Below are 131,903 nucleotides of genomic sequence, written 5' to 3' on the forward strand. Positions count from 1 at the left end.
GATGAGAGAGAGCAAATTCCTACAAGAAAAACACAGTTAAAGCAAACGGATTCAGACTGGCCGGACCCTTGACCAACTACAAAAAGTCTGTCTGTTAAGTTTAATTTATGCTTGGTGGTTGGACACTCAGAGCAGCTGCCTCTTGACATGATGCATGTTTTACGAAACAAATGTTACAGGGCAGAACTGCAGCTGTCATGTACAGCACGCTGCAACTGCGTAGAGCACCGCCACAGTTATATTAGCGAGGAAAAGGTAGCTGGCGGAAGACGACTCAGCCAAAGATAAACTAAATCTATACATTACTAATTTCCCGTGAAGGATGAGGTGAGACATCTGTCAGAGTGTCACGTGACCACGCATAAATTAAATGTAATTGTGTCTATGCCTTTGAGTCAATGTATAACATCAATGCATAAATGTTGCCAAAAAAATCAAAACTTAAAATGACAATGATGTTACAGTAAAACGTTCATATTAAGGATTCATTTAAAGAAAACTAAACAAATCGAGTACTAGCAGAATGTTGCTGTTTTTTTAAATTGTGCATAAATTGTTACAAGTTCATGTCTGTGTTCTTTGAGTTTTTAATTACATTGCACTGCCTGGACCCTTTCTTTGAAATCTTCCTACATTCAAATTTCACAAAAGTGAAGCTGGTGAACTTGGGAAAGAAGGAGCGCGTCATTGACTAAGACACTGTATGAACTGAAAATGTATGTCAATACAGTGGCTTTCAATTCCCACTCATCTCCTGACTAAAGTCAAGTGAGGAAGAACACCAAAGCAGTATAGGATTGTTGGCCTAAATAGGCTAAACATGTTATCTACTGGTGGAGTTGGTAATGACTGAATACAGTGCAAATGGGATCACTTAAGTATTTCTGTGACAATTTTTGGGGCGATACATGGTGCAGGCTGCATACAATTAGCCTAAAGTGGCCAACAAGACAAAGGATGTCTTTCATTTGACAACACAGATCACATTTACTTGTATTGGAGCCGATCGTACCAATGGCGGGGTAAAATTCAGTATACTTTCCCAATCCATCCCATGAGGCTTTTCAGGTCCCTCGCTGCTGCAGACAGTTCAACTTGTGCTGCTCACCAAGGCCAATGTCAAAGGTCATATACAGACTAATGCTGGCAGGTTTGGATTTGTTGGCAGGGGCCAGATTTACTGAGCTCCTGACAGATTGACAGAGGCCAAGGGGGTAGACGGTCTGAGTGAGCAATGGTCTGAGAACAGGACTTCTACTACAGATCTAGAATCAGCAGGCTATATGTGGCAGATTAACATGTCGCTGGAGTTGAAAAACAACACAATTAAATGTCGATGTATGGAGTGGAACTGTGATGGACTAAAGTCATGATGTCGAGGCTCTAAACAGCACACTGAAAAAAGCACTGTAATGATGTTTGTGCTAGATATTTAAAAAAGGAAACATGAGTGATGGTGGAGTGTGAAAGAGCAAAACAAACTTGTCAGTATTATTCTATCTACTGATATGATGACAAATGCCTCAACCATTGCTCACCCATACTGACCAGCCCCCTGTAGCATGCAGTGATCAACTGATCAAACTTTTAGCTTCATTATGGGATGTTTTTTTTTGTTCTCTAAGTTTGTACACCAATTTAAAAAAAAGAAAAACATGTACCTTTCTGTTGGGATAACCACTTTGACTATGGCTTGCGACAGAGTCTGTATATGAAGTCACATCAGATAATAAACATAGAATGTGAGTATTGTTAAAAGGCAACAGGTGAAAAATATAAAAAATGCATTTTAAAAAGTGCAAATAGACAACAACTTTCCTTTACTGCTGTCAGTTTTACTAAAGGCCAAAGACCCCTGACACTGTATTCATTAACCATAAACACCTCTCTGTAACTCACTTTCCACACACTAACATTTCATTACACCGACACTTATAAACAGTGCAAAAACTAGTTAAATTCAGTCAACAAGACAAAAACTATCTCTTACAGAAACTTGGATTAAAGCCTGCACTGACTGCTCATTATAAAGGCTAACATCTTACCAGCTGCATTAATAAAACACTTGCCATAACCCATGAGAAAATCCTAGGCAGACATGCTAAGTTACCTTCTCAAACTCCTCCTTGTTTTTAGGTGGAGGAAGCAGGGGAGCATTGGGGTTCTTTAGCCTCTCCCGGGGCTGTGCGTTGAAGGGTAGGCCAGAGGGAGGCGGTGGGAGTGTGTGCTCCATCATGGAAGGAGGGATGTAGATGGGGTGGGGTGGAATGGGCACACCTTTGCCCCATCCTAATTTCATCTCAAAGTTCATTATCATCTTTCCTGTAATAGGAGAAAAACAATTATTTACAATAACTTGAAAGAACACAAGTCATTTATTTATTTATTTATTCAATATAAAGAAATGTAGTTTTGTACCATTTAGATTCTTGAGTGCTCGCTCAGCATCCCTCCTGTTCATGAAAGCCACAAAGCCACAGTTCCTCTCCCGAGCCCTCTCCTCGTCTGTCCTCGGCCACATGATCTTCACACTGGCCAGCGGGCCATAGCGGCCAAACTCTTGACACAGCATCTCCTCATTCATCTATAAGATAAATAAAGACACTGAAAATGGTTGCTTCTATAATGGACACCGGATAAATATCTGGACACTTAAAGTTCAGGGCAGAAGCAGCATGTTTCCACAGGCCATAGCAAAGCAACAGGCTCAAATCAAGCAAGTCTATGTCAGTCAGTGCTTTAGTGTCTCTTTTCTCCGCTTCGCACGTGTTTGGATGCACATTCACCTGTGGATTGATGTTTCCGAGATACAAGTTAGTAGTCGATGGGTCTCCAACATCATGGGAACCTGGCGCACAATCATCCAAAACTGCAGAGACAGAAAAGAGACAAGAATTTCCTACTGCTGTCTGACAGCACATCATATGTTCTTGGCAAGATGAAGAAATTCACGGCCACTAGATTTAAGTCAAAATTACCACTGGACGGACGGTTTCTTCTTGAAGAACCATCCGCTAAAAGAAGCAGAAAAGCAGTATAAATTTTGTTTCAGGGCACAGGTGGACAGAGGGTGTGGGGGGAGTGTAGTAAGGCGTGCAGGACAGGGCCATTTTTAGGCCAAGTTAGTACATGGAGCACAGTCGGGCAGCTAAAAGATTCTTACATGAACGTCTTCCATCCGCGCCCGAGAGAGGTTCGAAGCGACTAACACGTCCTTTCATCTTGTGTCTTTCATCCCTTTCCTCTTGTATCCTGCAGGAAACAACACATAGTGCAGTTAGGTACCATCTATGTTCAAATTATTACAAGTTCTGTACTTTCAGAACTGCAACACAACACCAGGGAGCTGCTTATTTCCACAACCATCAACAATTAAAGAGTTTAAGAGAGTAACGTGTTGAAACTTACTGCTTAAGTTCTTCTTTGAAGAGCTCCAAGTTGCTCTTCTTCTTTTCCTTCTCAGTGGTTTTCTTCAAAGACTGAAATACAGATGCGGAAACATTATGAGCAGACTAAAAAAAAGCATGATTAACCACAAAAGAGGCTCTTGTTGACGGCGGCAGTACTTACGTGTCTCTTGTCTAATGCTAAAAACTGAGGTGGGGTTTCCAAAGGCAAGAAGCTTTTTGTTTGGGTTTCGAAGCGCGACTTGGGTTTGTACAACTTTCCTTTCTTTTCATCGGCAGCTGCCTCCTCTGAAAGGAAAAAAATTACCATTTCACTTTTTTAGTATCGCGGATGGAGCGCGTTGTGAACCGCGCGTGTCGAGCAATCCATTTGGGGAACACATAATGTAAATAACATTAGTGCTGTACCTTTTGTTGCATTTGCAATACCGCCGCGGACAAAGGCCTTAACTTTGCCCTCTCCTCCTCCTTCAAAAGCGGCAAGAAACTCCTCATAGATCTCTGCTGCCGCTCGCTCATCCTCCTGAACAAAGAAACAAATAAAGAAGAAGAAGAAGATATACTTCATTAATTCTTTTTTCACTCAGTTTTTTATTTACATGCATTTTTAACCACAAACACACATACAGTACAAGTACAAGGCTCATAGACAAATGTGGAGTGAGATAGTGGAGTCAAGGGCACCTCGGCAGTGCCCAGGAGGTGAACTGGCACCTCTCCAGTACATGCTGGACTTGAACCGACCACCTTCCAGTTCCCAAGCCAAGCCTCTATGGACCGAGCTACTGCCGCCCCACCAAATCCACAAACCCAGCTCCCCACAAACAGCACAGACACCATCCCCGACACTCACTTTCTTCTTGATTTCATCTTGCTCCTTCTTGCTCAGGGTCCTCTTTGCCACTGCCATCTTGCCAATGCTGAAAGACTTCAGTTTGCTCTCGAGCAGCGCCTGGATTTGTAAACAAAGCAAAAGCAACAGGTAAATTCATGCTGGGGGCTCTGAATATGACACATGCACACAAAGCACAGCTGCTGCTTACACTCATGCTTAAAGTGTTTAGTTGTTACTCGGGTGGCTGCTAAGGCGTGACAGTTGCTATGTTGACAGCCAAGTTACGCGGGGACTCATTGCATTAACATTAACTCACACTACTACTACACTGTAAGGCAGGTGGAGGTGTGTCCACTCGTAGTTTGTGAGCATTGCTAGTCTCTCTGTAAGTTGCATTCACGGTCTTACAGCAGTAAACAGCTAAAAAAGGCCTAACGAGCTGCTGCAGCGCCACCGACTGATGCATTAAGCGCCAGATGCTGGAGCCTGAATATTACTAGGCCCCAAAATATTCACCTCAACGTATCTAAACGCAAACATGTATCAACTAAACTTCACTCGGAGGACTTGCTTTGTCGCTAACAGTATATATTTGTGGGTCAGCTGCCCGTGCTGTGCCCGGTTGTGGTGGCTAAAATCATTTAGCTTAGCTTAGCTTAGCTGAATTAGCTCCGAGACTTAGCATTAGCCCCGACAACGTTGCGCACACGTTAACTCTCGTCTTTTTTAAAGCCACACACGTATAGACAGTCGAGGTCGTTCGGGTATACACTTATACACATTGTTTTCTTTACGACAGATGATGCACAAGCCCGTGCGACAACGAAAAATGTGAATTCACCTTAGCGCTAGCTTTCTGAGAGCCGCCAGGCGCTCGGTCCGCCATCGTTTGTAGGACTGAAATGAAAAATCGATCGTCGATTAGTAGATCGGCTGCAAATGTGACTCCAGAGAGAGGGGGACACAGTCGATCACAGAGAGGATGATCGTGATGGGGGATGTTTCTCTGCCCACTCTTAAAGGTGCAGTGTGAAAAATCTGAGACTTTTATTTTGTAAAACAGAAGTAGAAACACTTTGCTGTATATACCTCTGTACAATATATTTTATTTTATCGTATTTACTATTGCTTTTTTAAAATATTTTATTATGTATATTTTGCTTTATAGTATATTTTTATTCTTTGTTGTCACTTGTCACTTTGTGTAATGCTGCTGCTGCACTATAATTTCCCAGCTTGGGATAAATAAAGTATATCTATCTATCTATCTATCTATCTATCTATCTATCTATCTATCTATATTTAATGTTCTCTTGCAATCTGTCTGATTTGTTTTTGAAAGACTTTAAGAAATAGGCCCCAAAAAATAGGTAAACACCAATATAAAATGATTAAACCATCATCAGTGAGTATATATATTTCAAATATAATAATGAAATTAATTATCTCTTTGTTTTTTACGTGTTTTGGGCAGTACAAGTTGAATAAAAAATTATGGTGGCTTTTAATCTTGCATCAAATAGTGAATACTATATGCAGACTTGATGATGATGATGATAGGGGCTTTATTTGTCATTGTAGCAGTACAAGTACAGTACAACGAAATTGCAGACCAGTCTGTCCATACAAATAATACATGTAATATGACAAGTGGGGGAGGACAGGACAGTGTATGGTAGCCAAAAGAAAGAAGAAAAAAGGGATACAACATGGGGAGATGCATGAACAATCACCAGCAGTAAATATTGTGCTAGTACTAGTATTGAACTACAAGACGCATGTAACAGGAATTTTAAAGAAAAACCCTTAAATAAAGAGGATTTTCACAGTGCAACACACTAAAAGGGTTACAGAGGAAAAAGACTCCCTGAGGTGCTCTGACAGTTGGTTCTTATACATTTTCCTAAAAATGGGCTGTGTCAACCCCTGTAAATTGTTAACAGACAATTTGCATATAAAGCATCTAAACAGTTTTCTTCAACATATCCCCTAATGAGTAGCCAGTATGTCCCCAATCTAGATGTCACCTCTCTGACCTGTCCCTAGGCCTCATTCTGTTCTGAAATCCCTCTATTCATACATTAACCTGAACTTTACCTTACCCTGCCAGTCTCAGTAAAACAGCAACAAAGGGAAGTGCCTTCAAGACATGTAATAAATAGGAACAAACATTGTATAAGTTAAAAACATCTAAATAACACTGTAACCCTGATTTTTATAACAATGCAAAACAGTTGCAAGCCTTTAATTAGAGTTATGTAAAGCTTTTGATGTGATAGTTAGGTCCTAGAGATGTGGTGACAACAGCTGTGCAGAGGGGGCCCAATTTGATTTTTTTTGTTGTGGGGCCCAAAATTCCTGGCGGCGCCCCTGACTTACAATAATGTGAGATTTGGTTTTATGATGGAGGACAGAAAACTAGAATATAACATGAATAATTTGGTTATACTAGCCAAATATTTTCTACACAAATGTAAATTCTCCAAAAATACCCCACATTTCAACTTTTTTTAAAAAAAACTGCACCTTTACTTTGATTCTTTAAAAATTATGAAATCAAAGAAAGCCCTATTGCTGTATGGCAGTTTATCAAATTTTACTTTTAATAAGAATTTTTTTCTTTTCTTTCTTTCCATTGCTTTACTTTATATTGTTGTTCTGTTTATACCCTATTCTTCTTGAATGTAAGAAATGCTACACTCAGTTCTGAAAGCAACAACTTTTGTAATTGTATTTGAATATACTTATTTGTAGTGGATTTTGCAAAAAAGATTTTAAGACCTTTATTTTCAGAATAAGACAAACATGTAATATAATATTTGTAACTATGTTTTCATGCATGTATAATCACCTAAAAATAAGAATATTTTTGTTTTTGTTACTTAAAGATTAGCCTTTTATGTCTACAGTGGGAGCGGGTCCTCTTTCATGGAGGCCACTATATTGAAACACCATTTTTCTACAGACTAAACTAAATAATGACCCTAAACAGGGCCTTTAAAAGAAGAGATACTTTATTAATCCCTCAAGGGGGAAATTCTTTTTTCACTTACATGCAACCCCGAAATACAACCACACACACAAAGGGCTCATAGACATGATTCGACTGACTTTGGTCCATGCTGTACTGGAGCCAGCCACCTTCTGGTTCCCATGCCAGGTCTCTATGATCTGAGCTACTGCTGCCCCCTTAAGAATTATAAAATAAAAAAGACCAATGGTGGACCAAAAAGGACCAAAGGTGAGTCTGATTGCAATGCAGCGATTAGACCACTGGATGCAACTAAATTCTACACACTGGACCTTTAAGTCGTCATGTAAACATGTAAATAAAAACAGCAGCTAAATCAGTGTGTGACAGTAACATTACATCCTTCATATCCAATAATACAGTAATACCTCTTGTCTTTGACCTTATCTTGTACAGTGTATACAACATTCATATTGTATTTTAGTATATTTTATAATTTTCTTTTTTTACCTAACTTTTTATAGTATTTTATTATAGTATGTATTTTATTTTTATTCTTGTTCCTTTTGTCCAACACATGTCATTGCATTGTTGACCCTGTGTTAACTTGCATGAAACTTGATTTGAAAGACAAATGGTCACATTGTCAGTTCATCACAATTGTTTTATTATTATCACAGAGGCTTCACATGAGCCGAATAGCTACACAAGTACCTCAGTGCAAGATCTTAATCTGTATTTTTCGGTTGATAAAGCTATGTGAAAAATACAAGTGTATATTTGATCTATAATGTTATGATGAGGATGAGGATAAACTTACAGATCATGGATGGATGGTCGCTTACAGCATATTTAATCCTGTAGGTGGTGCTCTGACTCTCTATCAGTCTAATTCAATTTCTGCTCTCTGAGCATATTACTCTGACACCCCACAGCCTACAGCGATTTCAAACACATTTCTAATGATATTTTCAGCCGGCGTGAAATTAACATTCCTGTTAGAGAACAGGTGTCCTCCTTCACTCCACATCTGGATAATTTGCGCACCAAATTGCAGTCACGCTGAGTTGTGTTATCTTGGGCATTAATCAAATATAGTATATATGATCCATGTATATTGGCTGGAATGCCAAAGCATTCATGTATGAGTTCTTGGATCAAGTTTATTCATGCCACCTCATCTACTTTAAGGTTTCTAGGCCAGGTGCCATGTGAAACTAATGCGAGACCTCACACCCTTCCAGCGCTTCTTTAATTTTTTTTTTTTTTTTTTTTTTTTTTTGGAAAAAGCAGCAGCCTGTGCTCCGTCCCTCCTACCACGCAGCAGAACAAACGCTATATTCATCTGCTCCAGCTTGCAGTTGCTGAAACTCCCCGCAGGAACTCCTGGCTACTTTTCCCCACCGTTCCAGCTGCTGAACACAATGCCATTCATGCCACGGGGCGAAAACAGGCGAAGCGCCGGCTCCGTTGACACAACAATGTGGAGAACATGCGGTGTTTTTTGCGCATGGAGTCTACTGTTCTTGACAGAGATCTGTGCGCAGTCTCAGCGGAGGTACACCTTTATTTGCATTTATTTATTTATTTATTTATTTTTCAATTAATTTGAAAGCTTTATGAGTGAGCAAGGTGTCAAGGATCTCTGTGGCGTCAGTGGACTGGAGTTTATTATAAGGAGTGTTCTGCAGTCTGGGCTGCCTCCAGTCAGGACATGTGTCGCATCAGATGAAATCTGTGTAAAGATCAACCTGTCGTTAACGTTTATACATGTTGATTGCTTTGACACATCATCATAATTTGATATCTGGAAAATAGAAAACATTCTCTCTCTCTCTCTCTCTCTCAACCCCTATAGACCAACCTTCACATGCGGAGGAAACATTACAGGGGATTCTGGAGTAATCGGAAGCCAGGGGTACCCAGGAGTTTACCCTCCAAACACCAAATGTGTGTGGAGAATCACAGTGAGTCAGTTTCATATTTACCATATTCACATGTTTTGCTTTTGCTGCCACAGCCTAGAATGATGAAGATGATGATGAAACTGCTAAATTGTTAATTAAAAACACACCAAACTGCTGCACAGTGTAACAGTATGATAGTCTTTCACTAGCCCCAAGTCCCTAATTTCCTTCTAAAAATACTAAACCACAGCCAGCCAGTTTTTGCTGACTGTCTCCATTACATGACTGTACATTTATACAGCCACCGATCATATGGCTGCGCCAAGTTTCATTCGCCCTTTTGTACATAATTCAGAATTTTTGTTAAGAATATGTTGTATCCGTAATCACATGTGGAAAACATTGTTTCACTGGACATCTCTGAACAAGCCAATACGCATGGGAGCTGTGACAGTTTATTGTTCTCAGTAATAATGATAATTAAGTTAAATGAACTCTTAAATCCCACCCAGGTCCCTGAGGGAAAGGTGGTGGTCCTGTCATTCCGCTTTATTGACTTGGAGAGCGACAACCTGTGCCGCTACGACTATGTGGATGTTTACAGTGGCCATGTCAATGGGCAGAGGCTCGGTCGCTTCTGTGGGACGTTCAAGCCAGGAGCCCTGGTTTCCACGGGCAACAAGATGCTCATGCAGATGGTATCTGATGCCAACACCGCTGGTAGTGGCTTCCTGGCTGTTTTCTCTGCCGCCCACCCACATGAGAGAGGTACACGAACATGGGAATAGAATAGTTTTGGCATGCTTGCTACTTACTTTTGATCTCCTACACGTAGGTGCCAAGGTTGGAAAGGTAGCAGCTGTGTAGAGAATATCTTGCCACTACCCAAGCATGTAATACAGAGCCACAGGGGACTGTGTCTCAGCCATGACTTCACCCCATAAAGGAATCTGATACTGACCTGGGAGTGTGTCTGTTCGGGCATAGGGTCAGTCTTTTAAAAGCAAGTGAGGTCATTGCACGTTACCACAATGCCCAGAACTGACCTCCTCCGATTCTGAATAATTCTGTGAATCACTTTCAAGGCATGCAAACACAAGAAAAACAAAAAGGAGGAGTAGTTTTTCTTCTGCTAACTTAAAACCAGTGACCGTAGGGAGTTTCACTGGGTTAACAGTTTCCAGCATCTGGACAAAAAGAGAGGAATATCTTAACACTTCTCTCAGTATGATGTGGAATTTCTCACTGACATTTTTTGGAGCCCTTCAGCAGAGGACACAGGTCAGAAGTACCACTTAGAGTTGAATGAACCTCGTCCTCTCCGCAGGGTTGCAAAGTTGCCTCGTCTGTTTTGGTGGAATTTTAATGGCTGGTTCTCTGTACCCAAGTAGCTGACAGCTGTAACGGACAATGGCTATTAACTAGCCTGCCTGGCTCTCACTCAATGGATAGCAGCAGACTGTTGCCATAATGTCTCTGAGCTTCGTCAAAACTGTACAGCACATTTGTTAAGTGTCTATTTCTGTCACTGTACTAAATTGTCACTGTCTTTTTTTAGACATGTTGGAAAGAAAACATCAATCTTAAGTGTATGTTACACAGAAACACAAGAGATTCAGTTCTTTGTCAGTGTGAACAGCTTGTGTGTTTATTGAACTCTCAAATGCTCAACACAAGCATGCTGTCCCTTTTTAAGATGTTCACTGCACAGGACTAATGAGTGACTACTATTTTAGGTTGCACAAAGAAGGCAATGAAAGCACCTATTATAATAAATAAGTAGTTCATTTCAGGATCATAAAATGTTCGTGCCTTTAAAAGAACAATGAATACAATCTTGACATTTTCCTTCAAGGAGCAGAAAGGATATTTTTCAGGTTATCCCTGATGACTGTCCATGATTAACTTTAATTATTACTCCACAGGGGACCAGTACTGTGGAGGCAGATTGGACAAACCCACAGGGACTTTCAAAACACCCAACTGGCCTGAGAAGGACTACCCAGCTGGTGTCACCTGCTCCTGGCACATAGTGGCACCAAAGAACCAGGTCAGAATGTTCAAACTGAATTAATCAGATTTCTTTCACAATAAATGGAGGTGTTATATGTAAAGTTCTCGTGGGAAATGACTCGAGGAAAGGGATAGAGAGGAACAACATCGATGCCCCATAAAACTTGTATAACAAGTTACCTCGGATGTAAAAAAAAAAAAAAAGAAGCTCCTCCAATGTCTTCTTAAAGGGAACTCTATAAATTCAGATCAAAGTCTATTTACAGGTCTTGTAAAAAGGTATATACATATGTGTGTGTGTGTGTGTGTGTGTGTGTGTGTGTGTTATATAAAGCCTTTTATGACTCCAGATGGAGCTGTGTGAAGTTTAATAAATTGCCTCAAGTGATGACATTTTAGCCAGCGTTGGTTGGATCTCAAGATTACAAGAGAAAGAAATCAAAAATTCTTTCCAGACCTCTGTAGTCTTGCCTCATCTTTTCTTGAGACTCGAGGCCACATTAGCCACTACTAACAAAAACAACCTCAGATCTCCAATCAAACTGTTACGGTCAAGTTGCATCGTGGGTAATGTAGGCGCCGGGGTTTGACAAGGGAGAGTAATGTGTAGAATAAAAATGATGATTTCTCTCTGATTTGGATCTTTTAGGTGAAGTGCTCTTTAAGACGGATCAGTGTGTAATGCATGTACGGACTACATGATCCCATGAATGACAGTGTACCCTTTAATCATACCCTGATAGCACTATTACAGATTTTTGCTTCATGAAAGAAGATTTTCTTTTGATTTGTCTCCTGCTGCAGATTATTGAGGTCAAGTTTGAGAAGTTTGATGTGGAAAGAGACAACTACTGCCGCTACGACCACGTCTCCATTTTCAACGGGGCAGAAATCAACGACGCCAAGAGGATCGGAAAATACTGTGGAGACAGCCCCCCAGCGTAGGTGATTCTGTCATGAAGATTTATTTTTTAATCAAACATACATTCTATGAATTCCTCTCAGCTTACACTCATGTCTGGGTTTCTTTGCAGGCCAGTGTTCTCAGAGGGGAATCAGCTCCTAATCCAGTTTCTGTCAGATCTCAGTCTCACCGCAGACGGTTTCATTGGACACTACAAATTCAGACCAAAGAAATTCCCCACCACCACGATACCACCCACCACTACCACACAGCCAGTCACCACCAGGCCCATACGTAGGTAGCAACTTTTATGCAATAAAAACCCCTAGAAGATTCCTAACATCTGTATTTGTTGATGTAGCTATGAGACATGCTGGCTTTGTGCTACTGGATTCTGTTGCTAACACATGGGGTTTATCTTTCACTTAAAATATGACAGACATCTGGAATCTGCTTGATAGCAGATCTGGGCAAGAAAATAACTAAATGAAGTGTGCTGCTTAAGTAAGACTTAACTCCCTCCAAGAGTCATATTTGCACTGCTTATTTGCCGAATTTGGTTGTCTGTTTACATAAAATGGGGGGGAAAACATTTCAAACTTTCAAACTAAACAGTGGGTTTTCATGATTCCACATGCACTTGTGATACATCATTATATTTTGTGCAAAGAGTGAACCGTACGTAACACAAGTTCATATACAGTGTGGGCACGAGTCTGCACCCGCAATCACAGCTCATTTTCATACTCAAACTCACATTCCCACACACTGTTGTTTTTTCCCTTAGTCAAGCCAGGTTATTTTAGCGCATCCCAGCCATGATGTCATATTGTCACAACGCGTTCTGGTTGGCTTATCGCTCCTGACTTTTCCCCCCTTCAATAAGAACAATATTTAGACAGTCACCTTGTATTTTCTGGGTCCTCTCCTTTATAGACACTTTACTATCTCTAACTCTGAAAACAGATGTTCACTTGTCACATTATGTTACTATTTTAAATTTTACACACTGCCTCACATTGTCTCTGAGGCTATCCGCTTGAAGAGGCTCTTGTGTCACTGAGAATATTCTGTAAATTAACCACAGTAGAAACAGATGCAGTCATAACTTACATGCCTCCAACACTGACAGGCAAAGTTACAGAGATTCCTTTTTTTCTTGTCCGTGTGTGTGTGTGTGTCTCTGCAGCTCTGAAATACTCTGTAGCCCTGTGCCAGCAGAAATGTAAAAGACGAGGAACGCTTGAGAGCAATTACTGTTCCAGCAATTTCGGTAAGAACATCAGTGCTTATTGCAGTTTATTCAAACCACACAAGCTGACATGCTCCAGCTTTGCCCATGTTATTATTGAACTTACCTACTGTTACATGCATACTAATCCTAAAAAAAGTCCGGTAAATACAATACAATACACATTACAGATTATCAGCAGCCAGATCTTCCCTAACAAACAGTTTACAGTCTCCATCATGTTACTATCTTTGCTCCTCTGATGTCTCCCTGCACATCTCAAAGACTTCCTTGATAGTCTTGTGAGGAAGTGAGTGCGTACAGTAGGACACAGTTACCTCCAGTATAAACACACACACACACACACACACTCAGACTCTGACTGTAAGTAAACTGTTGATAAATGAACGTGTTGATTCGGGCAGCAGCCCCCGTTTGCTTCTCCCTGCTACTGTGATGTTTTTTTTCTCTGAGATGTTTACCACATGTGTTAGACTGGCATTTCAAAGAGTTCACTTGGATTTGCGACAGGAAGTGAGGGAAGGCGAGCGATGCGGTGGTGCATGCCTGTGTGATGTGGCGGCAGAGTCGAACACAATATGTTACATCACATTTAACAAAGTGGCGAGATGGTAGACTGGAAATTTGTCTGATCAACGCTTAAAGTTCTTAAAATGAAGACTTTGATTTGTTCGTAGCAGGTTTTTGTAACAGTAGCATCAGATATCATAACAGGCAGTCCTCTGGCCATTCTCATCCCTGTCAGGAAATGAAACAGGCAGCACGTGAAATCCAGACATATTGGTACCATCAGTGTAAAGAATCCTGTTCATGCTGAATTGTGGAAAAAGACGTGATTCCCTCTCACTCTCCACTGGCTCCACTATCACACAGCTGTGACTGCTAAATGTCAGGTCCACACAACAAAACTGTGTTTTTTTTTTTTTGCATGTTTGTGTTTTTGGAGACCTGGTCAGACTAAACAGGAAATGACTGAAACAGATTGATCACATTCTTTAGGACAACCAGACGAGAACTACGAGACAGAGTAGGTATTCTGTGTTCTGGTAAATTAACCAGTGAGATGAATTTCTCATGGAGTTTCACATGAAGTATCTCTTTTCTGCCTGTCAGACCATTATGATATTACACATTAAACTTCGCCTCATCACATCAGGCACATATCCTGATAATCCGTAAGCTTGAACATCTTAAAATGACAGTAAATTATGAGGGAGAGTCATAAATAAGTCAAAGGGGGAGTGCTGAAAGCTTGAAATAAAATGGTGGGAGGATATGCTGTCAATTCACCACGACAGGCTGCATTTCATAGACAAGAACTTAAAAGTAGTATGCACACATGTTCACAGTTCTCACAGACGAAGACAATAAAAAAGCAGATTCTCACCACTACAGCTCTTTGTGTGTTAAACTGTCCACTGTAAATTACAGACTCTCTTTTCTCTGATGTCGAAACATCTGCTGTAAACTTTTCATATTATATATATTAGCTTTACATTTCTAGATTCTGTCCTGACATAAAAAACTGTCCTTTATTTTAGCCTGCAGTATGATGAACACAAGTGCGGCATATAGATATAGGGGCGAGGGGGCTGCAACCAGCAACAACACTGCTCGAACCCACTGAATTCCACACCCTACTCCTTTAACTAACGTAACGTAACTACTGCTAATTATTCAACGACTGTGGTTGGCTGAAGATGATTAATAACTCCTTCAGGATGAATTATAATAACTTTGGTGAGCCCCTGACTTTTCATCTAGTGCCATCATCAAGTTAAATGTACTGTTGACATTCTGACAACTGACCCATCTTATCATGCACCAAATAAAGCCGGTGAGCATGGTGAACATTATACGTATGTACAGCACGTCAACATGCTCATCAGTGATGTTAGCAGTACAGTATAGCCTCACAGAGTTGCTTAGCATGGCCGTAGACTCTTGGTCTTGTTAATTGTCTGTCTGATCTGAGTCTGAACATCTTCTTTCACTCTGATGGTTTTCCAAAGCCTCATTATGCCGCTGTCACTGTCGATTAAAGCATGGGCTTTTGTTCTAACCACAGCCCAGAAGAAGAACTTGCCAAAGTAGTGATGATTTCATTTATAGAAATTAAAACCGGCATCTCTAGGTCCTTGTTTGTACGCTTGTTTATCAGGAAGTGAATTTGAATTCTAGGAAAAATACACATGTATTGTTTTTATGTGACGTGATATTTTTGTGGTTTTTCAGTAGTTGTATGTTTGATTTTATTCTTCATGACCTGTATGTGTGTGTGTGTGTGTATGACAGTGATAACTGGGACTGTCATTACTGCGGTGATGAAAGGAGGAAGCATGTACGCCACTGTCTCCATCATCAACGTGTATAAAGAAGGCAGTCTGGCCATTCAGCAGGCAGGAAAGACCATGAGCACCAAGATCATTATCCTGTGCAAGAAGTGTCCATTTATCAGACGAGGTGAGTTCACGAGGTGAAATTAAATTGGCTCAGTGCTCTTGAGAATATTCTTTGATGTATGAAATCACTGGCACACGCAAAATATCATTATCCAAATGTTGAGAATAAATATTCAGTTTCTGGTTCACTGTTTTCAATAACCTATGGCTCTGAGTTTGCCTCCTTTGCTGTGTCCGTCACGCTCAGTCGATTGAGCTTGTCCCCAAAGTGTGAGGTGAGCGGCAGAACTCACTGTCCAAGCAGTTAATGAAACATTAAATATGTTTATATGTATGCATATAAACATATACAGTAGTATACAGACCTGCCGTGTGGAGATTCTGATATTTGGCCTCCCTGAATGTCTCTGCCGTTCCGCCACTGCATTCAGGTTTTTTTTGTGTGACTTCACCAGGCTTGAACTACATCTTCATGGGCCACGTGGACGAGGACGGCCGGGGTAAAATCGCCCCTCACCACTTTGTCATGGCGTTTAAGACAAAGAACCAGAAAGGACTCAACGTTCTGAAAAACAAGCGTTGCTGAGCTCTGGGGTTCTCCACTCAGCTGTGCATAGAAACAGTTAAGCAAAAAAGCAACCATCTCCATCTTTGCAACACAAAAAAACAAAGCTCAATCTGGATGCAGATATGCCAGCACAAAGCATAAAATCCACATGATTCATTCTATTAAACTCAGATTTTGGTATTTATTGGATTTGCTGCAGATTGCATGTTGTTGGAATGAAAATGAGAATGGATTAAGTACTTCCACTCTGTCTTCTATTAAAAGACCAGTCACTTAGTCTGTTTGGCAACCTCAGATTAATCAGCAACAAAATGAGGTGAAATTTCCATCCCCATTCTCACTCTGCATATTCACATTCCTATCATGCCCCAAGCAGGGAATTAAATTGTCGCCAGTAACAGGAGCCCAGAATAAGGAGGTAATCAGATTGTTTAAAATTTTCAGTGTGCACATCTGACTTCCTATGATTGCACCATTAATTTGATTTTTTTCCCTCCATATTCTACTTTTCTATTGTTTCTCTTTGGGGCTGTGGAGCAGAATGGGGATAAACAGTGTGTTTTATTATTTAGTATGCGTTAAACAAACAAATATAGAATAGACAGAATAGTCTTAAATTTCACAAACCTGATCAATAGCAACACGGTGTTAACAACCTGCAGTTAACGGTCTGTGTTCAATTTCAGTGGGCAGGATTAGGAATTTTTAAGTGGTGATGAAAAAAGTGCAATATTTAATATATACATTATTCTTTTTTTAAAAAGGTTTTTTATGCTGGTTTTATGTGAAACAAACGAAGAACCTACCTAGCTAAAGCTCTTTTTCTTCAGTTTGTTTACAGATGCAAAGCACCGCCATCATTTACCTACATTGTTTTTTAAAGGCAGAGGTATGAAATGAAAAATATTTTCATATGGAAAAGTCTGTGAATATTATTTATATTTTATTGTTTTCATCTGCCCAAATAAAACTCTAACAAACATTCCTTTGTTTGTCTGTCTTTGTACAAGAACATTGAGCTGGAAACCATGTCATGCCAAATGATATTTGGTGGTCTGTTGAGCCAAGGAAATTATGCTCTACTAAGCAAGAGAATGGATCAGGGGTGTGTAATGTGACTCTCATTTGGACTGGGCCACTGGGCAGCTGGCTGAACAGTTGACAGTTTTCTGGCTTTCAGACCTGGTTGTCCAAAGATCAGTATTCAAGGAGATAAATCATCTTCAAATTTCAAAAGCGGCATTTCTAATTCAGCTCTTTTTTTATGCCATTAAATCCCAAGAGGGTCACATTTTTCATAAATCTTTATTTACCTTTCCTTTCTGTCGAAAACAATGGCTTTCTTTATTTACAAAAAAAGGTAGAATAGCTGAATAATACATGGAGGGCCTGAGTCTGGAGGCTTTGGTGGTGAATATATGTTTCTAGTTAAGTTCCAGGTTTAAAATTGCCTCTGTGGCTCAAAGGAGCAGAGTTTATCACATGCTCAAATCACACGGCATCCCAGATAAACGATAAGCAAAGGTTTTGTTAAAAGAAGAGGAGAAAGTAGAAGAGATATTTGGTCTTTTTTTTTTTTTTAGCTCCTTGGGTAGAACATGGCATATTTGGAGGTCCGGAAGCCGAGCAGGTCCCTCATCTCATTGCGAAACTTGGAGAGGTCTTGGCGCAGGTCATTCAGATTTTCCACCGTCGCCTGGTCCGTGCTCTGCATCTTCTGCCGCGTGGAGGTCAAGTAGCGGTGAACCAGACAACACATGATCTTCTGGTAGTTCTCGTCACGCTTCTGCTTCAAGTTCTTCCACTCCTGGGTAGAAAGGACAATGAAGGAATTCAAAATTGATGAGAAGATATGGCACAAAGCGCAGATGGCCTTCCAGATAATCTAGCATAACTTAATGTTCTGACAGTTAAATATTTCTCTTACCTTGAGGCTGTTCTGTCGCTTCACTCTGCCCTTCGAGGTATGCGAACAGATCCACTTGCTCATGCTGGTCACCAGGTAGCAGACAGTCTTTGGGGAGGGGAGGATATTGAACGGTGGAGGCATAGTACACTTGTCGTCAAAGTAGCTTAGCCACAGTTTGGCACGAGCAAACTTCCACTCCTTATCCTCGTGATTCTACAGAAGTCCAAAAGCCAACAACAACATTGAGAATGCAGGAATGTGACATTGGACTTTCTCACACACTGTTTTCCTTTAACAGAGGAATCTCGAAAATGCAAAACCGCTGTTTTTGTAGAAATCCTGGAGGGTGCAGATCTTTCTGGACAATGAACTGTTTAACTTAACATAATCAAAATCAGTCGTTCAAAGAGAAATGCGCAGCAGGGTTCCAAAGTAAAAAAAACAATTTAACATCTGTATAATGTTTCAGGGTGAATTTGAATCTAAAAAAATGTAATCTGAACAGTAAATAAGAACAGCTGCAGTTTGTGGTTCTAAGCTGAACTCAAATTAGCCTTGACAGCACAAAGAAATTAAGTCATTCTTTGCCAAAGGTTGCTTATACTTACAGCAATTTGTCTAAAGCTTTTATGGAGCATGGCCACCAGCAGCTTGGTCAGCACAATAACCACCACAACGTTGTAGGTGCCTATGATCATGGCACCCACAAAAGAGCGCAGCTCCTCTGTGTAGCTGATGCGGGTGACGAAGAGTGCAACATGTGCCAGGGAGAAGATGTACCAGAATAGGGCATAGCAGGTTCCCATAAACCTGTGAAACAGAAGAAGCTGGTGAGTGAGCCTTTAGTCAGATATATTTCACAAATTACAACGTTTTTATTTTGCAGTTGAATCACAAAACACAAAAACTTGACTATGACTTTATGAAGGTAATCTCTAACATCTCTCAACAAACATTCATCACTGTCGTCGTCTCTCTCTAAAATGACAGACTTAGGTTGGCCCATACGTGTGGAATGCATCATTGCTCTGTTGCTGGCAGAATATGCCCTCACAGTCCTTGGGTGGATCCTTGTCTGGGTCTTTCTGGTCCTTTCCATAAAGCTGGGTGAGTCCAATGGTGAAGGAGAATAACACCAGCAGGAAGAGGCCCAAAAACTTTCCAAACTCCTGCAGCATCTGACCCATGGAGATCTAGGGGGGGAAATAAATATGTGTTAATCCTGTGCCGCTTGATCGAATCGAATCAAGTAGACAGTTTCTTTCTTTCTTGTGCCAGTAACTGCAAAGGGGAAGATGGGGTCAGAGAGAAAACATGTCACTATTTATTATTAGTTAATGTGCTAAAGGTAGAACATTATTGCCTAGATATTTTGGCAGAATTTGCTATATTTTAAGTTTCATTACACCAATGTTTTCTTCTAACTCTTTAAAACTTAAGCAAGATAGCTGTATTTTTCTGCTTGTAGTGTAATGTTTTGGTACTCCTTCAACACTTGTCCTAAGCAAACTTTCCACCACTTGTTGCTAGTTTTTCCCCCCCATGTTCTTGTTTAGCAGCGTTCCCTTGAGAAAGAGGAAAAAGCAACATATTCTGGCAGCTGTAGTGCTCTCACCCTATACCTGAGGGAAGACTGACAAACATGGAAGAAGTCTCGAAGACAGAGAAAGTCTTCTCAGACCATTGGAAACCAACTATTTATAGGCCTGAGTGGCTTAACTGTTTACTAGGACGTAGAGATGCTCAAACAAGGTCAGAACACACGCGGCCTTGCAAAACACAAACACACACATAGTGTCCAGTGTAAGGGATGACCACTATCCCTACACCTCAAGGTGAATGGCGACTGTGGTGTTTGCACTGAAACCCGGCAGTTTGTTTGAGGAGAAGGGCTAGTCCATTAGGGCAATTCATTCTCTTGTCATGTCTAAATCCCCCCGGTGTATTCCTCTGCCACTTTGTACACGTCTGATTTAGGAGCTGAGGGTGTTCCCTGGCTGCTTGCCCGGCCTGACAGGTAGTCTAACTTTCTTACTGTACAAACAGAGCAAGAATGCGACAGGAGCTCTTAACCTTGACTGGAGGGCAGGTCTAACACATTTAAGGTACATCAAATGCATCACGTACATGCACAATTTCTAATATATAGTTAAATAAACCATACAGTATATACAGTATGCATAAATTATGTATTTTAGCATTTTATTCTAACAGGAAATGAAAGTGTGCACCAATGGTTGTTAAGGAAAATGCTTTTAAATAGTTTTTATATAATGTTTTACATATATAAACTGACTTTACTTACAATTTATGGGCAAACTGTTTTGTTTACCAAGATGTTTCGGGAACTGTCTCAACACTGTTTCCAATTTGTTTTTTAAATGTTTTCCAGCTGTGGCCAATGCATTGTGAGAGAACAACACTGTGTTCAAGCAATGTCAGCAGGCATATTAAGAAATCTCAAGTATTTTACACAGAACACACTGCAAAAACTACTCTGATTTCTCAGTGTGGATCTGGGGTAAGCTACATCTTCTGTCTTTTTCACCCGAACACACTTATATGTGCCTCCTAGTGTATCATTAGTTATTTAGGCGACTCATACTGTTAGTGAGGTTAAGTCTGGGCCATGAATGAGCTCATTGTATGCACTACTGGTGATAGTAGATGCCCCCACAGACACACTCTCACATGTTCAGTCACTCTTTCCAACCTCACTAGGGGGCACCTCCCGGCAGAAATGTGAGCTGGCCTCTTCAGGAAGGACTGAATCAAAGAAAGTTGCATTACCCACAGCCCACACATTGCTGCCTCACCGTCTGAGTGTGTGCAGCAGCTTGTCTGAGTGCACGCTCACATATCACAAGAGTGTGGAAATGTGTGGGCTCGTGTGCATTAGTAGAGAGGTGTGTCTGCCATGTGAGTGCGAGCGTAGCCATGAACACACGAGCCGCATCTATTTCCAAAGCTAATCATTTTTCCATCCTGCCAGGCCAGACAGTGATGTCACGGAGGGGGTGAGTGAAAACAAAGAGGGGAGAGAGGAAAGACGGGAGAGGGAGGCGTAAAAGATGGGGGAGACTGGAGCCGAAAAGCACTCAATAGCAGCCTACAGGGCACCTTTAGTGTTTTATAACTCAACCGCAAACAGCATTCGACTTAATGACAGGAAGGCATCCCTACAAATAGACTGACTTCACTGCATACCTTTATGTAATAAAGTCACACGCAGAGGAGGAGAAATTCTGCCCTGTGAGTCAAACATTGGCTGGCTTTACAGTCTCTCTCCCTGCCAGCTGGCCGGACGATACACAACATTATGATACACCTATGGCACTGAGATTGTTGAAGAGCCCGAGTAGAAAATATGCAAACCAGATTTTTGGCTTGTCAAAGAAAATGGAAAAACAAAAACCCAACAATGACATAACAGCATATTTTTTGAGCATATTTTGTATTTTTTTAACTGTCTATCTGAAATCGCTCAGCATGAAGAGATGAAACGTACAAAGCTTTAGGCTTGTACTGACACAGTTTCAACTCTTAAACACGTATCCACCATTTACACAGGTGGATGGCGAATACTGCTCTCCCATCGGGGAAAAGAACAGAACAAACAAAGCCTCCATGATCAGTCATGTATAATGAATGGCAAAGAGCATTTCTTGTAGTTATGTAAGTGTTAAAGAAGCTGAAAGAATGAAAAAGAGATTAAATAACGTGTAAAATGTATAATGTGCACTATTTGCACTATTGTATACAAATATTCCATGCCAGAAAAGTTTAAGGGACAAACAAAAACATGGAAATGCCTATTTTTGTTCAACTAGATGACAAAAATAAATGCATTTTGTGCTGTGTAAGAGGCATAAAGCAGATCAATTCCATAATCCTTTGGGAAAAAGAAGTGAAGAGATTCAGAAAATACAATTCACCTTCTTATTCTGTTCAAGTTGAATCGACGTAGCACTAAAAAGATTTTAAAACCTGTCTCCTCAGCTAACCGACCTCAAAATAAGTTTAAATAAATCCAAAAAGTTCAGAAACTGAGTTGAAAAGTTTTCAAAAGCCACGGACTATCTGGCTTTTGTTACTTGCAGCCAACATTTCTCTTTTAGATGGCAATGGATCAAACTTATTGTATGTGCAGATTGTGATAGAAACCAATGCAGGATCCAATGAAAATATATTGTGGGTGTATAGAGTCAGTTAGCCTAAACTGAAGTTAGCTTGAGAAATCAATCTTGGGCAAACTGAAAGGCTCTCAGTCATGTAAATGATGGAAATTATGATAGTGGCATGGTGATGCGTATGGCAGCTAAGCTGCAAGGCTTTATGACGACGAGTTCGGTTTATAATGAGCACATCATTACAACAAAACACATTCATCTGCTGCCTCGGTTCACTGTGCTCATACTTAATGCTTATGATGATGGTTATGATGCTGCTGAGCACAGCTGGTGTGATGTTTGGTGTGGGCTTGTCCTTGAGTGTTCACACTTTACTGAGAGAGGAAGAGAGTGGGTGGTGTGTGTGTGTGTGTGTGGCAGGATTAGAGAGCATGATAGAAGGGGAAGCAGTTTTATAATCATTACATAAGGATGTTTTACAAAGCCATAGCAGGATACATGATCTCAAACTTCAACCCTCAAATCTTGTCTGGCTCCCCAAGAAATTAAACTTCTCACTCTGAAAATGTCAGTGTTGAGCTACGGAGCTTTAAAGTGCATGTGTCACATGTGTATTCCTACCTGTAGTGGCCCCAGTATGGAGCTGGTGGTGTACATGAAGAAGAGTCGCAGGTAACTCAAAATGTTGGCAAATGCAAACAGGCCTTCTGCCACCAAGATGGGATGGAAGGCATCCCAGTTCTTCCTCTCTATGTCGCCCACATCCTTGAACTGGAAAAGAAGCAAACACGTTCAAGAACTCATACACACACTAGTCAACACTGACACGGTCTGATGTGACACTATCAAACAGTGGTTCATTCTATGAGAAGAGTTCCCTTGAGATTTAATGTGCTTCTAAATGACTTCCCTGGAAACATTACATCTCTTCCGGAAATCTAAAGCTATCTTTAATATCTAGATTAGAAAAGAGTTACACATCAGTTATTTAACAGCTAAAGAAGCAGCTCAGAATTCTGGGATGTACATTTATTCACTTTCCTACAGAGGAGTAGATGAGAAGATTAGTACTACTCTTATCTGTCTAGTAAAGACTAGAGACTGGAGACACAACTTGTTGTTTTTGATCTTCTGTTTTTCATACTGATTAAAAATGGAGCTATGATTTATTAGCGTGTTAATTAATGAGCAATGGGCAGAGCCAGGCTAAGTTGGTTCCCATTGTTTCAAGTCTTTATTCTAAGATAACCAGCTACCCATTTAACGCAAGAACACTACACTGTATGTATGTTCAAGAATGTCACCTTCAAATGCGACATGAATAAAACACAAATCCCTCAAATTACCTCTGCGATGTACGGTGCTTTTTAATTAAATTAGGTAAGCCTAAACTGAATGCTTGTCAGTAATGTAAATCAGAATTACTGCAGCTTCGTCTGCACCTACATAGTCCACCCACATGGATGATCTGCTAAGACCTCTTTCTCAAGACTGAGTGGGTGTGTACAGACTGTGCCTGATTGGCATGTCCCTCCATCTCCTTTAGTCCCTGTTAGGGTGGTAAGAATTACACCCTGAGTTGAACTGAACTAAAAACACTCGTGTGGGTGCGTTGGGACGTTAATGCACTGAATTATGAACTCCTGATGTTGATGACATATAATGAAATAAACTTTCTGAATTCAGTGATTAGCAGTCTTTCAACCTTTCGAAACCAACAAAGAATAAATAAAAGGAGTGTGTGTGATGTGTGCGTACCTTGCTATGAGCAACTATCTTGAGGGCAAAGGTGGCTAAGTAAAGAGAATTCATGACGAAGCTCAGCTGGTTCCTAGACTCATCCAGAAAGTCTTCCAGTCCTTCGTACCACAGACGCTTCACATCCGACCACACCATCCCTACAGGAGAGCAGGAATTCACCATCACCACACACACACACACACACACACACACACACACACACACACATATTACACACACATCACTGGAAAAAGGCTGTCATTCCCAACATTTTAAAATCACTTCCAGATTCAGCTATAAGACATTTCACAGAGGGAGCCCAGGGGGGAACAGGAATGTATGAGACAGAAATCAGAGATTAATGTGCTGAAAAAATGTGTCATCTGTGGGATTGAGGGACGTGTGTGTGTGTGTGTGTGTGTGTGCGTGTGGGTGTGGTAATAAATATGGGTGTCTCTGTCGCTTCAAGTTAAATGTCATCAATTCTAAATGTACAGAAAGGATCATAAAATGAAGCTTGACTCCAGCTGCTAGTCAAGGCACAGTGACATGTCCCCAATGCTTTTATTCAGAATTTCTTAATTCAATTAAACCTGATTGATTATTAGTTTCCATTGTTTCAACAAAAAGAAAAAACAGAACATGAATTGTTGCTGTTACTGAGTAAACAACATTCATATTGTCCGACTCAGATTTAACTACGAAATGAGTACATTTTATTTCTAATAGTAATCAAATAGTAATCAAAGTGTACACACACACACACACACCGAGAGATGTAGTGGTGGAAAGTACTTTTACTCAAGTACTGATTTCAGGTACTTCACTTGAGTATTTTAAATTTCTGCTAATTTCCATTACAACGCAGAGATAAATATACTTTACGATATACTATACTACATTTATTTGATAACTTAGTTATAGTTATATTTATAACTTAGTTTAGTTTATACTAGGTAGTCAGTTTAAACTAGTACTAATTACTAGTTTCCAGATTCAGATTAATAATACAAAACATAATCAACAAATAAAAAATTATATCAATAAGGCTTTATTGATTAGTCCCAGGGGGGAATTCACAAGCTACCCAGCAGCAGTTTATAAAGCAATATACATAAAAAATCTAAAAATTAAAATTAGCCCAGATTAGTCTGCTTCGGTATTAAAGTGATTTACACAAATGAATAATACATGAGCCCTTCTGCATATGAGTAGATATACTTTATACTTTATTTATCCCAAGCTGGGAAATTACAGAGTACTTTACTTTGATGCTAATACTTGTACTCAAGAGTATTTCTTCACTGTGGTATTGCTACTTTTGCATAACTACTTCTTCCACCGATGGATATGTGCACTGAAACATTCACTCACACACACACACATGCATGTAGCCCAGTGTACAGACACACTCACAGTCTCAGCATCTGATTTCCCCATTAATGTGAGGCATCTGGCTCAGGGTAATCAGGATGGAGAGAGCAGGAGAAAGATGAGAAGAAGAGGGGTAGCATTGAAGAAGGAGAGAACAATGGGAAGCAAAAGGATTTTAAAGCTGCCACATAGAGCAACTTTAACTAGCTCCCTTTTTACATCCTGCATAACATCTGCATTGGAAATCTCACTCTTGATATTTGCAGAGAGCCTGGAGTGTGAAATCTGCTTCACTGCATCACATCCTGCAGTAAAGCTGTTTTGCAATGAGACAGCCTTGAATTAAAAAAAAACAAAAAACACTGCTGAAGTTAATAAAATTGATCTTTGACGTTGCTCTTTTGCAGTACTTAGGGAATCTTTCCCCCTCTAGTGGGCTATCCCGGCCCATGGAGAAAAAACCATTACATTTCTGTCTAATGACTCAACCACTGATCTCACTCCTGCAATATACCCGAATAAATTGCAAATTACCCTGCAACCATCTTCATAACATTGAATAATGGAAGTCAATTGCTTCTACATCCTTTCATAACCTGTCAGGTGCAGTTATTGGGATGATTTATCAACCCAGCGATGAAACCCTGGACCAATGAGGTGCGGTTGCGATGCTTTGTGTCTGGTGGAGAGGGGTAGGATGCTGCAACCATGAGACAAATATCTCTGCTGAGAAGACAGGGCCATTAAAGCGATTGAATGAGCATGCTAATGGTTTCTTGGCAGAAGAGGAAGGTAGAGAGGCCCAATCCCCAGAGAGAGACAGGGTCAATTTCTAACTGTCACTATCTAGCCTCATCTGAACCGATACAGCTTGGCACATGTGTTTGTCCTCGTGCAAGATATATATTTGCATGTATGCGGGCTGAGACCACTGATACCAGCACTCAGATAGGCCACAGGGGAGACAGAAGAAGCTTGCGGTTCCTTTCTATAGAGCTCAATTAGAAGCAGAACTGACAGATTTAATCCAGTCAAGCCAGGCTTTCTGTCATTTAGCATAGAAAGAGCTGTTTGTCATGTTATGCCTGATAGCATTAAGGATACAGGATACTGGACTTTAGCCAGACCTTAACAGGAATCTCTCATTTTCACTCCACTATGCAATGTTTTCTATTAAATTCTGGTTTGTATGATTGTATTCTTCCTCTATTCTAGTTTTAGTGTGTCCATTAGGAGATGAGTGATCATTCTATTTTAGAAATGACGTGTCTAAGCTCTGAAATGTACATTATGATTGCAATCTAGACAATACCCCTTTACACATAACACACAGAGCATTAGGTATTACATGAAAGCCTAGTTGAGATGTTGAATGAAAAAAAAAAAAAGCTGACCTATGATCCAGAGGATGAGCAGGAAATCTACCATCTCCAGCGCAGGACCCATGGTGTTTTTCTTGTCCTCATTGTAAACCAGAGAGTACAGGTTGAGCAGAAGCAGGAACGTGAAGTAGGAGGCGCTGTGGATGATGAACTTGACGAAAGGCGTGTGAATGATCTGGCCCATACGTGAGCGTGGCACCAGAAGGTAGCAGACAGAGAGCAGCGGCCAAAGCATTGCCACGCTCAGCACTGTGGCCATCTTCAGACAGGTGTGTTTGCGACGGTAGCTGGCCGTCTCTCCAAACCAGACGGTGTTGAGGAACTGTTGACAGTTGGACTGAGCCACAAACTGTGAGAGGGGGCGTCAGGAGAGAAATATGTTCATTTTAAAGTCAATCAGTTGTTTGATCAGCTTAAGGGAGTGGTTCAACATTTTGGAAAATATGTTCATTAACTTTCTGAGAGTTAGGTTCGATTATAACTTTGATGCCACTCTCATGTCTATAAGATCCAGTCAAACTACATGAACATAACAATATCTGCCTGACAGCATGCATGGTAATTAAGCCTGCTATGAATGTATCAGTGTTCTCTCTGATATGAAAAAAAATCCACCCACAAACCCTGTAAAACAAGGGAGTTTATCTCTGATATGCAGCCTTAAGTGCTGCTATTTCTCCAGCAGGAAACAGCAGTGTGCCGTGAGTTTTACTGTGATATATGAGTCAGGCTTTGCACACTGAGCCATCCCAGCTGTAAATTGCCCCACAGCTTCAAACTTCCAGCTTTAGTTTGTCTTTGACTGCTGTTGCCTGGAGGAAGCACTTGATTCTGCCAAACTCATATTTCACAAAGACAAGCACATGGTGTGCTGGAGCAGATGACTCTCATATATATTGTAGTACAGTAAATAAGAGGTCATTAAAAACAGATAGTATTATTATTTCCTCCTCTAATCTGTGGAACGAATGAAATAATCCAGTAAGATATCAAATCATTTCTTTGTTATTGACGCTGACAGAAGTTGCAGACTTGGCCCATCTAACCTCTTTTTGGTTGTACTTGATGGCAAGCTTGAGTCGACTGAGGTTCATGCGCTCCTCCAGTAAGCCTCGCTTGTCAACGTGATCCTCGCTGGATGTGTGATTGAGAATCACTTCTAGCTCTCGAGAGTTTCGAGCCTGAGCCAGCAGGTCCTTGGCAAACATCTTACACTGCTTCGCCAGCTCCTCATAGTCATTCCTGCAGTAAGGAAATTAGACATAATCAGACCACATGAGAGTTTATGATTCTTTTTAGTGCATGCTATTAAATAAATGGATTTACAATATCACTGTGTGCATGTATGTACATATGTTTATGCGTATATGTCATGTTTCTGTCTTTATGTGCTAAGAAATTCAATAAACATGCCCGGGCATGAGGGATTGGACGCGCAGCAGTAGATGGCAATCGTACCTGAACTCCACCTCAACCAGGCTGAGCTCCTTGAGGTCTGTACTTAGCTCAAAGGCCCTGAGTATGGGATCTTCTTCAGTCAACATGATCAGAGAGGGGCTGGCCAGGCAGCGGTAGATGTCCAGGCGGAACCTGAGGCAGAAAGAAATGTGAAAGTGTGAGGGAGGAAACAGGACAAAAAGCTGAAAAGGAAATCGAGAAGCAAACATTCACCCTCCTGCTGTAGCTGTTTCATTTGTACCTGTTTTGACCTCTTATGTTGTTTGCCAGCCAAACTGCAGACTGATTCATTTAGCTCACTGTGTGGGAAGCTACACTGGCCTGCAGAGAGACTTAACATGCCCAGCAGAAGAGATCAGGACAATCTCATCTGCAAGTCTAAGATGGTATGAGGAGCCAAGAATCGCTATTACCCAGAGGAGATACTGCTGGTTTTGCGGCTTCATTTTATATAAGAGTTTCTAGTGAATTTATATTTCAGTGTAAAACCACCACTTCAATGAAAAATTATCACAATTTACAAAACTGGCAAACCATATATGATCTCCCTATAGCTAGAGAAGTACAGTTAGGCAATACCAGAAACCATTAGTACTGTAAGCATGTCATGTTACTGTCAATGATGCATATGATATATCATCACTTTCCAGATGCTTAGGATGACATTTTGAAGCTGATGCTATCATCAAAACAAGGCACCGCAATGGTTCATCTTTCCTGAACACTTCACTTGACACACCAACTGATTCATAGCTGTTTTTAAGCTCCCGCATACCAGAACGAGGCCAAAACAATCATCACGTAAAATAACACAGGCATCATCTGGAAGACAAAAGTGATGTGGACCACTCCGCGTTGCAGTAATTCAGTGCAAAACTACTCTTCTGGTTTAGATCAATCGGAGATTAATGCAGCCATGTGGGGACAGCGAACAATGTTTATACCGTTACATTTTCTGTGTTTTTGAGTGCTGAAGTGGCCCAGTGCTGTACCTGGAGTGTCTTAAGCTGTCCTTCTTGTTTTTAGCGTTGCACAGCGTGCACTCGCAGCCTACGGCATGGGGCCGGGGAAGGGAGATGTCCTGTTTCAGCAGCATAGTCAGGATCTCGTAGTTGTTCCTGTGGGCTGCCAGTATGACTGGAGCAACATCCATGGTTGTGGAATACTCCGGGTTTTGAATCCTCTGCATCAGTTTCTAAAAAAAAATATGATCATAGGGTTATAAAATCAATAATACCATGCATAAATTATTATTTCAATTCGAGGATTCATAAGGGGTAATGAGAGGAGACTAACAGCAATGGAGGGCTTGGAAGATCGCCTTGGCCTGTGGTTGAGGAGGATGTCCACAGCTCCCACCACCTCAGAGTCTATAGCCACCAGCAAGGCATCTGTTGCCTACACAGAAACAACACTTTTGAAGCTCTCACATAGCACATTACATGCTAGAACAAAACACGCAGCAACACTCATCTTATGTCTTTTTTTTTCTTAAGCGTGCGGGTGTTTCCTACCTGGCAGCCATGTTCTAGAAGAAGCTGCAGGATGTCTAAATTCTCGTTCTCGATGGTGATGGTGACAGCATCACGGCCCAGCACGTCTACGCAGTTGATGTTGAGCTCGCCGTGTCGGTTCTCCTCCAGGAGTTTCTTCACCATGTAATAGTCACCTGAGAAGCACGTCGAAGACAAAGCATTCACTTTAGGGAAGTCAGATCTTTAAAAGCAGTGAAGTATTATGGATGGCCCCAAACAGACAGACAGAGCTTTGGACATGAGGCACACACACTTTTAAAGAGTAGGCTGAGCTCCAGCAGTACTCTTAATTCCAGTCATGTATAATCATAACATCTCCCTCAAAGGATAGGTTTTGCTGCCGAGCCATGTTTAGAGACACTTTATATGGTCACAGTTGCTGGCCTGCACAACTCAAACCTCAACCTCGGCCTGTGCAATGTTCTCAACTTATCAATGAAACACTCCCCTCCCATGTGGCGAGATGCCTCTTTGCTATTTTACGCTTGCACCGTCTGCACCTCGTGCAGATTCCCTTCAGTTATATTAGAAATATAACTTTCCTTGTTAGGGGAAAACTCTGCATAAGCAGGGAGATAAACTTTTTTAGAAAAAAAGCAGACATTCAACTAAATATATCTTTGTACCCTTTAGGCAAATTTCCACAGTAACCAAAATGTAGGCAGTCCTTAGGTATTTGCTGAAAAGAAATGTGGTACAGTTGCTCGCTGCAGTGATCATGCAAGCTGCTATAGTCATGGTGTATTTTAGCTCCAGTGCATCAGCCAAATGACATCAGACATAATGCTTCAGCAACATCACTTGATTTCAACATTAACATGAGCTGTTTGTATGATCTCAGACTGGATATTTGATTGAGCATGAAAACAATGAATGAACAAACCTTTCTCGCATGCCAGCAAGAAGAGCTTCTCATCCAGGGTAGTTTCCTCTTTCACCTCTCTCACATCTTTCAAGGCCAGAAATTTATCCGGAGAGGAGGCGTCCGTGCCCTGATACAGAGCTGCCATTACGACGGAGACCGAGCACGGCCAAACACTGATGTGCATCCCACTAGAAACCGGCGACCATCACACAAGAAAGCCCGTCCTATGGGATGACATTGGAGAAAATCCTTTTTTTTCTGTTTTTATGCTTGTTGTTGTTGTGTGTCGCAGCGCAGCAGAGGCTTAAAACGTCGTCATGAGACTGAAACCAATTTCATCAAGTGTTGTTATTGCCGTCGCATCTCTGCCGCGTCCATTTGCGCTGCTTCTGGATCAAAAAAAAGAAAAAAAGAAGAAGTCTATAGCACTAAAAGACTTCAAACATCAGGCACACACATGTAAGTTACGACTGTAGTCCGACAAAACGACGCAGTCATCTCCCTCGGGGTGTTTACATGCACCATCTTCTCGCATCGCAGGCTCCTGGTGATCTTTCTGGTCCTGATGCTGCTGACGAGGCGCCTACTGCGCATGATTCCTCCTCCACCTGCTGGCTCATTTCGCAGGCGATGATTACGTAACAGGGCAACTGTGTATGTGTGTGTGTGTGTGTGTGTGTGTGTGTGTGTGTGTGTCTGTGTGCAGAGATACTGTGTCTGGTCGAGCATTCTTCGCACTGTAAAAATCAGTTTTTACAGACGTTTGAATGTCACCGAGCATCATAAATAATAATAATAATCCACTGTATATTTTACAGCACAAACTCTGAAGCATGAGCTATGTGAAACATATACATATATAGAAAGAAATCACATCCATGGTGGACAGACTATGTCCTGCGGTAAGAAGTCCATGTGATTGATGTGTTTGGACATGCATGGATGAAATGTTACTGCAGATGGATGATGGAAAAAAGAGGGAGAGAGATATCTGGGTCTGTGTATAGTCGCTGGCAGACTGTGAAGGAGCACATATGGGAGATAGACACAGCTGTCCTCCTGACTCCGACAGTCATATCCATGCATATCTCAGTCAGTCTGTAACACATATCACATACCACTGATTTATGTAAATAGTGACAGAGGAATGGAGATAATAGAGGCACCAAAGTACATGAAGCATACGGTATCTAACTTACTGGAAGCCGGTGAGGCAATATAATCAAGAGGAAATATGTAAGAAATGAGCTGAGTGTAATGGCAGTAGATATTTTGAGTGTAAAAGCACAGCTGTTACTAAAAATAATGGTGTTCCAATAAGTCAGGACAGTGTGACAGCAGGCCAGCATGCACAATACCAGCACTCTGAAACTGAATCTTTCATTATATTTTATTATTTACACCTGGGCTTCTCTTACTGAGACCCACTGAGGAGTAGTTTGAATCAAACATCTGCTCGAGCAGTTGGGAATTCAAAATGAGACTAAAAATACGACTTGATTTAAAAACTCTAAAGACTACATGTCATCAAAAAGAAGCTTCCCAATTAGAGTTATTTCCGAGGCTTCTGCGATATCAGTTTCTACTCGTGTTTCTGTTCTCTGTGGTAATGAAGTGCCTTCATACTGTTCATGACATCCACCTGAAAAAGCCCACAGGTAATATTATAAATCTAGTCTAAGAGTTCAGAGGAAAAGCTCAAAATAGCACACGTGGAATCAAACCTGTTCCGAGTAATTAACACTCAAAGAGGAGCTGTTAAATTTTATGAGCATGTTAAAAAAAGCTTCTCCCCTTCCACTCCATTTCAGAAAGCAATTATATTTGCAAGTGGAGAAATGAGTCCTGTGGCTGCACTTTATTATCCAACAACGCAGCAACCCAGAACGGCTCTCAGCTGACCAGACTGTACTACATGTATATAAAAAAAACAAAATAATGATGCACAGTGTGGGTGGGATACATACAGATTGTTATTTGGCGCTAGATACAGGAAACACATTGTGCCGCATTATCAGATTTTCAGCAAGCAGACAAGGAAAGGAAGACATTAAAATGACTGCCCCCAGGTGTTTTAATTTGATGACTTCTTACTGCCCAGTTAACACTTTTATCAGTTGGTTAATAGGATAAATGTTCATAAAATATATAATTTACATATATGCTGTAAAAATGTTGTGGCAATGGGGGAAAAAAATCTGTAAAGTCAAGGCATTTTATGGCTAAAAGAGAAAAGTGTGTCTCTTTGTCCTGACTGGAAGTGCTCCAGCAGAGGGCAGTCTGCACAAAGACTTTGTGCTGTGAACAGCTGCACTGATGAGTCCTATAAAATGAGTGGGTATGAGATTTGAAGATCAGCAAACACCAGACATCTCACAGAATAGTTATTCAGTCTATAGTAAGAGATCCATCCTATATCAAAGCAAAAATAAATAAAAAACCTTATAGTAGACACATCTTTACTTGATCTGAAATCCTCTTAGAAAAACAAGGCTACACTGTTTAGGACTATATACAAACTGACTTATTACAGCTATATAGTAAAGTGTTACAGGTTAAAATTAATACAATAAAATCACCAAACATTACCATTAAATGACTAAATCCCAATCTGGATGTAACATTTGTCACTGGATTTCTAATCAGAGGTCAAAGAGCACGACCCTCCTTTTCACCCAGTCGGCCTTTTTGTGCTGTTTAGTTGTGCAGGGCTGTAATCCCAAACTGGCAAAAGCCTCTTAGGAGAGATGATTTTCAATCTGCAGAGCATGTGCTTTCCTCTGTTTGAACACATGGCCTTACAGCTTCACAGGACTTGTCAGTTCCTGGGGAACAGCTGTCAGATGTCAGATTTCAGCTGATTCCACATGAGAGGGGTGTCAGTCATTGTTGCTGACTGTTTCCAATACAGTCAATGAAAAAAAAGGAACAACAACAACAACACAGCGATACTTCCTCATAGCTACTGTTTGACGTTATTTTCAAGTATTTATTTAAATCATAAATGCCCCTCTCTAACTTTACTTTTAACTAATAACAGGATTTTTTTTCTTAAAGGCAAGGAGATTTTTTTCTTATAGATCTGGGCTACCCTCTTGAGGCTGTAGTGGGAAAAACAAATAAATTGAATTTGAAATACTGATTCTTCTCTGTGGTCATGCACTATGGAGAGAAACATATACAATAGAAATATGAAGACTGGACTCTTAATAGAAACTTTAAAGCTTAATCATTTAAACAAAGGGGAGTGTTAAAGACAATAGGGATGGATGAGATGTGGCGTTTATGAGGAGAACCATCAAAATCCTGTAAAGCACTCACACCTGGCACAGTGTGCGGCTCTGTCTTAAATTTAAAGAAAAAGCAGGGTGGAGCATGGTTACAAGGATGCAGATAGTAAGGTAGACATCTCTGAAACATAACAACAGCATCATTTCCCACAGACTACCATTGCTGAGATCTACAGGAGCAAGAATCGAGCCCTGCAACGAGACAGACGTGCTGCGGGACCAATGGCGTAGCTCGTTTACGCACGACGCCACAACGTTGGCCAATGCAACGCATGTGTGGGCGGCTCTTCAGCCCCCTCTTGTATCCTGATTGAATCCGTCCAGTTTGTATTAGTTGGAACGAGCAAAAGGGAGCAGGAAGAACGGAGGGAAAATCTTCCAGCAAACGCCGTTAACTGTGGATACTGCTCATTCACTGCTGCGTTATGGCAGATGCGGAATGATATGAGCTCCAGCCGGGCGCGTCAACTCGTGACGGGTTTTATTGTCTGCGGTGCCTGAATATTACCAGGCTGCATTTACAAGGATGCATCAGATGATAAGTGCGCAGGGATGCCTCCGCTGAACATGGACAAACAGGGCGTCTGTTACAAAGATGAAGGCTTCTTCCTTTTTGTTTTGAACACGGGCCACCCACAGAATCACTGCAACGCTCGCTATGGACAACTTAAACGCGCCTCTCATCCGTCGTTCCTATGAAGAACATTGCGCAGTGCAGTGAAAACGGGATAATCGTGTTGTGGATTTCGAATTGGTGCTGACTATATTACCTAATAAGCTGCTATTCAACCGGGAACCCACTATAGGCTGTATACATTCATCCAGAGCGTGTTGGCGCACAGTCAATGTAAGGAGCTTCGTCCAGTGGTGAGAGCCACTCTCCGACGGTACAGATGAGAGGCAAACAATATCATCAACCACTGAAGTTGACAGCGCCTTGGGAGAAGGATGCTGGTTTTGGGAGAAAGCTTAAAACCTACAGGAATCATACCAAGATAATAGCACAGCCTGGGATCGTGATGAAAGTCCTCCGCAGGAAGAGGATTGTCTTATTTATGGCCTATTTCTTGCTGCTGGTTCTCACTATGCTTAACCTGGCTAATTATAAATGGACCAAAGAGCCACAGCAGTGTAATCATCAGATGAGGAGCACCACTTATCAGAGCAGATCTGACATTCGCTTCCTCTACCGGCCCTCTCTGGCCAAAAAGAGACAGCTTATCTATGTTCTGACCACCTGGAGGTCGGGCTCGTCCTTTTTCGGGGAGCTTTTCAACCAAAATCCTGAAGTGTTCTTCTTGTATGAGCCAATGTGGCACATCTGGCAGAAACTTTACCCCGGTGATGCGGTGTCTTTACAAGGGGCAGCCAGGGACATGCTTAGCTCCTTATACCGCTGTGATCTGTCTGTTTTCCAACTTTACAACAGCCCCGGGGGCAAGAATTTTACCTCCCTAGGACTATTTGGGGCAACCCTCAATAAAGTGGTGTGCTCCTATCCCCTCTGCTCAGCCTACAGGAAAGAGGTGGTGGGGATGGTGGATGATAAAGTGTGTAAAAAGTGCCCCCCTCAAAGCCTTAGACTGTTGGAGGAGGAGTGCCTCAAATATAACACCATAGTCATTAAAGGGGTGCGCATTTTGGATGTTAATGTGTTGGCCCCACTCATGGAGGATCCATCCTTGGATTTGAAAGTGATACATTTGGTCAGAGACCCGCGGGCAGTGGCCAACTCCAGGATCAAATCCAGACACGGCCTGATCAGGGAGAATTTACAGGTGGTCCGCAGCAGGGACCCTAAACTTCGCCGGATACCTTTCGTTGATCCTGGTCACAAAGCCAACAAGAAGGATGGCTCAGATTACCACTCCATAGGAGCCATGGAGGTGATCTGTGACCGCACCTCCAGGACTATAAGGACTGCCTTAAACCCACCCAGCTGGCTGAAGGGAAAGTACATGGCCGTGAGGTATGAGGACCTGGTCGAGAACCCGGTTAAGACCTTGCGGAACATCTACCGCTTTGCCAACCTCACCACTAACCACGACATCGAGTCATTTGCACTGAACATGACCAGTGGCTCCAGCTCCTCCTCTAAGCCATTCATAGTCTCGTCCAGGAACGCCACACAAGCTGCTAGTGCATGGAGAACAGTGCTCAGCATTCAACAGATAAAACAAGTGGAGGACTACTGCCACCACGCCATGTCTGTTCTAGGGTATGAAAGAGTGAGAACAGCCGGGGAGGCCAAGGACTTGAGCAAATCACTACTGACACACTCCAAACTGTGAAAACGACTCACCACCAAAGACCTTTTAACTAAATGTTCATTTTGCATCGAGTGCCGTTTCCTCTTATTGTGGAATTTAAGCTTTACTTTAAAATTCAAGCATTCAAGGAGCGCCACATTTGGAATGTATCATGTTTCCCTCAGTTGTATTGCAGTGGTATTTGAAGGGACCACTCCTTTTATACTGGAATATTGGATGTGTTTGACAATGCAAGACCTACGAACAATGACTGAATTAGTGAATCTGTAACAATGAAAAAAAACAACAACAACAACAACTGTATAATTCATGTATCTTGTTATGATGACACTATGATGAAGTGGATGTTTTGGGGTTATTTTTGAATGTTAAAAACCTAACAAGAAATCTGTTTTTTCAGTCTCCATACTGTCTGTAAAAGTGAAAATAGTGGACGAAAGAAAAACAAAATGGGAAAAAAAACAAAGAACAACTGATTTAAAAAAAAAAAAAAAAAGCTCATTGCTTAATGTTTATTTGTAAGATCTGGTTGAAGTCAGAGACAATCAATTGGTTTGTTGATGTGCCATAGGTAGAGGTGTGATGAATAGGCTACATCTGAAGTAGCAGTAGTGCTATTTCTAGATTAAAAACAAAAAGAGGATGTTTTTGATTTTTGTCACCAAATCCTTGTAGGATGATGATATCATGCACTGTGGATGATGTCATGGCTCTGAAGCTGGAAGGTGTCTCTCAGTGTCGGTGTAAGCAGTGTGTTCTACCATTTCAAATGTTTACAATTGCTTGCTCTTATATAAAAAAAAACAACAACAAAAAAAACAACAACACACACACACATACGGTCTGGGAATATTGCATTGAGTAAAGTTCACAGTTAACAGGAAAGTTTATGTATCTGTGTTGAACAACGCGCACTGCTGTACATGTTAAAATCATGTTTGAATACATGAGCACTTGACCAGTGGTTCTCAAAGTCTGGTGCATGAGGCAAGGTTCCCTTAAAAATGCAAATAAAGTGAAATACAACATGTTGAGCCACTGGATTTAATTGATCTTCTAATAACAAGACACAAAATAATAATAACAACAGTAATAAACAATGTGCTTTTAATGTGTATTTTAAATGACATATATGTCTTTTTAATAATTTAGTTCTTTATATGTATGAGATGTTTCAAGGCATACCCTAGTTTAGTACATTATGGACCACTGTGCCTTCCCTCACCATTTGAGAACCATTGTGCTGAAATAATGCCACACATTTGTTCCTATTTGCTACATAACTTAAAGGTACCCTGTGGAGTATTTATTTTTTTTAATCTTTGAGACCTAATTAACGTGTTGAATGCATTGCCTTCCTCATGGAAAAAACAAAACACAAAGCAAATTTTTTAAACCTGCATTGTCTACATCAGTGCTTTACTTCCTGGCGGTGTTCTTCTCTGCCTTTGCTTATTCATTGATGTGTTTTTTGGCACCTTATCACTACCTGTGGATCAGTGGAACACTGTAAGACCGTTGGCACATGCGTTATCTATTTGCATGTGCAATTATAATGTGAGCAGTGGTCAGAAACTCCGCAGAGTACCTTTAAGTATCACAAGAATGTTACTCGAAATAGTCAGAAATACTGTGTTCATTAATTAGTAGATGAAATGACAACACAACCTTAAAGATCACAGAAATGGCTCATAAAGGGAAATACACTAATATTAAATGACTTGAATACAAAGTTAAACGTGTAAAGAAGTTAAGAACTCTACTATGAAACCACAACCAAACTGAAACCCAGCTTAGTCATCTTAAGAGTTTGATGTAATTTGTGGAGGGTAAAAGTTCACTGAAACAAGTTCCCCAAAAGTTAACACGTGGAAAACTTTTTTTGTCACCTTTAGAAGGTTTCACAAAAAAACTGAAGTTGTAGCAGTTTGTTCCTCCTGCACAGAGAGAGTTTGTGGTTTAACAGAAAGAACTGTCATATATGGAAAGAAACATTGCAGTTTTCAAATGCGTTACAGTGCGTTGAGTTCGATTGAGCCGATACCTCCACATCTCGAGCATATGACACCAAAACTAGTAAGATTGTGTTCTGAATTAGATGGTGGAGGATGAGATGAATGATGAAAGGCTCTTGCTGCTTCAGAACAAAACTGAATTCAAACATCAGCGCAAACAAAAAGAGAATACGTTTATTTATTTCTTTGCAGCAATTGAGAACAGAAACAGAGGAGCATTCCATAGATGCACCCATGCATTCACAACATAAAAAAAGCCCTCGCCTCAAGGACAATGGTTTTAATAATATGAGAGAGAGCCGTCTGCATATTCACAAAGCCTAACCTCCACAGATTGGATGTAGGCAGTGCACAGCACCCTGCTTCACACAAGGGGGGAAGGGGCCCTGAGATTTATAATGATGCACTCAGAAAGTGCAATCTATAAAGAGGTCTCACATGCTGATAGTCTCTTTTCTAAATACCGTTAATATACTTAAGCATTTGGAAGTATTTTAGCTCGCGCGCAGAATGATAAGCAAGACGTGGAGGGAGACGTGGAGGGTGGGGGAGGGCAGTAATAAATTCAAATTCAATAAATTCAGTGGAATACATTTTGAATGCGTTAAAAGGATTGCAGAGGGAAACAGTGCAATAAAAGTTTAATAAGGAGTTGGGGAAGAGCAAAAACAAAGTTGGCACAAAAATACCATTTGGGCTGATTAGGGGAAATACCGTAGCTTTCAATCACATGAGATGCTCATGAGCAATTCTCCCTGAAGCTTCAAAGTAGCACAGTGCTGCTTGACCGGCAATCAGTGTGAGACTTAACATGTTGCACTTTTACCGGAACTGTATTATAATATTTTTTGCTGTGTGAAAAGAACACTGTGCACACCCAGGTCAGTTTCTGCTTCCTGTTGGTGGTGTTAGATATTAAGCACAAGCTGTACTGGATTACTTGTTCTGTTATTTCGGCTATTAAATTCCTTGAAACTGGAGCAAATTTTCAGCAGGCTAAAAGAAAGAGCAGAGGCCTTTATAATTGTTTTTTTTTTTCCTGAGTGTGTCATGCATTACAGCACGAGGGGGGTGGATGACCTTTCAGGAACTATTGTAACTCCTCTCAAGTGCCCTGATCAGTGACCCCATTCACTGTGGGAGGCAGGGTTCTTATCCTGAGGGTAGCAGAGGCTGATAAGCTGGGGTCAGAAATGACTCCTGGAGTTTGAGGCCTCCCTGGCGAGAGCTGCAGCAGTGCCAAGGCCCAGGTCTCCTTCCAGAAGGTCTTCCTGGTGCTCGGATCCAGAGTCACCGCCTATAGACACAAGCTGGTTGTCTGTTTTCTCCAAATCAAAGGTGGAGTCATCTGGTTCGGTCTTACACGGCTGCTCATCGTCCTGAATCGAATGTGGAAAATTAGAATTGATAACTTTTAATTTCTTTCTGTTCTCTGAAGATACGCAGAGAATGTAGTCTTACCTCCTGGACATGGGAGCTACCGAAGAATCTGGCATATAACCCACAACATCGTGGCAGTGAGTCAGTCAGCGGAGGGCCACAATGCGTCAGGAGTGGTTTTAGATATCTGATCTTGTTAAGGCATGGTTGCAAAAGGTGTGTTAGGGGTTAATGACAGGAGAGAGGAAAATAGTTTGTTTTTAGCCTTTTCCAAATCTGGCCTCAGGCCACCAAGTTATAACTGTAATAATTTTAGCAAAACCAAAGCACATTCCACTGGGGGCGGATTTTGCAATTATGTGTGAAAATAAGTAACTGCAGTGCTTTACTGATATATTTTAGAGGCTTTGCAAAATCAAGGTCTAACATCTTAGTTGTATTACCATAGCTAGTTAGTTATGGGTGTGACTGGAGAGTTTTGGGAAATGGTTATTGTTTCAGATGAGGGAGGGAAATCGGAGCCAGTGACTACTTTAGAAAGAATTGTCTAGAAATTAGTCATTCCTTTCTGGAGAAGAGCATGCCACGCACGCACAGAGCATCACATCACAGCAGCACGCGTTGTGACATATTGCAAACGGAAACCGCAAATGTGAGACGGTTACTTTTTTAGGCAGGTATCAGGAATAGTTCTCTGTCACATTGCATAACACACACAAAGCGTTAACGTGTCACTCGAGTTTATTGTTTTCATCCTGGAAAATAAAAAGTATGAATACAAGAATGTCTGCCTCCCTTTCACCAGGCACAGCGTAGTGAGAGCCTGAACAATGACACAGCCGTTTTTAAATTTCAATGACATCATTGCACTGAATCCACAGAATGTACTGCTGAAATGATAAAGACCTCTGCAGTCATATTAAGCTTATTATGCCCCTCAAAAGGTCAATGTCAGCTTACCGTCACTAAGTGCCAGTGGCTTTTCACACCATACACCAAAGAGCTGTATATTAGTCATTCAAGCTTTAGGTGCCTGTGCTATTTCTGTTCCAGTTTGCTAAGTTGTTAGCATATTTAATATACATGTACCAGCTCTTGTCTGCTGCTGTCTTAAGTAATAAAAGCCCACAATAAAATATGCAACAAAGAATGACTTTCCAAGAGGGAGTGCCACACAAGAGAAGAACTGCGGAGAGCTTGAAAGAGATAAAAATACTTTACTCATAGAAAAAAAAAGGTATCAAATGGGTTGTTATTTTATTTCAGGCTCGCTGGGACAGTCTTGCACTTGATTAAAACCAGAGGCAAGTCCAGAACTGGTTCATAAATGTGTTTAAGTGTTGATAAAAGGCAGTGCAGGCAAAGTATATTTCTAATTAGTGCTGAGAGGAGGAGTGGAATGAGCTGTTTTTAGATGCCAGATGTTATGGTAAAAGTCCTCTGGAGGTACTGTGGGCTCCAATCAACAAACACCTCTGATGATAGGTAGTCACTTGATACTAACTACATATTATACACCCACTAACACCTCTTTTTGGGGCATATTTCTGCACAGTGTAGCCGGCTGACAGACGATCTTGTTTCTGTATCCTCTCCATTACAGACACTAACTAGCTTTTAGCTGTGAACAATAGTTCTGATTAATAATTGTCCTTCCGCAGGTGTTCACACATGGAAAAAGACAAAATAATACTTCACCGATCCTATAATTTCTGGACGAAAGCAACCTTTGTACCTCAGAGCCTATAATGAATAATGTGGGACTTAGACTGGGCACACAAGTACACAATCCGCTGGCATGGGCACAAAAAGCAATGAGAAACAGGAAAGTGATCTGTTGTTTGGTGCCAATACTTACATTCTGGTACCGTTATCAGCAATATGCAAGAGGTGGGAATTATGGACAGCATTCTGCCAGCTAACAGGATTAATTTATAAATGTCTCAAATGAGAGAGAGGGGGGAGAGAAAAGAGGAAGAGGGGGATGAGAAGGTAGAAAAAGAGAGGGATAATGACTTCCTTGGGACCTGCAGGAGTGAGTTGTCTTCTTGTCGGCACAGTGTCCTCCTGTTCCACGCTGGCATAATACTAGACAGCGATGGTAATTATAACTGCTAGAGCTGCTTTCTGCTCCACAATGGTGTCAGGTTGTTTGTGTGTGTGCGGGAAAAGGTGCTGAGTAGCTGAGTGGGGGCTAGAAGCCCAACTGCTGCTTCAGCCGTCATTAAGGCAAGTTTCTTTCCCTCCTACTTGTCCCACATGTCACCTTTTCCTGACCTCTAATCAGTGGAGAAAAGTAACGGAGTACCTTTCAAATACTGTACTTCAGTCCTGTGGTATTTGAGTACTTCCATTTTGTGCTGAGAGGAAGAAAGAGAGAGGAAATGCATAATTACAGTACAAGTAAGAAACAAAGCTTGCACAACATACACATTTGAAAGAGGACCAAAATAAAGGAAATGGGATATGAAACTAAAGGGAGTGTTTGGTAAGGTTATTGGGTTATTGTAGGAAACAGTCAGTGTATTAACTACAATAGAAGGTCTACAGCACGTCTCCACTTTGGAAGAAGACAAGAGTCCCAGCATGGGAGCTAACCAATGTACTCCCGTGGACAAAATGTATTTTAGCCACCCCAAAAAAACATCAATGTCAGTTTAAGGACACTACTTAGAATAATTTTACGACTTTAGCTTTCCGTCAGACAGCTCTTTCCAACAGGAAACTGAAGCGTTATATACTTTTATACAGTATACTATCGTCAAACCACCAAATCTCATTGACAAAATCTGCAATTCAACCTCACAGAACACAGGAGTTGCCGGTCCCACACTGTGACTTTGACGTTTTAACAACTCCCATGTTCTGCGAGGTAAAATTGCAGTTCTTGTCAATAAACTCTGGTGGCTTTGAAGAGAGCATGGATCGATATAAACGCTTGGAGATGGTTGTCTGATGGCAGGGTGAAGCAGCGAAAATATTCTAAATAGAGTGTACACATAGTATTGATTTTTTTTAAAGGGTTTGCCTTGACTTTAGGTGGTTTCTCCTGTCCACTGCAATACAATGTCCTCAGTTCTGCTTCTCCAAATTGGTGGTGTGTCGACTCTAAAATAGGTTCAGGTTTCTATCAGACAGTCGAGGAAAGGCCACCAAAGATCTGAAACCGTTTTTTGAGCGTAGGTGTTTCATGTGATTCACTAACACATGGATAATCTGATGATTTCTAATCTAAAAACATATTTTTGAGGGGATAATAATAATCATAATATTCCTGTTTATGCTGAGAATTAAATGTGAAACTCAGTATTATTCTCATAGCTGTCTTTGTAATATAAGGCTACAGCTAGCACCCGGTTACATGGCTCTGTCCAAAGGTTTAATATCTAACACCTGCATTTACTAGCTACTTTGCATAATCAGATTTTACATATGCCTCAAATCATCTTATCAGGATAATCCATTGTATGAACTACCCAACAGTGTGTAAAGTAAATACAGCTATAACAAACTCTAAAAAAAAAAAAGAGCCCTACTCTATAATGAATACTTGTACATGTCCCTCACACACAATAAAAAATGTCAGTAGCATGTATTTAGAAGTGGTGCCGCCTCCCTCTAACTGTTTTGTTCTGTTTTAACTCCAGAGTCACACCACACAGGCTTATCCAGAGACCAAGCCGACCATATAATGCAGCCACCCCGGGTCTCTTAAACATGGGTGGCCTCTGGAATGCCGAAGTCAAAACAAAAGCATCGGTTTCCAGCCCTAAAACCACATTCTGCAAACCGCTTCAGCAGGAAAGATCAAACAGGCTTTGATGTCGGTCAAAAATCAGTGCTTAAGACTGAAATGTTTGTCCTAATGAGCCTTAAAGCAACAGGTAAGGAAGCAGCAGTATAGTCTTCCTTTAGGGTGAAACACCAGCAAGCTCAATTACATGGCAGCAGGATCCAGTCTGAGGCTTCTCTCACCTGGTCCACATCAAAGCATCTCCAAAATGTGCTTTTTCCCTCTCCATGAATAGGAAACATTGGCCAGGACTGCACCTTTCATCCTGCTCACAGCTTTCATATCCTCTCTCTCTCTCTCTCTCTTCTTTCACATTTACATGCAGGCACACACACTTTCTGTCAAATTAACCTACTATGTAGACTTTTAACCAGAGGCAAAAGGGGTATGCTGTAGGTATTTACACAGATTGCAATGTTTTGTTGCAAGCAATGAAAGCAAGTGTCATAAATCAAATGATTTTAGTGTGCCATATTGTGTGTGTCGGTAGACACTGGCTCTGCCTACACATAAATAAAAATCTGGCTTATTGTATACAAAAAAAATCTAAGATAAGATAAGCCTTTACTGATACGTAGCAGGGAAATTCGTTTGTTGGAGCAGCACAGATAAATCGTGAAAGAAAATATGAGGTATACAAAAGTACAATATATAAATAGGTTCAAGAGACAATGGAAAGGGACCCCAAATTTTGTGTGTGTGTGTGTGTGTGTTCGTAATTTTAGTGGGGTCTGGGCACACAGTCCACAGTCTCAAGTGGCCTGTTTTGCATCTAGGTAGGTTGATAACATGATTGAATGAGATGCCCATCTGCCACGGTTTATCATGGAGAGGGTGAGGCCGGGTTTTTCAGGATGGCTTTCATCTTGTTCTTCATCCTCCTCTCTGCCACTGAATACAGACAGTCCAGTTCCAGCCCGACCACAGAGCTGGTCTTAAATTAAATTTGCTGGTTTGATGCCACCATCCCAGCACACCACAGCAAAGAACAGTGCTACTGAAGACTGGTAGAAATTCGGCAGGAGTCTGGTCTAAAAGATCTGAGTCTTCTTACACCACTTGAGTGCACCCTCTCCACTTCCTTCCTTTCTTCCCTGGATGATAACAGGGACAGGGGGGGCCTCCTGTGACCTCCTGATGTTGAGCATTGTTGTGGTTGCATTGTGCTTGTTGATGACAATAGAGGAGTCATTGGAAAACAATTTGCAGGGCCCTGAGTTTAAATGGAAGTCTGAGCTATAAATATGGGAGAAAAATGGCACCAGTATAGTTCCTTGAGGTGTGCCAGCATCGCTCATCACAACCTCAGAGGCACTGCGACCCATTGTAATGTATTGTGGCTGCCAAGAAGTTAGTCCAAAATCCAGGATGCAGTGTCAGGATGCTGTTGTATGGCCAAAAGCTTAACTCTGAGGATTAAGGGCTGGATGATGTTGAAACCAATGGAGAAGTTGAAGAACATGACTCGCAACGTCCTCGTGTGTCAGGAAGATGTTGGCTTCCACTCTGACGTGTGATGATATTAGTGAACTGATGATTTTAGGTGGACTGTGTTATCTTTTGCGCAGATTCAGACTAGCTATTGTCCCTATTTCTAGTGTTTATGATAAGCTAAGCTGTAGCCTTATATTTAATGTACAGATGTGAGAGTGGTATCAATGTTTTGTTGCATGTCACATGTCTACTTACAAGTATGCCTATTTAGCTGTTTTTTTCTTCAGTCCTGTCTGGTTGTTCAGTGTATTGTCAAAAAGTATATATGATTTTATGTCAAATCACTTTCTGCTGCTCAGTGGGTTCTAATCATTTTGGAATTACCTCAGATATTGTCTGATAAACACCTTGACCAGTTCAAAAGTAGATCTCTGCAAAAAGCTTTTGTTATTTCTTTTGGGCATTAATTTTAACAACCAGTCTGAGAAAAGTAGTGCTCTGAGGCTGGCAACAAGGCACAGTGCAGTATTTGAATATTTGTTACTTGTCCTTACGCAACAATGCATAATGTAATCATACATACATACATAATGTTTTTGGTTACAAACAAATCAAATGCAAAGCAAAGAAATGTGAAACCCTTTGCAATGACTTTGCGGATCAGTATTCATTTGCAATGTGAAGTACAATGTTTGGTTGAAACTTGGCATAATTTATCACACATATAACACCACCTTGTGAAAAATGATGGTGGAGGAAGTATCGTGTTGTGAGGAGGCTTTTCAACAACTGGGACATGGAGACTTGTGAGGACACAAAGGAACAATGAAGAAGCACCTTTTACAGAATATTTCAGAGTGCTAGACACCAGAGCGAAGTGATATATGAAAATATCCTATGTCCTATCCTAAGAATCACTTGAAGGTGGTTGTTCACAGATGCTCCCGATACAATTTGATTAAATGTGAGATGACAAGTAACAATGTGACGAAAATCCCTAAATCTAGTGGGGCCATACAAACTTAACTAGAAAAACCTGAGTCTGAATTTGCTGCCAAAGGTGTCTTGAGAAACTAATTACTTTGGTTAAAACCTTTGACAGTCTTTTTGTTGTATTTTGGGTACACTATACTCATCTTGCAACACCAAAAGCAAAAAAAAACATTAAGGGAGTTAAAGACCTTGTAAACACAGATGCCTTTACCTCATAAACTCTTCTCCACTGCTTCATTACCATGATTCAATAAGCCAATCTGTGATGCATGTTTCTCAGCATTACTATTGGACAACTGGCCTGATATGACCGATGTGATACAGTGTGAAAACTTCTCCCAGGAAAAGGACATGGCCAGAGGATACTAATATAGAGTCCCAAGACAAGTAATTGAATAACACTTTGACCCGATGTGACCTGCGCGGCTCGCTGCTGTGTGCCTTATGGATGGATGGCTTGCACAAGCTCTGATCTTCTTGTTTGTATGACTGCAGGAATAAACAATCCCGCTGGGCTGCCCTCTTCAGATCGCCCTTCATTTCATTATTTTGCCACAACACAGTCCAACAATTTGGTTGTCTTTCAACCACAAGAGCTAAATTTTGTTTAATCTACAATGCTAAACCAGTTCTTTTAGAGCTTTTCTAAATCCACATTGAGTGGTTAATGGTTTACCAACGCCTAATTATTATATTGATATATATTTATCCTAACTGTTATTAACCTCAAAGGCACTTCTCCAAAAGAGAAATAAATCTATTATTAACATTAACACACTCATGCATTAAATGAATACTCTAAGTGAATGCACCAGCAGACCTGCATCTTATTGTTTTGCAGCGGAGATAGAGTCCATAAACTAAAATGATGGGCTCCTTTATCGAGCACTGGGCCAGGTCATGGGGCCATTAAGTGGGAAAATTAGATTAGCCTAAACGTAATGCAGTCCTCATGAAATTCCACTGCAAAGGACGGGACCGTTTTCTTACTGCCAAATGATTTAACTGCATTCACTGCTTACAGGAATCCAGCAAATATATTAAAGTGATAGTTTTACATTTTGTGAAATACGCATATTCACCCTCTTGCTGAGAATGGGATGAAAAGATCAAAACTACTTTCATGTTTGTAAGGTAAAAATAAAAGGCTACAGCTTGCAGCTTGTTAGCTCAGTTAAGCATAAAGACTGTTGCACTGACAGTAGGTTTCCAAAGAGCCTTTCTGAAGCTCAAAATCGGAGCCACTTCCCGGGTAAAAATTGGCAAAGACAAAGATCTTCGGCGGATCTGCGGCGGGCTGAATGAAGCCATGGTGCTTAAACACGCCATCTGTAATGGCACCCACGTGTCAATCAAAGCAGCCATGCTGTTAATTATGCATAACTTTAAGCCTAAATATAATTTGAACAGGTGAGTTAAAAAACATTTCAGCCTCAGTGAAGTTGTCATGAGCTATAGAGACCAAAACATTTTTTTGTACCAGGCTGTAAACATGTTTATTTCTGCTGTGAAGTTGGATATTGTAACATGGGGATTTATGGAGATTGACACGTTCTGTAGCCAGCCTCAAGTGGACATTTGAGGAACTGCACTTCCACATTGGCTTCACTTCATAGCCATGGAGGTTGCCGCTTGGGCTGTTGTGGTTTAAAGCCATGTAAAACCACAACTTCATGTTTATGCACTTTTATTTGGTTTGGATTAAACGAAATAAGCCGTTTCATATTATACTCACTGTAAACACACCTGAAATAGTTCATGAACTTCTTCATTATTCTGCCATGACACAACATATGGGTCTTTCTTCACATTCCCTGAAACGAAAGACTCTGAGAGACTCTTTTTCCCCCTTGTACTCATTATATAATACTACTCCACAGACCAGTGCATTAACCATTGTGAGTGCCAGCAGATGTGAGAGTGCTTTGGAGAAGAAAGCAGTGAAAGGATACTTGTAGTCCAGATGGTGCCACAGGCCTCGTGTTGTGTCTGGCCCCCCTGTAGCAACCTGTAGGCCATGAACGAACTACTGTTACTCATCGACACACAAAGGCCCTCTGGGGTGGCTGTATACGCTGCCTGATGGAAATGCTGGAAACCTGCACCCCTGGATGGTCAGTGGGGCCATATCCAATGACCTCCGCTTTTACAAGTGGGACCTCAGGCCCTGTGCTTATATAGGAAAATGGTGTTCTCAAAAACTGCTACGTCCCTAGAGATCTCTTCCTGCTACAGTAAGAACACACCCCCAGTGGTCCCTGTGCAGACTCTCACACTGGGCAAGGTTACATTTATCAATTTCCATGAGAAAGAGCCCTGGAGCTCAGCCTCACCTCCCCACTGGGATCCACCTCCAGTCTGCCACACTGCCTTTTCTGTCTGCCCCTCTGGCCTCATAATGCCAGAGAGCTGCCCAGACCATGTCCCAGTCACAGTGTGCAGAAGACTCAGGTCAAATAAGAAGATGAAAGAAAGTCTGTGTGCCAGCCAGGATGTGCTACAGACTGTCATTTAGTAGGAAGCAAAAGTGCATTTCCTCCTCCTGAACCTCTTCTTCACTTTGATGCCATATGGTGTTAAATAAACAACAGAGCCATGATTAAAGAGTAGAAGCATATTATATGTCAGTGGGAGAGGATGGCAGGATGTGCTGTAAATCCTTGCAAAATGCTGACTATTGAATATCTCTAATACTCACTACATGCAAAAAACTCTACCACCACCCTATACCAGTAGTCAAACACACCCAGAATGTGACGCAGTACAGCCCTGCAGCACTTTTGTGGTGATTAAAAATAGCTCTTAACGAAATTAAGTTTTAGTGTCTTTGAATGCGATCGCTGCTCTCCCATTTTCTTCAGTTCCATCCAGTGCAGAGAGCTGAGAGTAAGCAGGACAGCTTATAGCACAAAATTATGCATGCATACTTTATGTAGAATTACTCTGTGTACAACTGTGCAACTAATTTCAACTATTGTCAGCAAGTGAATAATAATAGAAGCTGCTAAAGCCATCCGGGGATAAGAATTTAGAATTTTTTGCCCGTCATGTCTTATTATAAAGATAAGATATATAAAAAGACCATATCATTAGTGATTAGGGCATTATCTGTCATCTGTCTCCATATTTTGAAAATTACTACTACTCATTTTTAAAATTGTATAGATACTGGCATTAAAAATTCATCCCCTGAATACCTAAACTCATATAAAACTCTACATAGATCATTAGGACTACTGTTTGCAATAATGTTAGTAGTTTAATAGTTTAAGTGTTTTAGAGCAAAACATCTATTGACTGTCTGTAATACATCGATATAGAGTAGCACTAATGCTCAAGATTCTAAATGGGATTGATGAGAAATACCTGCACAAGAGCTTTGAAATGCAGATAAATGGAGGCAGCACACAAGCACAATGCCCTCTTGGGTATTATGGCAAGACAGATTGATGCTTTGCTGCCTGGTATACACAAAAAAAAATATTTTTTTTTATAACCTACTTACTATAACCTACTATAACCTAATTATTTTTATTTTACACCACAGAGCGTGCAATAAGTGAGGTTATTCCACTTATTTACTTTCAACAGGTGGTGAAGCCTGACACTATTTCAAAGGGCCACTTGCAGCAAAATTGCAAGTGGCACTGCAGTTTAGATTAAAATACCTCTCAATGCCAATAAGGACAAAGACTGCTGCAATAAATAGAGCTGATAAAATATGGATTACTGAATAGTGACAATAAGGTGATTTTACCTCAAAAGAAAGGTCCTCTGGATTTTCATCTGCATCCAACCTGACTCTGTAGAGAATAAAAAAATACAGTTAAACCCTGACTTCATAAAATAAAATAACAAAGAGACAGAGACAAATCCCAAGGGTTTGATTCGCCGCTACATGTGAAGCTATACCTGTTCAAACAGTCTAGCACTGCATGTGACGATGAGAGTGAAAGTCGGTGTGGAACTGGGCTCAGTTTGAACATGACCTTTCAAGCTGCCTCATCAAAATCAGCCTCGTCTTCCACATCACACCAAGAAAATGTCAGCTGGGTAAACCTTTGATAAATGACAAAACAGTGTCGCAATTATGCTTGATATTCTGCGTGGCTGCGGTTATTACTCTGTCAAGGTGTGGACCCCACTTTGCTGCAGGCGTGCTCGAGCGGCAGGGCTGAGAGTGGAAGCCAACTGGTTGCTTGCTCACTCTGAATTGAGATAAAGTGACTCAGCACCGGCCAGTCACAGCCTGGTGAGCTGCTTCATTGAAGAAATGGAAGGCTGCTATCTCAGCGTGTGCATGCATACCCTACACATCTACACATGCAGTCTCAGAATTTTGTATCATTTTCTTTTGTGGTGATGATTTGGCCCAAAAAAAAAAAAAATCCATTCAGTGCATCGTAAGTGTAAAATTTCTCACAGAGCTCTGGGGGTTGCTGAGCGTGAGTTGGCTGTCGATGCTAGTTCCTATGGGTCAGCAGTTAACTCTAATAGCCCAGCATTACTGCTGCAAGGCTCAGGACATTTTGAGCTTCAATCACTGTGCACTGTGTGTGTGCGGCTTTGGTAGGATCTTGAATGTGCTGACACCGAAGCCTTTCACTGAGAGGTTTGTGCAATAACACAACAGAGAGGTGATTCTCATCAGAGCATTAGACCGGCGCGACTACTTAGGGTTGTGCAGATTTTTGTTTTGGCTGCCTTCCCTCCATGATCCATCTCTAGTGTTTGTCTTTAAGGTATTTCAAATCCTCCCTCTCTGCTCATCACTCCTACTGTTATTGCTTTTCACGTACTGTATGATTGGAGGCTATTTTGCACTGTGCTCCTGACAGGTCCTGTGCTGTGAAACTCTTATGTGCATTACCAAGAAAACATCATGGCCATGGCCTATCCCAACAACCCATCATTGAGCCATTTCTCTTAGTTAGCTTCACTTTTTACTCACATCTGTCACTGCCTCTTTCTCTGCTTTGTGCCTTTAAGTTTCACTCTAGACCCATCTTTATCTTAACCACCCATTTTTGTCGTTCTCTTTGTTACCTAATATTCCTCTTGTGCCATCTCTCTTCTTACAAATGTCTCATTGTCTTCCACTTTTATCCATTTGGCTCCCTCAGATCACTGTCCCAGTCTTTATCACCTCCTACCTACTCTTAATTCTGTTTCTTTGTCTATTCCTACCACCATCTCTGGTCCTCTCTCTGCTTCTCTCTTTATTTACCACATGTATCTATTTTACACCGGAAAAAAGGACCTAAGGTTGAAATTGTGCTGAAATTGCAAATGGATATAAAGACGGTGCTTGAGGTCCGTTTTTGTAATGCAACGTATTTCTGAATCCGCACTGGAGCGTGCTGTTTTGATGTGGTTGTGTCACATCAGCTAGCAGAATAGACTGACTGTCACTGAGCTAAGCTGATAGGAAGAGAAAAAAAGGGCAGATAATATGCGAGAGGAAAGAGCAAAGAGGAACATAATCTGAGGCCAGGGCAAAAAGTATAAGGGGGGAGGTGGGCAAAAATAAGAGAAGGAGTTTCAGTTTTCTGTGTATGATGGTGAGTGAGATAGTCTGTGGTGACATGCAAGTGACATAGGGAGTAGGTGCTGCTGGTGAATGTGAGAGAGGGAGATAGTGAGTTCGGTAAGTGAAAGATTGACTGGAAGACAGGGCAAGACAGCCAGAGAAAGACATAAAAGAGAATCGAGTGTGAGAGTGGCTTTCTCTCTCAATACTGATGCGAGAGAGGAACAAGGAGATAAGGATATAGGAGGGTGTTTGTGAGTATATGACGACAGTCTGTTTTGTGTCTTGGGCAAAATATTTTGCGGTCAGCCAGCCCTCTCTCATAGTATGTTTTTTTTAAATTGATGTGACTTCCTGTGCCCCGTTAGCCCTATCTTTAACACACTGACATTCAATATAGACATGTCAAGTCCAAACTAATCCAACTACTCTGTGACTGTGAGGTCGCTGAAACTAATTTTGCAAATGAGTGCAGAGGCACACGCTGGGAATGGCAAGAAAAAGGGGGAGAAGTCTGTTAACTTTACATTTATAATAATAATATAAATGAAAAAAAAATACATAATTTATATCTAGTGCAGGAAATCCTGCGGGTCCTGAACAACAGCTGAGTCACAGATATTACTGTAATGAGCCTCCACTGGAATATGTGATCCTCCCTTGGCCCAGTTATGCTCCCAAATGATGTTGCGCTCCCTCCATTCTGGGGGGAAATCACAATAAAACCCAGTCAAACTATGCGAAAATAGACAAATTGAGCACACATCTGGCAGTAAGACTGAATTATTATTGCATCAGCAGCCCCTAAAACCAAAGTCTACGCTACTTTTTTTTCCGTTAGTGGGCTCTGAATGTGCTGATATGATCTTAACTATGTTGTGCTGAGCTCCGCTGTGACTAAAATATCTCCGAACACATTCCAGGATGACAGCGCTCTGCACAGAGCCTTCACTGACGACTCATCGGCTTATGGGGAACGTTGCTATTAATATGAACACGTTGTGTTTGTGCTTTTAAAAATAGTAATAGTTTTGTTTTGTTTTTTTTACTACATCTTGTCCAAAACATTCATGAGCACAAAAAAAAGAGGTAAATCACAAACCAATACGGATACAGAAAGCACCCACGCACTCCCATAAAGTAAAAACCTCTTTACAGGCTAATATTTCCACTGTGGCTCATACAGAAGAAGATGAGTAAAATAACTTGGCCTTGTGCAGTGATGCAGAATGTGTGTGCGCACAGTCATGTGTGCCTGTGTCTCTGTAGCGCTGTTATCGGGCCAGCTGACAGAAGCAGGCTGATAAAGCTGTGCTTGCTGTGCTGCAGGCGCGCTTGTAGACGAGGCCTCGAGAGAAGACGTCGCAACATCACAGAAACGTCAGCTACTTGGCACACGTCTCATTTATAATATATCTTATAGCTTGAAGGCAGTCTACAGGTAGAAGTTCACTGTGTTTACGACACGAGCAAAACATTTTCCATCGTTTCCTCGGGAGGAGAAAATCTCCACTTGATGTGATTAGCGCTACTGGTTAATAAACATTCAAAAGAATTTCTTCTTGAGTTCAAGTACTCAAGTAGCATATACTCAACAGGCAGGGTAAATTAAGTTAGAACACTCCTCCTTTCTGCTGTGCCCACGCTGTGCTGCTCTTACAGACAGAGGGAGGAATAGACGGGGGAGAGCAGAAAGATAGAGATGGGCGACAATAGGAGTCTCACAGGGACTGTGTTTGCTATATACTGTGAGTTTGGACAAGAGGGAAGCTGTAAGTCATCCCTCCAGTTTCCTGTTTGGTTGTTTTTCTCTCAAGGGACTCGCACAGATTTTAGACGAATGTTCAACAGCGTATACTCTCAAGAGAGATTGGAATTTAGGACCAGCACTGATATGAACACAATGCACAACACATATACAGCACAGGAAAGTAGCTAACTATATTTGCATAAGTACTGTAATTAATTTAAAATTATTGTACTTCCAGTTTTCTGCTACTTTATACCTTTAATCCACTACACTACTACAATTCAGAGGGAAATATTTTGCTTTGTGTGTGAGACCACATATTACCAGTGAGTGCACACTAAACAAAACACGCACATTCGCAACACTACATGGAAACGAGGGTGTGTGCTTCATTAATGGTTTGGTACATCAGTAAGAAAACATGTATCTGCAGTTGTTACCGCAGATGGTAAAATATTATAGCAATTATAAAAGAAAGGACAGGCATGAGTATAGGGAATGTGTGAGAATGTGCTCTGGCACGTGAAGCTCTCGTCACTGGGTAACAAACAAACAAACAATATAACAGAAAACCCACAATGCAGACATCAACGCCTGCAGTGACTCAGACAGTGTCTGTAAACTAACGGACTGCAGTAGTGAGAGAAACCAGTAGTGAAAAGACTTAACAAAAACTAGAACTGTGCATAAGAGTAAAGAAATTTTCCACTAAACCAATATACAATGAGATAAATGACTTTAAAGGAGCAATCTGTAATTTTTGGGCTCTTATGACTAGATGCATGTACAAATATATAACTGAACAGTTTGCCTTATTGATGAAAATAAGCTTTTTGTTGATTAGTGTGCTTGTTTATAGCCGAGATGATTAATTATTAATCTTCCAAACCTGTTGTCTAGAGGATGTCTATGCATTAAAAGTTCCGGCAATCAAACTGGTAGTCACTGCAGGTTCCAACCCTAAAATAACATTAAAATTGCGGTTGCTATGTCGTTATGCTGCAGATGTCAAATTGGAGCAAACATGAGTCACAAATAAAACCACAGAATGTCAGCTCTGCAGCATATTAACTCCTGCATGTATGAAACTCCTCCCTAACCACTGTCAAGTGTTGTAATAGTTAATAGATGAGCCCAGGATGTTGTACTTCATTTAAATCCCATTCTCTTGAAATTATATGAAAGGAAAAGGATACAATGTGTTATATGTTGTTACCATCCCGTATTTATACTGGATATAAATTATAGATCATAACGCCAAGCTTGACAAGAGACATAACCACATATGAGTTGTCCATGCATGAGATGTGCTGCATCTCCCGGTGTTTGGACTGTGCAGAAGATGAGGAGATAAAACAAAGAACAACACACATAAGCTTCCACTCCTATTACTGCAGTGTTATAAAAGAACGATCCATATATGGCAAAGTCTCTGACTGCAGTATTTGGGTCAATCTGCTGAAGCCTAGAGTGTGAATCCCACTCACTCTGTGGCTTTAGCCTAAATTTCACACCACTTGAGCTGATAAAAATAAAGTTGGCAGAGTAGAGAAGTGTATTGCTGTGTGTATGTGTGCAGTGGGCTTTATAGAGCGTTTACATATGAGCACAGTTTATATAGTGTCTAAGAGCCTGCAGATATCTCATCTGCAGGCAAAACTTTGAAAATACTCTGCCATATTGCACACTGATGAGTGATCACCCACTCAACAGATGTCCAAATATCATGTTAGCGTTTCTGTTGTTTAACCAAAGCCACAGGATAATAATGGCCAGAAATAATTCTGCATATTATGTAATGCCAACTTGGAAATTGCTGCTCGTCATGACTTGAGGCCAACTGCTTGCACTTGCGTGATAATAGAACTTGTAATTTGATTTCTTTGGTTAGTCAAACATGATAATACAGAGGTGGATAAGAACTTGATTAAATGCAGACGACGTGAATTTCACATACTGTCCAATGCTACAGAAAGGCTCTAAATAAACCAGAGTGAGCCTAAAAAATACATTTTCATATTCATTTTGAAGAATTCCCCTTTCAGCGAACATTATTTATTATTTATGTAGTGATGTGCGCACAGTATTTTAAAGAAAAAGTTGGATATTTTATATCTTCTTCATTCACTTGTTTTGTTTCGTTTGTTTAAACTGTAAAAGAAGCCAGGCTAGCTGTTCCCCCCTGGTTACAGGCTTTGTGCTAAGCTAAGATAACTGTCTTTTGGCTGTAGCTCCATATTTAATGGACATGGATATGAGTGAATCTCTCCTACCTCTTGGCAAGAAAGCAAATAAGCATACTTCACGAAATAACAAAAGTACAATATCTCTCTTGGCAAGAACAAAATAAAAAAAGGTGATTTTCATCTATTTGCCTGCTCTCTGCCTCAGTTTTGTAGGTGGTGTATTTGAGATTAACTAGGTACTAAGTATGCTTTGCTATCTTCTTCCACTAATTTGCTTTGCTTATATTAAGATAGGACTATGCAACATATGCAGTAAAATAAAACACTGTATCATATCTCTACCATAATTTGTGCCTCTCCCTCCTTCACTGTGGAAACCATCAACGTTTCAAACGGTATCAATTTAGCAGGAGGGTTTTTTTTTTGTTTTTTTTTAGCCAGTTGGCTCCCTGTGGATAGCCAAGGACAATTGGGAGCAGAGGAGGCCGTAGGAGCCAAAGATATTATTATCACACAGAATTCCTTTCCTTTTTCGTAACATTCACCTGCATGGCTCAGCATGACTTAGGGAAATGACCTAAATTTAGTCCAGTGGAGTTAGCAGGATAGGAAGCGTGGCAAGAATTGGCTTGGATAACAATCAATGACCATGAGGAGTAAATTTAACATCCAGATGACATTATCCAACGCGTCAAACTGCAGTACTATTACATTTTCTTTAATACGCATTATATGACAGTTGTTTTTATTCTTAGTAGGAAATAATCAGTGTCCTTCTCAACTAATTTTGTTTTTTTTTGTAATGTTTTAAGACCGTGCTAGCTTTTCTCTGTGAAACTGTGAACCAGAGCTTATCAGCTGTAGACATCAGTGCTACTTTGCTTCCCTGATCGCTCACATTGAAGGGGAGGTGAGTGATTACTTTTGAAGAAAAAAAAAGAGCTCGACTACCAGTTTTGGTGGTGTAGATTTACTGACCCTTGAGGAATAACAACATTACTTGTGACAAATATATTACTAGCTCACAAGCTCTGCCCAAGTAAAACTTATACTATTGGCATGCAAACAATGCAAATGTATAATGGGTATTAAAATGGGCTCTACATTATTTGCAATTGGGAAACAATGCTCCATTAGGGAAATTAAAGCAAATTAATGTAGCTACTCAGATGTCTAGACTATACCATCAGCAAGAACTGTCAATGATTGTGTGAAAGTGTAAGTCATGCACAAATATGGACATCTATGCCAAAGTCTCAGGCAGATCCATGCTGAATTGCTCTAAAGCCTCAAGCTGTTTAATGATTGTTAATGACAAAGCATTTGATGAAAATACAATAATAGCCTGTTGCATTACTGCTCGCTGGCGTGTGTGTGTGTACACAGCGAACTGGGAAATCATAATGAAGAGGTTTGTGGTCAGTGAAAACCACCCAATTTCAAAAACAAGGCTGTTGATGAAGCTTTTAATAACTGGATTAGTCTGGAGGCACTCGCTTGCAGAGCTATTTTACCTGCCACATCGTTCATAACTGCGGCAGAGAACAAATCCTCCTCCTATTAGTTTTTTATTTCTTCCTTCCCCATTCTCTTCCCTCTCTCTCTTGCCAAGAATTGCTTCAGAGACATGAGATCAAATGTATCCTTTTGATAACACCAGAGAAACTCTTTCATGGCTGGCTCTGAGAGGCGTCTGGATGCTGTGCTTGCTTGTCATATCTGGACAATGGCATCTTTTTATTGTGAAGTATCAAGGGCGGTGTCTGCTGGCACAAGCTAAATACATCAGGAGAATCTCGAATAAAGGACTTAAGTGGGTTAAAATAACGAGGGAGTGCAACAACTGTAGTCTTTTTTGTGTGTTCTATGAGGCACTGGGCTAATGACTTAACGCTCCCTGCTGCAGAGCCGATTGGAAGGATTTCTTTGTCTTTTTACAGGAAAATTAACAACACTGGCCTGCTTTTGTATTTCTGGACTTCACCTCAGGCTAAATTAACCCGCACTGGATGGAGAAAAAAGGACACCGTGTCCATTGTAACTTTTTAAGTCAAGTAGAACTGAAACGGGTAAGACAGCTAGAGATGACAGAAGTGGTGAAAAGATAAGGGAAGTGAATTGCTGTGTGTCTGCTGCCATAGCAGCCAGCTAATGGATGACTGTTTGTGGAGTGTGTCAAATCAGATGAAGTGTCAAACCACTGTCCTACACCCCCAGGCATGGAGCTGGTATACTGCCATGTTCATTGATGCACAGATGCATGTGTTGCCGCTGCACAAGTGGTCTGTAATCGTTTAATCTGGGTTTGGATCATCACCCGACTATCTTCCATATATCCGCTCATCTGCTGCCTCATCACTGCCCTCCCTCTCGTACGCACACCTTCTTCACGATGCTGCTGCTGCTGCTGTGGGGGATATTGTTCTCTATATGTAGGTGCTGATGAAATTTTGAGGGCGAGCGGTGAATTATTTAAGAGGCAGGATTATGAAAGCAGCTTCTTGGCGCGTTGCTAGCGGGTATGAATCGATATGAGCCCTCCCCAACAGCACAGCCTCCGCCACCGCCGCTTCCTCCCCCCTCCCTGAAACCGCAGACCCTCTGAACAGAAGTCCAGACACATGGCCACGGGACACGCCAGACTGGACAGCCAGATGCACCGTGCCTGCGCATGTAAGAGGCTCGATGAAATATAGTACATGAGAAAGCTAGTTAGAAAAAGGACCCAGATTGCGTATGTGCATGTGTGTGAGACAGACAGAAGGGCCTAATTCAGATTGACCACATCCACAGGAACAGATGGCCAACTCAAGGTCTGCCAAGTCTATTCTTCTTTTCCTCCGGTTCTGTCTGCGGGCGGGGGTCTACAGTCCAAGTCAGAAGGGTTAGAAGCCACAGACACACACAGATGTAGAGCATGCATACACACAAACAAGCCTACATTTATGTGGGTGAAGTCTGACGCGGCATACAACTTACAGTTTCACACAGTTACCTTCAATGAAGATTTGATTTCACGGACTTGATTTGTGCACTGCCGATGCTCGGAGGCTCTCAAGACTGAATAAATGACCATCCTCCGGCACTCACTCTCTCGTTTCACTTGATTGTCTCACAGTGAGTTAGTCAACATCTAATTTTCCCTCTCGGTACCTCCGCCTGTACCCCCCCGCCTTCACCTCTCTTCTCTCTAATGTGTGCCCATTCTGCTGAACCATTCTTCTCTTTTCTCATCTGTGTATTGGGAGTCCATTTTTGGCCAGTGCTGTTGATCTCTCTTTGGCCAATGATTTCCTGCCTCAAGAACAAGCAGTTGGGACCAAACAAGAACCGCCTGAGGGAATTTGGATATCACAGCACCGATCAAAGAAAAAAAATGGACGGGTTTCAACCTTGACCTTAATATTCAGGACAGAGCTGATCATCATCGACACCAAACAACGTAACAATAGATAAGTGGTGAATGCGTACTCTGAAGCTGTTGACCTTACAGGTTTTTCACAAACTGGGTCACACCAGGTGATGAGTCAGGTTGTAAACAAACTCCCTGTTTAAAAAGTCAGACGATCCCATGACTTCTAATGGGATCTTGAGATTGACATTTTTGGTTCACTGTTAAATACAACAACTACTATTGGTCGGAGTGCCTTAAAATTTAGTACAGGCATTCATATCCCATACAGGATGAAATGTACTAAATGGTGTGATCTCTTCACCTTTATTTAGGTTTAATTTGTAATCAGACATTCCCATCAGGTCAGCTTTTTTTAGTAACAATGTTAGCATGTAAAGCTAAGATGGTGACCATGGTTTAGGGCTGTAATGGCTTGTGTTTTTGATTTGAACAGTCACAGTCTGGTTGCACGCAGCCGCATGCAGACTACACAATGTGCTGAGGTCAGCAAAACAAGCAACTGCAAATGAGGCGCTGGAGCAGGAAGACCCACCTACATCCTTTAATTCAGTTGGTTGGGAATAATTTGCGCTCATGGTCAGCAACAACAACAACAAAAACAACAGAGAGAGTTGTGGATAAAATAAGGACAGTGTGTCGGCGTTGCTCCACCGTTATGCAATAAATAAATGTTTGGATGCTTTAAATGTTAAAATACAGCCAAAGTGGAACTAACTGAAACACTCCTCCCAAGGCAAATGTTTTATTTTTTGTCATTCTGTATATTTTCACTTTCATAACATAAAATATGTTTTATTTAGATTCACACATTTTTCTTGTGCTGCATTATGAGAAATTAACTTGGTGAAACTTCATGCAAGGGATTTTTTCAATCTTTCCATCTTTTCAGACTGTCCAATTTTTCTGTCTCCATCTTTCCCTCCAATGTTCTTTCTGTTAATTCTTCAAGAGGCAGAGGGCTTAAATTATAGAGGGCTAAAAATAATGGCTCTATAAATAAGAGGTGCCCATTGAGAGTGATTGAGAGGCGAGGTCGCTAGGCAGCTAGGGATGCTGGGCGAGTCGGATTCATTAGCGCTCTCCGTTTCCAAAGAGTAGCCCCCACAACTCTCCCACACAAACACACGGCATGGTTTCATCGTAAACAACACACGAACACTGATGCGGCGTTGTGTGTGCGAACACACTCTCTGCAGTGTTGCAATTTTAGGACCCCATCAGTACCCTCCATCAACCCTCGTTACCACGTTCCCGTTCCTTCCGAGGACTACGTGCAGACCGCATTTTTAAAGCATTGTTCATCCACCGGTGGAGTGGAAAAATGTGTGTGCATTTGCATTTATGCATGTGTGAGACAGTGCGCAGCGGAGGCACCCCATGTCTGTTTTATTATTCATACTCATGTGTGGATCCTCTTTCAGCCCACAGACACCTGCCAGAGTTACACACAGCACATACTGATGTTCTCGCTATATTTTCCCTCCAACCTCTCTCCCTCTCTGGTGCTTTTTGGTGCAATTGAGGCTTTCTCTAAACAATAAACTCCTCAATAAAGCATCATATATGTTTTGTCTCCCCTAGCTCTGCATTTAGAGCATCTATCGGCCCTCATACTCCCACACAAGTAGACACACACACACACATATACACAGAAGTGGACACTTTTATTGCCCTGATGCTCTTTTTAATGGCCCTCCTCCTCCCTCTCCATATTGACGTCACATCCATTAGGCCGTGCCTCTGGGCCTTTTTAGTGGAGAGTGGAGCACAGGACTCCAATGTACGAGATCCCCGTCCAGAGTCAATCTCCACCTGATAAACTCGCCGTATTGGCTGATCTGACAGACACAGTTACCACGGCAATCTGTTCAGTCTCTCCGCTCACCACCACAACTATCAATCCACTGTGAGAGGAAACCCACTGAACTGTGTGTCAGAGGGTAGAGCGGTACGTTAACAGTAGCACATGCACTTGTTCCTGTTTATTGTCTGCACACACACAGACAAACACACACACACACAGCTCAACTATCAACACACATAGGAGTGTTGATAGTTGAGCTGAGAGAAGACTATCTGTGTCTCGTGCCACAGAGAGTAACTCTGGCAGGCTAATGTGAAGAGATAACGTTTCACGTCTGATCAGCATCAGAATCATAATTCACTGGGCCCTCCCAGACTCCATCTCCCTCATTATGTTCCCAACAGCAAAATCCTCAATTAGGGACCTACTTATCCAGAAGCAAGCTCATTTTTAGACCTTGAACATAGCACTAGAGTCCTCTACTACCCTACAAGTTGCACTGACGGACTCTTTTCCCCTTCATGAATATAGAATGAGTGTGAAGTACATAGGCAACTTCAGCCTAAGCAAAACCTGAGTGGTGACAATGCTGTGCTGTCTGGCATAGACAGAAATGGCAAATGACGGCTTGGGGTCATGTTGATTTGGAGCTGAGAGCCCCCGCTGGACTATGACATGCTGAATTCTGATGGCAGAGCCTTTTTTCCCTGACTGAGAAAAGAACCGTCTGAAATGCTAAAACGAAGCTTGCTTCTTCAACACTCGGGGGACATAATCAATGGTCGGTGCGGCTGGCTGAACTTGCAGGGCTACGCTGTGACTTAGTGCTGCAAATCTAAACCTTGTCGCCAACCGGAGCTGAGCTCAATTTAATGAGAAATGAGACCTAACTTTTCGTACAGCGAGAGGGGAATCCAAGGAGGAATAAGAAGGGGTGGGGGGGTGAAGATGAAAAGAAGACAGAGAAAAAAAATTGCAGGTTGTTTTGATAAATAACACCGACAAAGTGTTCTGGGAAGAGTATTATAGGTCCAATCCATCACCAGAACAAAGTGTTCTGGGAAGAGTATTATAGGTCCAATCCATCACCAGATCAACAGCTACATTAATAATAAATGTGTTTTTGTCGACATAATAACAGATGCATTTTGTTTGACAAATCAGACCAACAGAGAGACAGCTACCTGAACACATTGATCCATTCCTGACAGGACAAAAGAAAAGAAGGATCATTTTATGAGCTTCCGTGTTCTTAAAGCTACTGTATACCAAAGATTGCTTTGGAAATCACATTAAAGAAAATACATTTTTTAAAGCCAGACAGAAAAGCTTTTGTTCCCCGTCTAAGTTTCAAAGTCATCCTTTGCTGTAGATTGGTTTTCTAATTCACACTTATATTTTCTCATTTCCTTTTTTTTTTTTTTTTGCACAAAGCAATCACTTTGCCTGGACAGAATAAAGAATATAGCAGTGACAGAGTGAAGGTTTTTTTCTCTCTCTTATCAGTGGGGGCAAACCTATGCAGGAGCCATTCATCTTTGGCGTCCTTTGAAGTATCTTCCATCCAATCGGGTTGACATATTTTATTATGGGCAGTGTGTATTTGCCTGTGTACACGACGATATGTGCTTGACTTTGCTCTCTCCTTCAGTCTGCTATGCCTACATAGGAACAGGAAGGCGGTGTATGGATGTGTGGCCTTATTCTTGTATTACACAGTACCCCACAATTGAAGAAAATGTTATCACAGCTCTACAGGCAGATGCAGGTCAAAAAAGAAAAGAGGGAGCGAGTGTGTGCGTGTGCAAGAGAGAGAGAGAGAGAGAGAGCGATAAGAGGTCAGTGGGGCATGAAGGAGAGTGAGTGACATCAGAGACATGGTTTTCCACCCGTCCATCTGTCCACTCAAAACAAACAGGCCAGTCATTAACCAGACTCCAGCTGTTGCATCTTAGCCTCCAAGATTCGAATACTGCTCATTTATATATGAGCACGCGCAAGTACGCACAGATAGTGACATGCACACACACACACACACACACACAAGCGAAGATGTACTGCAGCAGACTGCAAGGTCTCCTGCCTTGTCCTCCAGTGACCACCATGCACACATGCTCATATTAAGTGTGTAATATTGACTCGGTTAACCACCTTTCACCTGATTACAAGTCAGTGTAGCATCAACATGATTTAAAATCAAACCGTTAATCCATCCATTTATCATGATATTTCACTCTGAACTAAATATGTCAAACGTCTGCAGATGCTAAATGAAAAGTCATCCCATGAGCAGGATTTTTCCTCTGGGTACCATCAATGTCTGTACAAAATCGGGAGGTGGACTGACCTACTGTCCGATCTTGCCATCCAAAGAGCCATGCCAGCTAAAGTACACAGTAAACAGCATCTTAAGCATTGTATGGAAGTATGGAAAGCAGGAAATATATAGCCAAGCTATAAACAGTAAATACAGAGCAGAGGCATAAGTCCAAAGGTCTTGTGACCACTACTGTACATCTACATCTACTGTATAGCTACCACTAATAATAGATAAGAACATGTTATGCCAAAAGCAAAATTAAACTATTAGTGCGAGCTGGGCTGAGGAAAAATAATGATATTTAAAGTGAAAGGGCTTGAAGAGGATGTAACTGGCCAACGTTCAAAGCCTAGGGCCCCCAGACTGCTCACTGTGACTGGGTCTCAGATCTCCCCAGGGGTGCCCTGTCACCTCCAGCCCTCATCAAAGCCAAGGAGACAGACGAAGACCGAGAATCGGCAGTGTGACATTGCATGTGTGTCTGAGGGCTCATGATACCGCTTGGGCACGGAGTTTCATGCTCAAAAACAAAAAGACAAAGACAGAAACAAAAAAATAACAAAGAATGGATGTTTAAACAATGTGGCATGGCGTCATTTGTTATAATTTAACAATAGTGCTGTACTGTAGCTTAGTCTGTTGCAAGCCACTGTCAACACTGACATTTAAGAAATATGAGTGTATACAGTTCATTTGTCTACATTTTGGTCATATGACTAAGACTCAGTTTGAATTACACTAAAAGCCTTTTGAAACATCAGAACACAGTGTGTCAGTGGCCTGTATTACTCTTTAAACTGAATCTACAGCATTGTAAATACTACAAACCTTTCGGAAAGATCATATCGAAACATATAGAGAACACAGAAACAAACATTTAACATGAAACCTGATGAGGCATGAATGCTGCCAGAGAGACAGTTTTATCTGACACAACTTTGTGCCCTCCTGACCTTGTTTAGTTATTTCATGGCTCCAGACAACAGTGGAGTAATTAGTACAAACACAAGCAGTCTGTGCGCAAGGTGGTGATCTGGTGCTGCGTTAGCAAAAAAGCAGGATTTTCCATTCATTCAAGTGGGGGTCGTCTGTTTTGGCTGTAGCGGTCCGTGTGGTGCAGGCAAAATAAGAAGTTATTTTCTGTTCAACACATATAGACAAACCCCAGGCAACAACCCTCACGCCTCACATTGCTGTATTCAGAATGAATACTGTCTTATTCTCCCCTCATCTCATGTCTGAAATTTCATTTCTTGCCTTTATTGTTTCCCGCCAGATTTGAAAGTCTGTTCTGCCCTGATTAGTTTCACCTGCTCCTGATCAGTTTTCACCTGTGGCTTGCTTTCCTACCCCTCACTAGTGTGTTCAGTCTTTGTGTTTTGTTTTTGTCTCAGTGCCAGTTTGTCATTGTACCATGTGTCAAGTGTTTGAGCCCTATCCTAGTGTTTTTTTGGATCTCTTCCTGGAACTTAACTGTTCCCTGTTGGATTTGTTTGCCTGTTTGGCTTGCTGTTCTTGGTTCTGACCCTTTGCCTGCCTCATTACTAAGCCTTTATACCCTTCATTAAATCTTTGTATAACACCAGTTCAGCATCAGAGTCTGTGTTTCGGTCCTATTTTTTGTGTTCTGTGACAGATGGCTATTTCCAGAATATGGGAGCTTGAAAAAAAAATCCATAAAACATAAAATATTATCACATATATATAGGTATCCTACAAGAATATAGATATTACATAAAAAAGTACAACTTTTCAGAACATATCAGGACATGTTATTTCATAGTGAACATATACATATGGTGCAGATAGAATTTAAATGAAAACCCAACATTTGGTAGCTTGCATTTGCGCTTGAATAACTTCATTTTTACATTATTATTATATATTTTTTTAATCTCTGCAGAGTAAAACTACTATTAACTGCCAAGTGTGCATGTTGGTGGGTGCACTGGAATACAAACGTCGTTGGGTTTGGTCTTAAGCAACAGCCATAGTGAGATAGGGGGAAAAAAACAAGAAGAAAAAAAAACTACCATTATCCAGTTTCATGGTGAGTTGTGTTTAGATATATCAATAATTACTATCAATTGCACATAACAGGAAAATAGTATTTTCATTACTGTATGCAGTTTAGTATAAATAATCACTTTATTTTGCAGCGACATGATGAAACTCAAGTGTGGGCAATAATGTACCTTGAAATTGAGACTGAAATGGAGAGGAAAAGAGAGGAATTGGTTAGAAGGGGAGAGGCAGACAGTGTAGGCTTTTAAAAGCACATTTTGTCTAGTGTTTGGAAGCCTGACTGAACAGCAAGCTCACTGAAACTGAGACAGTTTTTTTTGCTATAAAGTTTGTGTCTGGTTTAAACTATCTAAACACGAAGCACATGAATTGCAATCTGACAGACTCAGCATACAGCTGAGTTTGTATTTGTATAAATGTGTGACGGTGTTAAGATGGCAGAATAGTGGAACAAACAAAGGCATCCTTTTATTGCCATGCGTTTTCCTTTTGAATTCTGGTGCTCACTTTGTGGTTACACCGGGCACGGTGATAGTGATAAAATCAGCATGCGTAAAAAAGGGGGAAATTCAATAGTTCACTTGTGTGTTACCTGTTTCCTGCTTTCTGGTTTCTGGTTTTTGCATTCAAAACCAGGATGGACACGTCAGACTGAAAGAGACTAATCATCACACTACTTTCTGTATACAGAAACAGCATTTGTGAAAGTGCAGACTGGTCTGCTGTACTGCACCGACACGTGTACACCCATGTGTTACCAGCTTTCTTGAACAAATTTCACAAAGTGGAAACAAAAGATATTTTACTGTCTCTTTGTCTTTATTTGATGCATGCAGTTAAAGGTCTTTTGAGGTAGCTATAGGGGTAAAAAAAAGAGAAGTAATTTCACACAAAGTACAGCTTTCAAAGACTCCACCACAAAACCATTTCAGAGATGGAATTGAAGATAAATTTGCTCCAGGTGAAGAGATGTAATGCATTATTCACTGAAATGAAGTCTTTCAAAGTTGTTACTTGTCCCTTCACTTCATACCATCGGATGAGGGAAGGGAGATGAGGAGCGAAGTAGAGGTGGGAGTTTGGGGAAGTGAGGAAAACAGAGCTGTTCTCTGAAACATGACAGCCCTGAAGGCTCGACGCAGTGTACTGTGATGGGCTCCAGAGATGGAATGACTACCCACAAAGACAGCAGTGCCATGGGGATAGAAATATGCAGTAAAAGGCTGGTGCATTATTCAGGACAGATATCCACAGAAACATATGCACTGTATGCATGCACAAACATACATACAGCAAGGGGGGTGGGTGTGAAGTAAAAGTCAAAGTCAAGTCAAGTCAACTGTAAAGGTGTAAAGGTTTTGCTACAGTGATTAATATGGAAATCTGGGCTGTTACTGCATGCCAAAGGCTGATGAGAAATGTAATTAAAACCATATATTTTAATACCGTCACATTTCAGCTGCACAATCAGGCATTGTGCTAATCTAAAGGCTCTGCAACTAATTTCTTAATCAGTTCCTACATGGAAGTACCATTGCTATTTTGCATGATACACTTTTGCATGTGTGTTTTATTTTATCCCACTATCTAAAGTGGACTGAGCTCAAAAACTTTGCCTACCTGTCAGATTTCAATGTAAGAATCAGAGTGCTGTGTTCAATTGTTGGGTTGTTTGATTATATGATGTCCACTTAAATGCATTTTGATTTTGTTACTTTATTTGGATGTTTGACTTTCGATGTGCAGATTTGGACATATGTATGGCTGTTTTCAAATTCATCTGCTGAGGAGGGAGAGTTTCTCTGTAATCATCTTAAGGGTGTCTGTGTAGGTTTTGAGTGGCATCTCGTGGTGTAGCTCCTGATTGCAGCCCCCTGCCCTCACCCTCTCATTCTTTAACCGAAGCAGTGAACAGATATTTAAATTTAGAGCTATTTAGAACCAGTGTTTATGCATTTTATATTTCATTTTACTATATTCCACAATTAGAGCCCCTTAAATCCTTAAACACTGAACCTTTTAAGACATACAGTCATGTTTTTGAGATCACAACTAGTCCGGAAGTTGAACATGTAACTGACACATTGCAGATTCATAATTCTGGCTTTTGACCACCTTGTTTTTTTGTGTGAAAATAAATGTATCCGACACATATTCATTTTTAAATATCTTCCTATTTAGTCACAATTATTTCATGTTAATGAGAAATGTGATTTAAAGACAGGCAATAAAGGATCATAAACTCATCCTGGTGTGACAGTCAGTGGGTGTTTACATGATGCCACTAAGCATAGAGGCAGGAAAATGTGCTAGCCACGAGCTAGAGAGACATAACTGTAAAAACATTCATCATGTGTTGTTTTAAAAGTCACTGACAATAATAGTGATCCACCCTTAGGGATTTATCTGCCAAAAACACATTTCACCAGAGTTTAAAACTTCTGTCTTGGTGAAGATGAAGCAACAAAGCAAAATCTCCTGCAGCTGCTCAGCTGACACAGAACAAGAGGCATGAGGTTGTGGACACACATCCAGTGCCCAGGGGCGTCTTTCAGATATATTGGTTCTTTGTCTGGTTCATAAACGTTAGCATTATAATGAAATGAACCTTATTTGGCTATATAAAAGCTCGCACAAACAACAGATTGAATCGACAAAGCCAATCTGCAATTCATTAACAATAGAGCAGCTCCAGGTTTTGTTTCACATCACAAATTGCTCCATTGTCTGTTTTGTAGCTCTGAGGGGAGGCGTTTCAATGTTCAAAAATGGATATGTTGTACAATTTCTATGAATTTACTTTTAATGACGTTTATAAATATCCATGATTTCTTTTGGGTACATTCAATTTTTTAAAATTGTATTTAATTTTTTCAGCTTCTTGTTTCTGACCAGAGCTTTTATTTACTTACTATTCATCTCTTCCTGTACACACACACCACTCGGAAGACTGTGGGAGTCAATTATACCACCGTGATCTTGGCAATAGATTACACTTTAATAATATAAGTATCTAATTACTGCCGTACATCCTTCACGCCTCTTCTGCGCTCCTCAGTCATTATCGCCCACTGGCCTTGAATCACAGATAGTGCGCAGACTTAAAACAGCGCTCACCATGAATTCTTAGTCTATAACTACAGTTTGCTACAGTCTGTAATGCTATCTCCTCTGTGACATGTTTCCAGGGACCTGTAGACCTGCTTCGCCCTGTGCATCAGCTGTGCAAGGCACTAATAGAGGGCAGAGCAGGAGCAGACACACAGAGCTAAGTGTCTGTGTTGGGCTGAGCAGCAAGGGAAAGAGGGAGAAATTCAAACACGCAGAGAAAAGCTTTACAAAGAGCTTTCATATACCGTGAACTGAATATTTAATGTGAGTTTAATTAAGCTGTGTCCATTTGTATGTGCTTGAGGGACAGAGATGGTGAAAAGAGATGGACAGCTGGAGACACGGGCCGACTGATGATTTGACTTGCATCGTGCTGACTCTGTCACTCAGCGAGGTGTTAGCACTAACCTGATGTCCAGACGGCGCAGCATGGGATCAGCGGCTGTACCCAGCACCCAGATGGTGAAGCCGACCAGCAGCAGAGTGGTGGTGAGGATGGTGCGCTTCACTTCTGTGGATGTGTCTCTTAGAGCCAGGCTAAATGCCACAGCCCCCCTCAAGCCTGAGAGCAGAGAAGAAATGTCTGAGCAAACAGCTGGATTACTGCCATCCACCAAACCAACAGATGACCATCTACCAACCTATTATTTGAGAAAGTCAGGAGAGCAGTTAATAAGCGACTGAACCCTGACTATCACTATTATTGACCACTTGCTGACCTGCCCAGAGCCCCAAAAAACCAACTTATAGATTGCTGTACAGTGGTGACATAATACTCAAAGCCAAAACAATTCCCAGAACAAATCCACGAGAAATGGATGGGGGAGGTGGTGATGATGGGGGAGTTTTGAAAAATAGCAAGACAAGGGATTTTTTTTTTTTTTTTTACAAAGAAACCTTCTTACATAAGCGGTAAAGTGGGTCAGGCAAGCAGGCAGCGAAACATGCTGCTGCTGCACTACCCCACATCACTGCACATCAAACATTCCTTTCTCCTGCATCACCACACCACCCAGAGCTTCAGCCATTAGACACTAAAGTGAGGCGATGCTTTATTTACTCTTCTCCAAAATGCAGTTATAAAAATAGAAAAGGCTGACAGTGATTTTTTTTTATTTTTTAATTATGACAATATTGATTCATCCTAAAACGCCTTTCGTAATGAGGGTAGTGAATTATCGTAAAGCCTGAGGATGGCACCGTCTTAGGATGGACACAGTCGCTCTTCTCCCACAGGGGACACTTTCTCTCAGCATCCTCACTAATGCCATCAGCTGCAGGCGGCGAAGAGAATGGAATAATTAGAGTTTTCAGAGTTTTCCTAAGTTAAATTGGATTTTCATCTTTGAGTTTGTTGCAGCTGTAACACCACCACCACTAATGTGGTGCAAAATGTTGCTATGAATTAAAATAAATCCCAATAAATTATGCTAATAGGTACTGTGATCTTAAAGAAAAAAAACATTCACCTGCAAACATCATGAAGTGCTGGAAGTTGCGAGGTATCTTGGTGGTGCGTCCCAGGTTTAGGAGGAATGACAGAGGGTAGATGTTCAAGATTCTTGATACAAAGATGGAGAGCTGTTTGTATTTTATGCAAATTAAGGAGAATATTGTGACACGAGACATTCACTGGTACACACTTAGACAAGTACACGTATGAGTTTCATGGTTTCATGGAAAAACTGGAAAAATGACAGACACAGTCCAAAGTTATTTCAGGCAAGGTTAAAATAAATTATTGACAGTGTTTTGTTTTATTCATTCTAAAAAAATCCCCCTGGTTGACTTCACATAGCATAATCCCTTTAATGTGTATCAGATGTGTTAATTCCGTACTAAATATAAAAGTACAAATTCTTTAGGAGATCAGTCTGTGAAAGCGCCCCCATGAGTATTGACATATACACACGTGCACGCACATACACAAAAGTAATCTCTGAATATTTTCTGTTTAGGATGCAAACAGAGCAGTGTGGCACCATGCCGAGGCATGAAGCCAATCAGGCTCTGCCAGCTGTCTCTGCCCTCCAACACGCACTTTGATGTTTCACATAGGATGGGACTGAATGCTAAGTGTCCTGGGCAGCAGTTAGGGAGAGGATATCTGTACAATTATCAGGCTGCCGTAGCTGCCATACACTTAACATCTTTTGTCAAGTTTTTTTTTTACAAGAAGTTACTCTAGCCCCATATGACATCCTACCCTCATAGGAGTGCAGCCTGAGATCTTCCAGTAGGTTTGTATTAGTGGCATCCCAGCTAAGGCTAGACAAACTTTCTACTTTTTGAAAAAACTATACATATTTTAAATCTATTTAAATTTTGGTGCATTAAAATCATCTATGCAGACAGATACCCCTGCTTAAGCATCATGGGAAGAAGGGATTTTAGCTATTCTACAGTAAGTCCAAATATGATGCCTGGAATAATAAAGGGACCAATATCTTAGGCAGGGGACCTGATTCTGACAGGGCTATTACTTAAACAGAGCCCCCTCACACCCAGCAGTCAATATTAGATCCCATGCACCCTATGGATTTTCAAAAGCAATATCCTGCTCCCAAAAGCAGTAATTTCTCTTTATCAAAGGCCTCTGAGCTATTTGAAAGGAGGTAATTAAGCACTTTCATCTCAGCCTCATTTCCAATAAAGCCCATCTCCATTGTCACTGGCAAAGGCTGCAAGCTCCGGCGATTAAAATCTACTGCGTAACCAAAGAGCGATTAACAGCGTTGAATCACTGGGGTTATTTCATTTTTATAGACACTTTTAGCACTGTACAAGAAGACTTTGACCTCCATTTATTCCTGTTTGTACATCCGGTTCAGCTCCCAGCTTGGTGTAGTTGGCCAGATTTTCTTTTCACTCGAGCCTTTTGTTATGGAAGCACATTTGAGGACAAAGCTAAACAGACTCAGAGCTCAAGTCAAACATTTTCTTGCTGGCAGCCCCTCATACTGAACATAAGAGCCCTGGAAAAAAAGAATCTGCTCAGTCGACTCTTTCTCTGGCTCCTTTGACCCTATGGTGGAAGATGGATTGTAATAATAATTGCTGGCCATCTGGGCACCGGACTGTGAAAGAACAGCTCCTTGGAGTGGGGCCACTAGAGTCTCTCCTCAGGCATACGCTATGGTCATGCCAGCTCTCAGGCAAGAACAACTGTAGCCAGCAGTCTATTACAACCCCTCTGTTTCCCTCAGGAAGTAAAAGCTGATGGGTACAACAACAGCTGTGGTGACACCCTGTTATAACTTAACATGTGATGAGTACTGTATCATTAAGGGGGCATTAGGAGGCTTGTGGTTTTCAGAGAAAATAAGGAATAATTAATTTCTTCCAGCATGGTCTTTGAGTCAAAATATTAAATGTGACAAGCTCTTGCTGTCTGATTCTGAACATTTTCTCCCCAAATGATGTTTGAGATGACAGTACATTTTTCTTCTTCAAACTGTCTACTGAAGCTTCAACTAATGACTCTTTTATCAATTAATCTGTCAACTTTTTCTGATTATTCAGTAAGTCGTCATAAGTCATTTAGTTCATATGAGGAACTAGTGAAACCATGCTTAACATTACTATTTTCTAGAATCTATACTCAAGAAAAGTCAATGACTGATATAACACTGAGAGAAACGGTAAATATCAGCAAATTATGACATTTTGGCTTGAAGAGATCAGGATTTTAAAATGGGGTTTCATTGTCACTGTGTTACCTACAGTAAACAGCGATTGACATGTTCCCAGTCTGGAGAAGCGTGTAAGGAGCAAATCACTGCTGTGGATAGGGTCAGCATAAAAACATATTTTAGCCACCTAAACATGGTCCACCTACAAAAATAAATACATTTCTATTTAAGTGTATGCTATAGTGAGTGCATCACCACCCTGTCAGACACCTTTTCCCTTGGTGCTACATATTCTTAATACACATATTAGGCCACAGAGCTGACTGCAGACAGCAAAGACAAGCTATGGTGGCCATGAAATGTGCCAAAAACACGAAAGGTCCTATATCTATAGTTTGTCCTTTCTGGACTACTGCAGAAACATGGTGGTTTAACCTGGCAGAAGAGGACCTGCTGCATCTGTAGAGATTAAAGGCTCAATCTATGGTAATAAAAACACAACAGTTCTTATTTTCAGGTGATTATACACTAATGAAAACATAATTATCCATATTCATATTCCATTTTTGCCTTGTTCTGTAAATACAGCCTACCAAATCCGATAAACTGGACATTTATCAGTGTTTATTGAGCATTTTGAGGTAGATTTTTACCTTTAACAACATGAGTATACCATAAAGTACAGCAGGAACTTCTTCAACTGGAGTTTCCAGAACTAATAAGATTTAATCTTCAACCTCAACAGGGATACGATGCTTAATCCAATACAAATGAAAGTACTGTAAGCTTATTTCAAACAGGCGAACATCTTTATTCCACTGAGCCCTGCTGGAGAACAGAAAACAAGCAGCAGAAACAATAATTAAGGTCCTATTTAAATTTCTGTTTCATAGGCATTCCTCAGAGCAAACCCTGCACTGCAGCATCTTAATCTGCAGAGATGGTGATCATGGGAGACCAGCTGAATGGCATTTGCAGAGCTCACCGGATCAAACCTGTACAATTTAAGTGCTGAGTTTTTTTTTTGTCTTTTGGACTGGGGAAATTACTGCACTGCAGCAGAGAGGCAAGATAGAAAAGAGGAAAACCACTCTGGTCAAATAAGTGGCGAATTATTGTGCAGATGAGGATTATGACAGAAGGTTGTAGAGACAGAACAAAACAGAACAACCTGGGGTCTGAGTGGGATCCAAGGGCTGCACAGCACGGTATGAACATGCTCCATCATGTAGCAGAAAAGGATACAAATGCCCCAGAAATGAAGAGGGCTTTGAAGACATGGTGAGGAAACGTCAACAATACATATCCCATGTTGCTGAAGATGAAAATCTCCCCCAGGAAGTTGAAGACTTCAAAGAGCTGCAAATTATAAAAGGGATTGAGAGGATCATGAGGGAGAAGGTCATCTGAGATGGGGAGGGATTCAGGGTGAATGGTGTGTGTTTGTGTGTGTGTGTAGGGGGGTGAAAGTAAAGGATTCAGGATCGTATCAGAAACGGGTAAACAGGCTTAGATTTGTACAAACACAACAAATCTCAGGATGATGTTATTCTCTGATCCTTTTAGGTAGCAGAAGCAAACATCTACAGCTCAAGGCCATAATATGGTTGAGTTTAGCACCAGGTTTAATCATTCTTGTTAAAGAATTTCATTTCAAACATGCCATTTGTGGAAACATCTAATGGACAAATTTCTCTCTCATGAGACTCCAAGACAGATGAACATTGAGACTCATCAACCCAGTCCTGCAGTTCCAATAATGATCCAGATCAAATCAAAAAGCATGGATGTCATTTACTGTGGACGAAAATAGAATTTGAAGAATTTGAAGTATTCCTGCATGAGAAATCAAATATTAAATAGGTTACTTATGTTGTATCTGGACTAAATTAGAGAAGATATTATGATTTGATTCATTTCTGTTTTTTACCAGTTGCACTAGCTTTGGATTATTGCTATCTAATTGAATAATTGTACATTTTCCCTTAAGAGATTCACATCACAAGGACAAAAGATGCCACACAGAAAAATATTTCTCCTACTAGCTATTCAACTAGTGTCTGCATACACTAAATGACTTTGTCTATTCCTTTGAGCTGCAGCTGCATGTATAAATCATAAAAATGTAGATAAAGGCATTCTGCCAAGTAAACATACTGCACCATACAAACGCACTGACTACCGCATACCCAATCCACTTTATAGGCAAAGGCTTCAACTGTGCTGCAAAGCCTCTTAAAAGGCTTTTCTGTGATAAACAGTTAGCTCCACTGTGGCACCGATAATGAATAATAAATGCATAGATGAGTATCTGTGTGTACTTCTGATTTATTTGCTCCTCTGTGAAGCTTGCCGGTACAGTACGACAGTGTGCTGGTCTCCATCTGTGCTCAGCCTTTTAAACAGATAGCTGGAGACTGGCCTCCCACACAGACACCCACTGGACAACCAGAGCAGCAATGGCAATTAATGATTCCTTGCACACACACGCAAGACACAAATATTGGCATCAAAAGGCGACGTCAACAAAGTCAGTAGACTGAAAAAAGCTGTTTGAAAACAGTGGAATGAACCTCAATCATCCTCCATAAACTCTACCTGTTTGGTCCTGATCTTGCCCTCGGAAGATAAATTGTGAACGGTGTACCTTGCCTGGCTCAAGCCACAAAACAGCACCGCCACAATACCTGAAAGATAGAGAAGTCAAATGAATGATAATTTAAAAAGGGTAAGTATTAAACATCTGTAAATGTGAGCATTTTGTAGCTAAACGTCAAAGAGCTGTTCTATAGAGAGAAGGGAGTAAAACAATGTGCTGCATCTAATGAGTACAAAGTATGCAAAATCTCTCTTATACATGCAGATATTATGTAATCAGGCAGCGAGAGTGTGTATGTTTGTGCGCTGGTTAACACACAGAGCTGTAGGGCTTCTCATATTCAGAACATGCTGTACAAGACTCAACCATAATCAGAAAATCATTTGTGAAAAGAATGTTTATTTCCATCCAACCCAACATTTTTAAATCAAAGCAACTGAATTCACAAGCCAGAGATATAGTGACCTCCAGTTCAGCCCAGTAACCTGATTTTCAAATTTAAACTTGGAACTGATGGTGAAATGTGAGAAATGTTAGCAAAACAATGCGTCTAAGAGTTGTCCTAAAAGTCAAAGAATCCAATTGAATCCTCCTGTGTGCAGCTACTTCTGCATTCGAGTATAAAATATTTGACAGATCAGATCTGACTGGCCCAACCCTGTATCCACCCATTGTCAAGGTTCCAATGAAGTCCAGCTGTATAAACAGCTTCATCAAAATGTGCCGGACAACACAATTGAAGCATCATCATGTTTTTGGCCAAAGAGCTGACTTCAATTTCTACTCCAGAGACATAAAGCTCTGGGAATGATAAATGCTAAAGTATGACATCATTGGAGAAGATCATGCCAGATGCGGAGGAACAGAAATTACCAAAAGGCAAACAAAGTACAAAGGGGAGAAAGGAAAGCAATGCAAACTAAAAAGGCAGCTCCACAGAGAGAGGAAACAGGGTGGAGGGAGCGATTAGGGCCCCTGCTGGTTAAGAGGAGGCTGGCCAGAGCAGCGAGCTGGAATTTGAAATGCATAGCATGAAAGGTGTGTTGCTGCCTCACAGGACATGCTGGCTTTGTTGCAGAAATTCAATTTCACATTTTTGCTCCCTCTACTTTGAGAGAGAATCACAGAAGATGAAAAAATGTAAAATTACTGTGATGGGTAGCAACGGTTAGAGGACAGAGCTGGCAGTAACCAGCAGAGAAAAGATGGCACCTCTGGTTCAGGCTACTAAGTGGAGCCAGTCCATTACTTTCTCTCCACTATCCACCTTCTCACTGGGATGGTGACCTGTGCCTGCACTTTGCCACTCCCCGTTCACAACGTCCTTTCCAGCACTGTTCAACAGAGTCTAATGGAGCAATCCAGCATGGCAGATCTCATTTTGGTTCCATTTGGTTCAGGGCAACAACAACCTCCTTAGTTTACCTAATACTGACAGAGGTAACACATCATCCACCATCTACACTCTTCCACGCAGGGCACTTGGCAACAGATGAGATGCATCCCATAATGAGCAGTTTTGAGGGGCATAGGATTAATGATAGCAGGTCTCCCTGCAAGGCTGAGGGTCATTAGGCGCACCCTCACTAAACTCCCGCTATTAGCAAAGACAGAAAGAGCCGCGATTACCAAAGGACACCAGGGAGAACTCCCATCGCTCACTGGGTTGCTCTGTATGAGGTACCAATTCACCCCAAATGGATCATTGCACAGAGTAGCACCCTACAGATTAATTTTGTCAGAGTTCAATTCTGTAACAAGCCTATTGAAGATTGCAACAGGACTCATTTTTAGGTCTCACGATTTAAAGATTTTAGTTAAGACTTAAGTATTTTTACTATTCGCACTGGTAATGCAGTACAGAAAAGTTGCATCTGCAATAAAAATACCCAAGGATCTGCATCAGATGCTGAGAATCACTTCCTAGGCTCTGCTGCGGTGTGCCTCCCACCCTGGGCAGCATTCAGTGCGGTGTACTTTATAGACAGGTCATCTGGGTCCAATAGACAAAGGTTATGCTATTTCATTAAAACAGTCTTCTCCTCCTCCACAGGCCACAGGGAGTACTGCCAAGTAAGAGGGAGCTCTACAGCATCAGCTGAATGAGTGCAATCCCTCTGACACAATAAGGGCAGGAGGAACAACAACTCTAATGCCTCCATGTACACCACATTCATATTTCAGTAACTACATTAGGACTGGTCGACAAAGAAACAGATGAGGACAATTTCAGGCACTTGAGCCAAGTGATTGTTGTTTTCCTAACAAAAAGGTACCCAAGATTTTAATATCCTATGAATCAGCAAAAGTGAAACATCTAACAATATAACACAAACACATAAAGAAATCAAAGCATGAATGGTAATGCATGGCATGTTGTATCCATTTTTACATCAGGCCTGAGTACTACTTGACTTTCTAGGAAATCTGTGCATACAGCTAAGGAAAGAATGTTATTATGCTGTTATTGCTTGCTACTATCTGCAGTGCCATCTCCAAACCAAAAGCACAAACATGCTCAGACAGAGGCGGGCGAACAGCACTTTAAAATGAGTTATGGGGGTTGAGTCCAGAATGGGATTGGTACCTGCAGTTCCCTGTAGAGAGGAGATGGCTTAATACTTTCTCATTTGTACATTACTGACTCGCTACAAGGATTCTCAGATAGGTAACATATGTGTGTGTATGTAAGGGAAAGGGAATCTTCTAATGCTGGTGTGGGCTGAATAAGAATTCCATTTGTTCTTGAGCTGGGAATTGTGCAGATGGTCATGTTCAGACAACAGAGAATGTGCACACATCGTTCACAGGTTTGTGGCGTGCCAGTGGCCACAGAGACGCTTTGAAGCAGCAGAGCTTGCCAGTCCAACAGCTGCTAGTGCCACTGATATTCTGCAGCAGTGAGCAAGTCAGTGCATGCAGTCGGGAAGAGACGCCTGAGGGGAAAAGGGCAGCAGTTCACAAAACAGGATTTGTGTTCTGTCTGACCTCAGCGCCACACAGAGCACTAACATGGCAACACACACACACACAACATGTAAGTCATACAGCGCTCACCTGAAAGTCCACTGGCTTCAGCTGAGAGGAAGCTGCTCCAGGACAGCAGGAAGAAGACCGATGTTTCCAGCAGTGGATTCTCACACAGCCGAGTGAATTTGGTGAGGTGGAGAGAGAGTTAAAGACGTACAAGAAGATAATCAGAGTATTTAGCACCAATACATGGCTGAAATTGAACTGCAATACAAATTTACGACTGTTGCAGATGACACGCGCTCTTCAGTGTGACAGTGGGCAGGCAGAAAAATGCTGCAATATCTTTAAATAAAAAAACAACAACTGCAGGAGATACTCACTAAGCCAGGGGTGCTGCCACATAGAGTAACAGAGTGAGTCTTAATGAGATCTTTTCTGCAAGTTCCCCATCAGATAACCAAGTCCACATCCCACTCCTACTTTTTCACTGTCCTTACATGCCTTCTAGGAAAGCATCCTCGTAAACCATACAGAAAATAAGTTGTGTATTTGTGATTTTCACGCAGAGGTAGGTTTACTGTAAATATTGCAATTTTAGGACTGCTAATTGTTTACAGTTTGCTGCTCTTCCTGCATTCCTGACCCCTTGGTTTACAATAATGAAAACACCATGCCTCGTCTGATTGTTTTTGTAATTAAAACGGACAGGTACAGCAAGTAATTAAAAGATAACTGAGCAACTGTACATCAAAGTGGACCTCTTTAAGAAATGACCGTTTGAAGAGACAGCACAAAAGGGCATGCTGTTGCTATGTTTAGCATCAGCAAAATCTAATAAATGCTCACTTTGTGCTTTGCCCGCACCCAGAGATTAGTCACTGTAAATAAGAGCTGAGCTGGGCCCTAAACCTCTCATGACACTGCCTCATTTTTCATCCTAAAGTCTTATTACTAAAAGATCAGAGAGAAATGCTGGACAACAGCGCAAGTCGAAACTTCATCAGAGGCTATTGGCTTGATTGACGACCTCTCTGCAGCCATTACTGTCGCAGGAGCACTTTAGGCTTAGCCACGTTGCTTTTGTTGATAAAGGTGGTACAGTAGGGGTTTGTTAGAGAAGCAATTACCAAGTTGAGGAAGTGGATAGATTGCAGCGGATGCTGAGGTGATAATTGAGTTTGGGGTGCAGAGGCAGAGATGGGAGGGGGTGAAAGGATATGAGGGCTGTTATGACTGTGAATATGAAACCCAGGAGGAAGGAACCGGCAAGCACTCCAAGAAAATAACCAACAGAGAGGAAGAAGGCGGAGGGGTCGAAGCTGTGTCCGGCACCCATCTGGCTATAGGTGGTGATGGCACTGGAAGACAAATTGAAACAACATACTGGAAAAAAGGGTTATGAGAAAAAAAAGACATGAGCTGTTGTGGAACAAAAAGAAGCCAACAGCACAGTCACGACAGAAATAAATATGAGTGTTACAGATGCTGAAATATTAAAGCAATGGCTGGTTTATGGCTCTCAAACAAGTGCAGCCGTCAGAAATACAGCTCACTAGGTTCTTGGTGTAAACCAGTCCGGAGCAGTGAGCATAAATTCACATGCTTATTATGCTGAGCTAAGCCTTTAAATGCAATTTATTGGAGTCATTCCTAAGAATACATGGCCTTTCTTTAGAAGTTAAATCCCTCCCTGAAAAACAATCCATTCTGAGTTATTTTCCTCAGAGACGTCCCTTAGTAGTTAGTGGAAACAGGGGAAATACTACTGTTGTTCAGAAAGACAGCAGCAGCGTTGTGCTATTTACCCTGCTGTAAATATTTACTTTGCAGGGGGGAGGGGAAAGACTTCCACATGGAAGTCATTAAGTGCAAAGAAGGGCCTCAGAGGGAGGAGAGGGAGAAATTTGAAGGGAAGTAGAAAGAGAAGGCCTGAGGAGGAGCAAGCAGAAACATGCACCCATGTGAGTGGCTGATGGAGCTGTCTTTATGGAATGACGGGACTTCTTTACCCAACACAGACTGTTTTAAAAGCATGCTACTGAATCAGGTTCCTACATTGTACTGTACACAGCTCACAGAATCTTATTTTATACTCCAGCTGCCATGAAAGTGGTTTGTTGAAGATCCTTATAGTGTCAAAGAGAATGTCTGACAAATGAACCCATAATGGATCTCCACTTTTCATGCTGTCAGGTTGAAATGAGCTAGCACACACCAGAACATGCCTTAATCTCCACAGCAAAAGGGGGAAGAATCAATCAAGCTGTCGCTAATGAGCTCAGCAAGCTGAAAAGGGAAAATCTATTATCCCCTCCACGAAAATAAAGACTCCAGTTGTGCTGGCACATTAAATTTGGTCACTAAATAACTTCAGTTGACCCTCTATGTGACCGTATCTTCAGGAATGCCAAGCTGTTAACTCAGAGTCCAACTTCCAAGTATATCTAAAGAGGAGTCAAAACTTCCAAGATATCAACAGAGGACCTGGCTGAATGGTGGCTGGGTCAGAGCTGCTGGAGCAGGAAGTTTACTGCCTGTGAGAGGGCACATCAGCGTAAGGTTGAGCTGCTCGGGGAGCTTGTTAAAATTCCAGTGCCAGGACCCCGCTTGGCTCACTAATAAGGGCTGGCTTTGTGTGAGGAGCCAGGGCGACCGGCAGGCTAGCGAGCCAGTCAAGTGACAGGAGATGGCATGAAGGCCGGTCACGCCACTCCAGGAACAAACATAGCACTATCTGACTGTTTGTGCGGGAAGACGTGCAGGCTCCCTCCTCTGCACTTCAATGTACACAGCGACAGCAGCCACGGCGTGAACACTACTATCTGCACACTCGCCTCCTTTTCTTTCCGCCTGAATGCCTCGGCCCATTTGTGCAATCGGCGAAAGAGTTGTCAGAGCATGCAGGTACTGTACATGGGATGTGTCAGTCTGTGTGAATACAATATGCAAATATGGACACATATCTTATCCCTGTCATCTTTCCACATTCATTTTTTCCATCTGTCAGCCAGGTCATGAATGTGAACCTGTCTCCTATCTCTCTGCTCCCCATCTGTTAGCACATCTACTTGTGCAGCTTTATTCACTAGCAACGCATAAACAGAGCAGACAATGACTGCGATGTGTGTGAGCAGGACAAACATGCATGTTTGTGCAATGTTGGAGGAGTAGCAGGGAATGAATGATGCAAATGATATGCATGGACAAGGCATGACTGCATCATGGCTACTTCAGTGATCGTCCAAGGGTTGTATGTGGTATTTTGTCTGAATCTGACAGTAGCTGTGTTAGCCGGGTTCGTTAGCTGGGAGTGTGTCTCCACTCTGGCAGTGAGTCTCTCCACTGAGTACCTTAATGAGATGCTGACAGTGCCAGGGGCAACTCGCTTACGCAGTCCACTGCAAAGCATCTGAGGCACTCATGCGGTTTTGCCAATCACACCCTTTCCTTAAAGCTGGCAGCATCCGTCGAGCCTTCCCTCCCCCACACATCCACCCCCATAATGCCAAATAGAAAAGACTGACCTCCCACACAATCAAACCTGGAAATATATTGCAATCCAAATCCTAAAGCAAGACACTCACTGCGTCAGGACGATGGCCACAGCGTCATTCAGGACACTCTCGCCAAACAGCAGGGTGTGCAGATCCAGGTCCACACGCAGCTCTGACAACAGGCCAAGTACTGAAACTAAGTAAAACAAAACAAGAGTTATTGCTTTTGCTACTGCAGGAAGTGCAATAACTCCTCTGCTAATCACACAGCTAAAGTGGTAAGGAGTATCACCTCTGGTGATACAAACGGGAAAAACCAGGGGAATTAAGGTAACAGTGTAACAATGAAAGCTGACAGAAAATGTCAGCACACTGACAGCACTGTAAAGAAGATTTTGACACTTAAACCAAGCAAAGACAAGTTTAGCTGGAGCTATAGAAAACATACAAAGCTTACGAAAGGACAAATGAAACAGAAAGAAACGCTGTGCTGATCATTGTCCCTTTTTTTAAATGGTTGTTGTGGACTATAAAGAAACACAAATCAAATGAACAAATAATTTGGCACGAAGCAGCATTTCAGTCCTCGATGCAAAATCTCAGTCTAAGTGTGTATTGCGTATTTTACAGGGTATACTTTCTGTTGTGGCAAATTATAGTCATACCACCTGTATTCGTGGCATGGCAATCTGTGCTGGCAGAAGTAGCAAGGGCATATATTGCAAATCATTTAAATAAAGTATACAGCTATATCGCCTTATATAATTCAGATGTTGGTAGCAACCAGCTGTTCCTACAAAATCCATATTGTTATAGTGCTGCAGTTTCTCTTTTATATGTGTTCTTGTTGGTGAGCATGAATATACATTATGGGAGTGTGTTTATTAGCCTGGGGTATTGCTGCAGTGTTCACTATAGAGGGAGATCACGACTAATATTCTGGGAATCGCTGGTGGGAAAGGGGGAGATTAAAGCTAAGATGCTGCAGCTGATTAAAACATCCAAAAGAAGCCAATTAAAGTCTAATATAGGGGAACTACAGACAGAGAGGTCCATGCTATAAATAATGTAAGATTCCCTCACTGCCAGAAACACATCTAGATTATAAAATTATGTATGGTTTCAAGAGAAGAATGAACATATAGTGATAGGTTGAAGGCCTGTGTGATCCTAATACATTTATTTTAGCCAGCAACAGTGGAGAGGCAAACAGGAAATGTGAGTGTGTGGGGGGGTATGACATGGCCATGAGGCTACAGAGGTGCTCTGCCTCTCTGTGGAGATGTGTCTGTTTCACCAGCACTGATAACTGGACAGGGGTCTCTAGCATTTACTCTAACCTAAGTGGACAGTTGACCCTCTTCTGTGATATCAAGGTGTGAGCTGAATAAGTTAGATGCTGGGAACAGGGCCCCTAACCAAACAAACCTCTTACATTGGGGGGAAATATCCGAGGACTACATGACCCAAAGTCTATTTACCCTCTGTGATTTTCTTTTTTCATTTTTGAAGAATAAAGGGTGAGGTTACTGGCCCCAAAGAAAATTATGGTTCAAACACAGGCGAGCAGAAATGCTTAAGGACCATCATTTTTTTATACACAAAGAATAACATTTTTCAAATGGTGGCCAATGAACACAGAAGTTCTGGGTCAGCGAAACCCTTACTCGCTCTGTCCCTCATAATAATATAATTTGTCTTGAGTAGTAATAAAAGGCTCATAGCACAGAATGTGGCAGAAATTAAAGTTGCTAAAAAAGCTTGCATGCTTTGAAACCATATTTGAAATTTGATAAACTGAAATATTAATGGTATTGAATGTTTTGTATTTCCTGTTAACAGTAGTTGCAACACAGTCAGCAGTTTAAAATCAGAAATCAATAAAATGCATGCTGGGGTAATCTACGTTATTATTCATCCTAATGAAAACGCAATCTTTAACTTGCATTCCACGTCATGTGTAGAAAAGCAATTTCTCAGCTCGTTTATGATGAAAATTACAAACGCATTACTCACGTATTTATACAGCTGCATCTCTCAGCAAACTACATCCGCTGAGTGGAATACGAGCTGAACTCCAGGGTGAGTTCACCAACAGTAAACATCAAGCGGAAGATGCTGGGCATATGAATGAGTGCATGCACACACAACATGCTCAGCACCGCAGGGCAGCTAAGCGTTGGCTCTGAGTGACAAGACGGATACTGACATTGACGAGGCGATGACGCGCCTGTCAGCTCCTCACTCTGTGACACCTTAAGTATCTCTGGCAAGATATCGGCTGTAGTATTGTCGGTTCTATGTTTACTGATATTGTAGGTTACATTACATTAGATTAAGTTTACATCAGATTAGATTACATCCACTAATACATTAAGATAGATTGATGGGTATACACACAGCAGATAAGAGCTATGCACTGGCACAAATCTGTATTGTAACAACCACAAGAAAAACCAGAAGTGTCAAACAAGCAAAACAAAATTATCATATAACAATAACATTGTCAGATACGGAGAAAGACACACACAAACACACACACACATGTGTCATAAGGATCTAAGCATGGACAGGAAAACAGAAACAGAGCAGCACCATACTGAAGGCCAGGCAATACTCTATTCAAAACAATAACAGCTCCCAGTAGATTCATATTCCACCTGTTGCAGCAAAAATAATCCTATAAATTAGTTTCAGGGAAACTTGTGATATGAATAATGAGTGAACTCTGATAGCAGCTTTTGGCGCTGTAGTGAACACAAGGCCAGTAAGTGCATCGCAGCCGGTACACAACCAGACTGACAATAAGAGCAGTGGCAAGAGAGCAGCCTCAGGACTTGTTTTGACAGATCTGGCTCTTTGGTCTTTGACAGGTTTAAAGCTCTTCCTGGTTGGGGAAAATCCTTTATCTGGAGAGGGTGAGGTAGGCCCTGGAGTCAGGATCGTTCCATATCCCTGCTCCCATAATGCCTGGCTGATGACAGCATGTCGTGCGCCAGTCACGCTGCAAGATGAGGGGGAAAAAAAAAAAAAAAAAAAAGCCAACCCATCACACACACAGATAGGCACACACACACAAGGGTGCGGGTTGGCTGTGTTGTCATGGCAACCTCGTCCTACAGCTGTCAAGTGTTCATCAGTTTCCACAGCAACACCATAAGGTGGAGAGAGTAGACAATTATTTCAGACATAATACAGTTGAAAGGGTCGAATGGAGGCCTCATTAGGTCAAATTACACTGCTGCAGAGGTTTAGCAGAGGCTAAGCTCATGGCCATATCAGACAGAGAGCTTGGGATTTACTCACTGATTTCACCAAATTAGGCAGATATAATACTGAAAGCGTTGCATTACGAATGAGACATCGGTCAAAAGGGAACTGCTGGCACTGACACATACTCAAACAGGGGTCAGGAGTCTTTCCTTGATAGGTCAGCACAAGGTCTCTTTAAAATTTTAATTAATTCTAATTACTTTTAAAAAGCAACTGGGCGGAAAAAATGTAATTCTGCTAAAGTCTTAAAATATCAAACTGCTTATTGCTTCTTTTTTTTTAAACCAGGTTATTACCAGTCTTGAACCAACATCATCTAAAACTTAAATATGGCCCAAAAGCTGACGGGTAGAATAAATATTGGCAAATGTTTGATTCTATCTAAATAAACAATGTGTAAGCATGGTAAAATAACCAATATAATATTACTGGTAGGTTGTATCCATGTGTTGTATATGTAACTGTGTTTTAAATGTTCACTTTAAATAAAGGTAGTTACTGCAGACATCTGATGTACAGATCTACAGATACTAGAGCTGTAAACAAAGCAGTTCCAATTCTCTCCAACATATGAAGAGAAATATGTACGTGCAATGTTCAAGATAAAGAAAAAGAAAATAAATAAAAACAAAATACAAAGATAAAAGTGCCTCTGCCTCCACCCTCACAAAAAAAGTCTTTCTTTGAGAAGTTAAGTGAGGGTTATACCAACCTTTTGTAACCATCCCTGAGGCTAGAGGATGCAACGCAGCAGGCGTTCCACTTTGTGACCTGAGCCATGTGTCTTATTCTGAGTCTAAGAAGAACAATTTTCATGGCTATAGAGCTTTGGGGGTTTAAATAACACCAGCAATTTAAAAATCAACAGATGCACGCTGAAATTAACAAATAAGTCCATGCACTGGATATTTGTGCCTATTTCCAAATGAATAACAATAGGTAGTGATGACGTACTCAGTGATGTAAGTATTTCTCAGATTCTGTCTGTCTGCCCTTACTAGAAATAGCTGGAGCCTATACTTCAGTCATAGAGGGCGACAGAATCACAAGGATATTATTTCAGAGCAGCCAAACCAGCAGACTGTCATTGTCATATTTAGTCATATTTAAGAATGCTGACTCCAAAAATACCAGTATCAGCCTTAAAAAACCCACCATGTGTATTTTGTCTGTAATTGTAAAGTCCTTCTCAGGTTGTTAATGGCTTGAATTGTAGCTGCAGTACTAATTAGGATTTAAATTAATTAAAAAAAAAACATTCCTAGCAATGGCAAAATCCCCATATGCCAGAGCACTGCTGTTTGCTATCTGCTGTTCCCAGATTTAGCTTTCATTTAGTCATTATAGCTGCAATGAGAAGCTGGCCTATCAAATATCACTGTTATATTACATATTCCATTACATTGCAACCAAAGTGGCAAATAAATTGGGCTTCCATTTCATTCAAAGCTTGACTTGGGGCCTGCAATGACTTTCACAGTGTTCTCAAGATCCACATCATGAGTCAGATAGAAAACCGGAGGGCTGTCACACAAGGGTTATACATGGACCAAATGCCCTATTCCACAAAACTAAATTAAGGCACTGTGCAAAGGTAAGCCTGTGACTGTTTTTGAGTGTTTTGCTGCTTTTGCTCCCCATAAATGCAAATGTAAAAGGGAGAGGAATGGACAGGGACATTTTAATGGCCCCTTTTCACTGAATCAAAGAGCCGGCACTATATTTGGTCAGCACGAGATGGAGAGACAGCCTAGGGGTCTTGGTGTTTGGGCCATCAATGGATCGCAGTGCGATTCCAATCAAAGTGACGAGGGTGCTGGGGTTGGAAAGGGATGAGCATGGCAAAATAACACCAGTCAGAGGGACAGCTGCAGCATGATTTACAGCTCCTCTTTGACACTCACCCAGATCAACCACTTATTGGTATACATAATTCATTACCAAATGAGGACATTAACATTGCCACTGTCACGGAGTCACAAGATGCCTTATGACATCCCACTTGACTGCTCTTGAATAACACAGATTATATTGTGGTTCCACTTAGGAAAAAAGGTGCACCGAATTCAAAGCAGCTGCATCCACTGAAAGGGCATTGTGACTTTGTTCCTTCATATAGGCTTGGCTATCAATCTCTCTGTGTCACTGTGCAAATGGAGGTAAACAAAGAAGAGGATGTCTATACATGGAGCGCTGTTTCACTGATGTAGAGGTAAATGTGTATTAAAAGGGTCGACATATCATTGATGTCCAAGTTGAGTAATATTAATTTTGGTTTTATGTGGATAACAAGCACCCTGCATAGATTTACACCTGAGAGTATCGTGTGCAATAGGAAAAAAGGTATAGATAGAATGTTTGACCTTTTTAAACATGCTATCTCATATTTTGTTGTTGTTGTCGTGTGTGTAGATTTATTTATTTCTGCAGTTTCTGGGGTTTGATTTAGTACTGCAAATTCAAGATGTTCTCTACAGTATCAGACAACAACATTTGGGTGTACAGTCATAGAACATCATACATCTGCGATATCTTTTTTTCCTTTCACTCATTTGTACATGTTTACCTAAGCTGTAACTGTCAAACATTCCTAAGAATATCTTTTGGCATTTTCTCTCTTGTGTTGTAAAGCAAAAAAAAAAAAAAGTAAGGAGTAGAATTCTGGAAGAGAGATCAGAGGTTTATATCTGTATAAAAAGCAGTAGTGTTTAAAAAAAAGAAATCAATGCTGGGGAGTGATTGTAGGAGTTATAAAGCAAGCTACCTGGGTCAGTGGCTGATATAATGGCACCAAAGAGGAGGCAATCAGTGAGGAGGAAGTCTCCATCTGCTGCTCGGCCCAACAGCACCATCAGTCTGGTGAATCCATAGACGCAGGCTCTGGGATTGAGGACAAACAGACAGAAGGACGCGTAGTGAGGTCACCAGGGAGCACCAGCCAGAGCAGGGCATATCAGTCATTCCTCTAACCACAGCAGGGCTTCCCCCAGAGTAGTCTGGGTAATGGGGCCAGACGCTACCAGCACATGAGTTGACCCGTTTCCAGGAAGTGGCTGCTTAGCACAGGTGGACACACAAAGCTGTGACTGTGCCGGGTAGCTTTAAATGTAACCACATTTATAGGTGTGTGTGGATCTCCCACCCCCACCCACATTACACATAATACACACATGACAAATACTTGCTAGACAGCTTTTGCCAGCAACTACCCATCTTAAACCCTGGCATCCTGACAACAGTAATACTGTGACACACTCTGCCGTGATAAAAGAGTTCCAGAATTATGAGCATGTGTTTGCGTGTGTGCACAAAATCACCTGAAAGACTAAAAACTATGAGAAGTCTTTGTGAAGGAGATTGAGATAGATATATGACTAACACAGGAGAGAAAGAAGAAGCTTTTTTAATCAGCTTTGGGGAAATGAAGCAAATCTAAAATCCAGCTTCCCCAGAATGCACCACTGTCTGCTCTATGGGCAAAAACTTGCTAACATGCCCATTCAGCATTCAACACTGCAGTCCAGCTCCTGACTGGTAACCGGTGTGTGTTAAGCAGTAATCCTGTTACTGTGAGGCATCCCATAATAATCAGTATGCCAGCATGTCCTCTGGGGAACCTTTCTGTCCACTGACATAACTCTGTTACCATGGTAACGACACACGACCTGTCCCCAAGGCCGGGGATTTAAAGTACTGCCCTCGGGTTGAACAACTAAGCTGTCTTATTTGTGTATCTTAAAGGGAGATTTGAGGCTATGGTAATGATGTTCAATATGTATGTGTGTGTGTGTATGTGTGTGTGTGTGAGTGAGGGATACACAGACAGAGAGAGAGAGTGAGTGAGACAGGCACACACAGACAGCGAACGAGAAGAAGTGCTTTATCAATTGAGTCAGTAAGGTTCCCTCACTCCCCTGGGTCTCTTTTCCCCATAGGAATACGGCAGACTCGCTAACAGGCAACATGATTGGTCAGGTCTGGTGCCTTAGCATCAAAGAATGCACACGTGACCTAACATGTCAAACCCTGTCTGGTATCCCAGGGGAACTAGGGTGTGTTTGACAAAGGGCACTCCTTAGAAAGGACTAATATAGGGGAGAAAAAAAAGAAGGGAAGTGAGGAGAGACGACTCTTTAACACTAGGTTTCAGCAGGTTGGAGGAGTCTATTAATTCCAGCTATAATATCATGAAGATAAGAACCCTTTTTCCATGAATATAAAACACTGTGAACCACTTAACAAAACATGACGGTGAAAATATGTATAAACAACAAGCACACTAAGAAACCTTTAAACACAGTGTTGGAAGAACATGAAGTAATATTGGCATCACTTTTATATCAACAGAAAAAGAAAAACATTTATACATTCAGAGGCGACTTTAATTAGGTACATCTGTACAGTGCAGCAGCCCAATCCAACCATACCATAACATTTTCTTTACATATACTATTTTTGCTGACACTGTCAGGAATGTGCAAATTTAACTATATGTTAATTACCAAGCTCTAGGTTAACTGTATTATATTACCATTTACATGTATGAGGGGAGGCAGAATATTAGACATACAACAATACCACTCAATGTAATTTAATCCAGTATACCATCACCATCATCTCAGTGCTAAAACATGTAACTTAATAATACCTCTGTGACATGGTGAACAAAAAACTAAAGGCAGCATTCAGTAAAAGCAGGGCAGGCATGCTGTCATTAGATTGTATAGGTGAACCTAATAAAGTGTGTACATTTCTGCATTTTTAGTGAAAACCGTGTACCTCCAAAACATCAGAAAGTAAAAAAACATAATAACAATAAAGTCCTTGTTCTGAAATGTTTTCAGAAAATAATTTTACAGTAATTTTCAATCATTTTCACAGGAACATTGGAGTTATGAGGTTTTCACACAGTCTGTGTGCAGCAAATTTGTGCATCAGTGCAAAAATCTCAATTTCCTCCAAAGTCTGAGAGCGCCATCTAGCTTTGTGTAGCCAGAAAAACAACACTGCACATCAGTAACAGAGCCACAGTGACGCAGGATTTGATTATCTAGTGTGTCAAGTTAAATCTAGTGTGCCCAGTTAATGCTTAATGTTTAAAGGTGCTGTTGTACTGCTCATAGCAGACAGCACAGGTGGATTAATAACCTTAACAATGGCTCCATTTCATGTGTGTCACTCAGTTCCAGTGCCTTGCGATTGTGCAGGCTCACTCACTCAGCGTGTCAGCGTAGTGGGACACTTAAACTGGAACAGTAATTAATGTTATTAGTTACAACAGTGTTTTTCCTGCCACATGAATGACAAAAAGGCCCATTGTACCACAATACAACCCACCATCGAGAGGCTGCGCACAGCTTGAAATTAATGACACAGCTCCTAAAAATAGTCTTTAAATCTTTAGTAAAAGCAGTTTACTTCCTTAAATACTACATTCCATTAAAATTATGTACCGTATAAAAACTCGAAAATATACTATGACAATCAGTATTCCGTCTACACTGTAGGTCTACTAATAGTACACGGTAAGGAACTGAGGCACAGCATGTGAAATGGCACAATATGACTTTTTTTTAATAGAAATGAAATAAAAAACAATTAGAATTCACTATAATCAAAACATGAACATATGTGTACTGTAAAAAACTAAAAATTGTTGCTTTGCAGCTTAATGTGCCTCTAACATGTAATCATAAGCACATTTTTAGTGTCATCTACTGTAGCAGTGTAGTTCTGACTGCAATCCTCCACCTCATCCTATCCATTCTTGTGTGAAGGAAAAATTACATCTGCTATGGGAAACTATAGAAACACGGCAAACATGGTGGAACCGTGGTGTAGGTATAAAAGACTCATTCAAAGATAACAAAAACATAACAATTCTTATTTTCAGGTCATTATACAATCGGGATGAGTGAGTACGCCATTATCTGTATCCATATCTGTACTCAGAATGGGCATAGCTTAAATCCGACATAGGCCGGACGAACTAGAAGTTGTTCACTGAAGCCTGAAATTGATATAGTTTGATGAGAGGCTGCTATATTTATTAGAAAACTATTTACATAACAGCCACAGAACTGAACTTCAGAGCAGTGTTCTGATCCTTTGTTTAAAAGGGCATTATCCATACTGGATACTTGTTTCAGCTGAGTACTCCCTCAACACTACTGTACACTAATGAAGTTATGCATATTATATTCCATTTCTGCCATAATTTAGTAAAGAGAGCCCCCTAATTCTCACACACCGGAGCTTTAACACCAGGAACAGAGTCAGAATTGGTGTATTTTGTATTATTTGTATATTATGTTGTACATTTTTAAAAAGCTTTGTTTTTTGTGTGTGTGTTTTTGATGTGATTTGTGTGAATGAATCAAAAAAAAAAAACCTTACCCTATGGTCATACAGCTGATTATCGTACCCAAAAAAGCAAAAGTCAGGACGGATCCAAGGTTGTCAATGAATCGTTTCTAGGACAGAAAATCAAACAAGCAGGTTTAAAACATGAAAAACATTGACATATATTTCATATAATAGCTGCACACAGTTTTTTTTCTGATGGAGATGCCGAAACAGAAAATCGAACAATCATTTGATGATGCCTTTACTTCAGGAGGAGGATGTCAGGACAGCAGTCTCACCTGATTAAGGATGTAAGCTCCATGGAAGATGATGGGTGGCAGGAACAGACTGAAAAGGACCTGAGGATCAAAGGTCTCCTGTAAAAGACAGAGCTGTTCTGTTGGTGACTGACAGGGCTCCGTGGGGAGTGAGAGGACGCCATTTACTGAATGTGACTGACTGACTGACAGAAGGATATTACACACGGGTTTTTCTCTTCAGCGTCTCTGTTTTGGCAGACAGACAGCAGTCCTTTTTTCTCTTTGAATCCCAATGTGACAATAGACTCCAGGTACCTTAACAACTTAAGATATCCTCTCTTTCTGAAAAAACTATTGCATGTTGTTTATAGAAAAAACGGGTGATACTTCAGGCTTGTGTGGCAATGTTCAGGCTTTTGCCTATAATAAAAATATACTAATATACTATACTAATAATTACTGTGTACTGTGCACCAGCATTCTGTGCAAGTACCCCGACTCTGACAGATGATTAAAGCAAAGCATAATACAAACTGAGAAGTCTAACTACTTGAGTCAGTCCTCAACAGAGAGGCTCAGCATTCATTAGAATGGGAATAAGCAAGCAGAGTATAGCCCCGCATGTTCAGACAACAGATGCATTAACATTAAACAGAATCCAAGCTGCTAACCACAACAACCTACATTACCTTCAAGACAAACGGAAAAGAAAGTGCAAGGTGTTCGCTTAACATACCATGCACGTTCACTGTCTGTTTCTCATCTTAGCCAATATGATGCAATACAAGCTGCACAGAAAGGTAGCCTTTTATGTCCTTCATCCTTGAATCCTTTTTATGTCCATTGTGGGTACATTCGGAGGATCAAACGGCAGTGATATTCAATTCGGATCAAAATAATCCTACTTTTTTCCTGATTCCTTCATCACACAAGGTCTCATTACATTGCTACAAATTAAATTCCAATTCGATTAAATTTCAGTCCAAGAGGCAAGATGTGGCGATGAGGCTTGCTCGCTTGAGGTAGGGCTGTGGTCATAGACCTTTCGAGAATGCTTTTAAAAAGTAAACAGACAAAACGTTGAAGCAGCCTGAATAGCATGAACATTTAAATATTTGAACACAGTCCTGTCTCTGTAAATGTAATATTTCCAGGACACACTTCATTTTTATAATCATGTGTGGCTATAGGGAAGATTATACTTTTTTAATTATCACTCCTAATGCTGAAAATCCCCTATAGAGTTAGGCGAGCACACATGCTTTCTCAGTGCTTGACACGTTTACTACAGCTACAAACGGCTCCTATCCTTCTGCTACTATCACCTGCCTTAATATAAATTGCTTTTTTGAAACTGCAATCACCCACACAGCAACATCCATGTATTTTTTTCATATGTGCAGACCGTGCATGACAAATTCAAAACTGTATAACAGAGACTAATACAGACACTGTAATCAATAAATTATGCATATGCTGGTGGTTTTATTCTAAAGGCCACCTGCTCCACACAGTCAAGGATGGAGGTGTGTTGTATACACTAATTGCCTCTTCAGCTGAGCAGCACTAAATTTAATCAGACCACAAACTTTAATGCCTTACTCCCTAGTGGAACATAATGGACTCAGTAATGCAATGAAATCCTTATCTCTCTCCCTGATATGTCCCCATATGTATCAGACGTAATGGCGTGAAGGCTACACAGAATGGCCTGACCAATGTAATGGCCTTTGTGGTAGCCTCTGCTGGTTTGCTAATGAGACCCCAGCATTCAGAGGACCCAAAGAGTCCAAGCCATTAGTGAAGAGTTACACTTGGCCCGGATGATTTGCAAGGTTCATGGTTGGCTTACTCCCTTTCTCACGAGTTGAAATATTTATTACATTTCCAAATATGCTCATTTCAGATCCTCTTGTGCTTTTTGGCGGAATTCTTGGCTTGGCTTGGTTGGCTTCTTTGATATGACAAATCTCTCTGATAGTACTTCTAAAATATAAAAGCGAGCCAGAAAACAGTAATGATACTAATGACAACCAGAGGCCCATCTCAAGGCTTAGGCTCTTCTACTTAGCAGTGATATTAGAGTCTCTGACTAATTCCTTTGTACCAAATAATTGCTGTGAGTAGTTTTTAACACTCTAGGTGGTGGTCCACTTCTAGCATTACTTCTGTTGCTCCTCAGTGAGAAAAAATAACACAAATATAATGCACTTTAATCAAATGTATTGAAATGAAATCCCTGTTTTCAAAGAATTCGAATAAGGCTTTCAGCATTGAAAAATATTAACCCTTTCTTTGTTTTAAGTGATAGTAAGTACTTTTAGGAGCATGTTTTTGATTGGATGCTTATTATTTTAGAAATATATTGGGATAAGAAGTATATTGGAAAACGTAAGGTTATCAGTGTGATCTTCAGACATCTATATACCAACATGATATATTATATTGTACTATATTTATATTATAGATCATGAGTGTAGTTGAGTGTAAGTGTGTTAAATATAACATAACTTAGCAAAAAGGATCAATTTTATGCTGTCAGTAGTGTTCATAAAAGTAACAGATGATAATTAAACACAGCGTCAAATCATAAGCAGCAGTGCATCTCTTCTACATTGAGAAAACGTCAGTGATGAACAGAGTGTGCAGCATTTTGATTTGAAATATTCTTCACACTATTACACTTCCCACCACTTTGTAACAGAAGATATTCTAACAGATATTCACAACCATGACCACGTTCTGTGAGATCTTCATCTAAGAAGAAAAAGCTGCAGTGGAAGTGGAGATTACCGAACGATGTTACATCTTTTCCTGCAGTGCCGAGCAATGCGGCTCCAATATTACAGTAACTCATTGTGGGAATTCTGCATGTAAACACACAAATACAAATGTATTTATAGTAACACATATTTCAAGAAAAAAATTGAATTGTTGCTTTTAAGAAAATGCTTGTATAAAGCTCTTTTCTGTTTCTGTTTTTTTGCTGAACCATTGTGTTGTTGTATCTAGTCTACTAAAGTCTGTGTATTGGTTTCTGTGTTTAGTTGCTTACTAATTTCCCCTTGTCCGCACAGCACACCTGAAAATGTAATCTCCTATATCTGTTCCTTAATAAATCCTTAATATAAGTTCAATTGCTCTCTTGCCCTCTTTCTCTCTGAACCACCACTCTTTTGCTTCCCTAATAACAAACAGACCATGCAAGCAATTTAGAGGAAAGCCAGTAAATAAGCACCATTAGGAGACTGTTGAGCATAGACAAGGTAAAAAAATATATAGATGTGATCAAAGGAGAAGCAGAAAACAGTGTTATTTCAGACTAAATAAAACTACATCAGAAAAATAGAAAGCATCCTTTATATACGGATATATACAATTTGTTTTTACACGTTGCCCCTGCAAAACTGATTAGCAACTTTTCAAAGTAAATGTTTAATTTGGAAAGGTTGTTTCACTTTTCAATAGTCTATTTTGTTGTGCTCTAACCTGCAGCGCCTATCCATATAAAATATTCATTTTGTAACATGTTTTTGAAGTGCAGGTAAAATAAAGTTGCCATAGTTACCATATGAGGAGCTGGGACCAGTGGGCATCTTTGGTTGATTTTCCCAACATGTCTAAAACAGTGAAGGTGTGATGTGATGTTGACCGTCAAGATGTGAGGAGTGCTGTTAAAACCACCACAGCTGCACACCGTCTCCATATTGTCCACATATTCTCCAGAGTCAAATGACAAGCATCTCACGATAAACCCCATGAGCATACCTGCAGAGGAGAACGAGAAGAAAAAAAAGAAAGGAAAGGCAGCTGTTATGAAAACTATGGCAATCCTGAAATATGCTACATTCCTGGAAAGATATTCCAGTGGTAAATAAATAATTATGCAGCTACTATAATGCAAAAAAACAAAACAAAAAACAATAACATAAGTTATCATAATGGTCTCTTTGAAGATTAAAAGAGAGCACAAATGTACCACATTGCATGTTATAGGGATGAAACATTTGTAAAACTACTCTTTAATATTATATGAATCAAGTATACTGTGGCCTTAATAGATTATTGCACCTGGACCAAGCAATAGACCTTTTTCACACTAGCCATTTTGACACTAGAGTCAGTACAGGTGTTTCCAATTATACTAATTAAGGTACCATTCCATTTATTGCAGCAGAGACTTGCCAACATGCACCACACCAGCACCCTGACTCTGTTTGACCTGAATGGAATACAACCTTAATTAGTATCATTGGTTACACCTGTGTTAAAATGTAAAAATGGCTGCTAAAAAGGTCTATTAATACACCCTATTTGGTGCAAGGCTATAGCTTCAATTTAAATGATGAAGCCAAGTATAATTTATATACAAACTCAACCATATCCTTACCCTTAATTTATTTTAACTTTAACAGTTATTTTCCACATAAAGATGAATGAGTCTAAACTCTACTTTGCCAATACAAATGGTGGATGAATAAAAAAAAATTGATGATATGAACATCCACTACATTCCTAGGCCCCAAAAATGTTTTTAATCGAAATTCTGATTTATCATTCATACTGTGAGCACAGGAAGTGTTGTTTAGAAATGACTTCCTGCTCTATACTCTAAATGAGGTACTCACCAAGAAACATCGCACCTCCAGTTTCATGAACAAGTCTATATTTAAACTGTCTTAATTTCCACACACTGAGGATGGTCATGAGCGCCAAGCCAATTGCAGCGAGTACCAATGATGCTGCATAGTTTTGTTTGGGCTCCATAGCGGCAGTCATCTTCAGGGGCCTGGGGGTCAAACTTTTCGGAAACCGCCGCTTCCCCTGAGACTCAGTAAAAAAACAGCAGCAACATCCGCATCAGCAACTCTTGAGATACTCGTGCTGCGTTTAATGCTGCTTGGAAATCTTTACTCTCTCTTTCACGGGTATAAACTATAAGATGCAAGAAGAATAACAATTGGCCAACAAGGTCTAATTAACATATTATAATAAAGCCTAGCCACAATTAAGCTTAATTTTTCTTCATGTCGTTATGTCTTATGGTATGCTTTAAAAAATATTTCTAGTATTTCAGGAAGCGTGTTAACGCACCACTCACCTTTCATTTCCCAGCAGATGGCGGTAAATGCAAACAAATGCAGGAGATGCACCACATCTCCTTTTTCACTGTCCCTCAACTCAAAGTGATTCATTAGGTTTGTTAGCTGCAAAATAAAACAAGTTCAGCTAATTATGTATGTCTGATAATAAGAAAATAAGGGGGCTTGTTTCTGTATTTTCCTCTTTGCTCACTCTCTCTGCAGCGTAAGTTTACATTTTAAGTATTTAATTTTAGATTATGCATTTTTTTTCTATAAAAGAAATAAATAATAATATAAAAAAAAAAGCTTTTAGACTGATGAGAAAAAATAGAAATCTGGTTGCAAACTTTGCGCCGGTGCGTTTCAATCCAGACGAGACAATATTAGAACAGTCGCTTAGCAACCGCCCTGCCGTAAACGCGCAGCGGGTGTCGTGAGGGCTAAAGAGGCTGGTGTTGAAAAGAGTCGAAACAGAGCCCATTGTGGTGTTGAAGAGGAGTGAAGCTGCTGCTGCCCGAGAGGAAGAGCCAAAGAGGCAACACCGTGACTATAAAGGGACTAAGCGGAAAAGATTTTAAAAAAGAAAACACACACGACACGGACGCTGCTGTCTGTCTTTTGTGTGCAGGAGGACCGTTGGGTCCAGTCCGGAAAGAGCCGGTACACGAAGAGTTAAAGAGTCGACATCCCCCCAAGTGTTTATTTCAAGCAGCTAGCAGGCTAGCCGAGCTAAAAAAAAACCCTTACGAGCCGCCACAGACGAAGGGAGCCCGTGTGAGTTTGAATGATAGAAAATCTCCGTCGAGCTTTTGAGGGAAAGATTTGAAGCAGCCGTCGTCGCGCCTCGTGAGTAGCCGCAACTTTGAAGAACGAAATGAACTGATCCTCCACCACAGACCCGGGGAGCAGAAAGTCACACAGGTTTGTTTCACAGTTTTTGTTACTGCTCACAAACCTGTAATAATGTGAATTTAACAGTGCTGTTTTTTTTTGTTTTTTATAGATATAAGGGCTTTCTTGAATGTGTCTGACACTTAAAGCCTCACTGTTGCTCATAAATGTTTCAAACAGATTAGATAAAATGCTGATATGTAAACAAACTCATATCAAGATGCCCGCATCCGCTCAACGGTGACATGAAGTGTAATCTTACCACACATAGAGCTGATGGTAAAACAATCTTTGTCATCTCAACATCTTTTTTTATTATTATTATTTCATTAGACACACATTAAACTTAGTCCAAATCATAAATATCTGCATCACTGCAAAGGAGAGTTGTTATGCACAGTCTCCTGATGTGCACAATATGATACGAGGCAAAAATCCCTTCTTAACCTCCTAAACATGTATTTCTTAGATGCAGAACGTATTAAATTATAGCAGCATTGCTTTGCTGGAGACACTCCTAACATCTTAGATTTCTTCTTTCTACCAAAACATGTTTTTTTTTTTGTTTGTTTTTTTTGCATTGCTTCTCCATTTACTTGGCACTGTAGTCATTGACAACAACAAAAAAACAAACAGAACAATGCACATCCACAGGTTTCCACTTGGCCGACGTGATTTGGATTGATTTGCCGTTATTCGTCTTCCCTGTCGGCGTGAACAGTCGGGCAGGTTGAGCCGTTTCAGACAGAGAGGCTTGGGCGTTAAAAAACAAAAGAAGAAAGAAAGCATGATTTGCAATACATGGCTAAATTGACTTCACTGTGAGGTTTCCTGTGATTGTACAACGCTCCATGCGAAACTTCTGCCCTTGATTACTTCAAGGGAAAAATAGATTACCACAAAAGTCATACTGTTTGCTCAGGAAAGGACTCATAATAAGTCCTCAGGAATTTCTTTTTTACAGTCTAATGAATAGAGCCGGCTGCTTGGAATTAATTTTTTCCATATCAGGAGACTAATTGTGGAGCCTTTCTGCAAGGTTAGTCAACAAGGGAACAATGAAAATAGACCGGTACACTTAAGACGTTCTGCTGGTGGTTGATTTGAATGTTTCTCAGCACTCAGCAGGGAGACGTTTTGTAATTGTAGCCTGAAAGCTCCCACAGGAGCAGTATATTTTTGTTTTTGACCTCCAAACTCAACAAATCGTGTACGGATAAAGCCACTACAACAACAGATGGAGCAACATTAAGAGTGACCTTAGATGAAATAATAGGTAATCAATTTTATTTACCCCCACGACTCCGAAACGCATTTATTTAAACCAGAGCTTGTTTTTAATAAGTTCAAGTGTAGCTTCATTTAGAGGACACATTTGTTTTTGGAATAGCTTTAACATGAGATTTAAATTGACAACTTTTCAAACTTGTGCAGAGCGATGTGGGCTTGTGAAACTGCGCAGCTGTTTAAAATTAAACAAAAACAAACGTGAGATCGGATGAAGAAGAATCCAGAGCAAATCCCTCCCGGTCCGAGTTTGTCCTTCCGAAACAGAAACAGCTGCGTCAGTTTGGCGCAAAGCAGATACCATTGATATTCTCATTAAAATATCCAGCGTTTGGTTTGGGCCGGGGTTGAATGGACTAATGTTCATGTGGGGATGCTGCTAATTGGTGCTTCTATTCTGAGGACTCAATTTTCCATTAGGCATGCGAATGTTACTGTCATTTGTATCCAGCCATCACTGTCTGCCTGTTTGCTGTACTGAGGCAATCCGGCTGTGGCTGAATGTTTTTGTGATCAAACATTATTGACTCCCCCAGTCGATAACCTTGGCAACAGTAGTTCCTCTCTCTCTCCGGCTTGAGCCGCACATTGCAATGGAATGGGATGGTGGGGGAGGCTTTTTCCAAGCTTTGAGTAGGGCTTGGTGGTAATGCCTGCGATCTCCGGGGGTAGACACGTTTATGTGTGTGTGTGTTTGTGTGCGTCCATTCAGAGATGGAGAACTGCTGCTCTGTATTCAAGTGATCTCTTTCCGTTCATTCCCATCACAAGAGCAATAACTCAAAGTTTCTCTCACCTTGCTGTCCATTAGCGGCGTATCTTTCCTTTCTCTGTTTCTCTTTTCTCCAACTGCCCCACTGTATTCCAGCTCATTTCACCACCTCCTCTCTGCACTCTCTTTTGCATCTCCAATGGAATTAATCAGGCATGTTCATGTGTGGCTTGACTTCATTATATCCTAATGAAGTTTAGCCTCAGGTGCAGTGAAGGAAATGGGTTAGCCCGAGAGTAGCCTTGCCCTCGTACGCCATTATCTGAAACCAGTCTTACACAATGAGCTGTGGAAAAGATTATTCAAGAAGGAAATTTCCTTTTCTCCCCCCCCTCCTCTCTCTTTCTTATCTGTGCTATTCTGTCAAAATCTAAGTTTAATAAAAGTTGAAATATTAGAATATTACGATGTCATCTTCCTCTGCCTCGACCTTTGTCATTCTGTTTTACGCCAACATGGGGCCTATTGCTTCATCTTGCGCCTTTTCTGTCCCAGTAATGAGCCATTTTGCGGCTCTTAACATCTGCCAAACTTGGAACATTTTGAATGCGAGACTCATCTCCCATGCATGAGAAGTCAGGCATCCTTTGATTTGCCCTCTTTTCTTTGCCTCTCTTTCGAAGCGCTCACCGCAGTACTTTGTAGACTGAGTACTCTGAGAAACTTTCTTACCCCAGTTTTGGCAGCGCCTGCGTATGATGAGAGGTAATTTGGTGCTTATTCTAAACAGGGTTTTCCTCTTAGTATTGTGCATCCCTCGTTCCTCGCGGAGGGAGCAGCAGTGGCACTGCGAGGGAGGGATGGGAGGAGGGGAGGTAGTAGTGGTGGTGGTGGTGGGGGGGCTAATTTAAAACACAAGTTTTTCTGCGGGCACGATGAGGTTTGTCCAAAAGAAAACACTGCTTTAAATTTCACTGCCCTTCTATTCCAGAGGGTAACATCTGTTAGAAGACAAAGCATCTGGCTGTAATTTAGAGCTTTCCCTGAACTTTAGCCTTGTCAAAAACCTGAGTAGGCAACCTTGCCGTAGAGCTCTATACAAAGCCCTGTTAAATAAGTCTCAGCCGTGGGGTGGCACACAGCAATAGATAGTGACAGAGTTTAAAAAAAGTTTTTTTTTTTGCAGGTGTAAAACTCACCAGAAGCCGTTTCGAGGGGTAATTACCAGGGAAGAATATCCCCGTTTTTAATCACCACGATATCCTTCCGGTAAAGCTGAATGTGTTGGTTCTATTCACACTACTACTTTGCGTGTTACAGCAGCAGCAGCAAGCTATAAAAGCTTTAATCTAGTAGCATTTCAATTCCTGTACTCTCCTGCTTCATGCTAAACAAAAGTACAGGGTCAAGGATAAGCCATCTGTGGCAGCTTCGTGTATTTCAGCATTAGCATTTTAACACAGTGGTTGTGTCTCATTAAAGGATCCGAAACGTGGTATAGATCTCATCCTGTCAGTCTTGCAATTAGTACGGTCATTGACGTAATCCAGGTAATGCTCCGTAGGTAATCAAGACACTTTCTCTGGCGAGGAGAAAGAAGCTACGCACACACCCCCCCTCCTCCCCCCCGTGTTCACCGCCAGCTCGCGCATCTCATTACACGGCAGCGTCCGGGCCTTGTTCAGGGCTTGTTCCAGCTTGCCCCGTCTCTCTGTTGTTCTTTTTTTCTGAGGGGCGTAGAGGTGATCATCTCCTCGGCCCGCTGATCCTAGTTAAATTTCATATCTGCTCCCGAGACCTTGCAGCCACGTCTGAGCCGCGACCGCCTGTGTCAAATGCTAAATGGCACTTGAATCAAGAGCTCACAGCAACGGGATATTCCGTTTCCCCCCTCGAGCAATCAGATTCCTCCCGCTCCCTGTTGTAGGAGGCACAAGGCGCACAACCCTCTGACTCCTATTGGAATTGTGACTTTGTTTCTTTATTTCCTATCTCCCAATTCATCCTCCCTTCCCAATTTAATATGAATATCCCGTAGAATTGGAATGACAAGCCAAGACACCATTAAATTATTGTGTTGCCGTTCTTTTTAGCTCTATCTGAATGGGTGCGGCTGAGAGGTTATTTGGTTATTGTTCATTTATCACACTGGTGGCATTTTGTTGAAGTCAGCTCGACGTGGACCCACAGTTTCTTTATTTAGCATGCCCATTAAAATGCTGTTTTTAGGCAAAGCGCTGAAATAATTTGTCCGGTTTTGCTTGTGAGATATCACAGGTTAACGTGTGCACACCGTGCTATCAAGAAGTGTCTTCTAAATGAGTGATTTGTAGCGCCTCATTATAATGATAGTACTCCGTTGTAATGAGAAAATAAATAAATAGCTTCCATCCCATCATGTCACGGGAAAATTGTGACACATTTAAGATTTACAGTAGCTATTTGGTTTAGTTTAATTGAGTTTAAGAATGATTTACGATAGCCTCTGTCTTAAAGGAGAAATTAGATGCCAAAATAAGTCAGTCTGCCACTCATTATCCCTATCTTATTTATGCTACAGTGCTCACTGTTGCTGTTGAGTCACATCGCTTGAGTTTTAGATTTGCGGTAAGAATAGAACAAAAAAAAAAATGCATGAATCACATTTTTCTTTTCCACCTAAAAAAAACAAATTATATAGTTCTGCTGTCTGCTTGGATATGGTCTATTTTTACATTTAGTGATGTCGGCCTGATCTGCTCGAGGTATTTTCAGACAGGGGTGTGAGGTAAGAACCGGTGTATTCAGCTTCTTATCTGACACTCGGCAGCCGCACATCTCTCACAGCCGCTGCTCTCTTGGCTGCCTCCAGCCCCCGTGTCTTTCCCAGATCTCAGCCACTTCGATCTGAAAGCAAAATGCAAGCAAGCCATCGACATGCACGCTAATCACACTAGTGCGGCTGCTCGTTAGCGGTGCCCTCTCAAGTCGGCTGTTCTAATAGGCATGTCCTAATGAGCTCTAATTGAGGATGGCAAATTTGCATGGCCTGAGTCATTGTCTTTCTTAAAGCGACTTATAAGACTTACAAGACTCATTGCTAAAAAGCTGATTTGGGGATGGGGTCTTCATCATGAGCCGGCTTCTAGAAGCATTGTTCCCAGATTGTTGTCTCTCTTCCATTCTTAGTTCGTGCCATTTCCTTCTCCGCTGACATCGATATGCCTAATCGAGCTATTCACAGATTCCCCCCCCTCCCTACCCACCACCCATCAGCACCACCACCACCGGCACAGACGTTATTTTAGTGACACTAGCCATTTTCAAAGAAGCAACTTCAAAGCGTGATTAAAACGAAGCAGGGCAACTCTGATCAAAGGTTAAACTACGCACAGCGTGACTGTTCACAATGCAGTGAGATTTCTGCATTTGAAGTGAGAAGACGAAAGGAAAAAAAAATCACATTTTCTGAGCTCAGTGTGACCGTTAAGGTATGCGGATGGCATGTTATTTTGCTGTGCATCGGAGAAAAAGTGATGGATACTTATGTAGCTGCAGAGGGAGGTCCTTTTGAGGAATCACCCCCAGTGCTGCACATTTTATTTACTAGAGAGGATGTTGTACATTTCCTCTTAATTTGATCACTGACACTTTATTCTCCCCCTTTTCTATATTTTTATTTACCTTGCTTATATTGGGGAAGTATACAGGAATGATTTCCCAAAGAGAAAAAGCTCAAACGGGCACAGGCAGGTTTATTGCGTTGGCTGTGGGCCATCTCATTTCTGCTCAAAAAGTAATGAAATCTCTCAAATGACCCAAGCAATTCAAATTTGCGAGACAATTTCATATGCCAGAGAAAGTGCTTCTTTGTTTTATAGGAGGTATCACATGTAGGGGACTCAGGTGTGGAAGTTGCAGGGCCAGCAGAAGAAAAATTAAATAAACCCATTTCACTTGTTATGCATGACCAAAAGGGCCAATTTTAATGTTATGAACTGTAGCTTTTTTTTTTTTATTTGCCCTGATGTAATGAGTTCTGCTTTCTCTTTCCTTGCTTGATTTCAGGCCTGCTGGTTCGAGGTTGCTCACAAACACCAAAAAGGGAGAACATGACTCACCGGCCTCTGCCAGAGACTGGCACGGGGCAGCTGTGCCAACCTCACCCCTGCCTGCCGCTTTAGAAGCTACCCCAGTACACCATGACGGAGAGGCATTGAGGTTAGCTCCCCGACGATCGTCTCAATACCTCTCCTCCTCCCTATCCCTCAAGACCCCCCCACCCCCCTGCCCTTGCCCTGTCCCCATCATGCTGCGCTTCCTGCCTCTCAAACTTGGCCGCCTATACCGCTGTCTGAAGCTCTTGCTGGTGGTGGGATTGTTTGTCATCTTGCTGATGAACACCCACAACCTGTTCGCCTCCTTCCAGAAGAATGAACTCACTGACAGACGTTTCATCAACCTCAACAAGTGTCCCGCCTGCTTTGGCACCAGTTGGTGCCGCAAATTCATGAACGGCCAGGTTTCCTTCGAGACGTGGGGTCGCCTACGATTCCTAGACGTCTTCAATGTCAAGAATGTTTACTTTGCCCAATACGGTGAGCCCAGGGAGGGCACCCGGCGAGTGGTACTCAAGAGACTCGGCTCCAACCAGGAGCTGGCTGAGATAGACCAGAAAATCTGCAAGAGAGCCACAGGCAGGCCACGCTGTGATCTCATCCAGGCAATGTATAAGACTGAATTTGCCCGCATCAATGGCGATGTTCGTCTGCTCACTCCAGAGGTGGTGGAGGGCTGGTCAGACCTGGTGCACTGCCCCTCTCAGAGGCTGCTGGACCGCGTGGTCCGCAGGTACGCTGAAACCAAAGACTCTGGCAGCTTCCTGCTAAAGAACCTCAAGGACACGGAGAGAATGCAGCTGCTCATGACCTTGGCATTCAACCCGGAACCGCTCGTATTACAGGTACAGTCTGTTTTTTCAGTGTTGTGTGTCAACTGTAGTGTGTGTGTGTCAGTGTTTTTCTTATTGAGTGATGTTTGATTATTATTGAAGAAAATATTACATCTTGATAAAGATATGTCTGAGTTGCCTGGGGCCAAACTTTCAAATGGGCCCACTTTGGAAATTGGAAACAAGAATTTCTCGGTTAAAAAGAGGACGTACGCCATCGTTGGCATGGTTACATGTCAGTGTCCACTTAAAATGACGTTTGATTCAGGCTGGTCTCTAGTAATTGGTTGGGGAAAATCCTCCTCCCTCCTCTAAGATAATTGGCTTCAGTGGAGGCAATGCCAGACTAAAGATGGAAATGGAGTGTAAGAAGTTGCCAATCCTGTCTGATATCAGCCAGGTCTGTCAGCTGATCTGTGGCACCAGGTGTAGTCGATAAGCCATGGTTTCTCGATTACCACTGCTGCAAAGAGGATAAGCGCATCGGTACAAAGCAAGCCAGGGTGTTGGCCCACAAAGCCCCCCAGTAAATTACAGGGTGGGAATCCTCCTTTTCCTTCCCCTTGCCTTAGATCTAAGACGAGCCATTCCACCCTCCCTAAACTCGAGGCTACACGTCCGCTATCTGGAGCACGAAATATTCCTCCTGCTTAGAATAGAGACAGGTTTAAGAGCCATGGCCTCCCAAAAGATGAGAGATTTTGGCTGGCGGCGATACTGCATATTTAACACTATATGTAGGGCAGTTTTGAATTATTCAAAGATGCATCTGTAAACGGCCCAAGTTGTTTTTCGTTTTAATACATCTTTGTCCACTGCAGTCTCGTGACTTGTGGGGGGCGGGATGTAGAGGGATCTCTTACGGTGGTATCAGAATAAATATTTTTGAACCTTCACCAACCTTTTTTTAAAATGAAGTTTTCCACCTATATTGCTGTCTTTGCTCCAGCATTACACTGCAAAAAAACTGATGGACAAGACGCTGCAAAGATCGTGTCTCGATTTAGGCATTTGTTGTTTAGTTCTGAGACTTTGATCGAATGATTGCTTTATTCTTTATGTTCTATGAACTTATTCGTGCTTTGGCAGCAGGTTTTGAGTAAAATGATTACCCATTTCTCTTCTGTCATCCCGCATGTCAATGCAGTCGCACTGTATATCATCTAAGCGCTATCCACATCCGTTTTGTCACTGATTTACAAGCGGCCAATCAATTTCAATTTCAATCTGGCATTGACTGTGTCTCGTGAGGGGACAGAACAACAATGGCCATGGCCTGTGTAGACATTCAATAACCTCTGCTACACACAGGGCCACGCACCTCCAGGCATTTCAACGGACAAAAGGCGAGATCAGCCTTTTTTTTTGCCCGGTCAATCTATAAAATCTGATTAGCCATGTGTGGTCGTTTGCCCACCCCATTCCTTTCTTCCTCCTCTTTTCTTTCTTCTTTCTGTGTCATCCTCCCTTCTATTTTCCTGTCCGCTCCACAAACTCTGGACAGATAATTCCAGTCAGTGTTTTTAATGCCATTATGCCCCAGTTCAGAGGCTCGGTGACTCAACCCCCCTCCCTCACCACCATCCCTTATCTTGCACAGGGCTACAGACATCACACACACCAAACGTATCATGCCATTTGTCCACAGCTCTCCTCACTCCCTGCTCCGCGCAGGGCTTTGCATGTTTACAGAAAACCCATGAATTGTTGATCTCATCCTGAACCTGTGACCCGCAGGCATAAAAGAAAGAACCGTGGAGTTCTGCATTGCACACCAGGCCAGAAGGTAACAGATGGTGGGCATGAATTGTGTGGATGGGATAATATACAAAAGAAAATGTGCCAGGACCATCTCAGAGATTCACAGATCCCGTGTGCCTCAAGTGTTCGTCAGCATCACTGAACTCAAAAGATGAGGTGGAAAATATGCTGAGGAACCCTATACACAAGGTCAGGCAGCAGTAGACCATAAAGAATTAATGATGTCTATAGAGATTGAACAGGAGACGTGCTGCACTACAACACCTTGGTCTCCTTTTTTTTACCAGAGGTTAATGCTACTGCGTGGGGACTGGTTTCAACAAAAGATAGAGGAATATGGGCTGAGTTTTCATTTATTTAATGATATCTGATCCTTATTTCGACTCTTTATCACTCTGCCTCCTCGTCAGGCCTAGAGCGATGCTCCACTTTGTCTGGTTCTAGTTAAACACTTCTTCAGTAAGTTAGAAGGCCGCTATCTCTCGGTGTATAATCTATGTTTGCTATATTTAGGTTAAATGAATCCCTACTGCCATGGGTTGCCGTTGCTGTGGTTTTGCGGCTTTTCTGTATCTCTTTTCCTCTGGCTTTATACAGTTGAATAATGCCAATAACATTTCTGCTGTCTGCTCAGCGAGCTGCACTCACTGGCTTCTGTTTCCAGTCTTTTGAAGCCACAGGCAGTAAATCGGCCCTGTTTCACTAGGAGAAACCAGACCTTCTTTGTCAGTGGGAAACAATCTGCCGTGTTGTTCCGGGACCGGCCAACAATGCGTTTTCTGTGTGCTCTACACTAGCGCGCACACGGACACGCATACACACACACACACACACACACGAACACGAACACCACCCCCACGCCACAGTCACATGGAAGACAATTTGGCTTTGGGGAATACATATTTTTGGAAGACAAAATGACGACAGGCATAGAAGAAAATCCTTGTGCAATGAGAGGCACCTTATGCAACAAAATCTGTTTTCTCTCTCATTTTCTGTTACCCAATGGTGTATTTTTTTTTTCTTAAGGTTTCACAGATAAATCATCCTGGAAAGGTTTCTCTGTTAGTGTGATAAATCTACTGGTGTCGAGGGGTTGCCTATTTGCTAAGCAGAGAAATTACATGGTGCCGTTTAATTTTACCTCTTTATTGTAACTCGGTTTGCATGAAAGGCGAGTAATACATTTTTCTCCTCTCCCCCGGCTAGAAGCTTATTTGCCTGCTTCTCTCCCTCAGCTCGATTACTCACTGATTCATCAGGTGTTGGTCGTGTTTGATGGGGTACATCTGGTGCAACCTTTTTTCAAATTACTTCGATTTGGCCTAGTCTCCCCTTCCAAATCATTAAGTTCGGTGATCTAGCCAGAAGCATGTGACTGCACTCGCACCTTTTTGGTCCTCATCCCTTGTGTTGCTCAGTGAAGCCGAGAATAGGATGTGACAAGCCCGTAGGGGTTAGCTCAGTCATCTCCTTTGGACTCAAGTCTATGCTCTTCCAAACACCCCTCTCCCTTCTTTCTTTCTTTCTTTCTTTCTTTCCTTCTTTTTTTCCCCATCCTTCCCTACCTTCCCACAGATCCACTTGCTCGTTCAACGCGCCGCCCTCACCTGACACGGAGACACTCGTCAGAAGGCATGCGCCTCACACGCAACAACTGTTTTTCCCAGAGCACAGACATCTGACACTGATACTAACTCGTCGAAGAGACAGAAGAGAGAGAGGTTAGATGGATGACCTTATCTCCTCTTCCTCCTTCCTCAAAAGATTTTTGACAGCGGCTTTTTAAACGCGAACATGAAAGTAAACACTCACGGCACTTTGAGCAAACACACACTAGCAGCTTGTTTTTGAATTTTTCAAAATGGGGTGGTGGTGCCTCTTTCTCTTTTGGAATGCTGTTGATTTAATGAGACTCTGCATAATCTATTACGATGCTCATCCACTTTGGGAGACTAAGCCAAAGTAAATGTTATAAATTCAGGGTGTTTCCTGGCGCAATGCAAGGCAAAGGTGGTACCTCAACCGTAACCTACTGAACCTTGATTTATTTCTTTATAGGAAATAAATTACATGCGTCAGGACATAAGCTGATCTGCCTCTTTGTCAGAAACTGAAAATGAGTGACAGTCATTTGGTATTAAGAAGTTTTGTAGAGGCTAGACAAGCAGTAAATATTGCAAAGAAATATTTCATACTCCATTATCTGTAATACAAAAACATTATGTTTTATAGCTTTAATTATACATTGGAAAACAGATAAATCTTGTCGTTTTTGGGGACTGTCAGAGGCCATACAGGTAGTTTGTGGTAGTGCTGTATTAGATTGCATAAAAGTAAGAAACTACTCTTATAGTGTCAGTTAATCACAGTGGTCAAATGTTAAAAAAACACAAGCCAAGACACATAATTTCTGCACTAATGTATATTAAAAGGAACTCTCTGTGTTGCCAACATGGGGATGTTTCAGCAAACAACGCAGAAAATCTAAACCTTGATATTGTGTGTACAAGGAAAACTTCAGTTTTATGGTCTCGGCTATCTGGGTCATGCCTGTTTTGTTTTTTCGTTTTTATTTCTTTCTTTTCTTTTAATCAGACGCTGCATGCTGTCCCGTCTTAAGTGAGATCCTTCTGTCACTAAGGCCGGCTCAGTGGCTAAGGTCCACCGGTAAATAGTATTTAAGTTGCTAGCCTGTGATTAGAGCCTTTTGTTTTTTGGGTCTGGGGGGGATTGCGACGCTCTTAGCACATAAGAGAGGAGGCTGTGTACGCCGCTTAACCCTGCTTCAACTACTCCCAAACCCCCTTTCATTATTCTAACAGGCCTTTGTGTACAGACTGAATCCTGTTAGGATAAGACAGGGAGTTATCTGGGCCCGACTCCCCTCTTTTGGCTGCCCTTACTGGATGGAGGCCCTGGTGGTGAGAAGAGAAGGAGGAGGAGTGGAGGGTTTGTGTGTGTGTGTGTGCTGTACAAGCCAGAGCCTTGTGGTGTTTTCCCCCTATTTGAATGAGCCAGACTGCTTGTGTTACCATAATCCTTTCTCTCTTTCGCCCTCTCTCCAAACACACACACACACATATACATACACACACATGCATGACAGCTGTGTTTGGTTAGGTAAATGCCTGTGGCTGAAACCCTCCCACCCGACTCATCCCACCCACCAGCTCATTTTTTTTTAGATTGCCCCCCCCACCTCACCTCCCCAGCTTCCTACTGTTACAGCCTGCACCCCGACCTACCTCACGCACAGCTCCTGAAAATGCACTTCCGTCTAACCCCTTTCAAAACTTCCCCTAAAGACAGCCAATATGGATCTGTAATAAGTGGCTCTTTGCTGTGCCGTGTCCCCTGGAGATCCTGGGGCCTAATGTCGGAGCAATAATATGCTTTTTAGCCCATCGAGTTTGCCTGCAGTAATAAAATTGTTTATTGCATTAAAGCGTCAGGCACCTAGATCCTGTCAGAAAAAATATGCGAGGTCAGAGATGTACTGGAGCATCTTCAAGTCCTGGTAAAACAAGACAAAACTCCTCACTGGTAGTGTCACAGGCTGGCACCTCTTATTAGTCTTTTCAGACATGTGAAGTCCTAATTGTTCCTTGTAGGGGGAATCCTCGCTGTGTTTGCCCTCTTTCTGCAGAGAGGTGAGAGTGCAGGGTCAGCGACGGCAGTCTCCACACTCCCAGCACCCGGCTGCCCCCGACATAATTGGCGCCTGCTCTGAAATACACAACCCTTGATGTAGGCCTCAAACCCACAGCCCTCAGGTCTCCGGCCAAGCTTCACTTGGGTTCCTCTCCGACCGCGTGGGCGGCAATACCACCTAGACTGAGTCAACACCGCTGCCTATGACTTAATACATTCCTCGTCTTCCAGCGGAGGGGATTTATGAGGTGGCTCTGTGCGCCGTGGCTCAGGTTCAGGTCGGCAAAGGGTTTCAGCTATCAGCTAGCTGGCGGAGTGTGTACTACCAACCCCGGGCTGCACTGTCTTACGCTCTCATTCCTCATCCTGCTCTCATTCTCTCTCCACAGAGCAGAGATCTGCAGAACTCAGACCCAGCTAACCCATTTCTATCACTGCTCGGCGGTGCTCACTGAATCATGCGCATGCTGTTTCCCTCCGTGTTGCACAAGCTGACTGTACGTGGTCTTACTCGGCGCATCTACCTGACCTCTTTTTTTATTTTTTTTTATTTCTCATCTGAGCTCTGTTTTTTGACCTCTTACTACTTATTGGCTCTGACTTTACCACAAACACGCACACACACACACACACCCAGCAGTCTTTTCTAGCTTCAGTCTTCTCCTTTCAATGATTTTCCTGTTTCCCAAGACTGCTGCCAGCTCTACACACTGTGACTTTGCACTCTTTGAACCACATGTCTGGTAAAGAAAGAGGCAGGGCTTATTCTAAATTCAGATACATACTCTTTAACAGTCTCTGTCTCTCCCGACTCTTCTTTCTCCTTTCTAGACAGACACACTCTCTCTCCTCAGCTTGGTTGCTCTGACTAGGCATTTCCTGGCTTCCATGTCTGGAACAGACAGCATCACTGCCTTGTATTGGAGGTTTTTTGGGGGGGGTGGAACAAAGAGCAAAAGGGGGGCAGGGTTAGCAGGAGAAGCAGCAGCAACAGCAGGAGACCAGAGCACAGGAGAAGAAAGGGATAGCACCATGTGTGCCAGGATGAGGAGTTGGCATCGGCTCCCCTGTGGGGCCCGAGCTCTTGCTGCGGACCCAACCGACTGGATTTCAAACTTAAATGGCCAGCAAAATGCCAGACGGGGCTCGCCACACATCCTCCAGACACATAAGGTCAACGGGAGAGCTGCACATAAAAGCAGCGTGTTTTTTTTTTGTTGTTGTTTTTTTTTTCCCCCAAGTCCAACTTGGCAGCTCCAACCTTGCAGAGCAGATGTGACTCCTTCTTAACGCTAAGCCCCTTTTGATAAACAGACTGAATAATGTTCATTTTTCAACATCAGGGTTGAAAGGGTCTTCTTCTTCTTCTACTTCTTTATTCCTTTTTTCTTCTTCCCGTTCTTGCTGATGTTGTTGTCGTCTGACTGAACACGTCGCCGCGCTTCCTCAACTTTACCTTTTGATCCCCGGACTCCTGGCGAGTCCTGTCCCAACTTGTTAGCTACAAAGCGGCGGAGTTTTGTTGAGGACAGAAAATGTCGAGAATTTACACCACACCCTGCTTACGGCTTTAACAAGCTGCACACATGAATCACTTCTGTGGCAAACTACTAATTTCCTTTTTACTGCGAGTAGTTGTGGTGGCAGGATGAAGGCAACTGGTTTCTTTCTTTTTTTTTTTAAATCTTACATTCATGAACGCGGCTCTGTGTGTCCGCTGTATTTGCACGTGTGTGCGTCTCTTGTATGCATATGTGTGTTTGATTGACCAGTGTTCTTTGCAGCCCGGCCAAGGCAATATCTAGGGAGCTGCTCATGTTTACTCGGCCCCTGAATAGAGGTTGTTATCAGCCCCGGTCACGTTGCATGTTCTCATTCACATGCGCTTGGATACAGTTTCGCATAGACACATACGCACACACACGCACAAAGAGCCTCTTTTCGAACTCTCTCACACACACGCATACACGCCCACGTCCCCCCCCGAGTGGCCCAGTAGAAGGGCATGCCTTTGTCAGCAGATGTCAGGACGCAGGTGTGTGTTCCTGTGCCTCTCGCTCCATTCGTTTCATCCTCTTCTCCAGAGGCTGCCCATTTGTCTGTGGCCCCGTTTCATTTCAGCCCACTCCAATCTCCCCCCCAAGAGGACGCCAGTGTGTCTGTTGTATTACAGGAAGGGGAGTAGTAACACAAACCCCCCCTCACACCACCACCACCACCACCCTCCCACCAGTCGATGCTACCATCGTGTACCGGCACAACCTTTAAGATTAGATCAGTCAGACTTGGTCCTGGAGTCACCGTGAGGTCGTCTTTAATGAGACGGTTCCGTTGTGGACTCCCACCTTCGCCAGGCTCATTATTTCCGTAACACTGCAAGAATATCCAGCAAATAAATTTGTACGTAAAATAAAGAATAAAAAAAAGGAGCATTTGGCACCAAGTTCTGTGAGTTAAAGGTTTTGCTAAGCAGAACATAAAAGGTTTTTATCCAATGACAGGAACAAGAAGTGATAAGACCTTTTTTAAAAGCAGTAAAAATCGCTGGGATGTGTCATTGGCAGGTCTGCACCCTCAGCACTTTCTCAGTAGCATAACATTATTGGGAGTCGACTGGTAAAATTCACTACCTGTGCAGTACGCACGCATGCAAGTGTGCGCACACACACACACACACACACACACACACACACACACACACACACACACACACACACACACAGTACCTCCCATATCTGCTCAGAGATAGTGTGGTGGATGTAACATTAGGCAGGGCTTTCCAATTTATTTCGCCCACACCCCCCTGAACGCCTCATTGCAGACTTTAATGACTTCTGCAGAGTAACCGTTTAAAGAGCGCTAAGGGAGAATGATTGGTGGGACACGTGGAGTATTTATCAACCCCTGCAAAAGGTGAATCCAAAGCTCAGGTGCCCATTTCCACGGGCCTACACTCTTCACTAGTTCTCACCTTTTAGACTTACTGCATATGAAACTTTAAATATATATATATAGGACTCTCACAGAAATAGCACCCAGGTATGAGTTGTTAAGGCACCGGTAATGAGCCTCTGAATGAGAGAAGTGAATGAGCGACATCTATGTTAGGAAGCGAGGACCCGGGCCAGACATGCAGGCGTTCTCATAACAGTCATTGACAGTGTCTGAAAGTAGCCTCAGGGCATTCATCCTCCTCCTCCCTCCTGTCCCGTCCCCCCACCTCCCCCAATCTGCCGTCGCTCTACTTTTGCTCCCATTCAGGCAGCAATCTGACAACAAAGAGAGAGATGTGTTTAGCAGGCAGGTCTTTGCTGGTTTATTCCTCCTGTCCACTGGAGCGGAGAAATGAAAGACACTCTTGTTTGTGTCTCCTGTTTGCTGTCTTCATCGTATTCTCCTCTTTTGCCTCCTCTGTCTCCACCACCCCCCCTTCATCACGTCCGTCCATCCGGCCTGCAGACGGTAGACAGGCAGGATGGTGTTTTACAAAGCAGGTTTAGCCGTAGCATCGGCCATGTTAAGTTTTGTCAACAAGACCAAGAGCCGCTTAGATTTACAGCAACATGTAGCGATCTGAGGTTTGAATCTGGGTCAGAGGGAAGCAAGCCTAATAGGGATGTAGCCTACCACCAACGGATCCAGCTTCAACCTAATCTTTCTATACCAACTTCAGAAATTAGAAAGCCATTTTAAATATTTAGCCTGTTCTCTAATCCTAAAATCTCCCGTGTAGGATTGCCTGTTGGCTAGCAACATCTCAGCAGTCCGGGTTTGTCTCCTTTCCAGTCAGTGCTCTACTTTGGGAGCCCACCATTATCCTTTTTGTTTCTTAGCACCCACTGGACTTTTTCCACGTTTTTTTTGAGACATGTCTCCCTCCTCAGATTCCTCCTTCTGTCAAGTTTGTTCTATCAGAAAATGTAGAGGAAGGCTATTAAGCCAAGAGTTTTTTTGGGGGGGAAGTTGGGTGAGTCATTGCCAAGTCCAAGTCTGACAGGCACAGACAGACAGACAGGCTGTTGGAAGCCAGTAGTGCTTCCTGGACAGACTTTAGTCTGGCCCACAATTGATTCGGTCACCTCGGGGGAAATGGGCTCGACCAAGACTGCATCGCACGCAACTTATCATTGTCCTCCCTTCTTGGTGGTGGATATTTCTTAACACTGATGGGAACAAGAGTTACGCCTAAGGAGACTGAGACAGACCATAAAAGTCTATTTTTGTGCGGAGTGCGAAAAGTTGCAAGTCATAATTTGTTGCATATTTTGATTTATTTAGCATCAAGATTCAAAAGTTGTTTGTACAGTTTCTAAGTGAAGGACGTCCTGCTAGACGTCCTTCACTTAGAATTGCTTTTGGCGTGTTGCATCTCATACTACAGCGCAGGTGGGATTCATACACTTTGGCCTTTTAATGTACTCAGCAAATTATAGCCTAGTCGAGGATGTAATAAAGGAGCTTAAGAGCAGCAGAGTTTCAGAAGTCGAGGTTTGTGTCAATGGTGCACTAGTGAACCTGCAAATCGCTGCACAGTCATCCATTCAGAGCCACGGTTTCTTTGTCGCATGCGCCCCTTGGTGCCACGGTCTCCATGTGGCAGGGGTCCAGCTGTTGTCTTTGAGATACAGCAGCTGCGTAGCTGGTGGGTGGGTGGGAAGGCGGGGTTAAAATATATGTTTTTAAATAATTTGTATTTCATTAAAGTTTAAAGGGACTTGGGGCAGCCATGCATATTTAAAATCCCGCCCCCCCCTCTGGGCAGAAATTGAAAGCTGGTGAACTATTGAGTAACCACGAATGTAACGTGAAGCACGGCAGTCATAGTAGTTCACACCTCACCCGCAGTGGCATGGTGTGTTCCCTGCCATATCTCCGACGTGGTTTCAGAAGGGGAGGGCTACCGAGGCTCCTGTGAAACACGAGCACTCCTGATTCTCTGTTTGTCTCCGTCCGCCTGCCAGAACCAGCAGCCTAGGAGAGATTTGTTACAGAGGAATAGTGGGTTATCATTAAGCTAGCATATGGCCGGGTGTTTATTGGAAAAGATAGAGGCCTATGGCAGGGAGGTTTTATTGTAATAGATGTGAACTTATCACTTAAAGCAAAACTCATGTGGGCTACAAAAAAAGGGGGGTTTCATTCTATTATTTTCCATTAATTTGTCCTCCCGTTGTGATAGCCTGTGGCACCGATGTAGAAAAAAAATGATTTCAGGGAAGTGTGAGACACCAGAGCTCATGGAGAGAGATGGAAGCGGGTAAAGAGACATACAGAATCAAGTCCTTTAGCAGCCCGGCACGTCTGCCAAACGCAGCTGTTTCACAGTCATTTAGGGGGGTCTCTGCCTGCGCAGACATTACCACTTGACTTTAAGTGATGACAGACGACCGCGCACATGCGCCCGTTTTCCCTTTGCCCTCCTAAATCTGCAACATCTTAGAGAGATTGTTTGTTCATTTCCATCCCGTCTTTCATAATCATAACTCGCTTTTGGCAACAAGTGTCAAATGTCAATCCGTTGGATTGAAATTGGAAAATTGATCCGGGTAGCAGCAGCGACATCGCTTCCTGCTTGTGGTATTACTGTGATATTAATAATCAGATTTAACCTATAATACAGTGTGATTTCTTGTCAGCACGCCCAAACTGCATTAGGTTGGTCAGCCAACACCATGCAGCAGCTTAAATCGCCCCACTTCTGCATCATAACACATGAGGCTTTCCCGCTAACTGCTGCTACCACAAATCACCTCCTATCAGTTCTTTGGAAGCACTGAGCACAGCAGCTCGTAGCTGTAGGGCTTTAACACAAACTGGCTCTTTTCTTTTATTAAATTTAATCCATTATACCCTGTGCTGGCTCCGTTTCGTGTGATCCGTTGGCAGATTTTCAACTATTGTGCTTAGAAACGTGTATAAAATAATTACACGGCAACTTTGTGTTTGGTGCTTGGGTTTTTTTTTGTTTCTTTTTTTTATTGTGAAACTGATTTTCCGTGCACGCTCAACAAATGTTTTCTGACAACGTGCAGGTTCTTTCACGTTAGCCTCTGCTTTTCAAAGGCAACAGGGATATTTCTTTCAGCCAACTCCTCATTACACCGCCTGACATCTTTTTATCTGTGTGTTTTTTAAATCAACAGCCTCTGTTCTCGTCTGTTTCTCCTTCCCAGAGCTTTCCGTCAGACGAAGGGTGGCCATTTGCCAAGTACCTGGGAGCGTGTGGGCGCATGGTAGCTGTCAACTACGTGGGCGAGGAGCTGTGGAGCTTCTACAACGCACCCTGGGAGAAGAGGGTAGACTTGGCCCGTCAGCTGATGGACATCGCTGAGCAGCTCACCAACAATGACTTTGACTTCGCCCTCTATCTGCTCGATGTCAGCTTCGATAACTTTGCGGTGGGCCCACGCGACGGGAAGGTCATCGTTGTTGACGCGGAGAATGTTCTCGTGGCAGACAAAAGGCTGATCAAGCAGAGTAAGTGATGGCGTCATTCATTACCTGAACACATGTGGCCTGTGCGCGTGGGTGTATATCCATATGTCGGCAAATTATTCCCCCAGTTGCCATGACAATTCCTCGTTGTTTGCGAATATGCGTGCGTGCATCACATCTTTGAAACATTACCACCTCCGGAGCTACAAAAGAAGAGAAGTACTGTTCCTTTTGTACAGGATGATTATAGCACCTACTTTATATTCATAACATATGTACTCATGCAGACGGTGTTCTTCCATGTGTTTATCACAGACTTCCTCAAAAGCCTAAATCACTGACCACAGAGTGGATTCTCCGGAAAACACTTCACATTTATGTCAGAACTGTAACTGTAGCCAACTGTGGCCCATGAGGCAGTGACGAAGGTTCGGGGAAAGGTCTCGAGGGACAGACGGCTGTGGGCAAATCGGTACACGCTCGAATCATCCTCTCTTCTAAGAATACACTCATCCAGCACCCCTCCTGCCCCCCAACACGCTCGTCCACATCAAAGCGGAGATCTTTTGGATAACAAGCCACATCTTCGCTGCCCTAGTTTTTTTTTTTTCTCCCCCTCTAAGAATAAACCTCATAACAAGGACAGAGAGAGCTATACATCACACACTCAGTGCGGCAGGTTCCTACCCCTCTGTCCCCCTTCCTAGGGCTACTTCAAAGAGAGAGACGACCACCCAGTCAGGCTCTTAGATTTGTCACTTCCTGCAGAAATCCTATTAAAGTGATAAACTGTTTTGTCGTTAGGTGTTGAGGTTCCACCATTGTGCCCTGTGACAGATATGAGATTGTCTGGGTAGGTTGGGGTGTGTGTGTGTGTGTACATAGTTGGAGGGGAAGTATTGTGATGAATTTATCCTAAGATAAAGTGCCGCTTTACCAAATTACAAGATCTGACAGCAGAAAACCACAAATAGATGTACAACATGTCGAGGTACTCATGGCCTGTAGTTTGTTTTTTTTTCGCCCCCGGAAGCTTGTACTTCCTGTGTGGTTCTGTTGGTGTGTGTGTGTGTGAGCTCTGCTCAAAAGTGTGTGTATATATTAATCTTATTGCCAATAGCAGCAATTTTCCACCCTGTCACAGTAGCCTTTTGCAAGTCCCGAAGCACAATCCAGGTTGAGACTCCCTTTGTCTGGCTGACCCATTTAGAGCTTGACATCTCAAGCTGCTTACCCTGGCCATTCAGAGTTTAAGCCTCAAGAAGGTTTGCATCCTCCTTGTGTGTTTGTGTCTGTGCCAAGTGGCGGGGCGCAGCTAAAGAAGGAGGATGATGGCGGTAATGAGTATTACGAGGTCACGGCCATGTGTCGGACAGCGGTAGGAAATAGGCGTGGCAACCTCCTATGGCTCCGCAAAGCAGAGAATCCAATCCCTACAATTAGAGGCCGAGATTGAAAGCTTGTTGAAGTGTGTGCGGCGCGAATCTCATCAGACTAAACGGAAACGCCAATTGATTTGCAAATCAAACGCGCAGTGCCACCCTCTCCATGTTGATGCCGGCGAGCTCGAGTCGTACCGCGCGCCATGTGTTCGCACAGTCCACTGGCACGACAGGAACCATTCCCCATCATTGAGTTTATAGCATTTGAGGATGATTTCAACCCCAGTGGTTTTTGGAAACACATGCTGTATAATGTAACACGCACTTCGCTCCACTCTCATCCTCCTGTCTGTTGGAGACGGTCTCACACACAATCGCACTTGAAACACGCACACTCTCTCACATTCAATGATTCACACCAACACCGGCACGCATTGTTAAAACCGACTCGTACTCTTGAATGCCGAGAGTAAGGCCACGCTAACAAGCATTTCAGGCCCAATGTCCCTTCTCAGTGTAGCCGTGGGATGCCAGAGGAGTGAGCTGAATGTATACAAGTCCGACCTGAGCTCCTTAACATGGAAGGTGCCGGATACGCAGGAGATGAGAGAGGCTAGGCAGCCTACCTCCGTCCACCAACTCCCTGTCCCACTCAATTTGAATTGGAAATGATTTCGTTTGCTTTGGAAATGTTGGAGCTTTGCTACACTCAGGCCTGCAGTGGAACAGAGGGGATTGTGGTGCAAGTAAACAGACCTCAGACTTCTTTCAGCCTTTAGTTGAGTCTTCTTTTTGTGTGTGTGGCTGTGCTCATCTTCGTCCTTGAGTATGAACCGTCTCCTCCCTCCTTGTTCTCTTTAAGTGTTATTTCTAACTGTGATATGTGTGTGTATGGATGTGTGTGTGTGTGTGTGTGTCAGGGCGCTCTCCTGATGCCATCTGTCAATCAGCGCTGAGGTGTGATGCATGGCCAGCTATGAAACATTAATTGCTTTCACCTCACCTTGCTACTTGTGCACACACTTCCCTAAATGTGTGTGTGTGCGTGTGCGCGCACGCTCTTGTAATTCATACGCAGGCAGATCCATCTTCCGTCACCCACACTGATTGAGGTTGATGTGCCCCTCCTCTTCAGGGGGCCACAGGGGCCCCTTGCTAACAGGGCAGCGCTGGATGTTTGATTGAGTTGTTCTGATGAGCCAGAGGAGAAGTGCATTACAGCGCTGATACACTGATTATGTGTTTGCATCCTCTGGGTCCACCCCCTCCCCTCTCTCTCTCTCTCTCTCTCTCGCTCTCTTTCTCCCCTCACCTCCCAACATTGTTATTGATCTGGTTTTTAATGCACAAACCAATAGCTCTCTCATCATTCCAGGTTATTTTCTTGGCTGCCTCCTTTCCCAGCACAGTCCCTCTCTAAAGAGAGAGGGGGAAAAAAAGCAAAGTGAATTGAGCGCGAGAAAGAACTTTATTTGCTCAATAAATCTGGAAAGTGGTTCATTTCTGTCAAATGAAAAACGGTTGATGAGTTGTTTGGCTGTGCGCTTTGAAAAAAATAATTTCCTGTTAGTGTCCCGGGGGATGTCAAAAGTGGCACCTCAGCCCAGTCAGCTGCTGGTCAGGTTCATTTCTTAGCTGATATTTTTTCACCCTTTTGAAAAACAGTTATTCATCCTGATCAGACGCGGCCAGACAGTCGGTTAAAATCAGTTATGATTCAAATTTCAAACGGTGTTTAACTGTTGTACATTTTGATAACTTATCTTGAAAAGAAAAATGTTCTCACTGCACAAAATATAAAAAATTGCAGGCTGGTTGGAACTCATAGGCTCCTAAGTGCATGTTGCTGTGTTATAATTCCACGACGTTTTGATCACATAGTGTGCAAAAAACCTCCATATCCTGATCTTATTACATATTCACTTCATGAAGGCCGTAAGAAACAAAGCTTATGACCCAATAAATGCTTTTATTTATTTGAAATGAATGCTGCGCACCTACGACTCTATTAATATTATCGACTGTGTTTTACGACCACTACGTTTTTATTGCATTTAACTGTCTGTCTGTCTCCCCGCAGACAAGCCAGAGAACTACGACGTGTGGTATGAGAGCCGCTTCGAGGAGTGCGACAGGGAGGCCTGTCTGTCTTTCTCTAAGGACTCCCTTTGTTCCCGGGTCACCGTGGACCACAACTACTATGCCGTGTGCCAGAACCTGCTGTCGCGGTACGCTACGTGGCGGGGCACCACTGGAGGCCTCCTCCACGATCCCCCAGCCCACATAGCCAAAGATGGACAACTCGAGGCCCTGTTGGACGAGTGCACCAAACCCAAAAAGCGCTACGGCCGCTTCCAGGCGTCTAAGGAACTGCGGGAATACCTCACGCAGCTAGCTGCCGCTTCCTCTTCCGCCACGGCGAGGTAATAAATGGAGTCTGCGTTAGCCCGACGCACTGAGAGACTAGATCCTGTACTCTTTATCGCCGGACTCTTGGGATCCTGGTTCTTGTACATGATGTCATTCGCTCCCCTTTGTGCACTGGAGCTTGAAGGTGTTAGAGGTCTTGCATCAGGAAGTGTAAGAATCAAACTTCAAAGCAGATTTGTTAAAGCTCCGGCTTTTAACTGACTTTTACTCCTATGTGGGGGGAAAGAAAAAAAAAAGAGTGCGGCACTAAGAGATTCTGGTTGGAACCAGGATAGAGAGGGGATAGAGGTAACATCTCCTCTCCTGGGGTGGGCTGCCATCCTTGGGTTGGAGGGGGTAGGAAGGTGAGAAAGGGCTCTGGTAAACGCATCCTTCACTGGACCAAGGTTCACGCAAACCAGAGCATCCATGCAACATCACCGCACAGCCCTGACCACATCCACCCGTCGTCCCGTTCACTCCTCAGAACTGTTGTGTTTCGTAACATCAAATCTTAACACCTGTTTCATTTTGCCCCGAGGATCTCTTGTAAGTTTCGTTTTGTGTTTGTTTGTTTTTTTTCCAGGGCTGAATTTAAGCAGATCGGTGCGTTTACATTTTTGCTGTGCCATGGCTTTTTTTCCCCCCCTCTGTAGCATGGCTGCAGGAAAGGCGAAGGTAGCATGAATCTCTTGCTGTCAGGCAGCGAGGAAGGCCAAGCTACGGCAGGTATTCGAGGAGAAGCAGGGCATTGGAGCTTTGGTTTTTCATGCAGGAGAAAAAGAAAACCCTTGACGGCTACATAAGTCTAATGTCCTGCTACTCCAATCAATCACTTGATTTCCAGGTTCCAAGATTGTGGCAATCATCTTTTCTTCTTTTTTTTGGTTCTTTAATAGGAAACGGAGAGTGAGACAGCTGCACATAGGAAAAGGAAGGGAATAATTGAACAGTCCCTTGATGCAGATGTGCCTATACCAAAGAGGCTATATATAATATTAAGAATCCTGAGCAGTACAGAGTGACAGCACCTTTCCCTCCAGTTGTTCCCCACTAGAGCTGTCCAAAGGAACCGTAATGTGTACACAATCTTACTCGAGCTGGCAGGCCTGCATCCTCATTTCCTTTTCTTGTTTTCAATAGGAACCTTAAACCAGAGGTATGCAAGTCAAAGATTTGCTGTACTTCATGTCACATAGGCTTCTCTGATTTAACCTCCCATTCGATTGATGAATGAAGACAGATAGGAAAAGATGTGTTTGTTTGTTTTTTTTCTTCAATGAGAATAATAAAAAAAAGAAAAAAAAAACCTTGACTGAATGAAAGCAGGAAATGAAGTGATTCTTGAGGACTAGAAACACAATAAAGCAGCAATGTAGTGGCCTCCAGTGTCAAATTCTCTTTAAATGTCTGTAATTGATAAATGGATCCTATTGACAAACTTCTCCCACCAGTGTTAAGTGCAGCAGTGACAAAAAAAAAAGGAAATGAAGAAATTACTTCTTTGCTCCTGGCTTCTGACCTGCACTTTGAAATTCTGTAGCCCAGAACATTTCCCTTAAATATTTAAACACTCCACCACTTAGAGGTTGATTTTTACACTCTGTGGACTAGTAAATTAAAGCAGAATCACACATATTTGGTAATTGGTTATAATAAGATAATAAAAAATAAAAGAAATCCCCTCTTTGGCTCCATTTTGTTTTGTAGGTCATGTGTCTTGTGAATCAGACGCTAAATGCCCAGTGGAGTCTTGTGTAACACAGTCAATAATCAAGTAAATATGAGCCACTCCGTCTGTGGGGGAGAATTAGAAAGCACAGCAGTTGCTTTTTGGACTTGTGCAAGACCCGGGGAGCTGACGTGACCCTTGTCAGTCAGGAAAAGCAATAAAGAGAAGTTTGGCGAATGGATTTCTGGTTTTGAACCCTCCCTCTCTCTCTTTGTTGTGTCGGATATATTTCTGTTTCCCCCCCTGTCTGGAGGATATAGAACCTGGAGGGATTTGTACGTGCGTGACTAACTGTCCACTTTTGTACTGTATTTTTTCTTTTGAGTATTATATCAGCATTGTCTGATTTTTCCTGTGCCTTTCATTCAAAAGTTGTATTTACAACTTTTAGTGGGTTTAAATATTAAAATAAAAGAAAATATATATATATATATAGATATATTCACTTCCGCTTTGTGTGGACTCTTATTGATTCTGTCTCAATTTTCTTTTCATTATTTCCCGTGCAAGTTGCAGGCGATTTGGCTCCGGTTCTGGTATTGCCTTTTTAAAATTTGATTCAGTGTGGCACAGCTGGATGACAGTGTTTGCCAATTCCTATTCCTCTTTTCTCATTCATCCTGTTTTGATCTTTCATATCTTCATCTTTCCTCTAATTTGGATCCTAGCCCGAGCTCTCTTTTGTTGTGTCGCCACTGAACTTGGACGCTAGTGCTTCTCTTTTATCCGTATTTCCAGAGATCATTTTTTAAAAATTGTTTTGTGTGAATTTTTTTTTTCAAGGACATTGGATTCAATTTTAAAAAGGCAAACATTCAGAGTACTGTTAATTATTACAAACAATTAATTAAGACAAACCATTGCATGCTCACACACATGCCGAATTGCTCATCACCACTTGGATTTTATGTTTTAACTCAACTTTAAAGTCTGTGCAAATGCAATTCTTTCTCTTTTATTTCTTTCAAAATACATTAAATGTTGGAAAATAGTTGCTGAAAATTTCTTTCAAAATACATTAAATGTTGGAAAATAGTTGCTGAAAACGTGAAACGACTTTGAACGATATATTACTGAAATGTGGAGTTAGAGGTTAAAACAGTTTTTCACCAGTTTTCAGTCCAGGATTTTGTGGGCGGTCCTTAAAGGGTGGCTCGATGACACGGTGAGGCCACCCTGAGCATACCCCTGCACCCCTAGCAGGGAGATAGAGATGAATTCATCTCGCTCAGAGTGTTTCAACGTTAGTCATGTCGTTTCCTGAACTCATCTGACACGTTTCAGTCGCTTCAAAATTGCTGCTTGACTGCTCCTGCAAGTGGGCGTGGCTTCAGATAATTCAATGAACACACCCCCACAGTCCTGGAGCTGAGAATACTGCTGATTTTCTCCTGATTTTTACAACTAGTTTCATAAACTTATCCATTTTTTATCATTCAAATTTGGCTGGGTGGTTAAGAACACTTTCTTCTTTGATCTAACAAACTCCGAACACACATTTATTCTTCCTTTACACAGACTTAAAACTGTTTTTCGTCCTTCTGATTTGTGTTTTGCTAATTCAATAGCTCTTCTCTCTCCCTGTTTTCAGCCAGCTCATGCTCATAACATAAAAGCCTGTGGTGGAACAAAGTAATGTTGGAGCCAGAACCAAAATTAGAAGCTACATGACTGACACACTCTGCCTCTCTTTCTCTGTTTTCTTTCTTTCTCTGTCTCTCTATGGTCATTTCTCCACCTCTTCCCTTCTCCTCTGTAATTGTGCTTCTCTTTGACACACCCGCTGGTTTGTGTGGAGAGCTGATGTCACACTCATTGTGGTGAAGTGCTGTTTAGCCTTCTACACTGTAGCTACACTTAGGCCAGCTGATGAATGGCTCTGGGGTCGGCCTTGGCTATAAGGAAACACCACAGAAAACGAATGGGGCACCAGTCGCTCCACTGCCGCCCTCTTATGTTTAAATAAATATGAGGCAATTTCAAGGGGCGGCCACTGGGGAGTTTATGCAGTGGACACAGAAAGGAAAAAATAATAATAAATGTTTGTGGAGGAGGAGTATCTGGATTTGTATGAACCCCAAATTCCCTCGCTGCATTATCCAATTTTCTCCAGCTAAGTTTGCCTCCTTAAATTGCAGTCGAAGCTACAATGGAGGCGAGAGCAGCTTATTTTTTTTATATATTGTGTTTTGCAGCTGTGCACCCGTTATCCAAAGAAATAGCGGATTTAGTTGTAATTCACCTGCCAGTGGTGGAGGGGATAGGTATCATTAAAAACGGGTAGGAAGTGATTGCGCTGTCTGTCATGTGACTACCTCTGTCATATCAGCAAGCATTTGCAAATCCAAAGCATTTTGAAATCCACCCCTGAAATTCCTGCTTATCAGCACGGGGGAAGTCTGAAAAGGAAAGAGGTGGAAAGCATTGTAAAGTGTTCCGCGACCGTATTATCTAAATCTCTACATGACTTTAGCCTCGCCTGTCATATTCCAAACCTGGCAAACTGCTGATATCTTATTCAGGTCATAAACTGAAAGAGAGGAGGGGGAAAGCGAGAGAGCCGCCATATGTTAGATTACAGCAACAAAAGGGGATGAAAAATGAGCAACCACAATAAAAAAAAAAAAAAAGGAAAGTTGGTTGCTGTTGCTTGGCTAACGTGATGTAAAGTCTATTTCATGCTCTGGCAAGCCCCAGGGGAGAGACAGCCATTTTTAGAACTGAAATGACCTATATTTTTTTTAGGAGTGGGGTGTAAATAGATTTGGCCAGTGTTGATGCTGGGTTATGAATAACAACGTGTGAAGCGGCATCAGGCACTGTGTGCACATGGCCTCTTGTTTTGGAGGCTTTTCCGGGTTTGGCTGTGGCTCAGGAGAGAGCGCTCTGAAGACTCTTTGTGAGTGGCTCCTGGAAAATCATCACTAATGCAACACAGGAGTTGCTAGAAGCAATGTTCCTGTCAGGCTGCTTACATCCCTTCAACATGGTTATGTCACTCTCACATCTATTATGCCTCATTTAGATAGCACTCTGCTTCGGAGGCTTTTTCTTTATTTTTTAAAGCTGTCGCACATTTCAGCCCAACACAAAAATCCACAGCTGAAGTTGTTCGTTGTTTGAAAATACACCGACAGTACGCTTGACAGGGACCGAAAACAAGAATCATGGGAGTTGCGGTGTTTGAATTTTTTGCATGTTAGTCTGGTTTTAGTTTGATCTTCTAGCTCTGCACTTTCTGGCATCCTGTGGAGGAAAAAGATAGTCCAAGAAAAAGCTGAATGAAAAATAGCAGTATGCGTGAAAAGGCTAAGGGGATTCAGGAGGGGCCACAACTCTTTAACAGTTCCCCCTTCAAAGTGCAGCTCAGGAGTGTCTTTATTATGACGTCTTCTACGCCTGAAACCGAGTCAGCCAGTTATCATCAAAGCGTTGGGAAAAATTTAATGATTGCAACATGAATAAAGCTTCATACACAAACTATGCGCTGCATTGGCAGTCTTCACTTCATGACCTTTCAAGTTCAAGGTATATTTCTTTGAATTTCTCACATTTCCATAGGTGCATTATTCAATTTAATGCTTATTACCAGTATATGTCAGCTATTGAAGAGGTCTGGCCATCTGCAGGTTTCAACAGGAGGCAACCAACAGAGCTCTGAGCAGGACTAATCCTAAAACTGATGTGTCCAAATCAGAATAAATTACTTAAAGTCCGTGCAAAGGCAATTCTTTCAAAATACATTAAATGTGTTGAAAAATAGTTGCTGGAAATATGTAAAAGACTTTGAATGATATATTACTGAAATGTGGAGATAGAGGGTTAAACAGTTTCACACCAGTTTTCAGTCCAGGATTTTGTGGGCGGTCCTTAAAGGATGGCTCGATGACACGCTGAGGCCACCCTCGGTGTTTCAAAGTAAGTCATTTTCTGAACTCATCTGACACGTTTCAGTCGCTTCAAAATTGCTGCTTGACTGCTCCCACGAGTGGGCGTGGCTTCAATACATTCAGCGGACATGCACTCACAGTAAACGAATGATTAAAAATATCATATAGTTAATAACTGTGATATTTTTAATCATTCAGATTTGACTGGTCTTCTTTGGTCTTACAAACTCAGAACACATATTTATTCTTACTTTACGTGGACTTTAATACGTCAAGAGGAACTGCATAAAAATCATTGCAACATTGGCCACAGAGGCATCCACAGAGGAACAACAGTCACAAGATGCAAAGAGGAAGCAGCTAATTTCATGCAGCCTCATGTGATTTATTTATAAATGTGTTTAAATGGAGCCTTCCTTCCATAATTTTGCCCACTCCCTATAGATGCCAGAACTAGAATCTTCCATGAACTTTAATAACTGATGGCTGAACTCTGAACAAAAGCATCACAGAAGTGTAATTACAGCAAATATCCTGAGCTTTCATTCCTGCTCTGCCCTTTCTTATTTTTATTTCTTCTTCCCCTATATTTTCTGGCTCAGGATATGTGAACACCTCTTACCTTTTCACCTTCCCACCGCCACACCTACCATTGCCCTTTTGTCTCATACATGATACCTGCAGTCTAAACACACCCACATACACCGAATCCCTGTCCTAGCTATCTGGTGGAGGAGGTCAGTTGCGCTATCAGGGGAGCTTATCCAGCAGGAGACCAGCGTGCTTACAATCCCATTACCCACCCGTGCAGCAGTTTAGAGCCACATTATCATCTGCCTTGGAGGGGCTTGCTTGGACAGATGATTGGAACTCCTCATCCCCCATCCCCCACTACTCCCCACCCACGTCTCCCCAGGCACATTAGCTGACACCCAGGGCTATGATTATAAACATCATTTATTCAGCAGACTCACTTATCGAGGCTTGTATTCATCCCCGCTAAAGACAAAATATTATCCACCATGCACGCAGATCAGTACAAGCACGAGCAGTCTTGATAGCACTGAATGCCAATTGCACATCCTCGCCCAATGAATCAAACTCTGATGTGCACATCTGTTCAAAATCGAGGCTTTATTTCGGTGCATTTTTCAGGGTGTCTGCACTGAAGGCGAGATAAGATTTTATTTTTTTCTTTTAAATCTCATCACTTGCCATATGCTACGCTGTGACTCAGACAAGATGTAATTAGCATTTAGCAAGTTGGAGATGATACCAGGTGACATTTGGACTGATTGTGGTGACTGTTCGAGCTTAAGCTTCAGAGACAGGCTACTGAATGTTAGAAGTCTCGAAAAAGACAAATCATACATGTCTATATTGCACGGATTTCAAACTTCTACAACCATTATAGCATTAGACTCGCTGCTTGCCCTTCGTCTGTCCTACCCACGTTGGTGCACACTAATGATATGCTTAGTTTCCCTGCTCTCCAAAGCATAGAAAGGACGACACATCTGACATGAGCCTGGACCCAGACCGAGGTCTTTAACACCCTCTCGGGGCTATATTTACTCCTCTGTGACCTCACATGGCATCTCCACTATGTCTGTGAAAAGCAGTGCTAAAATCCTTGGTGCTTTTCACATTTGGCCCGCAGGCAGCTGCAGAACTGCAGCACGGCTCACTCTGGAGGCATCCACCACTTAGTGACACTCGAGTGGACAAAATGGAACATTTTCTCTGATGGCTGTCCACCTCAGTGAGTGACATTCAGCTAGAGCTGACAGCACTTCGGAAAGTTTCAACCTGGATTTTGTTGGATTTTCCATGTGAGCTTTGGAAGGGAATTAACAGTGCACAGGTAGTATGAAAGCTGATACCCCTGGATACAAATACACCACAGCCTCTCTCACAGTGTAACCACTCTGCAGGCAGCATGATAAAGTTACTGGCAGTCAAACATGGTTCCAATAGAGCTAAGTGCCCCAGGACAATCGGAAGACATGCATCCTACCTTGTTCTCCTAACGCTGTGCATTCGTTTCATGAACAATAGTTCCAATCTGACAAGTGTAAAATTGATAAAAAGTTGATTGCAGTTATTCGAAGATTCTCAACTCTCCACATATTTGATCTGAAGCACTACAGGAGTAAACATTTGAGAAACAATGCTTGAATAAACACTAGACACTCACATCCATCGTTGGGGTCGATAGTGAGCTCTGGAGCAATTTTATTTCCTTTAGCTTTTGATTAATGCTTCAGATATGTTGACTCAAAGCTAGTAGCAAAGCAAAAAATAATCATTGTCTAAAACTTCACTATATATACACAATCAAGGCCTTTTGGACATCCGCAATTGATAAAAAAATAGAGCAATTCATCACAATGCTGACTGTGTGCTGCATCATGCAGCAGCCTTCGCACTCTAAATGGTAAAAAATGCCTGAGTGGACAGCACACCTTGCCATTGTCTGGGCGTTTGGCCTGTCTCAGAAATAAAGTACAAGATGATATATATATATATTTTTTTTTTAAATCTCCATTCAGAAGCTGTTTTGTCCATGTGCCCAGGTCAGACCTGGAGCTATTATGCTCAGCCTGCTCTTCCCTTCCAACCTCTCATCTGCCCACCAGCCAGTCTGACAGTGTGGATCGTGGAATGCAGCACAGATGTGAAATAGCATCAGACGCACACTCGCGCCATGCCACTGCCTACCATGCTGACAGAGACTTCAAACAACTCTGTTAGCGCACCACAAAGGGATTCACCAGACGTCAAAGCAGCCAACAAAGAGCGACAGACAATTATTTCCACAGTTCCCCTAGTCAGCTGCTGCTACACAGAGATTGTGGCTTGCATGTGCAAGCAGAGCACTCCAGAGAAACTGCATAATAAGCAATTCAAAGCTGTCGTTCGAAATGCTGAGACATGACGCACACGGGCCTACGGCGGGCTGGACAGCAATTTGTTGAGTAGTTATGGTGTCTGACTGCCAAGGTTTTGCCTTTTGCGTGTGTGTGTGTATGTTGGAAACAGAGAGAGGGAGAGAGAAAGGGAGAGTCTGTGTGAGTGCATCCACATGTTGAGACAAAACATGACCCCTATCTTCCTCCGCCAACAGCCCACATATTCATTTTATGACTCCCTTCTGGCTTTGAGAAACATACTGTGAAGCTGAAGAACTCTTCTCATCTAAAACCATCATCTTCAGAGCAAAGTGCAAAAGTATGACCTTGAAAGTGTAATACTGCATAAATTGGATCTGGACTAGCCAATGGGAGACTTTGCAGCAATGAAAAGGAGAGAAAAAAAAAGGAGTGCAAAGTAACTGCCGACTTTATTGAGCTGAATAATTAGGACCACGTAAGGTGATACTCTAGGTGGTATTTACACCCTGTTATCTAGTAAATATGTTTTGCATTTCATGCTAAATTTTAAATAATACCACCACTCATTTCATACACAGAGCTCGCAGCGACACTGGTTTTCAATTATGCAGGGTAAATTGGGATTCTCAGCGTTCACACAATGATTTGTAACAAGGAAAAACATGTGTCAAATCTGCCCTCACATGACATAATAGATTGATGTTCGCTATTCACAAGAGGCAGAAGTTCAAACTTCAGAGCTGGAAATTATGAAAACTAGAAAAGAATGTAATACACTGTGACTTATTGAAATGATGGATTTAAAAATGTATTTTTGCAGTGTTACCATTAAACCCACAAACTCACTGAAGTAATTATTGCACATATTAGCACGTCTAGCTTACTACATTAAAGCATTCATTAAGCATTCATTAATTTTTCATAACCAGTTATCCTTATCCAGTTATCACAGGGCCAACACGTACAGACAAACAACCATTCACGCTCACATTCACACCTGTGACAATTTCCCCAAGTCTTTGGACTGTGGGAGGAAGCTGGGGTACCCAGAGAGAACCCACGCAGACACGGAGAGAACATGGTTCATCCTTGTTCTAAAAGCCATGAAAAACATTAAATATACTATTGAAAAATGCTACAATAGCCGAAAGTCTTCCTTGTCTTATGTAAGCCAAAGAGCCACACAGTTTGAATTTTTTTTTTTTTTACCATAATATCATCTTAATATCTGTATTTGGACATGCAGGCACAAATTAAGTCAAGTGACAATAATGAACATGTGGTTAATAATGTGAAAGAGACGCATTTTGGTAAGATTTAGGCTTTAAAAACTACTTGGTTAGTTTAGGAAAAAATCATGGTTTGGGTTAAAATAAATTATTTAATAAGTTAGATAAGTTGTTGATACCACCTGGTGTATTTTCAGAACAATCAGCCTACAGAGTAGCGAGCATTTGTTCTTTGAATAACGTGCTGTGGGGCAAATTGGCTTTTGTTTCAATTGGACACTTTTCTGATTTTTGGGTTCAGAATAATGGGTTATTGGACGGGTTGGCATGGTAATGAAAAAAATACAATTCAGGTCTGACACATTGCAAGGACTCTAATGGTTGTTGTATACTGTTTGTATACTTAAGATGCTTTTATGGGATTCCCATTGTCAGATAAAAGTCAGCCAAAAACAGTGTTTTCAACAAACTCATGAATTAGTTAGCTATCTACAGTTGAGAAAATAAGCCGGCGACAGTTGACAGCTGGAAATGAGAAGCTGCTTTAGTCTACCTCACCTGTTTAAAAACTAATCTGCCACTGGTATTATTGTAATCTACATGTATATGTGTATAAAGCTTTTGTCCGATCCATCAGCTGTGGGTTCTTTACGCTTTTTCATCAAGTCTTGTTTGCATTGTCCTCCATTGCCTGGCTGCGGATTAAGTACAAATGGATGAGACATATAGCAGCATCGCTACCTGAGCTATGTTGAAAAATGTACAGAAATTCCAGCAGCTTTTTAGTTTTAGTCTCAGATGAAAAATGGACTGTGGCTACTGTTCCTACATGCTGTGATGGTGACAGAGGAAATTGCATGTTAACAGGTGAACAGGCTTACGAAAAAAGGTGCTTTAACTAATATATTTAAGAGGTAAAATCTGTGGAAGAAGCTACACTTGCACTTGCACTTGTTAATGAAAGGTCATAAAAAAAAAATGAAAGAGGAAAGAGACCATTTTTATTATCGGATAATGGAGCAAATAGAAGTATTTAGTATGTACAGACTGTAATTTTTTATAATTTTACCAGGCCAAATCTGATTCTTCACTAAGATAACATATAATAATGTATCTACAGTTAAATTTAACATTGGTTTACGATGTAGCTTTATCATTTATGTTCCTATATTATAAATTCATATATAATAGATGCAGAAAGCTTTATTTATTTATTAAGGCACATACTAGGATCATTGTTGGAGGGTTCTGAATGGCTAAAGAGGCTCTGACCAATTTACTTCTTGTTTGTGTGTGTCGGCGTGCACATATGCGCGTCAGCGCGAGCGAGAGATGGGAATAAATATGGCCTATTCTCTATCTAGTATCATTAAAAAAACATTAAAGAAACATTAAACCTGAAAGCCACTATGAGTGATGTGAAATCCATTCGAGTTACTGTGGCCAACAAAAGAAGCCAATATTTCTTCATATTTCAACACTGACATGTCACACGGTATTAACTGTTTTATCGGACTGATCAGTCAATACATGGTGGTTATTGTAGCGTGGTATATTCATCCTGACACACTATTTGGTTTTTTTAGGATTTGAAAAAAAACACAAGAAGGAACTCGACTGGTTCAGATCCACATCTGAATGAAGATGTGAACTAATGATGTATTGACTGTAGCAAAGACTTTCAAAGGGAAGATGAATCAATTCACTGTCTGAAATAGATCATGGACAGTTTTAGGGTATGAACACTTCATATACAGTGGGTAAGTCTAGTGGTACACACAGCATAATAATTGCATGTCCACTAATCTGAAGTGCTTTGGTTGATAAGATAAGATGAGATCAGAACATAACACTTCAAATTACCAAAAGTCTTTTTCCTTCTATTTGAGCCCATGGCAAAAACGGTTCAATGCACATCCAGAAACAATTGATGAGGGGAATGAAGGGTATCATCAAGAAAACACTTGGATGAGATGAAATCTAATGCTGAAATAAAGCAGCACAAAGGATTAGATGTGGTTAGGTACTCTCAGGAACAAAAGGATTAGTTGGAGAGAGGGATGTGGGTCACACCCGGCAGATAGTGAAACCAGCCAGTCAGCCTGCCCCGAGGCTTTCCCATAATCCACCACGGATGGCGGGGGTTGTGTAGGTCGTGTGCTGACAGGAGCGTGAGGGAGGGGGTGGGTGAGCACGGGGGTCACATTCAGGGTTGGTCGGGGTTGTGTGACTTTTACGGTGAAAGATCTGTTTCTGTTAACCAAACACACATTTGTTTTCACACACTTGTGAATTACACTTTTTCATGAAACCTCAGGTTTTCATGGACTTGGTGGATTTCCTGGGCTGTGGGCACTTTGACCTGTGGTTCAGGGGATAAGTCACTAAGAGGACAGTCTGCCAGGCTGGCAGCTGATGAGGATTACACCATTAAACGCCTTGTTAACCCCATGACAAGCAACAGACCTAAGTGTCACGAGAGATGTTTAGAGGGATGCATGTACAAGATTTCCTGGAACTGTCTGCTATAAATGGTAATAAGCACATATACAGGAAGTTAGAGCATCAACTATGCCTTTAATCATTTTGTTTATTTCTGATTTATCCATGAAAATTATACTAATTTTCAAAATCCTGTCACATTTAGGGATAAGGCACATAAAGGAGACCACAAAACTGCTTCTATTGCCATTTGAGGATAAGTGGGTGTAGATGATATCATGGCGCGGTAATTACTCTGACATGGCCTCTCCAGCAGTCTCAAAAGACATGGATTTTCCTCAAACATAGGAAGTAATATGGGGCTACAGATCTGATAGGGTGTCATGGCGGGAAGCAGCCTTCGAAACAACCTCCTCCTTATCTGATGGGATCAATGGGAGCACAGGAAACTCAGTGACCTACATCTCTTTTCATACAGACATCTGTTACCTTCCATTCCACCCTCTTGGCCAACGTGAAAAACACCAATTATTGTGATAAACCACTTTCAGAGTCGCCCCCTTGTAGCTACTGTAACTTTGAACATTCAGGTGGAGCATTACATTCTGTTGTCCAGAGAAATGGGCA

General features: G+C 41.8%; 6 protein-coding genes across 9 annotated transcripts in view; 3 read left to right on the forward strand and 3 right to left on the reverse strand.

Moving 5' to 3' along the window:
• The window catches only part of u2surp (U2 snRNP-associated SURP domain containing), an 8,930-nt gene extending 3,707 nt beyond the window's left edge, over window positions 1-5,223 (reverse strand). For 2 of the 4 annotated variants that reach the window (XM_010753542.3, XM_010753535.3), the window contains exons 1-12: window positions 5,084-5,223; window positions 4,261-4,359; window positions 3,816-3,930; window positions 3,571-3,695; window positions 3,409-3,479; window positions 3,164-3,252; window positions 2,979-3,014; window positions 2,787-2,869; window positions 2,419-2,584; window positions 2,111-2,322; window positions 1,662-1,705; window positions 1-19 (exon numbers count right to left, since the gene is read on the reverse strand). The exon at window positions 1-19 is cut by the window's left edge and continues 86 nt beyond it. In XM_010753542.3, the coding sequence (XP_010751844.1) occupies window positions 1-19; window positions 1,662-1,705; window positions 2,111-2,322; window positions 2,419-2,584; window positions 2,787-2,869; window positions 2,979-3,014; window positions 3,164-3,252; window positions 3,409-3,479; window positions 3,571-3,695; window positions 3,816-3,930; window positions 4,261-4,359; window positions 5,084-5,128 (1,104 nt within the window). In that variant the 5' untranslated portion in view covers window positions 5,129-5,223. Of the gene's footprint in view, window positions 20-1,661; window positions 1,706-2,110; window positions 2,323-2,418; window positions 2,585-2,786; window positions 2,870-2,978; window positions 3,015-3,163; window positions 3,253-3,408; window positions 3,480-3,570; window positions 3,696-3,815; window positions 3,931-4,260; window positions 4,360-5,083 lie in introns of those variants that run through there. The other 2 variants (XM_010753550.3, XM_019274726.2) reach the window with 2 other exon arrangements.
• A 3,286-nt stretch (window positions 5,224-8,509) lies between these two features.
• Window positions 8,510-17,241, forward strand: pcolce2b (procollagen C-endopeptidase enhancer 2b). Its single transcript, XM_010753525.3, has 9 exons — window positions 8,510-8,771; window positions 9,072-9,180; window positions 9,633-9,888; window positions 11,046-11,170; window positions 11,938-12,074; window positions 12,168-12,331; window positions 13,227-13,310; window positions 15,585-15,752; window positions 16,147-17,241. Exons 1-9 carry the CDS (start codon window positions 8,638-8,640, stop codon window positions 16,275-16,277), a joined length of 1,308 nt encoding a protein of 435 aa, XP_010751827.1. The 5' UTR covers window positions 8,510-8,637; the 3' UTR covers window positions 16,278-17,241.
• Window positions 17,242-17,545: 304 nt separating this feature from the next.
• trpc1 (transient receptor potential cation channel, subfamily C, member 1) lies at window positions 17,546-31,399 on the reverse strand. Its single transcript, XM_019274727.2, has 13 exons — window positions 30,671-31,399; window positions 29,767-29,921; window positions 29,549-29,650; window positions 29,245-29,447; window positions 28,253-28,384; window positions 27,841-28,036; window positions 26,807-27,143; window positions 24,057-24,196; window positions 22,920-23,069; window positions 19,177-19,361; window positions 18,777-18,978; window positions 18,187-18,381; window positions 17,546-18,066 (listed from the first exon to the last, which is right to left on the reverse strand). Exons 1-13 carry the CDS (start codon window positions 30,834-30,836, stop codon window positions 17,839-17,841), a joined length of 2,391 nt encoding a protein of 796 aa, XP_019130272.1. The 5' UTR covers window positions 30,837-31,399; the 3' UTR covers window positions 17,546-17,838.
• A 2,627-nt stretch (window positions 31,400-34,026) lies between these two features.
• On the forward strand, window positions 34,027-37,240 carry chst2b (carbohydrate (N-acetylglucosamine-6-O) sulfotransferase 2b). Its single transcript, XM_010753504.3, has one exon. The coding sequence runs from the start codon at window positions 34,836-34,838 to the stop codon at window positions 36,231-36,233; it is 1,398 nt and encodes a 465-aa protein (XP_010751806.1). The 5' UTR covers window positions 34,027-34,835; the 3' UTR covers window positions 36,234-37,240.
• A 1,152-nt stretch (window positions 37,241-38,392) lies between these two features.
• On the reverse strand, window positions 38,393-95,402 carry LOC104937488 (sodium/hydrogen exchanger 9). Its single transcript, XM_027274177.1, has 16 exons — window positions 95,173-95,402; window positions 94,113-94,312; window positions 90,584-90,661; window positions 90,336-90,412; window positions 86,704-86,819; window positions 80,757-80,862; window positions 78,392-78,530; window positions 77,257-77,362; window positions 74,199-74,287; window positions 72,846-72,959; window positions 69,438-69,549; window positions 68,377-68,530; window positions 49,585-49,630; window positions 47,780-47,835; window positions 39,689-39,794; window positions 38,393-39,606 (listed from the first exon to the last, which is right to left on the reverse strand). The coding sequence occupies exons 1-16, from the start codon at window positions 95,321-95,323 to the stop codon at window positions 39,415-39,417; spliced, it is 1,842 nt and encodes a 613-aa protein (XP_027129978.1). The 5' UTR covers window positions 95,324-95,402; the 3' UTR covers window positions 38,393-39,414.
• Window positions 95,403-96,042: 640 nt separating this feature from the next.
• dipk2ab (divergent protein kinase domain 2Ab) lies at window positions 96,043-120,769 on the forward strand. The gene is made up of 4 exons (XM_019274732.2): window positions 96,043-96,549; window positions 102,566-103,460; window positions 115,037-115,340; window positions 118,761-120,769. Exons 2-4 carry the CDS (start codon window positions 102,807-102,809, stop codon window positions 119,105-119,107), a joined length of 1,305 nt encoding a protein of 434 aa, XP_019130277.1. The 5' UTR covers window positions 96,043-96,549; window positions 102,566-102,806; the 3' UTR covers window positions 119,108-120,769.
• The last annotated feature ends 11,134 nt before the right edge of the window (window positions 120,770-131,903 follow it).

This window comes from Larimichthys crocea, chromosome XXIII (genome assembly GCF_000972845.2).
Source record: "Larimichthys crocea isolate SSNF chromosome XXIII, L_crocea_2.0, whole genome shotgun sequence".
In the NCBI taxonomy this organism is placed as follows: domain Eukaryota; kingdom Metazoa; phylum Chordata; class Actinopteri; family Sciaenidae; genus Larimichthys; species Larimichthys crocea.

What these genes read in the sequence shown, in the direction of transcription:
- pcolce2b (XM_010753525.3), top strand. Translation starts at nt 8,638, where the DNA reads ATGCCATTCATGCCACGGGGCGAAAACAGGCGAAGCGCCGGCTCCGTT. An exon ending in TGTGCGCAGTCTCAGCGGAG is followed by an intron (nt 8,772 to 9,071) that starts GTACACCTTTAT and finishes CAACCCCTATAG; the next exon opens with ACCAACCTTCACATGCGGAG. An exon ending in TTACTGTTCCAGCAATTTCG is followed by an intron (nt 13,311 to 15,584) that starts GTAAGAACATCA and finishes TGTGTATGACAG; the next exon opens with TGATAACTGGGACTGTCATT.
- trpc1 (XM_019274727.2), bottom strand. Translation starts at nt 30,836, where the DNA reads ATGCACATCAGTGTTTGGCCGTGCTCGGTCTCCGTCGTAATGGCAGCT. An exon ending in CTTCCAAGCCCTCCATTGCT is followed by an intron (nt 29,448 to 29,548) that starts GTTAGTCTCCTC and finishes ATTTTTTTTTAG; the next exon opens with AAACTGATGCAGAGGATTCA. An exon ending in AAAGCTTTAGACAAATTGCT is followed by an intron (nt 18,382 to 18,776) that starts GTAAGTATAAGC and finishes GGACTTCTGTAG; the next exon opens with AATCACGAGGATAAGGAGTG.
- chst2b (XM_010753504.3), top strand. Translation starts at nt 34,836, where the DNA reads ATGAGAGGCAAACAATATCATCAACCACTGAAGTTGACAGCGCCTTGG.
- LOC104937488 (XM_027274177.1), bottom strand. Translation starts at nt 95,323, where the DNA reads ATGACTGCCGCTATGGAGCCCAAACAAAACTATGCAGCATCATTGGTA. An exon ending in CTGCGCCGTCTGGACATCAG is followed by an intron (nt 49,631 to 68,376) that starts GTTAGTGCTAAC and finishes TATTCTCTACAG; the next exon opens with AGTCAGGTTGGATGCAGATG. An exon ending in TGGCACCATCTGGACTACAA is followed by an intron (nt 39,795 to 47,779) that starts GTATCCTTTCAC and finishes TAACAAGATCAG; the next exon opens with ATATCTAAAACCACTCCTGA.
- dipk2ab (XM_019274732.2), top strand. Translation starts at nt 102,807, where the DNA reads ATGCTGCGCTTCCTGCCTCTCAAACTTGGCCGCCTATACCGCTGTCTG. An exon ending in CGGAACCGCTCGTATTACAG is followed by an intron (nt 103,461 to 115,036) that starts GTACAGTCTGTT and finishes TCTCCTTCCCAG; the next exon opens with AGCTTTCCGTCAGACGAAGG. An exon ending in CAAAAGGCTGATCAAGCAGA is followed by an intron (nt 115,341 to 118,760) that starts GTAAGTGATGGC and finishes GTCTCCCCGCAG; the next exon opens with ACAAGCCAGAGAACTACGAC.